The 113,281-nt window shown below is 36.9% G+C and overlaps 1 protein-coding gene across 1 annotated transcript; it reads left to right on the forward strand.

The window, feature by feature from the left end:
* The first annotated feature begins 14,978 nt into the window (after window positions 1-14,978).
* cntn3a.1 (contactin 3a, tandem duplicate 1) lies at window positions 14,979-112,073 on the forward strand. Its single transcript, XM_048178866.1, is given in 24 exon segments — window positions 14,979-15,704; window positions 25,087-25,226; window positions 38,468-38,600; window positions 44,502-44,677; window positions 58,263-58,358; window positions 61,372-61,575; window positions 61,668-61,770; window positions 63,000-63,184; window positions 64,403-64,542; window positions 78,068-78,197; window positions 83,089-83,239; window positions 94,209-94,336; window positions 96,239-96,414; window positions 96,534-96,651; window positions 100,176-100,334; window positions 101,806-101,955; window positions 102,825-102,850; window positions 102,852-102,896; window positions 103,293-103,527; window positions 105,378-105,493; window positions 105,859-106,045; window positions 108,536-108,648; window positions 110,703-110,871; window positions 111,052-112,073. Coding segments are annotated over 23 exon segments (3,075 nt in total). The 5' UTR covers window positions 14,979-15,704; window positions 25,087-25,171; the 3' UTR covers window positions 111,132-112,073.
* Window positions 112,074-113,281: the final 1,208 nt, after the last annotated feature.

Consider the following 113,281-nt stretch of genomic DNA (forward strand, 5'->3'; position numbering starts at 1 on the left):
CCCTAGATTCAAAAATTTCAATTTTCCTCGGCATAGTTGAATAACAAGAGTTCAGTACATGGAAATGACATACAGTGAGTCTCAAACTCCATTGTTTCCTCCTTCTTATATAAATCTCATTTGTTTAAAAGACCTCCAGAAGAACAGGCGAATCTCAACATAACACCTGACTGTTATGTAACAGTCAGGGATCATTAATATGTATGCCCCCAATATTTGCATATGCCAGCCTCATGTTCAATGCATTAGACAAGGGCAGCCAGTATTAACATCTGGATCTGTGCACAGCTGAATCATCAGACTAGGTAAGCAAGCAAGAACAATAGCGAAAAATGGTAGATGGAGCAATAATAACTGACATGATCATTGATAGCATGATATTTTTAGTGATGTTTGTAAACTGTCTTTCTAAATGTTTCGTTAGCATGTTGCTAATGTACTGTTAAATGTGGTTAAAGTTACCATCATTTCTTACTGTATTCACGGAGACAAGACTGTCGTTATTTTCATTATTTAAACACTTGCAGTCTGTATAATGCATAAACACAACTTCATTCTTTATAAATCTCTCCAACAGTGTGTAATGTTAGCTTTAGCCACGGAGCACTATCAAACTCATTCAGAATCAAATGTAAACATCCAAATAAATACCATACTTACGCGATTAGACATGCTGCATGACGAATACTTTGTAAAGATCCATTTTGAAGGTTATATTAGCTGTGTGAACTTTGTTTATGCTGTTTAAGGCAAGCGCAAGCTCTTGGGGCGTGGAGCACGAGATTTAAAGGGGCCGCGTACCCTGAATCGGCGCATTTATAATGATAGGCAGTTAAAAAAATTTATATAAAAAAACTAAATGGGGTATTTTGAGCTGAAACTTCACAGACACATTCAGGGGACACTTAAGACTTATATTACATCTTTTGAAAACATGTTCTTTGGCACCTTTAATGTTTGGAAAGTGCATTTTCATGTCTACGCAAAAAAAGGGGGTGACAGTTATTTAAACCCTGTTTTTCTCAGAATTCCATTCCTGAAAATCAGAGCGATCAGCCGACTTACAGATAACCATAACTTTTGTTACAGACAGGCTATGAAAGAAGTAAAAACAGATTGTGATGGGTTTTGGCAGATCACATCACATTTATGCAGCAGCATAAGTGCAACATATCTTACACGCTCACAGCAGCATGTCTTTGTATCTGTTGGCAGCAGAAAAACACTACGGGCTCTGCAGCAACAATAAACAGCAGCAGCAGCAGCAGCATATCAAATACTTTAACACTGATCATGATTGAAATATATGTATTTCATGACAGCTCTTTGACTAGTTTTGTCATATATGCCGTGTGCTGATGAGAAAAAAGCACCGTGTTGAAATAAAATAAAATGTCACCTTACAGTTTGTTTTTAATGTTAAAAATACATTGTTGTCCTGGTCACTCAAATGAAAAGGTTTTAAACTTGACTAGATTTAGAAATTTAATTTATGCCGCTCCTGATGATCATAGCGATTTGAATATTATGCTGTTGCATGTCCACATTTGCATTTAATCATGAAGTAAGATCTTTAACCTTTTAATAGCAGGTTATATATTATCTGTTGGTCCTAACAGCATGAAGACAATCGCTCAATGGACATCTTGTGAATTCAGAAACTCGCGGCGCAGGAAGCAGTATCGCTGAGCCATGCTGAAGATGTGGCACCTGCCAGTGGAGCATCCTGCAGTGTAGCCTCCATTAGCTTACAGAGAGCCCATTACCCTGACTCTGTTATCACACAGGGGATACATCAGGAGACAGCAGAATGAGAGAAGAGTGCCAGAGAGAGAAAAAGAGCACACGTAATTACTTCTGTCTCCTGTAGTAAGCATGTTGACATACCAGTCATAGCTCTGGTGAATATTTTCTCACTCACTCCCTGAGTCTTTTATTTTGTTGCAAGCAGACATTGGTCATTATATACATATTATACATTCTGCAGCTAAGAGAGGGCTGCTTTCAGCATCTAATATTTTCCTCATTGGAACTACTTTGTTCTGTCGCTGCATATTTGAATGTGGTTTTGAGGCTTTAATGACAGTGGAGGTAAATATATTGTATCGAGAAGTCTACACGATCTTGCTTTGATTAAATATTGATTTTTCTTTCTCGTTCGAGAGCCGAGATGAAAAATGCTGTCATATTACTGTCGTTTGGCTGAGTGTCCTTCTCTGACTCGCAGAGGGAAAAACATAAACACACACAAACACTCAGATGGGGTAGAGATATACGAATACGGTATCTCATTAAAGAGAAGCAAAATAAGTCAAACTTGCTCACTGGAAAAACATGCCTCTACCTACATGTTTGCTTTTTGTTTAAGAAAAATATCCATATTTAAAACTTTAAAAACTAAAATAACTAGCTTCCGGCAGACGTACGCACATTGATTTACGCCGACAGAGTAACCCCTGAAGTGATGTAGGAGTAGCAAACAAATGTTCAAACAAATAGTGCTGTGCAACAAACTCCCGCTCTTTTTCTCTTATATCAAAATCCCCCGACATTCTCTTTAAAATTCTCATTTTAGACTTCTAATTCATGACCGGTGTTTTATTTTGTTCTCTCCTCTGCACCTCGATGTTCGGTCAATACGTCATGCATCGGGTCAGAGTTCACTGTTTCACCGTAAATTGATGCGTACGGCCGTCTGTGGGAAGCTAGTTATTTTAGTTTTTAAAGTTTTAAATATGGATATTTTTCTTACACAAATGCATTGCTTTGCTTCAGAAGGCCTTTATTAACCCCCCAGAGCCATGTGGATATCTTTTATGATGAATGGTTGCACTTTTTTGTGCTTCAAAACCTCTATTTTCTGCCATTATAAAGCTTGGAAGAGCCAGGACATTATTTAATATAACTCCAATTGTATTCGTCATATACACCTAGGATGGCTTGAGGTTGAGTAAATCATGGGTAATTTTCATTTTTGGGTGAACTAACCATTTAAGGTTTCCTTCCTACCAGTGTCCCTTCCTCACAAAACTCATCTTACTCTGTCTCATGATCTAGCACAGTTTTATCATATAAATGGATCTATTTAAAATTATATATAGATCATATTTCAATACAAGCATTTTAGTCAAATATATTTATTTAATATGTCAAACCTTTAAAAGGATAGTTCACCCAAAAATGAAAATTTGATATTTATCTGCTTACCCCCAGCGCATCCAAGATGTAGGTGACTTTGTTTTTTCAGTAGAACACAAATGATGATTTTTAACTCCAACCGTTGCCGTCTGTCAGTCTTATAATGCATGTCAATGGTTACAAAATCTATGAGAGTCAAAAAAACATGCACAGACAAATCCAAATTAAATTTATACAACTGACAGACCGCGACGGTCGGAGTTAAAAATCATCATTTGTGTTCTACTGAAGAAACAAAGTCACCTCTTGATCATCTTAGATGCTCTGGGGTAAGCAGATAAACATCAAATTTTCATTTTTGGGTGAACTATGCCTTTAACCTGCTGGTGAAAAAAAAAAAAAAAAAAAAAAAAAAAAAACATTATAAAAGTAGAAACCTGTAGATAGTTCATCCCCGATTAGAGGCAGATTATCAATTAATGAATATTTTCGTGCAGTTCCTTGCACAATACTGTACTAATTATATATTTAGCAAGTAGTGAATTTTTGCTAAAATGCAGTCTCATTATGTTAACCGGGGCATTAAGGCACTCATTGGCAAAACGATCAAGAAAAAAAAACGGAATATGTTCACACGAGCTAATTTTTCCAATAAGCCTATGTTGATTTTCTTTTTTTATGTTGGCACAATTTGTCCTGACAAATATACAAGCTTCTGTAGTACAGGACTCTGTGAGATTGTAAAGCTTAATTGAACCATTGTATAAAAGCAAAATCACACTCGAAATAGTTCTGAAATTTGGGAACACTACAGAAAGTAGTGAGTTTGATAAGTTTCATCTAGATGAAAGATATCCACCAAGCTCAAGGCTGCCATTAGAGTCACACTGAGCTTTTCCTTCACACAATGATTCATTATTCCCTCTCGACTCATTTTTTGGACATTTTTCATGACTGTAATTGTATATCATGCTGTGGATGTCCATGTCTTTCATTCTGATTTTCATGAAAACCTGATAGCCTTGCAAACAATGGCGCTGCCATTAGATTTCTCTAGCATAGTTTTTTTGCATCATCTCTCCTCGGCTGTGAATTACGAAAAGGGATTCTCTTTAATTCAATCTGAAATTGTCAAATAAGTGGCAGATGGTGGCTTCAGTTGGAGAGAAGGCCGAAAATTTAATTTCTCTGCCATTTATAATCCCTTTCCCTTCAGTCACCTCTGCAGTCCTCCACTCCAGTCCCTTCCAACTCCATCATGCTGTGAAGCCGCCTAATTCAGCCACACAGAACACAACATAAAAATCAAGGGCAAAACCTTGGTGCCTCTTATACTGTCAACCCCTTACATAAACCACCGACTTTTTATGTAATGGAATAATTCTAGGATGATACTAGATTTCTTTTGCATTCCAGTTCAGAGCAAAACAGCTTTGGGTATTACAATAAATTATCTAATATAAGATTGAGTATTTCCTTGAAATATTTCCTTGAAGACTTTGACCTTAATGGTGAGCATCTTCTGCAGTAGCTTAGTTTACTTCCACCAGCCCTCTTATATACTGATATAAACTTATTTTATTCCCGATATAATCATGCAGCTCATGCAGAAGTCAGTCATGCATTTCCTGTGACTAACAAGGGAAAAATTGGCAAAATTGTACTCTTATTATTTTCAAGCTTTTAGTGAATCAACCTTGTGGTGCACATTTTGTTTAATGTGAAAAAATGTGGATATGCTTCTTTTTGCTTGTTTTTGAAGTGCTGACACATTACATTTGATAGTCATACAGTACACCTAAGGAACCTTATTGTTATTGAGTGCACATGATTTTAATATCTCATCTTTTGCAACCCACATGCTCTGATTAAAATAGATGTTCCATGTAATGTTTCCTCAGGGGTAATTAATGTTTTTCACTCTAATGAATAAGTGTTTACACAGATGCATAATGTAAGATGTAATAATCTTCCTATGAGCCTCACTGGCAGAGGTTATTAATAGGGCATTCGAGAATATTAATCAAGATTAATAGGTTCAAGAAGCATATTGTTGTTATAGTCATGTTCCATAGTGGTGGATGTAAGTTTCAAATCTTTTCTTTCATTTTACAAGAATAATGATTGACAATATTGTTTGTTTTAATAACTGATGACTGACTAACTGATAACTAAGGACTTTTTTTTTTTTTTTTTTTGCTATTTGCCAACAATACTTTATATTATTATTATTCATTGATTAAATAGTGTTTTGAAATCGCTTTATAAATGAATGAGACCAAGCAATGATTTTGAGAATGTATTTTTTTTTATTCCTCTTAGATGTTTTTAAAAACTCGTGTTTGTGCATATTTTCTTTGAGGGGAAATTGTGAAGGAAAAAAAAAAACATTGCAACAATGCAATCTCAAGGTTGCAAAATCTCACCATTGTTATAATAATGAATTAAACTTTGACTTTCTGAGCATGCTAGGAGTCTGAAATGATATGTTCATGTAAGAGGAGTCCTTCTGACATTTTCTGAAGTTTCATGATCCTGGAATATTCCTACACATCGCTGACCCCCTGTAAAGTGTCTGAAATGTATATTTATATTGGCCCACAGTGCAGTTTCTTTTACCTCTATAAAACACTTTTCAGTGCACTAGAAAGCCTCTTATGCGTAAATGAAAATAATTTGGAATATGTATCTATGATTTACTGAATTGGCTTTGTTGAGTCTATTACAAAGCCCACCATTGCAACATTCATTTTGTATTTATGCAGTTTTTTTTTTTTTTTTCGGGGCTTGGGGATGGAGTCATTTTTTATTTTTATTTTTTTCCCACTAAACATGAATTAATCAATCAATCAATCAATCAATCAATCAATCAATCAATCAATCAATCAATGTCACCAGTGGTGTCACTAGGCAGTGACCATATTGTTTTACTTTGGCATGCAGAGAGATTCAATTTGTAAATATGTTCCTGCCAAGCTTTCGGCCAGTTCTGTGTAATTTAACCCATATTTAGGGAAAAGCCATATTAAATTTGTATTAAAATTTTGTTGCAAATTTTCTTCAGTGGATCTCTGAGGGTTAAGCATTCAGATCGGATTCTCCAAATCCTTTTTAAACATAATGTTCCTGCAGTGTTTTTGGTTCACAATGGCTAAGCGCCAGGTAGGCTATCCCAGCCCTGTGGCCAAGGAGCATGTGGAGATTTATTTGAAAGCTTCTGCCTCAATGGACACTGTTTGATAACCGCCTGATTTAAAGGAAAAAAACTCTGCATTTCAAAGCAGATCTGTTCAATATTTCTTCAGAAAGAATCACCATATTAAAAGAAAATCTGTGCAGCTCTCACTTTGAACATTCACAGACTCAAGGAATATGAAGAATATTAACTCACCTTGACTCACTCATCTATCTATCTATCTATCTATCTATCTATCTATCTATCTATCTATCTATCTATCTATCTATCTATCTATCTATCTATCTATCTATCTATCTATCTATCTATCTATCTATCTATCTATCTATCTATCATTATATTTATCGTTCTATATATCGTTCTATCTTTCAATCAATCATTCAATCCTTGCTACATCCGTCTCCAAGGCACCATAGAAAGATAGATGAGGAGAGAAATCAATGCTGAACAAGGGTTTTATCAGCAATGGTTGAGGGGTCTCTCTGAGTGAATTATTCAAAGCCAGCTACAGAGGATGGACTCTGAAGGAGGGGTCAGAGCTATGAAAGGCCTGCCTTATCACCCTGCTTTTCAAACACCACTCCAGCCCTCTGATACCTGGATTTAGACCTGGTGGGAAAAGAGGCCAAGGTACATGGCATGACAGCCTCAAAGACTGAAACAGAGATGTAGAAAAAAGATTTAACTCGTGGATACACATCAGTGGGGAGATAAACAGAGAAGAAGAAAGAGGCAAAGCATAGGAGCTGGGGTAAAAGTCTTTACATTTTAGCAAATGGTGCCAGTATCACCGATAGTAATCCTCATGATTCTAAATGCGGATCACATCATTAATTAAGATAATTATATTAAATTGAACAAAACTCATTGTCTTCCAGTGCACTCCTGACTGCTATCTATTGCTCATTACCTTCAGGAATCATTCAATTTCAATAATAATATGTCTCGTAAAAGCACATTTTTAAATAATTGCATAATAATGAATGATATTAATGTTAGTCAATGATTCATTAGTGGGAATGGCCCACTGAATAAAGGCCTAGAGACATGAACACTGCTACTGAAGTGCTCAGTCCAAATATACAGTTAAACCTGAGACAAACTAAACAAAGAGAGTAGATCAGACTGATGTCAGAGCTGTGCAATGCCTCTTCATATTGTACTCCTTCACTACAGCTCAGTGTGGATGCATGATAAACACACTGGTTGAGGTCACGAGAACGAGACAAGATTTTTACACAGAAATCCTCATTTAAAGAACTCCTCAATGATGAAATACATGACTAGAAAAAGGTCAGCAGATGCATTCTGAAACGTTTTAACTAATCATCTTTGTAATAAATGTAATTACAGTTCTTCTTTCTGAGTATGAATTATCATATGCAGTAAAAGACAACAATACTCAAGCACAGTAAAAGGTTTTGCCAAAAACTCAACTCTCCTGTATGATTTCAGTCTCTTCAGACCTTACTGTACATGATTTATGAGCTTCTACAACTTTTGACCTCCTAACTGAACTCCTTTCCAAAAATTGATCACAGAAATAAAAACAGTATAAATAAAAATAAATAACAGTTTTCTCTTAGTTTTATTAAGTGTAAACAATAAGTGCAGCTATAATCAAAGTACTCTCTCAATATTCAAAGTGCAAATAGAGAGCATTTCCTTCAAGCATGATACAGAGCCAGCCTAAGACAGGGAGATCGGGAAGCCACTTTCAAAATGCGGGGTATTGAAACCGCTCTCGTTTATCATTCTACAAGATAAGACATTTGTCAGACGGTTAGGCTCTGTTGTGCAATGAATCCTCTGCCATGGTCTTGTCAGTCATCTCGCCACTTTCTCTCGTCACATGATCAGTAACTCTGATTCCTGCTGCACTACATACAACTCTGCAGCTCGTGTTAGTTGAACTGGATGGAATTGAAGCTACCGTTACCAACTGAATTAAATTACTTATTTTTATGAAAAGCAAAACGACAGTGGTGTAAATGTAGTGGTGGCATATTCAATCCTAATTTCACCCACCGTCATGGCAATATCGCAAGACTGCTTTTCACCTCAACGAGAAATCTCGTTACATTTTAATCTCACGAGATCTCATGGCATGAGATCTCGTCACACCCCTAATATATATTATTATATATGATATACCACTGGTCAAAAGTTTGGAATAATTAAGATTGTTTAATATTTTTGAAATACACTATATTTCCAAAAGTTTTGGGATACCTGCCTTTACGTGAACATGAACTTTAATGACATCCCATTCTTAACCCTCTGGAGTCTGAGGCTGATTTGGGGTCCTGGTGTAGTTTGGACATGCGCTGACATTTGTGCTTTTTTCAGTTGCTTATAAATATATTAATGACAAAAATGTCATTACACTGCGTTCAGCACAAACTAGGCTACAATAATATGTGAGCAACAAGTATTGTACATGTTTGTATTTTTTGAGAGAATTACATATATGCATGGTTTTTGAAAGAAAAAAAGTCATTGAAATAAGGCCTCAAAATACATAAAAAAAAAAAAAATTCACACGATTTTTGGGAACTGTATATTTTAGTCTAGAGTTTTTGCTTCAAAATGATGTGGAAATTATCCTGCCTACTCGGACGCATAAAACAATGTATTGATTTTAAATTTCTAAGACACTTTTTGTTTACGCAGGCCTTATGCGAAGAGGTGTGAATCTTCATGAATAATGCTGTGATTCACACCTGAGGAGATTAAGACCATTCAGTGAGGAATATGACTGAGTCAAATAAGAAAGAATGCATTGACAAAAGAAATATATCATTTGTTTGAAGTTTATTTAAAATATAATAAACTATATAAATGAGAGTCAAAGACACATTTTGAGTACACAGTTATACCTGGAAATAAATCCTGTTCAAAGATATAAGTGAACATCACATACCTGGTATTTGGTGTTTCTGCACTGGAGAAAAGAAAAAAGTAGAAGAAGAAGAAGAAATAAAACTTTCCTGCTTCCATTCAGTGATCTTAGTATCATATTCATGCAGTCCAATGTGGACAAATATCTGGTCACTATGATTCTCAAATCTGTGAGATAAAAGAGAAAAAAAAAAAAAAACTTCTGTGAGCATGCTGATAACAGGATCATATCAGCTATTGTATTAACATTAATATAATGTCCACTCTTAACAGAAAACATGATTTTTGTGATCTCATGCATGCACTTTAATAATTGCACATCATGTGAAGAAAATTTTGTATAGGCCTATATTTTTTAATTAGCCTACAATACCGGTCAAAAGATTTGACACATTACTATTCATAATGTTTTTGAAAGAATCATTTATTTGATCAAAATACAGAAAAAAATTTAAATAATAAATAAATAATCTATTTTAATATACTTTAAAATATAATTGATTTCTGTGATGCAAAGCTTTCATCATTCCTTGCGAACGAAAGCTTCAATGAGGTGGCACTATATAGGCTATTTTACAGTAAACTCTTCATAATCTGTCCAAAACAGGCCAAAATAAATATTGTCTAAACATTCATATTGCTATAGCAATAGATACATTTTATGTATCTTATTTGTTATATTATAGAGCCTATAAATGCTAATGTTGCTAACTAACACATTTAATTTCAGTATTTATTACATATTTCAGTCGATTTCATTCATCTCAGTATAGCAATATTTTTTTGGGGAAAAGCCAATAATCATTCACACAGAGACACTGAACATGCAGGATTCATTTTTAATGTTTAAACAGACTTTTTTGTTTTTGAGGTTTAATATTGACAGACACAAGTCTATATCGCGATTAGAATAAATAATTTGGGGATAAAAAAAATGTACCATGGCATGACAATCCTCGGCTTGATTAATCCTCGACATGGAACTGAATCCAGTCATGCTCTTCCTTTGAGGTAAATCCTTTTAGAAGTATTCCTTAGCGCATCTCAAAACGAAGTACATGAAACTGATTAAGCTCGATGCGTTTTTCCGTGCTGACGCGGATGTTCACTCTCTGTTGCATGTATCGCCTCAGAATTTGTGTCTGAATAGCGTTCACGCTCCATGGGCATAGCCGCATTAGCGTATAATGAGCTGACTCGCAAATGACTGACATGTCTCTCTTTTCAAACAGATTACATAAAAAGAGAATATTTGTTTTCGATTTGACTTGACAATTTAAAACCTGACATTTCACAGTTTTTTTAGACATATGGCTCATGTCTGTGTGATAAGTTTTCAATAAGTTACAGTTCATTTTCTGACGGAGTATCAGATTGGACTTCATTCAGAGAGAGATGACAGGTTGCGCATCATGTTAGTTTTCTATATTTTTCAAAAAGCACAACATTTAGTTTTTACTGTGAGTGTACACAAATAAAAGAAGACAGTCTATAGTTTCAATTGATATATTACTTCTGTCTCTATGACAAAAAATGACGGAGTATTTTAAAGTTGATTTTGCTGCTATGTGAAAAAAATCCAGTTAAACGCGCCGGTGCGTTTCCCGACTTCTGAGTATTAATCCATAGGGTTTAATATGGAGTTGGTCCACCCTTTGCAGCTATAACAGCTTCAACTCTTCTGGGAAGGCTTTCCACAAGGTTTAGGAGTGTGTTTATGGGAATTTTTGACCATTCTTCTAGAAGCGCATTTGTGAGGTCAGGCAGTGATGTTGGTGAGAAGGCCTGGCTCACAGTCTCCGCTCTAATTCATCCCAAAGGTGTTCTGTCGGGTTGAGATCAACCCCTGAAAAACAACCCCACACCATAACCCCCCCTCCACCAAACTTTACACTTGGCACAATGCAGTCAGGCAAGTACTGTTCTTCTGGAAACCCGCCAAACCCAGACTCGTCCATCGGATTGCCAGACAGAGAAGCGTGATTGGTAACTCCAGAGAACATGTCTCCACTGCTCTAGAGTCCAGTGACGGCGTGCTTTACTCCACTGCATCTGACGCTTTGCATTGCACTTGGTGATGTAAGGCTTGGATGCAGCTGCTCGGCCATGGAAACCCATTCCATGAAGCTCTCTACGCACTGTTCTTCAGCTAATCTGAAGGCCACACGAAGTTTGGAGGTCTGTAGCTATTGACAGAAAGTTGGCGACTTCTGCGCACCTCAGTATGCGCTGACCCCGCTCTGTGATTTTACCTGGCCTACCACTTCATGGCTGAGTTGCTGTTGTTCCCAATTGATTCCACTTTGTTATGATACCACTAACAGTTGACTGTGGAATATTTAGTGGACTTATTGCACAGGTGGAAACCTATCACGGTATCACTCTTGAATTCACTGAGCTCCTGAGAGCGACCCATTCTTTCACAAATGTTTGTAGAAGCAGTCTGCATGTCTAGTTGCTTGATTTTATACACCTGTGACCATGGAAGTGATTGGGACACCTGAATTCAATGATTTGGAGGGGTGTCCCAATACTTTTGGCAATACAGTGTGTATCTCTTGTCCTCAAGAATGTAGTTTAATTTAGAATGTAATTTATTCATGTGATGCAAAGCTGAATTTGCAGTATCATTACTCCAGTCTTCAGTGTCACATGATCCTTCAGAAATCATGCGGATTTGGTGCTCAAGAAAACTACTGGTTCTTGAAGGAAAGTGTTTGTCCACCATATTTTACAAAATAGAAAAAAAAAATTATGTTACTTTGATGTATTCACCCTTTCAACAATAAATTAATAATTAAAATTCCTTCAATTGCATTTCTCAACCTTGCATAAGACATTCAGTATAATGAATGAATAAAAGCAGTGTTTAGAAGTTAAAAGATTAAGTTCATTTCTGTCAAAAGCTTCAACCTTGTGCCGAGTCCTAACATTATCTATAGACTATTTAAAGCTGTTGTGTCATCCTCAAGAAGTTTTTTTTATTTACTTTTATATAAGATGTTGAAGAATGTTTTGATCTTTACCTGCTGTTGAAATTAACTGATAAACATTAAGAATAAATTAGCTGATGCTGCTATTTATACAGAAATTCAAGCTTCTAGACTTTTGGAATGTATAAAGCGAAATCTATCACAACATCTTATATAAACGTAAATAATTCTAGTGATGCTACATGATTTAAAAACCATAAGCTGTTTTCCTCTTTCAAAGAGACAGCTCCGAGCTTCATGAGTCATTAGCAGGCCCACATGGAATCAACACACACAAAACTCCACAGAAGCTTCCACAGATTTCCAAAGATTTGAAACGCCCAAAAATCAAACAGTTCTACATATCCTCCACCCTTTGTTTGTTAACACTTTTTGACTAATTTGACAAAGCTTTCAACTACTGTACACTCTGGTACTCAGTTGTACATATCAACATTTCATTCAACATAATTTTGCAAATTATGCACAAATACATTACTACAAAAAAAGTACTTTTTAATATAAACTCATTAGTGATTGTCAAATAATGTGTGTGATATGTTTTGTTTTTTTATTTTTGATGGTTGCAGAAAAATAAAAAAAAATAATGAAGACCTCCAACACTTGTTCATCTCAACAGAGCCATCCTGGAATGTTTAAAGGAACTTTAACAAAAATGTGACATTTCACTTCTCTTTAATGAAACATGACACACTGATTATGCAAGCCTAAATGAAAATGGAAAGGCATAAAGTCGAGGAGCAGCTGCTAAAAGGCTGATACAGCCTCTGATTTTGATCTCTGAATATTGAATGAATATCAGTGTGTTCCTGAAATTGAAGTGAGAATGCAGGATGCAGAACTTTATTTTTTTAGGTTAGTTCACTTTGAAATGAAAATTAGCCCAAGCTTTACTCACCCTCAAGCCATCCTAGGTGTATATGACTTTCTTCTTTCTGATGAACATAACCACAGAAATATCAATAAATATCCTGACACATCCGAGCTTTAGAATGGCAGTGAACGGGATTAGTGAGTATGAGCTGAAGAAGTGCTTCCATCCACATCCATCCATCATAAATATGTGCTCCACACGGCTCCGGGGGGGGTTAATAAAGGCCTTCTGAAGCGAAGCGATGCATTTTTGTAAAAAAAAAAAATATCCATATTTAAACAAGTTATGAAGTAAGATATGTAGCTTCCGCCAGACCGCCTTCCATATTGAAGTTACGAAGAAAGTGTAAACTGGCGTCACGTCAGTTACACTTTTTCCGTAAGTTGAATAGGGAAGGCGTAGGACGTATCATAAGCTTTGTGAACTTTCTGCGTTCGTTGAATACGGAAGGCAGTCTGACGGAAGCTAGATATTTTACTTCATAACTTGTTTAAATATGGATTTTTTTTACACATAAGCATCACTTCACTTCAGAAGCTGCAGTCCGCCATTTTTCCTTTGTCGCCATCTCTGTTTGAAACCTGCAATTGCAGTCATATGCGGAACAGTGATCTGTACGTGGGTTGTGCCTCGGCACAGCTCGTCAGCGCGGATGAATCTAATGTTTGCTGTCAGTCACCGCACCGGTGTGGATACTGAACTTCAGAATCACAGATTCAACGTTTTGAAAGTATGACCAACAACATCAGCATTGTGTGACCTTATGTATTTAGTGTGCATTAACGTTACCTGTAGATTTCAATTTCTGTAGCCACTCCACAGTCCAAAGCCTTTTGCTTTTTGACTACGGCTGAATCTCCAGTTGTCACTGATGATTGTCATTTGGATCTTTCTGGATTACAATCTGCCATCAAAATGATAAGTTTAATTATTTCAGCTGCTGTGAGAAAAGGTTATAAATGATCCACTACAAGCAGCATTCTCACATGATAAAGGTGATTAGCCTGGACTCCTTCCTTTCTGTTTACGGACGTGACGTAATGACGCAAAGACGAACTGCTGCACGCTCGAATTTCCCGCGGAAATCCACCATGTCGCTCTTATTATAAAACATTATTATTATGAATCAAGCTAAGATAATGAGATAGTTTTGAACACTGGTTGGTTATGTACTTGCTCAAAAATTAATTTTGGATCATTTTTAACCAAAAAAAGTTACGGACTGCAGCTTTATTAACCCCCCGGAGCTGTGTGGAGCACACATTTATGATGGATGGATGTGGATGGAGGCACTTCTTCAGCTCATACTCATTGATCCCATTCACTGCCATTATAAAGCTCTTGATGCATCAGGATATTTATTATTATTTCTCTGATTGTGTTCATCAGAAAGAATAAAGTCATTTACACCTAGGATGGCTTGAGGTTGAGTAAAGCTTGAGCTAATTTTCATTTCAAAGTGAACTAATCCTTTTAAAAAGTAGAATTAATGTTCATATAACTTCTGTAAGTTTAGTTTTTACCCCATATAACACATGGTGGAGTGACATTCACAATACAGCATAGCATTGAATGCCTTATTGCTTATAATATATAAAATAAGTACATATATATAAAAAGTATTGAATAAGGCTCAATAAGTTGATAACTTGAACTTGAACTTGAACATGAATTCAATCCAGCGACTATTAAATACAACTAATCAGTTGAGAAAAAACGGTATTCAACATATCTGGGAATAAATATGCCTAATTAATAATAAAAATTGTTGCATAACCTTTAATAAAATCCTCTTCTTGTCATTACAATTCACTATCCTGTGGGACATGGGCGATTCAATTCAAATTCACACTCATGAATTGAAAAGAAGCCAATTTTTCAATTGTGGATTTTGCCCAAGCCCGAGGGATACGTTTTTATTTCCTCATTAATTCATGAGGTGCTCTAAAATGAATAGATTTTCTAAATGTCCTTTATCTTAGAGGAGAATAATACAGCTCATTTCAGCAGGCACTTGCCCCAACTTTTACCCAATATAGGGAATAACGAAATAGCACGTCTCAAACATTGAGGACATTTTAAACCTGATATCATGTTTTTAATCCATTATTGATGGATCTTCTAACACTTTTTATGACTCCAGTCTTTTTATATCCCTCCCACTCTCTTTCCACGGGATGCGGTGTTTTCTTTCTTGTGCCGATGAACTGACAGCAGATCAAGTGATGTGAAGTTTGTGTTGCGTCACAGCGGGGATGTGAGCGCGAGCGGCTCCACAACACGTTGACGCGTGGCGCAGTGTGGAGAGGATCCGCGCATTCACCTCTGTCTGTGAGGCTGAACTGAGGATACTCCACGCGTAACGCGTTTGCTTTACTTCTCATTTTCTGCACAATAGTCCAGCGGGGTATCATCACCACGTCTTACCGTTTCTCAAGGAGTATCTTGGATATCCGGAGGCAGAAAATAGGAGAAAGAATTCCCCTGTGGCAGTTGCACTTGTGAAGCGCGCTCGTCTCGTCTCTGGCATCGTGGAATGGCTAGAGAGATGCTGTTACAGTGGCAGACGCGAAGAGGCTGAAAACTGTGGGAAGTCAAACAGGTAAACGAGTTTGAGAAAAAAAAATCGAATTGGCTCTATTCTCAAAAATGAGACTTTCAGTTAGAACCAGACGGGTTTTAATGTCTGTTACTGTATATGAAAACCATTTCAAGCTCCACAAAAGTTCTTTAGAAAACCATGGATGTAACGAGCCAAAATACTGTTCTGAAGAGCTGTTTTAATCACTGTGTAACGAAATATACCAACTCAAGAACCTCTGAGGAACCTTTATTTTTGCAATTGCAAACTTTGTCATTCAGATTGAGAATTCCTGTCTCCATTTCTCTTTTAGTTTCATTAATATTGCATAATTAATCCCCATTCTTAGATTCTCTGTAGAAACTTTCCATATTTGGTCAGTGAACCTCTGCAACATCAACATCTGTCCAGACACTGCCATGCTACAGCCTATTTGGACCTCTCTCAGTTAGCCATCTGTGATTGAATTATAAAATACAGGACTGTGTGGAATATTTTCCAGTCTATCTAACCATTAAAACACTAAAATAAATTTGTGAGAAATCATTAAAAATGTATCCTGTCTGCTAAATTATTAATCCTCTTGTATTTATGATGCCACCAGAGACTTGGGTTGAGATGAGCTGTCCTTGTGAATAATTGCAATACATTTTACAACCCTTTTTAAGGGATTGTAACTAACTAACTATTTATTTGGTTGTTTGTTTGTTTGTTTGAATGAGGTAATTGACTTCCCTCCCTGCCAATCCTAATGCCATATTTTTATTCAATGTTTTTTTGATACAGATAGATTTCTTTCTCAAGACTAATCTAAATTGTATTTTTCTTGACAATGGGCTGGATTTAACATACATGAGATAAAGTCCCATAGTTGTTCTGCAGATTTGAGAAGCGATAACATTAAATCTAGCCCTGCAATCAAATAAGACAATATATCTGATCCCTTAAATCACATTTGTCAGAATTTTAGGTTTTCAAACTGCATTTTCTGAGCAATCACAATCTTTATATAATTAGAATCTCTGATACAAAAAAAGAAAAATCATGTTTTGTTTTATTTTAATGAGACTTGATACACAAATATAAGACAGTCTGTGTTTAGGTTAGGCAGTGTTTTGCAGAAAGAATAAATTCTGGAATAAAAATGAATACTCATACAATAATTTGCACTAGAGGTAGAGACAGTTTTTGCTGCACTCTGCTGGCTTGTCAGAGTATAAAAATCAGGATGATTTTTCAAGGCATCATTAGGGAAGCCAGATTGTTTGCACACACTTCTGTGTTAATGCAAGTCAAAGGGGAAGAGACCAGGAGGGAGGCTTGTCTTCTGTGACATATTACATTTTCCCCTTCTCCCAGCATTGCTTGTTGAGTCATAGTGAGCTGATGTTTATATGCAGCAGGTCGAGGCTGAGGTGTGAGATGTGCCATACCTGCTGGTGCATGCTTTAGATTTCTGCACCATCAATTTTACAGCCAAATAATAGAGTTTTGTTGGAAACCGCATGAATGGTTTCATTCTGAATGTCACACCTCTGTCATTAAAGAGAGAGAATAAAGGAATATTCCCATGCCACAGATGCTGGTGAATGTTACAGACAATAGTTTCAGTTCATCCCTCTGTTTGTAAAAACAAGCAAAAAATTGTGTTGATGCATAGCTGATTGGTATAATATATAACAGTGGTATATCCCTTACAAAAAAAAGTGTGCTATTAGTACTTCTTTTAAACTAAAAATAAGAAAATATAATATTTAGTCTCCTTTTTTTGTACTTCTCAGAAATATACTTTAAATTGCACTTAACTGTACTATACTGACAGAAAAGTCAAAGGGCCCTATTAACAATCTAACGATCCACTGGTGTACGTAGGAATTTACTTTGCATTGACGGAATTTTATATGATCAACCTGTGGGAACGTTTTCGCGAGTCGCAAAAATACGTACCAATACGTACATATCACTGCAGTTTCCAACAGAAATGAACACTAGAGGCAGTAAAACAGCAATCACTTTTAATCGTTTTCATACACAGTTACGATTACAGGGTCGGATTATGGATTAATAAAGACTTGTTTTCATGTCTCCTTGCACAATATTATGTTATGACTTCAAAACGCTTTTTACCAAAGTGCATGATTTGTAAACTAATATATTATTGACTTTGCATCGCTTAAGCAGCTCCATATGTTTCGCTGTTCGGTAGCTCAGCTGGTACGGACGAGACGAGTAAGCCTTGGGTATGAATCCGGTGAAAAACGAACCACGGTAAAAGAGCTCAAAGATGAGAGATCAAAACAAGCTAAAACGGCACAATTACGGATGCTTTTATGACACATTTGCTTTTGTTAACACTATAGGGTAGGTTTAGATGTAGTGTTGGTGGTACGCTATTTTAAAACGTATTGGAGCGTTACACTTTTACCGTTACCCACCAGACAAATTTCAAATCAGAACTGCGATGATACATAAAATACCAACATCATAAAAACATACCATATTCACGTTCAGTCACATTCATCTGTTCCGGCAAAAAAATAACACGCTTTTAGCGCCGCTCAGTGGACGTTTCACATTGAAACTGCAGTGATATGTACGTATTGGTGCCTATTTTGCGACTCGCGAAAACATTCCCACAGATACGTTTTTCTAATGAGACCAGGCTCTATGTGGTAGGGGGCGTTATTATGCATCTTCTGAAATAGTACAGAATCTCTGGATCAAAACACAGGTGAAGAAGCAGAAACAAGTGATAGACACACTGGTTACACAAATGTAAATTAACATGATCATCAAACATTGAACAGCATATAAAAATAAAAACTGCCAAATGTAACTGAATGAAATGTCGAACCCATGAAAAGGTAAAGGACTGTGAAGCTTTGGGGGCGTTAATGGACTCGATCTACTCCATCTATGTTTTGATAATCATTCTGAATCCGATCCAGATGTAGTCTATTTTCTCAGTCTATTTATCCACCTTATTCCTGACGAGCCTACTGCGTTTTGAATTATGGGTTGGCACTTCCGGTTTGGGGAACTTACATTCCAAAAGGCTGAAACGAATCATTTCAAATCATAAAGTTACGCTACAAATAAAGCTTATCTGTTAGTTTGACTTAATGAGCTGTCAATTTTCCTTCATATTTTATTTTCAGACATGAGAATAATGTAACGCTTTGTATTTTAACATAACATGTTAACAAGAATATCTATGGCAAGAGCTCTTTTTAGTCGCTGCATTCTTTTCCTATTGATTATTTTCTTTCCCTTTGTATTCCGCTGTAATAGTGTGAAAAAGGACATATACTCCAGATTTGTGGTCTGTTCTCCTGATTTAATTTACCATATATCCTATTAATATTTCACTGAAATGCATGAAGAATCTCTCGTTTGTCTGCTCAAATCCTCACATCTCTTCCAGGTTTGTTTTCACAGATAAATACAATTTATTATCTGTCAAAATGATGGAAATCACTTTGAAATAGTGTCACGCAATGCTGAAGTTAATGGCCATTTGTTTATTAAGGCAACGTATGTTATATAATACAGATATATTACTACAGTGATTTTTAACCCATCTGTTATTGATGTGGAAAGAATAACGCTTTTGGGGTTATTCATTATCAGTTGAAAGTACCTTTTTGATGCTTTTACACTTGTAAATGTCCTTTTAATGTTCGACGGTTGAAGGGTGAGTGGAATAATTGTTTACAGCTGTAATTCGCGCAAAGCGTCATGGGGCATAGGAATAAGGTGGATAAAACTATAGGTATGATTTTAAGTTAAAAAAAAAAGTATACTTACAAGTATACTTGCAGTACAAAACTACCTAAAACTAGTATTTTACTGAGAGTAAACTTTAAAGTGTACTTCATAAACTAAAAATGTGCTTTAAGTATTTTAACTAGAAAACTATATCTATAAGTTCACTTTCTAGTACAGTTGCAGGACAAACAAAAAAACGTAGTAGTAAACTAGTTGTGTCCTCAGTGTTTACTACTATTTCACTTAAAGTATACTTAAAATATACTACTAAAAAAATACACTAAAAAGTGGGCCAATTATAGTCCCGAGTAGTATTGAAACAGTAGACTTACAAGTAAACGTACATTGAAATTAGTATAATTACTACATAAAGTATATTTAAAATCATACTTGGACTTTAATTAATAAGTGTACTTAATAAAATGTACTTAAAGTATACTTTTGGTAAGTGTAAATGCAAACCAGCAGATTTTTATTGGTGCTTCATTCAAAATTCAGTCGTATCCAGCTAGATAAATCGTAACTGTGGTTTCTTGGCTCTTTTGGATGCTGAACATTAATTTTTCATTCGCACCCTCTAGATTAGAGTTCAGTCAGAGTGCACTATACAAGCTGGAGAATTTTTACACGCTCCTCGACCGTGTTGTCAACTGCTACTCACAAATGTTCATGTCAGCTGAGATATTAACAACACCACAGTTCATTTTGCACTCTAAAGGGACTGGTTGCCTATAGGTGAAATCATGCTTGGGTTTACAGAGAAACTCAGAGATGGTGTTTGTGGATCAAGTGAAGTCAAGGAAACCAGATAAAAGATTTAGAGTGCTACTGTTTACCCGAGATCATGCCAGAACTGGAAAGAGTGGGTGTCTGTCTCATTTATGTTTAAAAAGTAGAGAGCACACATGCATTTCATGTGAATCCCATGAACAGTAGAGTGGAGATTCTCCTAATATGGACTTCATTGAAAAATTGATGGATTTCTAGACAGAGGTAGTACCAAGGTCACCGTCTGCACTTCCTTTAAAGCCAGTATGCTTTCATGCTTGCTCTTAGATATGTTTTTCGGGTGTACAAAATAAGAGTTCTGTGCTGTATTTTTGCTCCCTTTTGTCCCTCTGCAGTGCAAACGTGAATGTCTGCAAACATTCCAGGCAGGTCCCCTTTTTAAAGAATAAAACATGCCATATTTTGGCTTTTATTGTGGCATCAAGCAGAGTTATGGCATCAAGCAGAATTTAAAGGACAGAGAAATTCTCTATGGGCTCGTTTTCAGCTCAGATTGTTGGCACTTAGTCCGCAGCATTACAGTGAGACATTTATTGCATGTCATGTGTGGACTTTTGAAATGCATCCACAGGCCATAATGAATGGACTGCCACTCACACAAACAAAGCAAACATTTAAAGCCCCAATAGCATGCATGGATCCTGATGGTAAAGACAAGTTTTTACAGAGGCATGCGATAGTTATGCTGGCACTTTCCAAGTTTATGTTGTAAGACCCATTTATTGATTTTATGTAGACCCACAATAGATGGTTAATGACGCTGTTTTTGTTGTCTTTGTGTGCAAAGATTTGTGATGTGTGGACGCCTGAGTATTATTTCACTTTTGCAAGGGGTCAAGGTTTGGCTGGTTAACGTGGTCATTTTACCCCTGCTATAAGTAGATGGCATATACACATCCTTACGTGGGCAAAAGGCATCTCTATATTGACAGCTTTTGAAAAGTAGCCAAGCATTTAAGCAAAATAAAATTTCTGATATGAACGGATATGAACAGCAATGCTAATGGAAAATTCTCTCCAGGAATTTTAGACTTCCCTGGATGTGACAGATAAAGGATGTCTAATGTGTGTCCTCCCAATATACTTTTAATCTGCCCTTCAGTTCATCTCCTGCTAATACGTCTGCCACTGGTGAGCATTCGAGCATTTGATTTTTTGCATGGGTAGTGAATAAATTCAAATTTGTTTTGCTGCGTAAAGCACCTGCTTACTGGATGAACTTTGTGAGTTGAAGCCCCATTGAACATGGCAATTTTCAGACCTTACCACTTGCTCATCTGCAGTCTAAAAGTAAAATAAATTTAATGTTGCCAAGTGATACCAAAGCTAATCAAGAATATCATTTTAAAATTATAACATGGGTATTAAAGCCTATAAAAGTATCACATAAAATTAGAGTCAGATTGCAAAACATTAATCAAAGGATTAAAGGAGTTTTCATTGGCCCAGACGAGATCCAAGAGCACTGATATGAGTCAGTCATGTGACGTTTAAGACTCATCCTCCATATTTATATACCATACATGGTAGGAATCATATCCAAAGATTAACATTTTTTTTCTTGCTGTCTCTTTAGGTGTTACTGAATTCACTGTAAAAATCCAGGATTTTCGTAAAGACACAAAACTGAAATAGATAAATAGGACTCACTCCACTTGAATTTGTTGGTACACTCCAGACCTTGTGCATTATTTTTGGTGATTTTCAGTGACTCTTTCTGTAGGTTACATTTGTTGCACCAGTAGGTGGCGACAAATGGCATTGTCAAGTGTTTTTATGAGTCACTGAATCGTTCACTCAAGCAATTTGTTCAAAACATTATGGCTGTAGCTTAAATCCTCACCTTTATATCCTCATTCATTATTCCCTACGTTAGTCCACCGAATGAGTAAATTAAAGTGAGTGAGTGAATTCAGACATAGAGTATGCCAGAAGTCCTGTCATCTTCTGGCGAGATGTGGGAATTTGTTCAGTGCGACGTTCACAGTTTATGTATTTTCTAGCGGCTTACTGTTGAGTGTCCAATGGTTGTACACTTGTTATTGAGGTGCATTGTGGGATTAAATGAGTGCACTTAATGTCAACTATGGTTTCGGACACCACTAATAATGGTTGTCTCCTCAAATAGTGCACTATATATGGGTATAGGGAGCGATTTCGAACAGTTGGCAGAACAAGCAAACACAACATAACTGGCAATAATGTCTCCAAAATGTAAGTTAATATTTGATTATACCATGGGACTGCTGAATGCTTGATTCTGATTGGTTGACGAACGTTCTTAGGCAGAGTCCTGCACGCGGATGGGTGAACCTCTAATACTTGATGTAACGGGTGGAAAAATATTTACTTTCAGGAATCAATAAGCACGGGTGGTCCAATAGCCAAAACTATTTTGACTCAATTTGTTACCCACTGACAGGCAGCTGCTTTTTAAACAGGACTGAGCTTATTTGTGTTCACAATCTGTTTCTAATTACAATTGCAGCGTTGAGCATTGCAGCCAATCGTGTGGCAACTGAAGTGATTGACAGCTTCAGTCATTATAAAGGGTAGCGCTCTTTGCTCGCTCTTTGTATATATTCAAAATTTGAATAAATGCTGCTTTTTTTTTTGCTGCTAAGAGGACCAATGGCCATGTATACACTGGAGAGTTTCAGAAGAGACAACCAGATTTAAATAAATCTTTATAAATAAACTGCAGATTTGAGGTTTAAAAAATGACATTCTCACCTGAAAACTCTTAAAACTACATTCCGTGACACAATAACTGGAGTATTTAGAAAATTATAGTGGGTTTTCTCCTTCCGCTATTGCGTTTGCTCAGAGAAATGCTGTCAAAATGGTGAACAGTATAAAAGCCTGTACACAGGGACGAATATCGCAATGTGCTTATCACCAGCATTTTTCTAGACGATTTTTATGTTCATACCCAAGCGATTTTCACTGGCGATGCACACAGTGAATGTGCAAATTAACTCCCTGACAGTATATGGCACTTGTGCTGAACGGTAGTGCAAATAAACTTTTATAATACTAATAAAATTAGAGAAGATAAAAATACAGATATAAAATGGCATATATGGCATATACATGACATGAGGAGATGGTAGTCAGAAACGGTAGTACAAACAAGTCACAATGACAGTAGTGAAATAGACATTCTCAACTATATTTCTTGAATGTTTAAAGGGATAGTTCACCCAAAAATGAAAATTTGATGTTCATCTGCTTACCCCCAGGGCATCCAAGATGTAGGTGACTTTGTTTCTTCAGTAGAACACAAATGATGATTTTTAACTCCAACCGTTGCGGTCTGTCAGTCGTATAATGCGTGTCAATGGGAACTCCATCTATAAGAGTCAAAAAAACATGCACAGACAAGTCCAAATTAAACCCTGCGGCTCGTGATGACACATTGATGTCCTAAGACACGAAACGATCGGTTTGTGTGAGAAACCGAACAGTATTTATATCATTTTTTACCTCTAATACACCACTATGCCCAACTGCCTTGAGCATCTGGTGTGTGAGGTCTGAATGCACTCTGATGCCGGAAGTGATCGCTCGCACTCATTGACGTATACGCGCGAGACATCACTTCCGGCATCAGAGCATGTTTTCAGACCTCACATACAATTGCCATGCATTATACGACTGACAGACCGCAACGGTTGGAGATAAAAATCATCATTTGTGTTCTACTGAAGAAACAAAGTCACCTACATCTTGGATGCACTGGGGGTAAGCGGATAAACATCAAATTTTCATTTTTGGGTGAACTATCCCTTTAAGAAAAAAAACAAAAACAGTAAAAATACAGAAATAAAATGGCATATAATACACATCTATTGGTGTGGCCAAGAACTTTCTCTTTGTCGTCTTGGTATCAGTGTGTGCTCGGCAAGACCGTTTTGTGCTTGGGCACCATCAAGTCGCATTTTACTGTAACTTCAGCATCTCCAGGCACGTGAACAAAAGTGGCAATCTAATTGGTCATCCAGTTTTTAACGCGCCGTGTCAAACCAAAAAAACGAACCCGAGGCGTTTTTAAAAAAAATTACGCTTTTACGCCTGCCGTTTTTCGCATCGGTGTGCACACTCACGTTGGCGTCCTTTGTTTAGTCACGAGACGTTAAACGTCGACGACAATCACGCGTGATATTCGTCCCGCTGTCTACAGGCCTTAATGGTGGAATATCGCATGAGATCGCATCAGATTCAAGGACTAGAACTAACTGTTGGATTGATTGATTGATTGATTGATTGATTGATTGATTGATTGATTGATTGATTGATTGATTGATTGATTGATTGATTGACTTGAGTGTGTGTGCTGGAGCGCTTGAGTAATCTTGTGTTGGAGCAGATATGTGAGAGCCATCTGCCTGAAGTCTGCCCTCTAGATGATCAGAGCTGTGGAGGCCAGAGAATGGCATAAGGGGATTTATACCTTGGGCCAAGTTCCTAAACCTCCTAAAAGCCTTGTGTGATGTTGGCAGAAAAGGTTTATTTAAGTAAAGGCTCTAATTAAATCCTTGAGTATTATCAGTGTAGATACGCCACACTGTCTGTCAGTTTTATTTTTTTTTTGATCACAGATTAAGATTATCACAGTACCTGTGGTAAAGCATTTCTAAGATGTTGCTTACACATCTGACGTCTTTGGAATTTTACATTTTCACATTATGCTCAAACTATAACAATTGGAAAATGTCATGGTATAATAATGGTGTATTCATCTGATGTCAGCTGTGATTTCTTTCTCAGTTTTTAAATGTTGCTGAATATGACTGCTTATAGTCTGGCTTACTCTAACTCTTCTCATCTTGTCTTTTGATTTCAGGACACAGAGGTTCAAGTCTGGACAAAGACGGCATTCTATTTACCCTCAATTGAATGTGAGCTCTCGCTGACCTCTAATATTTAAAATGGTGTTGTCATGGAAACTGCTGGTGCTGCAATTATTCATGGGATGCCTTTCAGGTAGGCATCCTAATAACCTGCTCTATAGACTTTCCTGTCTGTTTCAGTGGCATACATTTGTCCTTGTCATTTACTATTACGGGCAGACCTCCCATTCATGAATGTCTCTTATCTTCTGGAACCAATTAAAGGTTTCACTTTGTTTGTGAACGCTAAAGCCGTTGAACTCTCTCAGGTGGGCACTGTCGAGGTGAGCAAAGACACAATGTGTGAGATAGTCGGGGAGGTGGATCATATTAAATAATAAACTTTAAATCAACATAAATATGAGACATAGTGCTGTTTTACTTGTTGCCTTTATGGCAGCCGTCTTAAGGTGCCATTATGTTCTCCTTGGCAACACTTTATTTTTATCTTAAATAATGGGATTTGACGTTTAGGCTTTATACTCATACGTCTTGGGCAGAATATACCTTTGACATATTACCATTGTCACTGAACTGTGCCCTATTACATCACTGTAAAAAAATTCATCTGTAAAATAATGGAAAAAGTACTGGCAGCTCATTACCTGGACATTATCCAGTAATTTTACAGACATTACCCTAAAACACAACTCAATGAAGTGCAATATTCTAAATACAGGTAAAACACCTGTAGAAATTAATTACAGAAAATTCTGTTAAATTAATACAGTACATTGTGCCCTATTTTTACAGATTATTTTTTAGAGTGTAGACCTCCTACAGTGTGGGCGTTATACCATGGTGGGCGGCAGACTTCATGATTCAAAGACCACCTTACTTTGTGTCAAAGTTGGAGAAAAGATGTGATAATATGTAATTTAACAAGCCCTTTGAGAGACATGAAAAGGTTAATGTGCAAATGAATCTACCAGCCATTATTTTATTGGAGAGCGCAATTTATGTTCTCATTTAGCCAAGTGGAAGCACAAAAGCCCTTTTATTGATCTCTTTTTGATGAAGCAGTTACATTGTCTTTCAGTCACTGGGAGGGTCAGACTTAATCCTCTAAGTCTTTGATTTAAAAAGGGCTGTTTGGTCTTTTACATGATGCTCAGGATTTTTGAAAGCACTCTTTTCTTCGCTAGCAGGTTGTGTTACATTGTAGAATTATTATCTCTCACCATATGGGGTAAGACGTCACAATGTAAACCTGCGTTATTGGCTTTTCAGCAAAAGGAAAATCGATTATCAATCACAAAGCTATTTATTAAAAATATACAAAACGTATATTAGTGATACTATTATTAATAATCTTCATATATAAAAACACACATAACCTCTTGTCCCGAAAACATACATTTATGCCATGTATCCAGTGTTTTACATTCTGCCAATGGTGTTCATAATTTTATAGCGGTCATATAATGCTACTTTTACAAGATGTAAAATAAGTCTCTGATGTCCCCAGAGTGTGTATGTGAAGTTTGAGCTCAAAATACCCCACAGATCATTTTTTTATGGCATGTTAAATTTGTCACTTTTTGAGGGTGAGCAAAAACACTCAATTTTTGTGTGTGTCCCTTTAAATGCAAATGAGCTGCTGCTCCCAAGAAGAGGGCGGAGTTTCAAGAGCTCATGTTAGCAGCGCTGATTACCTCACACAGACTCACTGAAAATGTCAGAAACTGTTCAGCCTTTTATGTTCAAACCGGAGTCGGGCAATGATGGAGAGACTCAAGAGGAAGTGATAACATGTAGAAGGCAACAGGACGTTTCTGAACAGTTAGTTGATGAATTTATGTAGCTGATGTGGAGTTAATTATCTTAAAGTCATTGATTAGCATATTCTGTCATGATAATCTATAAATCACTCCTGTGGGAACTGTTGTAAGATCCTACAGAGCCAGAGAATATATGCTGCATGAAGACAGAACAGGTATAGTTTAGTTTAATTACGGTTATAACTTGTCATGTTGGCATCTTGCTTTTATGACATGCAGTGGGTACAGAAAGTATTCAGACCCCCTTAAATTTTTCACTCTTTGTTATATTGCAGCCATTTGCTAAAATCATTTAAGTTCATTTTTTTCCTCATTAATGTACACACAGCACCCCATATTGACAGAAAAACACAGAATTGTTGACATTTTTGCAGATTTATTAAAAAAGAAAAACTGAAATATCACATGGTCCTAAGTATTCAGACCCTTTGCTCAGTATTTAGTAGAAGCACCCTTTTGATCTAATACAGCCATGAGTCTTTTTGGGAAAGATGCAACAAGTTTTTCACACCTGGATTTGGGGATCCTCTGCCATTCCTCCTTGCAGATCCTCTCCAGATCTGTCAGGTTGGATGGTAAACGTTGGTGGACAGCCATTTTTAGGTCTCTCCAGAGATGCTCAATTGGGTTTAAGTCAGGGCTCTGGCTGGGCCATTCAAGAACAGTCACGGAGTTGTTGTGAAGCCACTCCTTCGTTATTTTAGCTGTGTGCTTAGGGTCATTGTCTTGTTGGTAAACCTTCGGCCCAGTTTGAGGTTTTCGTCCAGGATATCCCTGTACTTGGCCGCATTCATCTTTCCCTCGATTGCAACCAGTCGTCCTGTCCCTGCAGCTGAAAAACACCCCCACAGCATGATGCTGCCACCACCATGCTTCACTGTTGGGACTGTATTGGACAGGTGATGAGCAGTGCCTGGTTTTCTCCACACATACCGCTTAGAATTAAGGCCAAAATGTTCTATCTTGGTCTCATCAGACCAGAGAATCTTATTTCTCACCATCTTGGCAAACTCCATGCGGGCTTTCATGTGTCTTGCACTGAGGAGAGGCTTCAGTCGGGCCACTCTGCCATAAAGCCCGACTGGTGGAGGGCTGCAGTGATGGCTGACTTTCTACAACTTTCTCCCATCTCCCGACTGCATCTCTGGAGCTCAGCCACAGTGATCTTTGGGTTCTTCTTTACCTCTCTCACCAAGGCTCTTCTCCCCCGATAGCTCAGTTTGGCCGGACGGCCAGCTCTAGGAAAGGTTCTGGTCGTCCCAAACGTCTTCCATTTAAGGATTATGGAGGCCACTGTGCTCTTAGGAACCTTAAGTGCAGCAGAAATGTTTTTGTAACCTTGGCCAGATCTGTGCCTTGCCCCAATTCTGTCTCTGAGCTCTTCAGGCAGTTCCTTTGACCTCATGATTCTCATTTGCTCTGACATGCACTGTGAGCTGTAAGGTCTTATATAGACAGGTGTGTGGCTTTCCTAATCAAGTCCAATCAGTATAATCAAACAAAGCTGGACTCAAATGAAGGTGTAGAACCATCTCAAGGATGATCAGAAGAAATGGTTAAATATATTAGTGTCACAGCAAAGGGTCTGAATACTTAGGACCAAGTGATATTTCAGTTTTTCTTTTTTAATAAATCTGCAAAAATGTCAACAATTCTGTGTTTTTCTGTGTATGGGGTGCTGTGTGTACATTAATGAAGGAAAAAAATTAAACTTAACTTGAAATGATTTAAATGATTTTAGCAAATGGCTGCAATATAACAAAGAGTGAAAAATTTAAGGGGGTCTGAATACTTTCCGTACCCACTGTATATTGCATACTGTATTGCAATAACATGGCCTCACTCCTTTGTTGTGTGTTCTCGGGGGCAGGGTTTATGTAAATTTTAGGGTTAGTGATGTCACTAACCCAGGAAGAAGCTCGTTGTAGACCCTACCAGCCATTTGTTGTAGTCCCTACACAGAGAATTCTTTAAAAGAAAATATCTCCCTTTGCATTGAACTCTGAGCGTCATAACTTTGCAGATGTTGTTTGTGCTCTAACAGCAACATTACACAATAACTAAAGTTAAAAAAGTGAAATCGCAATGAACCACCCCTTTAAAATAACAAAAATTAACGGATACTGCTAAAACAGATCTTAAAGCATTGTGAAATGGTCCTGATATTCATCCACTCCATCAAATAATTACATTAACAGCAAACCCACTCAAAATGATTATTGGATACCTTTGTGATTTAATTGCCAGCTCTCAATACGCTCTTGAGAGTAAAATATTACCTGTCCCTAGATGTGTAAAAGACATGCTAATGGCCACTAACTCCATTCGTTTGCTTTGTTTTGACTGAAAAACGTGTAAAAAGTTACACCAGTTAAACAGTCTGCTTTAATTTTTATCTTTTGAGCATATGGCGCCAGGTAATTTTAACTGCAGTAGAACACAATGGACACAAGGATGTAATTGTGGTTGATTAAATGTGCTTTGATTGAGGAGTAGAGACACAAAACACATAGAGCACAATCAGAGAAAAGCATTTACATATCTGTAGTCCTGATTAATTCAGTTGTGTTTCTCACCAGTTGAAGCCAAACTGAATTAGATACTTTTATTACATTTTGGGAAGATTTTTCCCTCTCATTAACTTTTATCAGGAGCAGATATATTAAAGAATGTAAGGTAAGGAAGACACTGGTTAGAATGAAGGGAAATGGGATTGGGAAAAATCTCAATTCGACTCAATTTAAAGGATTAGTTCACTTCAGAACTAAAATTCCCTGATAATTTACTCACCCACATGTCATCCAAGATGTTCATGTCTTTCTTTTTTCAGTCGAAAAAAAATTAAGGATTGTGAAGAAAACATTCCGGGATTTATTTTTCTCCGTATAGTGGATTTCACTGGGGTACAACAGGTTGCAGTTTCAATGCGGCTTCAATGGGCTCTACATGATCCCAGACGAGGAATAAGGGTCTTGTCAAGAGATCGTCATTTTCTAAAAATTTATATACTTTTTAACCACAAATGCTCATCTTGCACTGGCTCAGCAATGTGGCACGCATTACACAATCACGTTGGAAAGGTCACACGTGAATATTTTAATGATGTCTTTACTACCTTTCTGGGCTTTGAAATTGGTTATGACATTGCTGTCTATAGGGCGGTCAGAAAGCTCTCAGATTTCATCAAAAAAATCTTAATTTGTGTTCCAAAGGTGAATGAAAGTCTTACAGGGTTTGGAATGATGTTAGGGTGAGTATTGACAGAAATTTCATTTTTGGGTGAACTAACCCTTTAAGTGGCCTTTATTTCACTAACATTACATTTTCTGCAAGTACAGTTTTTTTTTTTTTTTTTAAATATATACTTTTAGGCTTTGAAGTACACTACAAGTGCACATTCAATATTAAGCACACTTTTTCACAAGGCTAGACACATCTTAAAACAATTACAAAGAATAGTTATCCATTAAATTATATTTTGACCATTATTGACAGATAATTGATGCATTTTTGTCTTTCAGTAACAAGATTAAGCAGAAATGTCAATTTGAAAAAGGTCAAATTCATAAATACACTTAACGTAATTGATCCATTGTGATATATTACATTGTTGCATTTTTTTTTTTGCAAGTTCTGAGCCTGAATATGCCACACTTAATTCCTCAAATGTACAGTTCTCTACACTCAGAGCTTTAGGGCTCGTTGTGTGTGCGTGTGTGCATCTGTTTGCGTGGGTGTGTGCAGGTGTGTATTTTAACTTACCAAGATTGGCTTTTTCATTTGATGAATAAAACCCTTGAATCAGAATCAAACGGATTGGAGGGCACACAAATGTTTAAACCCTCTCCCTCCCTCCCTCGCCCTGTGCGCCCTGTCTGGGGCTGGATATTCATGCTGAGGTAAGCTGGCCGAATTCATCGGCTTGTCAGATGGTATTGAATTTGAGATTAGTTTTTATTTGGGCCTCCAAATTGCTCCTTGGCTTTTCCCTCCAGCTCCGGTGCTGCTCCAGGGGGCTGCACTGCCATATAAATTCTCCACTCAGGTAGAGAGAGAGAGCGACCTGCTTTCTCCAACTTCCTCAATAATGACCTCCCTTTCCACCAAGATGGGCTTTGTGTTGTAAACCTCTTGTTAGTATTCTGTGCTGAACAGAGATAGATAATTTCACAGTGACAGTGTGTCTCTTTTGACAGCTGTGGTCTGTCTGTAGCTGTGGACAGAAATCTCAGCACCAGTAAAGCCCTTAGCCGAATCCTCACAACGTAACGCCAAACCCGCAGGCGACGACATGGTTTCAGATTACTCCCCATCAATATTTTAATAACATCTTGTAATATTTGCAGCATCGCTAAAGCTTGTAATTACATGGTGTTTCTGAAACAGACAGTTCCGTCCTCTTGTCCTCTGGCAAATACGAACCTTAATTGCAGCATTAATTCCATGTGTGATAGAAATTCGCTCTTTTCTGCATTTCTCAGGTTTGCATCAGCTCCAAGCTCAACCTGAAGTTTTGAAATCTCTCTCACCCTTGTCTTTATGTACATATGCCTCATCTCTTTTGGAACCAGATTTTGGTATTATATCTCATTTAGCTGTTCCATGGAAAATTGCTCATGCGGATTTTGAACAGCTTGATCAGATAGAGACAGATGCTTTAGTGCATTGTCAATATTGACGCCCCCAATTGACGTGTTCCAGACCCCTGATTATGAGACCAGTCTTTGTTTAGCATGGATGAGTCACTTGATTAATTAATGTGCGTTTTAGCCTTTGATAACATCTCAGCGGACTGACTTTCATGTCCGTGTGCATCAGAAGATTGCATAAGAAGTTTTTGGCTGGTACACGTGGAACACAAAATATCTACAAATCCCATGGGCGTGATTTTACTTTAAAAAATAGAGGGGGTGGTAGGAGGTTTTGACGTCACGAAACGGCAGATGCTTAGAGCGTGAAAATTAAATTATGCACAGATGATTTAAAATGATCTTTTAGAGTTTTGATTAAAAAAAAAATCAGCTTTGATGGTCACCAGCATAATGTATGTTTTGCATGCTGGGACCAGCTTGGGAGGCTGGTTTGTTGGTCCCTAGTGTGGGAAGCCGGAGTGCTGGTGGACCAGTTTTGCTTGAGAACAGCATGACTGTGATGTTCCACCAGCTAGTCCAGCACTATACCAGCTCTATCCATTCAAAACAATCTCATGGCAATTCATAACTATTTCATATTTTGGGAAATTGTTGGCTAAATTGTATGATTTTATTCATACGTTTCGTCCGATCTGTGATGGGTATGTTTAGCGCATGCATTTTGTGTGTGTGTGTGTGTGTGTAATAATTATTGTACTTTTTTGTACAATTCACATCATACAAATTAATATGAAATATTAAGCTTGTAAAATAGTTAAGTTTTTCATCATAAACCAGCATTGACCAACATAGAATTCATGCTGGTTATTGCTGGATTCTTTAGCAGTGGGGTCGGATTCACAAAAATATTCTAAAGAAAAAAGTTAAGAAATTAAAGATAAATTCTAAGAAGTGCATACAAATGTTCCTGAGTGCATTTCTTGAAAAAATCAGCAACACTTTATTTTAAAGGGGTCATAAACTGTTGGTTTATTGTTTTATAACGTTTCCTGGGGTGCACTTATAATGTTAGTATGCTTTTTACATCAAAAATTGTCATAATTTAGAAATAAAAGGCATTTTTCCTACCCTGATTTTAGCCCTCTTCATTTGAACACTCTGTTTTAAGGGGCGTGTCTGCTGTGAGACTTCAGTGTAAACGCCCACTGCTGTGATTGGCTAACATCTTTGCCTAATTACTCTCATGAAAACTTTTAGCACGGTTTTACTATTACAGCTCTCAAGGTTAACCCTTAAATGCATGACTGTTTCACCAATCATTCTTACATATTCGGGTCTTTATCGACCCGGATCTATATCTAACACGGAAGGATCTCTCCCTGTCGTAATAATATAAAACTCCTCTGATATTAGAGTAACAATTACAGAAGAATAAAATAAATTGTATTTTGGTACCTTTTGGAGCTTGAAAGGGCTCCGTTTGAGCAGATGTTTTATGCCATCATCACTGTCCTCGTCAGAGCTCATTTCCCAGTAAATTCAGCAAATAATGGGCTAGTTTTATGTTTGAGGTCACGAATATGAGCCCATTCGCGATCTGAAACATATTCTGAGAACTACATAATTTTCAACATCTTCAAAATCAATATTTCGATTGCTAACAGCTTCAACAGATCCATCCAGTGACAGTTCATTACTCGCTCTGCAGTAAATCGCTGAGCCATTTCATGTTTCTCTTATTATTTCGTCACTTCAGCATTGTATCAGACATTGCCACCTTGTGGAATAAAAGTGAATTGCACTTATTCTGTCATCTAAGATTCAATTATTGTTGTGCAGAAAAAATATATGTACACACTCATATACACCATGGGTCGTTTGCAACCCTATACCATTTTTACAAAAAATGAATACAAAAATAGGCATTCTTTTATAATTTTATGATTTCTTTATAATTAATTGATTGAGGAATACCAAGAAGGTTGATGTCTAACTTTAAAAAATGAACAAGGAAGAGGGTAGTTTGTGCGCAAGTCACTGATAAACTCGCTATGTTTGATTGACAGCTCCAGCGATTGTAAAGGGAGCATTCTTTGATTTAACCACTGTTTAAATAACAGATTATTTTCATCCTACTAAGGGAAACAACGTGAAGTTGACCGTTTGGTCACTGGTTTGATTTACTGACATATGAATCATTAATATCAGATCAGGCATTAGAATGAACACAGTAACTCACATGTTGTTGCATTGCTGTCGTGTCCATATTGTAAAAGCCTGTTTGCAAAGTCTGCGCTGAAATATGATTGATTTACCAAAGAATCGACAGTGAAATGTACTGAATACAAATAAATAAAGCTCAACTGAGACATTCATATTGTTGAAAATAAATAACCATATTCCTAGCATTAGGATCCTTTGAAAGGTAATGTTATTTTAGTCCTGTATCGCTCTTCTCTTCTCCTCATCTCACTAACATGCTAACGCTGCAATGATGGAGTAGGCCTTATTCTGCGGAGGCGGCGTTTCACCTATAGATAGGCACATTCTGGGACGAGTTGTTCACTGGGCCTGATGTCAAAAAAAGCTTTTATTGGACTAACAAGGAAGTTTTCACTTCTGAAACTTACAGGATATTCTTATAGTACGATGACCTCTTATATATTAAAAGCTCAAGGAAAAGCTGATTTCTCAATTCATGACCTTTTTAAGGTGACATAGCTGTGTGTTAGATTTTGCCAAGACAAGATTTATTTGATCATTGTCAATGGCAAAGACAAATAGACTATTCATAATACTTGATTAACCTGTTCAATCTAGGTTTGAGTTTGAGTGTAGGGACCTTGGAAGTTTTCCTGAGCATTAAGCACATGTCGGCTATTTCTAACATAACGGGAAGTCTTTTTCAGGCTGCCAAGGACACATTAATTTATCAAAGAGTGGAGCTCTCCATTGCCGCTATTACAGAGAACCCTTTATATTGTGCGTAATCATGACCAATCATTGTTTACATTAATGATCGTTATTGATTTGGTGATTTAAGAACATTTTTTTTAGTTTTTTTCTTCAGATCAATCGTAAGAAAAAATTTAAGAACAGTTTTTGGGAATACAAAAAAATCAGTCACACTTTAGATTAGGGTCTCACTATTAACTATTAACCACGACTTTTGCCTCAATAAACTAATTATTAATAGTTAGTAAAGTAGTAGTAAAGTTTAGGTATTGTGTATGATTAAGGGATGCAGAATATGTTCATGCAGAATAAGTCATTAATATGTGCTTTATACCAATTAACAGCCAACATCCCAGTAATGCATGCTAATAAGCAACTAGTTAATAGTGAGAATTGGACCCTAAACTAAAGTGTTACCCATTATTCTTATATATATTTCTTAATAACAAGAAAATAATTTTAAGAAGAATTCTATTCTTAAGAAAGTTTCATGCATCCAGCCCCACAATGAGCAGGATTTGCTCATCATTAAGTCAAAGCTGGAATGTAAGCAAAATTAGGAATGTCCAAAATTCATTTAAACCAAATCAGCCATGGCAAAACATGTAAATGACACCTACATTGAATCCTCTTCATGATCATGGGGTTGAGTTTATGATTGTATAAGTTATGAATATTGCTGCACATGTACGTATGTTAGTAGTTTGTTAGTATTAGTATATAGTAAGTGCTGCAGATGTTTTGATTTCACCAAGTATGTCCCTGGATCAACATCTTTGTTGATCCTGGAACTACATTCCAATCAACCGATCAGATTTGAGGGACAAGTTTACAGTTTATGTCAAGTTTAGACTTTTACAAGTTTAGTGCATCTACATCAGTGTCATTTCTCTCTGATTTTAGGGATAAGTTATGGGTAGAGTTAAGTTTAGGGGTAAGGGATAGGGTTAAGACTAAATTTTCAGACAGGAATGTTGTTCCAGGATTAACAAAATATGCTGACCTAGGAATGTGTCAGCAAAATCAAGAAAATCAGGACGTCCATTATTTGCAAACTCAGCAAAATCAGGACGCACATTATTTGTAAAAGCATTAACAGACATTTCAGTGCAAATAAATAAAATCATAAGGGAGGATGCTATGCGAGGAGGCCGGGCTGTTGGAAATATGACTCAACTAAACCGTGGAAAGCACTGTGGTAGCTAATGGGAAATCTGAGTCAATATTATGGTTGTGAAGTATCACTTTATCATTTGCTCTCACTCACGTCTTTTCATCTTCTCATGTTTCCTGTTGCATTTAAGAGTTAAAGCCCTTGATGACAGTGAGATTGAAATTAGCCCTGGTGCAGTGTATTCCCCATTCAATAGATTTCAAACACCTCCACTGAGAGCTCTTCTGTGCTCTATTATCACCCAAATTCACAATAAACTCCACCTCTCCTGCGTTAGTGAGATGCTAATTGAACACTAGGTAGACCAATTTAGCATTTCGGCGTGGAAAAAACTGTTAGTCCTGAATTTTCAGATGCATTAATTCAGTTTTCACCCCTCTGGAGCTTGATATCTGCACAAGGTAAATAAACAACCAGCAGTATGTGCTTAACATGAAGTAATTTCTCAAGAGGATGGTTTCCTCTGAAATTAGTCCACTAAATGTAGGTTAAGAAAGTTGGTGAGCAGTGAATGCATGTCTTTTGCCTCAGACTATTGAAGAAAGATTTTCAGAAGTAGTTACGCTGGAACATATAAAGCTCAGAAATTAACTTTTCCATTAAGGGGCAATATTTGCCCCTTGGACTTGATTGCCAGGGACATTTTTTACCTTTATTTAGGCATTAAAAAAAAAAAAAACACACATATGAGATAATAGTAAAAATTGACGAACAAGGTTGTTAATATTGTAAAAAAAAAAAAACATAATGGAGATATAATTATTTTTATAGTGTTAACAATGAGATTATGTGGTTTTTATAATCAATTAACACTGCTTTTGTCTTTTTTTTTTTTACCAGATGGACAAAATTTGTGACCAAAAAGTCATTCAGTTTAACCAAAATTGTGGTTTTACCAAATGACACTTTTGGTTATACCGAATGACGATGTTTTCAAACAATGCTAACGGGCTGATATCTAGCTAGCTAGCAAAAGGACAATCAAACATTATATTTAGTACAAGTTTTTAAAATATTACAACATTTTCCATGTTTTATAGCGGTTGTACCGAATGACCTGATGTTTCGGGACATGCATATGAGCAAAAGTGAAAACATGAATTTTTCAGATAGTTAAGAGAGAGTTAGTTACTTTGCTTCAAGACCATGTGATCCTTTGCAGGTGTCTGAATGATGTCACATCCTGTCACATGATACAGTAATGACCGCATGACTTGATCCAAAATGGTCCCTTTATATTGGTTACTCCGAATTACATCAATGAAATTCATTTTTCCGGACATTCTCTCTCATAACAAAGCAACGACTTCTACACATAATTTTAATACCATTTTGCGCTATGTTGATATATGATGTTATAAAATCATGCTAGAATAAAAAATATATACATTTATTACATATTTTAATCACAAATGAAATGGCTGTATTGGCCTTTGGACATTTAAACTGAATGACCTTTTGACACTTCAAAATCTTTAAAATACCTTTATGTGTAGCAAAATATAATTAAAACCTTTTGGATTCAGTAAAAAGAGATCTAGTTGTAGTACCTTACATACTTTGGATGTCATATATTTGTTTTTTTATTGTTATTAAGGCCTGTTGTTCTTTATGTCAAATACTTAAATTTGACCAATTACTTCAATCTATAAGAATACTATACCAATATAAAATTTTATTAACATCAAAAAAAGCAATCTTTTTTTTTTCAATCAATGCATTTATGACAAAAATTGGAGATTATTGCTCTTGATATAATTATTATTAATGTCAATTACATAAAAAAGTTGCGTTTGAGGAAATGGCACATCATATTCTGGCTACAGGCCTGCAGGCAAAGCACAAGACTTCAAACCATTTATAAATTCGTTTATTGCTTTTTTAGAAAATCAAGACTTCACATTAGTTATTTTAGTAGCACGAAAAAGAAAATTAGCTGCTAATTTCTCTGGATAACATGTTTGAAAGGTCATGAAAGTGTAACAGCAGATACAGCAAGACACGTTAAATAGTTTCAGTGCAGATGTCATTTAAATACTCAAAAATTTCATTTATCACATTTTTTGGGACAAATCATGGAAAGGTTTTGTGGAGTTTTGGACACAATGCACTAACATAAGCTCTATGTTGTGTTAATCGGCATAAAATGAGTTTTAGATTATGCAAATTGCATTCACTCTCGCATAAAAACTCTCCGTCCTGCTCATTGTTGGGTGGATGTCTCATCTTGCTGAAGGCCATTTGTGCTTAATAAGACAGGATAAGTGGCTTGCGCTAACCATCAACATGTAATTACGGAGAATAATAAACCACAAAATTTCCAGACTTTTAAGTGTTTACACGATACACACAATTAAGCGACTCCTGCAAGTTAGCGTCTTTGGTATGAGGAAATCGCATTAGAAAGCTTAGTGGCTCACCATGTGTTTCTAGCAAATTGAATAAGCTCTTGTTTTTCCTGGGACTAGATTTATGAATTGTAAACATAGGTAAGCAGTATACAGTATGTAAGTAAATTTACTGCCTCAACACAGGGTTTAAGCTCAAAAGTTCTGTATTTTAGCATATGTTTTGCTCATTTGGGGTTTGTGATATTAGCATTTTGAATGTGTAGTGTTGCTAACAACCTGCCAACAATAATCTCAAGTGTTTTTAAGATTACTTTGATTGTGCCAAATTTATGCTGCCCACTTGACAACTATTGAATGACAGATAGGCTTTCATCCAGTGAACAGATGGATATCTTTCAGAACAGCTTTGCTGTAAAAGCACTCTAAGCTAAACTTAGCATTGACTAGCAGTGTAATTGTGATCTTTTCCTCCTCGCCTTTAGACGGCAGCGGTCCTCTGAGGCCAGTGTTCACCAAACAGCCGGGAAGTATTGTATTCCCTCTCCATCTTAATGAGCCCAGCCGGGAGGTCACCTTCAGCTGTGAAGCCCAGGGACATCCGCCCCCGTCCTACAGGTGAGATCCCCTATGAATTTTGGTTTAAAAAAGCCAAGACAAGCTTTTTTTTTTTTGTCAGTGGCTAAGACAAATTAGACAATCCATAGACAATCCATAATACTGGATTAACCTGTTCAATTTAGGCTTGAGTTTGAGTGTAGGGACTTTGGAAGTTTTCCTGAGCGTTGAGCACATGTCGGCTATTTCTAACATAACGGGAAGTCTTTTTCATGCTGCCAAGGACACATTAATTTATCAAAGAGTGGAGCTCTCCATTGCCGAGAACCCTTTATATTGTCTCTACAGTCCTTGATTTGACTCATCTTGAGTTAAAACCAATCTGAACTAGTCTCTGCTGGTTTGGCCTTTCTGTTTTATATATTTATTTTGCAGGAGACCCATGCTGAGTCTAATTGGATTTAATTTCTCTTTGAAAAGCTATTTTCTTTAGTCACGTCTCGTCTGTGGTTGCTGTCTTTCTTTGACTCCCTCTTGTCCATGTGCTTGATTCCTGATCTCTTTTGTTTTCAGAGTTTAATCTTATTTTAATTGCAGTGTGTATATATCAAACATAATATTGGTACAAGAAGTCATAGTCAATTTATTTAATTTTATTCAATCTCAAAGACAAATTTACTGGAAGTTTCTCCAGTCAGACAGCTTGTATTATGTTTCTCCTCAGTGGCATAAAAGTAACCTAAATGAAGAAAGAAAAATGATGTCCACACACTGAAATTGCAGCTCCAAAACTGTATTTACCAAACAGCGCAATGTTTTGAGCAGTCAGGTCTTTTTCAGGCACAAACTTTTCCTAAAATTAACTTGTGCATTTTTATTCATTCAAACATTTGGGGTCAATTAGGTGGGTTATTTATATATATATATATATATATATATATATATATATATATATATATATATATATATATATATATACAGAGCATGCATAACATTATGACAACTGACAGGTGAAGTGAATTCATCACGGCACCTGCTAGTGGGTGGATATATTAGGCAGCAAGTGAACATTTTGTCCTCAAAGTTGATGTGTTAGAAGCAGGAAAAATGGGCAAGCGTAAGGATTTGAGTGAGTTTGACAATGACCAAATTGTGACGGCTAGACGACTGGGTCAGAGCATCTCCAAAACTGCAGCTCTTGTGGGGTGTTCCCGGTCTGCAGTGGTCAGTATCTATCAAAAGTGCTCCAAGGAAGGAACAGTGGTGAACCGGTGACAGGGTCATGGGCGGCCGAGGCTCATTGATGCACGTGGGGAGCGAAGGCTGGCCCGTGTGGTCCGATCCAACAGACGAGCTACTGTAGCTCAAATTGCTCTAGAAGTTAATGCTGGTTCTGATAGAAAGGTGTCAGAATACACAGTGCATCAGTTTGTTGCGTATGGAGCTGCATAGCTGCAGACCAGTCAGGGTGCCCATGCTGACCCCTGTCCACCGCCGAAAGAGCCAACAGTGGGCATGTGAGCATCAGAACTGGATCACGGAGCAATGGAAGAAGGTGGCCTGGTCTGATGAATCGCGTTTTCTTTTACATCACGTGGATGGCCCGGGTGCGTGTGCGTCTCTTACCTGGGGAACACATGGCACCGGGATGCACTATGGGAAGAAGGCAAGCCGGCGGAGGCAGTGTGATGCTTTGGGCAATGTTCTGCTGGGAAACCTTGGGTCCTGCCATCCATGTGGATGTTACTTTGACACGTACCACCTACCTAAGCATTGTTGCAGACCATGTACACCCTTTGATGGAAATGGTATTCCCTGGGGGCTGTGGCTCTTTCAGCAGGATAATGCTCCTGACACAAAGCAAAAATGCTTCAGGAATGGTTTGAGGAGCACAACAACGAGTTTGAGGTGTTGACTTGGCCTCCAAATTCCCCTGAACTCAATCCAATCGAGCATCTGTGGGATGTGCTGAACAAACAAGTCCGATCCATGGAGGCTCCACCTCGCATCTTACAGGACTTAAAGGATCTTCTGCTAACATCTTGGTGCAGATACCACAGCACACCTTCAGGGGTCTAGAGGAGTCCATGCCTCGACGGGTATATATATATATATATATATATATACATATATATATATATATATATATATATATATATATATATTTCCATTTTTTCATCTTAACTGGAAAAGAGAAGAAAAAAAAAAAAACATTTGAAAGGAAATCCACCACTTTAAAGCTCTGACATCTGTCTACAATGAAAGAAAATAATAATAATTAAAGTTCACAAATTGAAAGGCTAGACACTTATAAACAGTCTGCCCTTGGAGTTTTGTACTTCTGTTCAGTTGATAAATCATAAATTTGAATTATTTTTTTTTTCAGCACTTGGAGAAAGTTGAAAAGAGTGGAATGTTTCTAACTGCACTGTTTGGGCATTTACCCTCCTCAGTAGTCTGGAAAACATACTCGACGTATTCAGAATATAATATGTCTAGAGCATATAGTCCCGGAAAGAATTCCATTCTGCTGAACCAATTTATTTCTTTCTTTTTTTTTTCTCTTAAAGTGTGCACTGAATTTGAGTGACAGGCAGAGCAAACAGTGGGCTGTTCATGCAAATATATCTCCAAGTCCCATGCATTAACTTGTGCTGCACGGTACAGATTTCTATCAGTATGGAAAGGTCGTAGCCGTGGCCTTTGGTGTGTGGGAGGGAAACGTGACCTCATGTTTTCTTCAGTTTTTTGTGTGTTATATTGATTTCCATTGCACATTTACTCAGACAGGTAATTGACATGGATCATGTCTTTGTCCACATTAAATCCAGATGGCCACTATAGTGCCCTTCTCTGTTTTCTCCTGTTCATCAATTAAAATGGCCCTTGTTTTCTGTGGTATACACTGCAGACTCATTTGTTCTCATTTGTAGGTTACATTGACAGAGAGGTCTGGGGGGTTTTTTTCACAGTGATTACGATTAAATAATGAGGAAAGACAGTGATTACGTTACTCGACTGTATTGATTAATTGTGTGATGACGTAAAGATGAGGCTTTTGTAGCAGTGAATCTAAACTCATGTGCGTCTCTTGGGTTTTGTGGTTTCTGATGTCTTAGGAGTGACTGGACTGGGCCATCGATCTGTTGTAAAAGTCATGTCTTTATACTTTATACATGCCTTTGCTGTTTTTAGTGTTTTTGTCACTCTATGTCCATGAATGCTGAACATTTTTTTAGATAGATCAAAATGAATTTCTTTCTTTCTTTCTTTCTTTCTTTCTTTCTTTCTTTCTTTCTTTCTTTCTTTCTTTCTTTCTTTCTTTCTTTCTTTCTTTCTTTCTTTCTTTCTTTCTTTCTTTCTTTCTTGTTGTTGTTGTTCATGTTAAATGCTTTTTTGTTCATGTTTTTTGTGCATGTTAAATGCTAAAAGAATGAAAGGATTATTATTTAAAGTTAATTTATTTTTTTCTATAAAATTAAACAATTACACAAATTAGGGTTTCAAATCAAGGAAATGGGGTTTCAAAACTTGCTAACATCTTCAATAAATATATAACATTACATATGAATAAAAACATAAAACAGCTCATGTATCTAGTTTGACTTATTTTAGCATTATTTATATAATATTTATTCATATTTAGGATTAGCTTTTATGTTCATGTTTTCAATCTTCAATTAATTTTAGTTGAAGTTTTAGTAATTATGTTATGTGATTTTGTTATTTTTATTCGTTTTTGTTTTTATATTTCTATTTATTTTATATTTCAGTTTTAGTATTAGTAATTTTTGTACATTCATTTAAATGTATTTTATTTCAGTTAGTTCTTAAGGAAACATTTCTAATTTTCATTCAAGCTTAAGTTTTTCATCTAATATTTTATTTAATTTCAGCTTTATTTCAATTAACAATAAAGATTTTTGGTAGTTTTAGTAGGCAGCACTAAGTGCAAATAATGATAAATGTTATTTACACTAAGTGTAAATAGCAGAGGTGTGACGAGATTAAATTGTGACGAGATTTCTCGTCGAGGCGAAAAGCAGTCTCGTGATAGTGTGAGGGAGAAATTTGGAAAGAATATGCCACCGCTACGTTTACATTACCCCTCCACTGTTGTTTTGCTTTTTATAGAAATAAAAAAACATTTAATTCAGTCGTATAACAGTCGCTGGCGCTCCCTATTCACAGAGTACGCATGATCGCGAAAGTGAAAGTAAACGCGAGCGCGTGTTCAACGGGATGTCGATACCCCGCATTTGAAAGCGGCTCCCTGATGCATGCAAATGTCTTCCAATACGAAAGCGATCTTAGGCTGGGCTGTGTAGTTGTAAACACCTCTCATCTCTTTATCATGCTTAAAGAAAAATTTGGTCTCTATTTGCACTTTGAATATTGAGAGAGAGTGCTTTGATTATAGCTGCACTTATTGTTTACACTTAAGACTGAAAGAAAACTGTTATTTATTGTTATAGTAACACTTTACAATAAGGATTCATTAGTTAACGTTAGTTAACTTTACATGAACTAAGGAAGAACAATACTTCTACACCATTTTAGTTAATGTTAATTTCAACATTTACTAATACATTGTTAAAATCAAAAGTTGTATTTGTTAACATTACTTAATGCACTATCATGAACTAACCATGAATTACTATTTTTATGTTTAACTAACATTAACAAAGATTAATAAATACTGTAGCAAAGATATTGCTCATTGTTGATGTTGGTTAATACATTAATGTTTATAAATGAGACCTTATTGTAAAGTTTTGCCATTTTTATTTATACTCTTTTTATTTCTATGATCAATTTGTGGAAAGGAGTTCAGTCAGGAGGTCAAAAATTGTAGAAGCTCATAAATCGTGTACAGTAAGATCTGAAGAGACTCGAATGAAATCATACAGAAGAGAAGCCATTTTACAGTGCTTGAATATTGTTGTCTTTTACTGCATATGATAATTCACACTCAGAAAGTAGAACTGAAATGACATGAATTACAAGATGATTAGTTAAAACATTTAAAATACACCTGCAGTTTATTTTTCTAGTCATGTATTTAATCTTTGAGGATTTATTAAAAAAAAGTGTGTAAAAATCTTGTCTCGTTCTCGTTCTCGTGAACTCAATCTCATGTCTTGTCTCGTCTCGTCTCATGAGATACCTGTCTCGTCACACCCCTAGTAAATGGCAACTAGATTGGCATATTTTCTTAGCGATAGATGCTATTTACACTGTTCAAAAAGCTATAGCTGCTATTTACACTAAGTGCAAGTAGCAATAGATTCTATTTATACTATGTAAAAATAGCAGTATTTTATTTGCACTAAGTGTAAATAGTAGTTAGATGTAATTTACAGCACATACTATTTGCACCTCAGTGTTGATGGACATCAAACGGTATGCTATAATAACAAAGAGTGTAAATAATTATATTTATTAAAATCATTAAACGGATGTCACCTTGTTGGGACAAGCCCTCCATACACATTGTTATTAAACACAAGTTAGTCAATATTTTCTTAATTTTTATTGAAAATAAATGCCTTTCTGATCTGATATGTGATTGGAAAAGGGAGTAGAGCGAATTCGGCAAAAGGCGGATTTGCGACAAATTTGGGTCCACAAGCCTTTCTCCTACATTACTGAAATTGCCCAATCAGACATCAGTGGGCGGAGTTAGTGTAAATAGCCTCTGCCAACAAGGTGGGCTATTTGCACTTATTGTTTTATAGGGCAAAACAATAACAATGCTTGTGGTGGACAGTGAATATTACATTTCTCTGGCCATTTTTTAAAAGGTTGAGGTTCTATTTTGTATTCTGTTTGTGGAAAGTATATACATTACAAATATCAAACTATATCTCACTATGTTTTACTTCAAATAAGGAGGAAACTATCTTCAAGTACTCCAAACTCTCCATTCACTCTCTGCTAACTTCCCCCTGTGTTTTATAGGTGGAAAATGAATGACAGCTTCATTTCCCCTCACCCTGGCTCTCGATACAGCATCTCAGGAGGAAACCTTCGAATCAGCCAGCTCAATAAGGAAGAAGATGCTGGTATTTACCAATGTCTGGCCTCCAACTCTTTCGGGACCATTCTCAGCAGAGAAGCTAGTCTTCACATTGCTTGTGAGTCTCTGTTTAAATCATTTCTCTTCCTAAAAACTCAAGCACCAATGATGCTTGGTTAGTCTTTTCCACATCACTTGAGGTGGATTTTCGCTACACCTTTGCGAACTGCAAACACATTGTACATTAAAGCGGGTCCTGTAAATACTGCATGGGCTCTGAATGTAGTCAGAATTAATATTGCGAGCAGCACAGCGGAGAGATGATCCATATCACATAAAAATGGCTCGTTAATGATGAATCAAATTAACCATAAACTGAGGGTTGGTATTTCTGGAATTACAAAGCATTTTCTCTGCTGCTTATGGTAAAAATGTTCCTTGAACTTCTGAGATAAAATAACCATTTACTGTATGAATGTTAAACATATTGTTCTAACTTTCTAAACAGTTTCAAAACATTTTGTGAACAGATCAATCAAACCACATTCAGAGGTAGTCAAAAATGCACTTTCAAATGAAAATTAGCCCAAGCTTTACTCACCCTCAAGCCATCATAGGTGTATATGACTTTCTTCTTTCTGATGAACACAATCGGAGAAATATTAATACATATCCTGATGCATCTGAGCTTTATAATGGCAGTGAGAGATACCAATGATTATGAGCTGAAGAAAGTGTCTCCATCCACATCCACCCATCATAAACATACTCCATATGGCTCCGGGGGTTAATAAAGGCCTTCTGAAGTGAAGCAATGCATTTGTGTAAAAAAAATAAATAAAAAATCCATATTTAACAAGTTATGAAATAGAATATCTACAGTAGACTGCCTTCCGTATTCAACTTAGGAAGAAAGCGCAATGCCTCTCGCAGTTCCAAAAGCTTATGCTACGTCCTACACCTTCCCTATTGACATGACGCCAGTTCAGTTTTTTTTCATAACTTTAATACAGAAGGCGGTCTGGCGGATGCTAGATATTTTACTTCATAACATGTTAAATATACTTTTTTTTTTTTTTTTTACACAAACACATCGATTTGCTTCAGAAGGCCTTTATTATGACATTTTCTTCAGCTCATACTCATTGGTATCGCTCAATGCCATTATAAAGCTTTGATGCATCAGGATATTTATTAATATAACTCAGATTGTGTTCATCAGAAAGAAGAAAGTCATATACAATTAGGATTGCTTGAGGGTGAGTAAAGCTTGGGCTAATTTTCACTTTAAAGTGAACTAATCCTTTAAGAGTCTATGAATGAATCATTATTACAGTGATTATTATGTTTCTAGCATGTTTTGTGTTTGGCAATGGTATTAAAAATTGACGCACCTCTTGATGGAAAGAAATGTTGTGATGTTATTTACATCAAGAGGTGCATCATTTTTTGGTCAAGATCTTGTATTGACAATGCAAGAGGTGAGCACTCTGTAAAGTCTACTCCAGCACATCCCAAAGACTTTCAATGATGACTTTCAGCTGGACTGATTCTTCATGCTCCCTCCCAACCATTGTTTCAAAATTTTAACTCTGATGAATCTTGACGTTGTCATCCTGGAATATGGCCATGATACGTCTTCCTAACATGGTTGTTTAAGAAGTGAAAAGATACACACTCCATCTTTTGGTGTTAAAAGGACTGTTACCAAACATATAACATGATAGAAACATAATAATCACTGTAATATTCATCCATCCATAGACTCTTAAGTATTTGCCAATTAAAATCCAAACAGAGACTTAATAGCAGTAACCATTCCCCGAAATCTGATCCCAAAGTATCACAAAAGATTACTACCAGGTGTAAGCCACTTGTGACCCAATATGAGTATGAGTATATACTCATATACTCATACTCATAATGTTACAAATGATTTTTAATAAGAGAATTATTTGGAAAATGTTAAAAAAAAAAAAAAAAAATTACAGGGCAAATTTTGAACAGCGTCCAGATTAAACTCTAAATAAGAAATGATTTGGCAAGATTCATTAAGAGTGTACAAGAGTGTGTTTTATTGTAGTGGAATTTTAAAGCATTCCGGTTGTCTTGATTTTATGAGTCATTATGATCCACATCATAGGCTGATGAGATCTTGGTAGGGCTGCTGAAAGTGCTGTTTCACGGCCCTCGTTTACCTGTTTTCTCTGTGTGATGTCTGCTGGAACTCTGGAGGCAAGGTGAACTTGGTGCTTCTCTTTTTGATGACTACAGCTGGCTCCTCTGTGATGGATGTGAGACTGAGTTCAGGAACCTGTTTCCTGCTGTCAAACCCAGTGTGATCTTTAAAACAGCTCTGGCTTCTGTGATATTGTATGTGGAGTGAAGGTGGAACGCGTACAGGTCCTCAAGCTTTATGTGTTATCAATGTTTTCTCTTGATTGCCTTGACCTAACCTGCTGTGGCTTCCAAATTGATCGTTCTCTTATTGTCCAGCGCCTGTAAAGCAGCAGGGGAGGATGATCTGAGACCTTCCTCTATGTGTCTCACTATTAATATCGCATAACCAGTGGTGTAACATTTTCGAGATTGAGTTTCTGAGTTATATTGAAGACAAAAAGTGGTTAACCACATTTGAACACTATAAAAATATAAATAAAGTTTTACACTATAAATAGAGTTTTATATTTACAAATTACAAACCCGATTCCAAAAAAGTTGGGATACTGTACAAATTGTGAATAAAAAAGGAATGTAATAATCTCATAAACTTATATTTTATTCACAATAGAATATAGATAATATATCAAATGTTGAAAGTGAGACATTTTGAAATGTCATGCCAAATATTGGCTCATTTTGGATTTCATGAGAGCTACACATTCCAAAACAGTTGGGACAGGTAGCAATAAGAGGCCGGAAAAGTTAAATGTACATATAAGGAACTGCTGGAGGACCAATTTGCAACTTATTAGGTCAATTGGCCAACATGATTGGGTATAAAAAGAGCCTCTCAGAGTGGCAGTGTCTCTCAGAAGTCAAGATGGGCAGAGGATCACCAATTCCCCCAATGCTGCGGCGTGGAAAAGTGGAAAACTGTTCTGTGGTCAGACGAATCAAAATTTGAAGTTCTTTTTGGAAAACTGGGATGCCATGTCATCCGGACTAAAGAGGACAAGGACAACCCAAGTTGTTATCAGCGCTCAGTTCAGAAGGCCTGCATCTCTGATGGTATGGGGTTGCATGAGTGCGCGTGGCATGGGCAGCTTACACATCTGGAAAGGCACCATCAATACTGAAAGGTATATCCAAGTTCTAGAACAACATATGCTCCCATTCATATGACGTCGTCTCTTTCAGGGAAGTCCTTGTATTTTCCTAACATGACAATGCCAGACCACATACTGCATCAATTACAACATCATGGCTGCGTAGAAGAAGGATCCGGGTACTGAAATGGCCAGCCTGCAGTCCAGATCTTTCACCCACAGAAAACATTTGGCGCATCATAAAGAGGAAGATGCCACAAAGAAGACCTAAGACAGTTGAGCAACTAGAAGCCTGTATTAGACAAGAATGGGACAACATTCCTATTCCTAAACTTGAGCAACTTGTCTCCTCAGTCCCCAGACGTTTGCAGACTGTTATAAAAAGAAGAGGGGATGCCACACAGTGGTAAACATGGCCTTGTCCCAACTTTTTTGATATGATTTGATATCTGTTGATATGCATTTGATATGTCATCTATGTTGTATTCTGAATAAAATACTGAAATTTGAAACTTCAACATCATTGCATTCTGTTTTTATTCACAATTTGTACAGTGTCCCAACTTTTTTCGGAATCGGGTTTGTAAATTGATATAGTTGACATGATTTGTCATTTCACTTCAGCTGTCTGTTGCTGTCACAGGTTTGCCAAACGTTTTTGCCATTAGTGGCAGATAATAGCCAAAGACTAACTAGTGTTCGCCAGTAGTGTACGGAGCTCAAAGCGTGACCTGAATAATTTCAATTCAGTTGCTTTTCATCAATGGCAATGTCGGCGCAATATTTTGTGCAGAAAATTCTAGAAATCTAACTGAAGTTGCTTCAATTCCATGCACAATAGTGAATGTCATTTTGTGTACAACAGAAAACACCTTTCATTAAAGGGGACCTATTATGCAAAATTCCATTTTTTAAGGTGTTTGAACACAGATGTGTGTCCACATTGTGTGAAAACCAGCCTATAATGGTAAAAGTCTGCCATTTCTGTGTACTTGCTGTATCAGCTGAAGATATACAATGTCTTTGCCAAAAAACATTACAGATGTTCTGTTGTTGGATGTACCAATGAACATACGAGGCTCCATAGACTCTACTCAAGGATGGATTAGTTCAAACTGTACGTGATCCTCTCCAGAGCAATACTGGTCATGGCAGAGAAAGAGTGTGCGCACTTTATTACAGTCCATCGGACTTGTTTTACGGATATAAAGTTTACCAGTTTATTAAGCACCCCCGAAAAGGCATGAGGTCTGTATATATTTGTTAGTTGTAATGAGTGTTCTTGGGTAGTTTGCGGTGTATGATGATGATAATGCAAGGGAGAGTTTATAGATAAAAGACTTTAATGCGCACTTTTCTTGTACTGTGTTTTATTCAGCTCTTATAGTGAAAACAGATGCTTCATCTTTTGTGTGATGTACAATAAACTTCATAAACTCATCAGTAAAGTTTTGGCCATCATTCGGAAGGGTTCGCTACAACAGGCTCATACTAATAGTGGATAAAAAGCAAGATGACAACATAAGATATAAATGCAATTAAACCATACCTGTTCTGTCTCCATGCAGCATATATTCTCTGGCTCTGTAGGCATCATTTTCAGACTCCAATTCGAACTAAACACAGCTACAGAGAGTTTCTGACATTATCAGTGTGTGAGATAGGGATGGGCAGATCGATATGAAGTATCGATATATCGATACTGATGTTAAGTATTGATACTCAAATTAAAATATCGATACTAAGGTGTGTTTTTTTTTTTTTTTTACCAGTGATTTTGTTTATTTAACAATAAATTTCATGCAAATAATATGCCTTGGATTGGACAAATAACCTATGTAAGTTAATAATTTGTAGTACAAGTATTTTCCCGCTCATCTGAACACACAAATGTTGCAGAACCAATCAATCACAGAGAGCATTCGCTCACTGCCGACACTAGCTGCAGGGCTGCGTTTAGTATCGTAAGAAACCATTGATGCTTTTGGGAAACACAGCCCAGAACAATGCTTAACAGAAGACAGAAAAATATAATATTATTATTATTAGTTATTTCACAATAAACAAAATGAAATAGCCTACATAGTTTGTGCAATTACATTTATTTAAAATGAACGTTAAAAGTTCATACTGATGTTCTGTCAGAATACAAATGTTTCATTTAATGGGTGCAACAGCCTGTCAATGGCAGTCCCTTATGAAAATGAACCATTACTACAGTGACCATAGTTCAGCTAGGCATATAGTAGCTTATTTGTAGATTTTACATACCAAGTAAACATTTTAACCATGTGTAAACAAAAATATAATTTAATATAATGTTAAGTGTTAAGTATTAATCTTCAATATAATGTTAAGTGGGTATCATAAACCATTTTACTCTTAATAATTCAATAATTGAATAAATGTTAAAATCTTTAAGTTTATATTAGAGGTATCGTATCGGTATCAATATTGGCATCGTATCGAAAACAAAATAAGTGGTATCGCCCATCCCTAGTGTGAGATTGTTCTGTCACCAGAGCTCGGGGCATCAACCCTTGAAGCTCCGCCCTCTTAGACCATGAGCAGCAGCTCATTTAAAGGTGCCCAAGAATGCTTTTTCACAAGATGTAATATAAGTCTAAGGTGTCTCCTGAATGTGTCTGTGAAGTTTCAGCTCAAAATACCCCATAGATTTTTTTTAATTAATTTTTTTAACTGCCTATTTTGGGGCATCATTAACTATACACTGATTTTTTTCAGCGCGCCGCCCCTTTAAATCGCGTGCTCCCTGCCTCTCGAGCTCTCGACTATATTACAGCGCATTTACAAAGTTCACACAGCTAATATAACCCTCAAATGGATCTTTACAAGATGTTCGTCATGCATGCTGTATGCATGCTTCGAATCATGTGAGTAAAGTATTTATTTTGATGTTTACATTTGATTCTCTATGAGTTTGAGGCTATACTCCGTGGCTAACGGCTAATGCCGATTTATAAAGAATGAAGTTGTGTTTATGAATTATACAGACTGCAAGTGTTTAAAAATGAAAATAGCGACAGCTCTTGTCTCCGTGAATACAGTAAGAAATGATGCTAACTTTAACCTCATTTAACAGTACATTAGCAACATGCTAACGAAACATTTAGAAAGACAACTCACAAATATCACTAAAAATATCATGATATCATGGATTATGTCAGTTATTATTGCTCCATCTGCCATTTTTCACTGTTGTTCTTGCTTGCTTACCTTGTCTGTGCACAGATCCAGACGTTAATACTGCTTTCCTTGTCTAATGCTCGAACATGGGCTGGCATATATGCAAATATTGGGGTCATACATATTAATGATCCCAACTGTTACGTAACAGTCGGTGTTATGTTGAGATCCACGTGTTTTCCGGAAGTCTTTTAAACAAATGAGATTTACATAAGAAAGAGGAACCAATGGGGTTTGAAACTCAATGTATGTCTTTTCCATGTACTGAACTCTTGTTATTCAACTATGCCAAGATAAATTCAATTTTTCATTCGAGGGCACCTTTAAAGCGACCACACTAAAATGGTGCGTTTGTGCTCAACCCCAAAAAGTGGCAAGTTTAACATGTTATAAAAATTCTCTGTGGGGTATTATGAGCTAAAACTTCACATACACACTCTGGGGACATCCAGAGACTTATTTTACATCTCTTAAAAAGGGCCATTATAGGTCCCCTTTAACAAAATGCATCCAGCTTGTCACAAAATGATTTGTCTATGAAATGCTTAGTATTTGAATAAGATGTAGTATGTATTTTGTTCAAAAAAGAACAAACAAAATACACATTCTGTTTATAATTCCATTAGTCCACAAAATTGGTCAGGTTACACAAGTAGTAGCAGAAACACTGCCAAAGAGTGACTTTATAGTATGGGCTGTTGCCAAGGATTAAATTAGGCCAGAAAGGCATTGTGCCACCTTCAAAAAGAAAAAAAATATATACTGGGCGGCTGGGAAGTATGTGTGCAGGACATTTAAGATTCTCAATCTCATTTCAACCTCTATACAGTATATATGAGCAATAACGCACTCGTAGCCGTGCGATATGTCTGTATATTAGCACGGCTGTGATTCGGCTGTAGGCACAAGGCCGCAGGCTGAGTAGTTTGTGCAGAACTACTTCCTTCCGCCACGGATCCAAATCTCAGGTTGACAGTTTGACCAAGGCTCCGTTAATTATTCTAAAATGTCACTTTCGAACTAGTAATGAAGGAATGTTGAAACTCGTATTTTGTACAGTATTATTGAGAGAGAGAGAGAGATCGCCTGAGCGAGCATTACCTGTGTCTGATATAACATTCATTCTTCAGGACGATGTCCATAATATTACATCCATTATAAAAATCTGTTTGAATGTCTTGTTGAGGAAAGCGATCTTTGTATTTGTCCTTTTTACAATTTTCCATAACAGTGTTAAAACAATGACTCCTTTGTTTTAAATAATCCTTTTCAGTTTAAAAGTCCCTTGTGACTCATTTACTCATAAAGTTTTGCCCTCATCTAATGCCATATTAATGTAACTTCCACTCAATCCATATTACGCACTAGCTGACCCTTTCTCAATAACAAATACAACATATTATTTAGATAAAATAATATTTATTGAACAACAGTATTTAAATTAACAACAATAGCCATTATAAATGACAATAGGAAATAAACACAATTGTACAATTCAGTCAAACGTACAAAAGCAGTACTCTACAGGGTGCAAGTTAAATATAGCCTTAATATTAAATTATTAAAATTAACATAGCCCAATTCAATTTGCTCAGGAACAAGCAAATCCCCAAAGCACTGGCCGAGATGAAGCTGTTCTCGGCGGGTACACGAGTACTGAACGGCCGCTGACGTAAACGTCTAAACAAATTGTAAAATAGGCGCTATGATTAAATATGAGTCACATATTTCAAGTCTAAACAACTACAGTATCACCTAACAAACTCTTAAAACTACATTTCGTGGTACAACAAGTGTATTATTTATAAAATATACGGTGGACTTCCTTGGCCGCCATGACAGTCGCTTCCAGCGGAGTGATACAAAAGGTGTTGCAGCTATGGTTACATTTAAAGTTGACTGAAAGTCATTTCAAAACGAAGAGCTAAATTTATCACACTATATACAAGGGGTGACAAACGTCATTCCTAGAGAACCACAGTCCTGCAGAGTTTTGCTTCAACCCTAATCAAACTTAAACAAGCGAATCAAGGTCTGGAGGCTTCCTAGAAAACTACAGACAGGTGAGTTTTTATCAGGGTTGGAGCTGAACTCTGCAGGACCGGAGTTTACCACCCCTGCTATATACAAAATATGCGTGAAATTACGAGGTATATTTTTGGTCTCATTTTGCTGGATTACTTTGCCTATGCTCCAAATATTCATGCTAGCCTTGTATGTTCTACCAGCCATTAATGTTAGCTTGACTAGTTATTTTAAAGCACTCTTAGTCACTAGCGTAGCCATTTATTCTTCTTTCGCTTAATCATTGTTGATCTTTTGTGCTTTTCTGCTTCATTTGGTTTGACATCTGTATCTAATCTGTATCTATGGTTGCTTGCAAGCTGTGTTAGTTAAAATGCTTCACAAGCTGATGATTCCCTGGTGAATGTCCTTAATATTACGAGGCACATATGTGTGCATCTGCATCTTTTATCATGGTACGCCAGTACTCTAATAATTCATTCTGTCATGATGATTCGCTCACAACCTGAGAATGGTTTGAGGCAGACCTCAAGGCAGAAGAGGGAGATTTTATGGTACTGTAGATGCTTTTGTGGACCATTTTTATATCATTTTACGGCAAGGCTATTGTTGTTAAGTCAGAGTGGCTCATGCTTTCTACATTATAACTGCTCTGAATGTTAAAGGTAGATGTTTAATAGAGGAATACAACATTTTGGACTGATGAATTTAACACTAGATACTGTAATCCTGAATAAGTTGGGGTAACTCAAAAAATTTTGTTAGGCAGACAGAGGCAGACAGATGTTCCCAATTTTAAGTAAGCAGAACTATCAAGTTTTGAGTTTGTAGTACTTATGCATGTTAATTGCTCCTATAACTTGAAGTACTGAGTTAGCTAACTCAGAAATTAACAAAAATTATTTAGTTAATTATCTTTTTTATTTTGAGTTCTTGCAAATCAAATGAGTGATTTACTTCAATGTAAACCCTAATAAGTTATCAGAATGTTGAAAGATTTTTTTTTAAGTTAAGAAACTCAAAGTTTAAGTAAGATTTGTATTTTGTACTCATACATTTTTATTGTTCTTAACTTGAAATATTTGAGTACACTAATTTATACATTTAACACGATCAGGTTATCGCAACATGAATATTTTGCTAGCTATAACAAACTAATTCAGAAAATGCCAACTTGCTAATTTGCTAACATGTTAACAATAGCATGGTATATAACTTACTGAATGAGTACATGTAACTTGTCTGCTCTCAAACCAAGCAGCATGCTCCACTTGTCACAATGATGGTAACTCTCCAAAAACTCTACATTAGCATAAATAAAAAATTAATCACTATTAAATCACCCTTACCATTATTCTTGCACAAAACATTATATAACACTTAATTATAGCATGTACTCTCCCTTTCGAGTGTCATGGGCAAAGCATGCTGGGAAATAGAAATCCCAGCCCAGTTTCAGTTAAACTTAAGTTAGTCTAAATTGAAAAGAAATGAGTTCATACAACTCAAAACAATGAAACCGTTCAGTTTACTTGAAGCATGTCAGTGCTTTGAACTCAAAAGAAAAAAGAAAGCTCTAGATACTCATAACAGTTAATTTAACTGAACTAATTTGTTTCATTTAAGTTTCGTCCTACCAAACCAATTAAGTATTTTGAGCGTTAGGGTTTACAGTGAAGCATTAAAGTGTTAAATCAATAAAGCTGCACTGCATTTCCACAGATACCCTAGAGAGACACTCCTGTGTGGTCCACTATAGTCCTATATATTTTTGGTGTCTGGAGACAGCAGAGGACAAGCTGTGAAGGACTAAAGCTTCTTCTGGGTGCAGATATAAATTCTGGTTGTTTCAAAATACTGTTTGCACAGCCTAACCTTCAGTATGGCTCCAAGAACAAAGCTAAATTTAATTTGGAAATGTGTCAACTTGAGTGACATTTTGCCAACACACACTGAAACAAATTTGGTGTAGGATTTACTTTTTCACTTAGAAATTGCTAGTATATTTCATATCGTAGTAAATTATATTGAAAGTACATCACCTTTCATTTCAGTAAATGTTTCACCTGGATTCTCAAAGACAACTCTGAGGCATTGCAGTTGAATGTTAAATCTTATTCTCTACTTATGACTAAACTGATTTAGTCATAGTCTATTTACAGTTAAGATTTGGCTTTTTTGAACAACAGGGTGCTATTGAATGAGATGCCTGAATAATAATCAAAAGAAATACTTGTGCTGCTGCGTATTCAGTCTGCCTAAGGCAGTGCTGGTTTAATCTGCAGATTATGGCTCTTATAAATGTCTATGAATGTATAAACTGCAAAAAGGCCTCCAGTGGCCAAAAACTATGCTACCAATTTTACTTATTTTCTTGCTGTACAAGTAGAATTTGTTTTTCTTTGCAGTCACAACACAAAATCATTTTGTGGCATTTAAAAGAGATATATCATCAAAATGAACAAAGCTTACTCATCTCACATGCACATATATTAGATGAGTTCCAAAAATCACTTTGCTATTTCAATAACTGCTCCAGAAATATCCCATAAGCAGCAATGGCCTATGTATTTATTGATTTAATTTATTTTCAGAAGCATGCAAAGATAATGTTTAGATTTCATTACACTTAAATATGTTTTTAATTAGTGCTAATTTGCTGTACATTTAAAATAATCAAAGTGTTGAAGGAATATTATGGTACATTTAACTTCTCGGTTATCGCAAATTCGTTGTTAACATATTATTATGGAGATGCTAGAAAAAGCACTTTTCTTCACCCTGTCTTTTACAGGTCACAAATTCATTACTTTCAATACAATACTGTATTCAATCTCTGCAGCTTCACAAGGGCTTACGGTGTTTACTTTGCCGAAAGCAATGAAGAGAACACAACGTATAGTTGATAACCAAGAAGCCAATTAGAGGCAGTGGAGTGTGTCTTTCTCTTGATGAATGCTTTATATGTACAGTATCTGAAGGAGCAGATGATTTTATTGCATATGTATAGCAGAGAGCTGTCGGTTTATTTATTTTGGCCTCATAGAAATGTCTTGTAAGGACTCTGTAATGAGATATTATGTGAACTGAAAAATTTGTTGACTGAACATTCTGGAAGAAAACTTTTCTCGATGTGGGTAGTTCAGTGGAACTTACGTGCGAAGCACAAAAAGTACCCTCTCTTGACAGAGACATGCTTTAAAGCCTGATCAAACCCCTTCTTTGCGGATGGTGTCGAAATAGTTTGTGTCACGGAGGCGTGTGGGGATTGTTGTGTTTTGAGTGGATGTGTTGTTCATACATATTCCGTTTGAATTTGCCGTTCTTTAGACACAACCCCCTCCCTGAATTCAGTGCAGGTGAGGCAAACACAACCTCCATCAACTCTGTTTGTTCCCTTCACGGAAAAAAAGCTTAAGATATTCACTAATGAAATTATGCAGTTTATTATTTTATTTGTTGGTTTGTTTTCATCCTTGTGGGTTTTAAAAGCAATCAAGGAGAAAAGCATAGTTTCAATTTAATAATTTACACAAAAATGAAAAATTCTCTGATCATTCACACTTATTCTAAACCTACGCAATGCTCATTCTTCAACTGAACACCAAAGGGTTATTTAGGCACAATCTTCATGCTGCTCTTTATCAAACATTGAAAGTGAATGATGGTGTGCATGGACTTCAAAAAAGAAAAGCAAAGCAAAGCAAAGCATCATAAAAGTAGTGACTTATATTCCAAGTCTTGTCACTATATTCAAAAACTTCCAAAGCCACAGATTTTTTTTTTTTTTTTTCATAAAGAACAGACTGAAATTTAATCTTTAGACTCTCAGATTTCATGCGCACAAGTTTTGTGCATCGTGATCAGTTTTAAGACACGCAAGAACTCCTGACATTTGACGTAATTGGCATTTGAATGTACAATAATCAGTAAACAGTAAATTTTTTGGAGCTTTTTTAAATTTTTGAAGATTGACAGCTCCTGATCAACATTTACATTGATTGTGGAAATGAGCAGCGTGGACATTTTGCTTAACATCTCCTTTTGTGTCTCTCAGAAGAAAGAAAGTCTATAGAGGGGAAATTAATTTTTTGGGGGAAAGTAAAAATGGAAAGTAAAAATAGTTTCAAACTCAAAAATACTTAATTGATTTTCTATTTGTTTAAAATGGTATACAATGTTAAATACAGTATAAGTTTTTAAAGGTGCCATCGAATGTTTTTTTTACAAGATAATATAAAGTCTAAGGTGTCCCCTGAATGTGTCTGTGAAGTTGCAGCTCAAAATACCCCATAGATTTTTTTTAATAAATTTTTTTAACTGCCTATTTTGTGGCATAATTAGAAATGCGCCGATTCAGGCTGCGGCCCCTTTAATTGCTCGCGCTCTCCGCCCCCTCCTGAGCTCTCGACTCTATCATTGCATAAACAAAGTTCACACAGCTAATATAACCCTCAAAATGGATCTTTACAAAGTGTTTGTTATGCAGCATGTCTAATCGCGTAAGTATGGTATTTATTTGGATGTTTACATTTGATTCTGAATGAGTTTGAGGCTATGCTCCGTGGCTAACGGCTAATGCTACACTGTTGGAGAGATTTATAAAGAATGAAGTTGTGTTTATGAATTATACAGACTGCAAGTGTTTAAAAATGAAAATAACGACGGCTCTTGTCTCCGTGAATACAGTAAGAAACGATGGTAACTTTAATCACATTTAACAGTACATTAGCAACATGCTAACGAAACATTTAGAAAGACAATTTACAAATATCACTAAAAATATCATGGATCATGTCAGTTATTATTGCTCCATCTGCCATTTTTCGCTATTGTTCTTGCTTGCTTACCTAGTCTGATGATTCAGCTGTGCACAGATCCAGACGTTAATACTGGCTGCCCTTGTGTAATGCCTTGAACATTGGCTGGTATATGCAAATATTGGGGGCATACATACAGTGAGTTTGAGACTCACTGTATGTCATTTCCATGTACTGAACTCTTGTTATTCAAATATGCCGAGGTAAATTCAATTTTCAATTCGCTGGCACCTTTAAAGTGAATACTACTCAGTCTATCAAACAAGCCATTGTATTAACGGGGTTAGGTTTAAATTGTGACTAGATTAAATTGTTATATATCACCATTATTGCTTATTTCAGTATTTTCAATCTGACCTTTGTTTTGTTCTTTTTTTAATAGATCTGGAGGAGTTTAAAACCCAAAGGAGAAGTCCAGTGAGTGTCAGAGAGGGGCAAGGTGTGGTTCTTCTCTGTGGGCCCCCAGCGCATATGGGAGGTGAGGTGTTTTATTGTCTATTACTGGCTGACTGATTTGGGTTTTTCAGTGGATATTGAGAAAACAGAATAGACATGGCCAATGTAATGACAAAATATATTACATGGCTCTCTGGCATACTTGATTCTGATTAGTGAGTTGCAAGATTCTTAAGTCTAATATTTTCCTTGAATGACCAAACTGGCAAACAATTTTCTGCATAGGTGTGATACTATTATACAATTTTCATGTCCCTTGTATCACGCTGTGGTCTTTTCCTTCTCATATAATAAAACCATTTCCTCACAAATTAATATTTCATGTCTATTTATTTATTTATTTGGTAAGAAGCGTGTAATAGCTGGATAATGAACATCCAGCCAGTCACTATTAGCTAAATAAAACCCTTCAGGGTATCGCAAGGCCTAGGTTTATTTTGGGACAATGACTGTCTGACTGTACATTACCCCTTGCATGTATGATATAATTCTGTTTAATGATAAAAAATGAGACAAACTTTGGCTTCTGCCAGTAATACTAAATGTCTGCCAATATCTGCCAATACAGAATGGTAAAGAAAAAAAATAAGATGAATGATGATTTAATATTGTTTAATAATATTGTCATTCTGAACTTTGGAATATTGTTTATAATATGTTGTGTCTCATGTGAGTGTTCAAAGCTCAGACATAGGCTGTACAGTTATACGTCCAGATATTACCTGTTAGCAAAGTGTGATCAGAGGGACTTTGCTCTATGCAGTTTCTACTGTTTGTTGCCATTAACACCACCCCCATCCTCTACCCCCCACCCCAACCAGCAATTAGAGTCCACTGTAATTAGCTCACAGCATAAAGGTTTTTCAACCCTCACTGCCCATATAACAGCATAAACATGTATCTTTTTTCTGCTCTTGATTTAGTGCCCTTAAGTGGCAAGGCAAACATTTTGCTCTTTGCCATTAACTCAATGAGTGGCCACACTTTAAAAACCCAGAACAGACTGATAACTCAACCTTTTCTTATGCCTTCAATCAGATAATAGACATTTTTAAGCACTAAACATGTAAAAATTGCAAAAAATTGCAAATTGTTACATTGATGTGTAAAATGAGGTCAACAATGTTTAGCAGTGTCATTTCCCTATAAGAAAATGTCAATGTAAGGTAACATTTTCAACATATTAAAAATACACAACATGTTTTGGATGTTTATGTATAAAAGTGGTTTATTCTCGGCTACTCACTTCTCATCAAAAAGCTTTGCCTGAGATGAAAAGTAGTTAGTACAGCTGTGCTGCATTAGTGTTGTGTTTGTCTGTCCCCTGCTGTCTTGATTACTGTGTTTAGTGTTGGGCTGAACACTTCAGACCTTATTCCTTTAATGGAGCCAGACCTTTTAAAACTTACTTAAGGCTGAAATCAGTTGTTTTTATGTGGTAGGAGGGGAAAAAAGGAAAACAGCACATAACCTGAGTTCTTTTTGGCAAAGCTCAGACACTTTTGTACTGATAGACTCGAAACTTTTTCTCATTTTACTTTTATTTTGAAATATAAGAAAGAATAGATGATTGAGTTCATACTTGTAATTATTATTGTATTATTATTGTAATTTTTATTGTTTCTCCATAAATATATCATTGCAATCATGATAAAAAGTTCACTTTCGGATGGATGGATGGATGGATGGATGGATGGATGGATGGATGGATGGATGGATGAGACCAAGAAAGGGAAGACAATTATATGTTTCAAAGAGAATTTGTATTTTCATGCATAAAAAAACACGTTTCATTTTTCTTGAAAAGAAAAGCATTTCTTGTGTATGCAATAACAGTTTTCTTTATTTACTAAATATTTTATGTAGCTATTTCATACTTGTATTGGCAAAATACTGGCAAATCTTACTAGTTAAAGGGTTAGTTCACCCAAAAATGAAAATTCTGTCATTAATTACTCACCCTCATGTCGTTCCACACCTGTAAGACCTTCGTTAATCTTTGGAACACAAATTAAGATATTTTTGATAAAATCCGATGGCTCAGTGAGGCCTGCATAGCTAGCAAGATAATTTACTACCTTTCTGAGCATTTGACAGTGTTAAGACATATTTAAAACAGTTCATGTGACTACAGTGGTTCAACCTCAATGTTATGAAGCGACGAGAGTACTTTTTGTGTGCCAAAAAAATAACAAATAAAAAAAATAAAATAACGACTTCATTCAACAATATCTAGTGATGGGCGATTTCAAAACACTGCTTCATGAAGCTTTACAAATCTTTTGTTTCAAATCAGTGGTTCGGAGCGTGTATCAAACTACCAAAGTCACGTGATTTCAGTAAACGAGGCTTCATTACGTCATAAGTGTTTTGAAATTTCAATGGTTCACCACTGGGGGGCGTGACTTTGGCAGTCTGATTGGCGCTCCAAACCACTGACTTGAAACAAAAGATTCATAAAGCTCACTTCACTGAGCCAACGGATTTTATAAAAAATATCTTAATTTGTGTTCTGAAGATGAATGAAGGTCTTACATGTGTGAAACAACATGAGGGTGAGTAATTAATGACAGAATTTTCATTTTTGGGTGAACTAACCCTTTAAGTTAGATTTTACTGGTAAGACTTTACAATAAGATCCCATTAGTTAACATTAGTTAATTCATTAACTAACAATGTGCAACATATTTATTACAGTATTTATTAATGTCAGTTAGTAAAAATACAACCGTTAGCTCAGGTCCATTAAATTATATGAACAAATTTAGATTTTAATAGTAAATGTTGAAATTACCATCAGCTAAGATTGATAAATGCTTTAGAAGTATTTGTCAATGTTAGTTCATGTTAACTAATGTAGTTATCCAATGTTAACAAATGAAACCTTATTGTAAAGTGTTATCAGCCATGAACAGGATTGAGTCTACTCACATCACTGGGTTTCTGAAATGGATTAATATTAAATTCACTAAACGTTTTTGAAACAAAGCAATGTGGTGCAGTACAGCTAGTTTCACCTCTTGTCTTCCCTACAGAGTTGACCTTTTCTTGGATCTTCAACGAATATCCCTCATTTGTGAAGCAGGACACGCGGCGCTTTGTGTCACAGAAAACAGGCAACCTGTACATCGCTAAAGTGGAGCCGTCAGATGTGGGAAACTACACTTGTGTCGTGACTAACACTGTGACCCAAAGCAGAGTGCAGGGACCTCCCACGCCGCTTACACTCCGCAGTGACGGTGATGGTCTTACCATATGTATTCATCTCATACAAAATGACTCATTTGTGGTTTTATGAATGAAATGTTCACTCGTCTTTTTTATGTTTCAGGCATTATGGGAGAATATGAGCCAAAAATTGAAGTCCAGTTTCCAGAAGTCTTGGCTGTTGCCAAAGGGTTGATGGTCAAACTGGAGTGCTTCGCCTTGGGAAAGTAAATATTTCAGTTTGTACTCTATATAATAGCCTACTTACATAATATCACATGCAAAGTGCGGCTCGCTGACATCAACACTTTTTCCACAGTGAAATATTATTTAAAGGGGTGGTTGATTATAATTTCACTTTTTTAACTTTAGTTAGTGTGTAATGTTGCTGTTTGAGCATAAACAACATCTGCAAAGTTACGACGCTCAAAGTTCAATGCAAAGGGAGATATTTTCTTTTACAGAATTCTGTTTAAGGACTACAACAAACTGGTAGGGACTACAACAAGCTTCTTCCTGGGTTGGTGTACATCACTAACCCTAACATTTATATAAACTCCACCCCCAGAACACACAACAAAGGGGGCGGGGCCATGTTGGGCTGCTTTAGAGAAGAGGAAGAGTTGTTGTAGTCGAGTGTTGTTGTCATGCCGTCATTTTACGCCGGACTGCTTCACAAACGAGGGTCAATTCAACACAAAAGATGAACATGACGGCACATGCTAGACGATGAGTTGAATCAACTCCACAGCAACTACATCAATTTATCCACTAACCATTCAGAAACGTCCAGTTTCATTCTAAAAGTTGTAACTTCTTCCTGAGTCTCTCCATCAGTGTTGACTCCGGTTTTAACAATGTAAGGCTGAACACTGTTACTGACAATCCTCATTTTGACTGCGTGAGATTCTCCAGCTTTGTTGTTGTTGAGCTGTTAAAGCTCCGCCCTCTTCTGGAAAGTGGGCGGGGAGCAGCAGCTCATTTGCATTTAAAGGGACACACAAAAAATGGCGTGTTTTTGCTCACACCCAAATAGAGGCAAATTTGACAAGCTATAATTAATGATCTGTGGGGTATTTTGAGCTGAAACTTCACAGACACATTCTGGGGACACCAGAGACTTATATTACATCTTGTGAAAGGGGCATTATAGGTCCCCTTTAAAATAAAAACATACCTCATTAAAGTCGTCATGAAACGGAAGTTGTGATAGTCTTTTATTTCCTATTGTGACATATATATGAGTGAAACAGCTTCCCGAATAAGAAAAAATGTAGGGCGGGACTTGATTTTGTCTATTGGGATTGAATGGATGGTTGTGGTTTGCTATTGGTGGTTCTCATGTGAGTGACAGGTTGTCCCACCCACGAACCAGTAAACACATCATCAGAGAACAGAAGAGACCATTTTGATTTTATGGTGACTTTAATCAATCAACTTTACCTTTTGCTTTCAGTCCAGTACCTGCTATTAGCTGGAGAAGACCAGACGGAGTTCCTTTTCCCAGAAAAGTGGACGTTAGCAAATCTAGTGGAGTGCTGGAGATCCCTTATTTCCAACAGGAAGACGCAGGGCCGTATGAATGCATGGCTGAGAACTCAAGAGGCAAAAACACAGTGAAGGGTCGGCTCTCCTTCTATGGTAGGACAGAGTTATTTCATGGATGAAATAAATATACTTTTCTTTTGAAGGAACAATTCAGCTCTATTTGAAAACATGTATTACTTTTTTTTTTTCTTACCACAAAAGAAAGCCAGTGTAATTTTAGTATCATTGATATACGATTGTAGTTTTAGTTATTTTAGTACATGTCTCATTTTAAGAGAGTGGTGACTACTGCTGGTTCTACTACTTTTATTGTATAGAAGAGAGAAGTTTGGACATTCAAATAAGATTCAGACAAACACACAATCAATGTGCACCATTAAGGTTTTATGAATGCTTATATACTTGACTTTATCACCCATCAATATTCTTAATGTATTACCCCATGATGTTTTATAACCAGGATGTCTGTATGCTGTAAATATTTGTCATTGCAATTATTTGCCAGGTAAAAATCCATAATCTCCCATAGACTGTACTCTCCATCTATCACCACTGTTGGTGCTATGGAATAATCAATATAGGTCACTGTTGTTTATAACATAATGGTCGAAGTCAAAATTATGAGCTCCAGAAGTGTGACTGATATCTATAAAGCATCCTACTTTGTCCATGCTCGCACTTTGCAGTGATTTATTCACCGTTCTCTCATCTTGTTCAGTTATGAGAAAAGTTAAGCCTTTGCAAGTTGCATTGACCTTCATCAAAACCAAGAGAATCAATCTCATTTTAATATGTTTCAAGCAATTTTTTAAAAATCATCTTAGCTCTGAGTATAAATATGTAATCAAGGTTAAACTGTAACATTGGCACTTCTTTCTAGCACCTATTTTGTTATTTCTGCTGTTACGTGTGCGTTTGGCGAGGGTGTGTGTTGTTCATCAAAGCAAGATGAATATTAAAGCAATATACAAAAGATGGGCTAAAGATTCATAAAACCTGACCCACATTTAGTAAGAGCTGTGTGCTGTAATTTCTTCAGCTCAATGAATGTGGTATACTAAATGTCCTTGTAAATTATTCATAAAGTAGTATGCTTTTTTCCTCATTCTAATGCCATGTTGATTGATTAATAACTGGATTTATTCATTAATTGGCTCATAAACTGCTTGGCTGGTTTACTATGGGCTAATCAATATCCAGCTCTAAGTGTGTCTGGGATTCAGGGAGCTGTTGAAAATTCATTTTTATAAGCAGCACTTTGTGAGATGTTGATATCTCGCTGTGTGTTGTGTGTTTATTGATGGATCTCAGCTCCCCCTCATCTGGTGGAGAAGCCTCAGGATGTGCAGAAAGCCATTGATGAATCTCTGCTGTGGGAGTGTAAGGCGAGCGCCAAGCCCAAACCCTCTTACAGGTGGCTGAAGAACGGAGAGCCGATCGAGTCCTTTGAGGTGAGTGATCTGGTCCGCTGTACATTTAGTGCGCCTGAAAGACCAAGGTAGCAGATTCAGGAAGTTTGGAAGGAAATCCCAACATAATGGAAATCTATATCTCAACATAAATGGACATTCAATTCTATCTAGTCTTTTTCTTTTCTGTGGAAGCTTGTTTCCAAAAAAACAATAATTGTGTCTTTTGTCTCAGAATTGCTAGTTTACATCTCAAAATTCAGACTTCAAAACTTGCAATTGCATGTTATAAAGTCAGAATTGCGATATAAACTCACAATTCTGAGACAAAAGTCAAAATTGCGACTTTATATCATGCAATTCTGACTTTCTAATATGCAATTGTGACTTTACATCTCCCAATTACGAGTTTATATCAGGTAATTCTGAGAAAAAATGAGAATTGCGGTAAAAAGTCACAATTGACCCTTTGTCGGGAGTTTGTTTGACAAGCAATCTAATCAATCATAACACCGAATCTGCCATTTTGTCCAACAAAGCAGTCAGGATTTAGAATATTAACCTCGGTGAACTCAAACTTGGTGTGTACTGACGTCTTACCGCGTTTTAAACAACATTCCTTCTCATGTTCATTCATGTTTATTTGATGCTATAAATTAACTAGTAGGAAGAGATGATCGGTTCACGAGCCACTTGAGCTGAGGCGCTACAGCGATCTGTCACAATACATTAAAGAGCCACAATACGGTTTTTATTGTTCGAATTTCTTAAAAAATTGCAGTTTGAAAGATGGGACTTTACAAAGATGAAAGACTTTATAAAGATGTGAGTTTACATCTCACAATTCTGAGAAAAGAAGTCAGAATTGCGAGATATAAACTCACAATTCTGAGAAAAAAGGCAGAATTGCGAGATATAAACTCACAATTCTGAGAAAAAAGGCAGAATTGCATGATATAAAGTCGCAATTCTGCCTTTTTTCTCAGAATTGTGAGTTCATGCAATTATAACATGCAATTGCGAGTATATATATATATATATATATTTTTTTTTTTTTTTTTTTTTTTTTATTCAGTGGCAGAAACAAGCTTCCATACTTATCTTGTCTCGCTCAAAAACAAAAAATATATAAATATACTTAATTTTAAAATTTTTAACAAAAATATGGTCTAAGAAAGTTTTTATAGAAGCTTGTTTCCATCACTGAATAAAAAATTAAAAAAGTAATTGTGACTTTTTATCTCACAATTCTGACTTTTTTTTTGCAATTCTGACTTTTTTCTCAGAATTATGTGATATAAACTCGCAGCTGTGAGTTATAAAGTCAGAATGGCATGATATAAAGTTCAAAAAAAAATCAGTCTTGCCAGAATTGTCAGAATCAGTCAGAATTGTGAAATAAAAAGTCGCAATTATCATTATATTTTTTTTATTCTGTAGCAGAAACAAGATTCCATACGCTTTACTAATGTTTCCAATAAGTTAAAAAAAACGTAAAGATTCAGTTATGTCTGAATGTTCTATGAACATTCATAATGTCCTCTTTTTTTTTTTTAGATGTTTTAAAAATGTTTTTTTCTTGTTTGGAACATTCCAGCATTAAGGGAACATTCCATTTTATAATTTTGCAAACATTATGGGAACATTTGAAACATTTAAAAGTAGTAACATTTAAAAGACATTAGTAAACATCCAACTAAACATTTAACACTCTGGAGTCTGCGGTAAAATCATTCCATGAACGATGTGTAAATGATGTTTTTGTGCTTTTCGTTATGAGAACAAGAAGACCAGATGACTTGTGAAGAAATGTTTTATTAATTTTAATGGAAGAACATTTGTTCATAACATTGAGAGAAGATTGAGAGATCTCTGTTTTAGTTGGTAAGACAACATTTTTTAATTTAATTTTGTTTTGTTTTGTTTTGTTTTTCAGCTAATATTAATATTTGGTTTCAGATTTAACTCAAATAACACTGAATCAAGTTGGTTGTTTGTGGAGCATTAGTTGTTGTAACATCTAGGTTACTATTGTTACCCCCATTCCCTGAAGGAGGGAAGCCCAATCACCTCCAACTGGTACAAAATGAGTCAATTGAGATTGGCCAGTGAGATTTACATGCCGAGCCACACCTACCCGGCACATACGGGTATAAATAGGACTGGCATACTCACTTCATTCATATTTTGCTGAGGAGTCGAGACAGGGAACACAGCCATTCAGCGGTGGTTCAGGGCGATGGCAAGGGGACGTAACATGCCACGCAAGGGCTGGGTCTGCCTCATCCAGGGGCAGCGCTTGCAAGTTCACCACCTGGTCCCGGAAGGGAGTGGTGGGAACTTTGGGCACATATCCAGGCCGGGGTCTCAGGATAACATGAGACAAATTCTAGGCACGATTCACTGACCGAAAATGCATGTAGGTCTCCGACCCTCTTAAAGGAATTGAGCGTGGTCAGGAGCACTGTCTTCAAAGACAGATGTTTAAGCTTGACTGACTCAAGGGGCTTGAAAGGAGCTCTCTGTAGGCCAGCCAGGGGTGAGTTTCCCGAAAGCATCGTTAGCCAACTATGGTCGTAAGTCCCATTGAACTCTATTGGTAACGACGGAACTTGCGACCATAGTTCGCTTTGGGAAACGCACCCCAGGGTGACAGAGAGGTCCCAAGAGGGAACAAGGCAGGCCTAGGAGAATTTAACACCCTGGCACCTCTCAGGAACCTGATGATCAGGTTGTGATTTCCCAGTGACCTGCCATCGACCACATCATGATGTGCTGCGATGGCGGCCACATAGACCTTCAAGGTGGAGGTGGACAGCCTCTGCTCCAAACCCATCTTGAAGGAAGGAAAGCACAGAGCTGACCGGGAATTTCCAGTGGTCTTCCTGGCAAGAAGAACACTACTCAGCAAACAGACTCCACTTTAGGGCATTAGTGTGCCTCGTAGAGGGGGCTCTAGCTGAAGTGATAAGTGGCCTACTGCCAGCGGTAGTTGAAACTAAGTCTTCCAGAGGCTGCACTTGTAGGTTCCCGAGGTCGAGACGTGGGTGCCATATGGTGCCACCTCCCTGAGTAAGCAGGTCCTTCCTCAGGGGAATCCGCCAGGGAGTGGCTGTTGCGAGGAGCATCAGCTCTGGGAACCAGGTCCGGTTGAGCCAGTACGGCGCAACTAACAAGACCTGCTCCTCGTCCTCCCTGACCGACCTTGCACAGAGTCTGTGCGAGAAGGCTCACTGGAGGAAACGCTTGTTTGCGTAGGCCCTGGGGCCAGCTGTGTGCCAGTGCATCTGTACAGAGGGTCCCCTTGGTCAGGGAATAAAACCACTGGCAGTGAGCGAACTCCTGGGAGGCAAACAGGTCCACCTGTGTGTCCCGAATCGGCTCTAAATCAGCTGGACCACCTGGGGGTGGAGTCTCCATTCCCCTGGGAGCATGAGCTATCGTGAGAGAACGTCGGCCGCATGATTGAGCTCGCCCAGGATATCGTCCAGAGGAGGAGATGGCGGGCAAGTTGCGACATGCGACGGGAGCGTAGACCACCTTGATGGTTGATGTACGCTATGGTCAATGTGTTGTCCATCCGGACCAGTACATGCTTGTTGTGCAGCAGTGGCTGAAACCGGTGCAGGGCAAGGAGTACTGCTAGCACCTCAAGGCAATTTATATGCCACTGCAGTTGGGGTCCTGTCCAGGAGCCTGATGCAGCATGCCCGTTGCATACGGCACCCCAGCTGGTGGTGGAGGCATCTGTTGTGACAACAACATGCCTGGACACTTGTTCTAGAGGCACTCCGGCCTGTAGAAAGTCAAGGTCTGACCACGGGCTGAACGTTTGGGGACTGCTCGGAGCGTGCCCTGGTGCCATGCCCATCTCTGGGCTTGGCTGTGTAGCCAGTGCTGAAGCGTTCTCATATGCATCAGTCCGAGCAGCGTGACCATGGCTACAAATGCCATATGCCCCAGGAGCCTCTGAAATAGTTTCTGTGCCTGTGACTGTGCATGCTCGTTGGTGATCTCCACTCTGAGAAAAGAGGTGCTCTGCGCAGAGAAGAGCTTGCTCTTTTCCCAGTTGACCCAGCACCAGTTCCCTGTGTTCGCATAATCTCGAGAGTGAGCCAGAATGGGTCAGTCATCAAGATAGTTCAATGCCCACCTCCCTGAGCGTGGAGACAGGGACAGCCTAAATGGGGAGGGCCTAGTACTGGTATGCTCGACCCTCAAAGCAGAGCATAAAACGGTCTGTGTCGAGGTGAAATGAGAGTACGTGTCCTTCAGGTCAATCGCTGCAAACCAATCATGGGGTGAACACATATGAGGATGCGTTCCTGCGCGAGCAACTTGAACGGAAGCCTGATTCAAGAAACACAGATCCAAGATTGGCCACAATCCACCGCTATCTTGGGTAAGATGAAGGACGCTTGCTGTATAATCCCTCATCTTGGCTGGAGGGACAGGCTTTATTTCGTCCTTCGCCAGCAGGAATGCAATCTCCACTCACAGGGGCCTCCTTGTCTGCCATGAGGCAAACAAGACACTGCTGAACCTACACTCAAAAAAATGATTCTAGCTGCTTGCTCAGTTTATTTAAATAAAATAAGCTGAACCAACACAAATCTTTAGTTTTTTACTTAATTGGCATTTGCACTCAATTGTATTATGTTAAATGAAATTAAATTTGCAAAATGTTAGGTTAACCTAAACCATTTGTGTTGGGACTACACAAATCATTTATGTTGCATTGATTGAAACTGGGCAGTGGATTTCTAGTTCCCAGCATGCTTTGCGTAGGGGTAGATCGGGACAGTAAATGTTGAAATTAAGTGCTGTTTAATGTGTTTTTTAGGAAAGGGAAATACCTTTAAAAGTTTGATGTTCAGTTATATTTGAAATTTAAAAGAGTTTATGTTATGTCGATTTTTATGAGGTTACCATTATGCTGAAGTGTAGACCTTGTGGTTAGGCTATGGGTGGCTACATGAAATAAATCTATGTTGTTCTCAACAAGCTTTAACTGTGCTAAAGCCAGTGATGAGAAGTTCTTTATCTGATCATTACTTGCATGCTACAAATGTTTTGCAGAAAACTTGAGTAACTCTGCACAATGGCACCAGTCTGAATTGCAATAGCACTGGTTGGATCAACAAGAGTGAATTATGTTCAGGAAACATTCACAGAATACGTCAAATGAAACTGGTGTTATCTCATTCAATTAGAATGAATTTTACTCATCAGTACAATTAACCTAGCTTAAGTTCAAATAAATCAGTTCAACTGTGTGGAAATAGGTGTCATAATTGAATTAAGTTAGACCAACAAGTTATTTTTTTGAGTGTAGGGGACCGCCTGCCGAACTGAATCACACAGCCGAGTATGACTGTCCAAATGGGCCAGCATGACGGGCTGGGAAGCTGTAGCGAGGCTCTCAAGGCCCGTACAAGTGACACCAAAGGAACAACAGACGTACCCGTGGGGGCAGCGAGGGCGCTTGGGCCTAACCCGGGAAGCACAGCGTCCCGAAGTAGAGTGTGGTGCACTTACCTGTCTCTGTGGGTCCTGTGAAGGACTGGCTAGGGAGGCGTGGGAAAGCAGCACGTCCTCTAATGCACACTCTCTGCATGTGGCTAAATAACAGAAGCTGATAAGGAGGAAGCAACATGTCACTTACTGCCCACGCACACCCTGTATGACTGGAGTCAGGAAACCACTCTTTCTTGAGAATTTGGGACCACTGGCCATTGAGCCAATGACAGAACAGTAGTAAGATTCTCCACCCGGCCCGGGAGGAAGGAGTAGTGCGTACACCAGCTCCTGGGAAAGAGCCATTCCCTGCAACTCTGGGTCACCCCAAGGTCAGTCAGCGTACGCAGGTCCTGCATCAACCCCAGCTCAGAACTACCCTTGTGTGTGGCTTTGGCCTGCAGGACAGCCATTGCATGGAAGGAGGAGGCGGTCTGTCCAGCAGCACTGTGAGGCTAGAGCTGCCATCACCTCACAGGCACTGGATGGGAACCACAGATGATTTCCCCAAGTGGCAGCACTTTGCGGACATAAAAATGCACTGCAATTGCACAGTCCACCTGAGGAACCCCCATGAACCCCCTGACCACCCCACAGATGAGGGTAGTGAGAGAAGAAAAACTTCAAACAGATTTTGGCAATAATGTACCTCCATACTGCCAAAGCTCTTCATGCACTTCTGAGAAGAAAGGCATGGGGGCGGGGCGGGGCGAGGCGAGGCGAGGCAATCTCAGAGCCCAGAACCAATCGTCCAGCCACGATCATTCAGAATGAGTCTGAGCGTGTGGCGGCCCGGGAAAGCATGGCTGTCAACTCTGAATCCGATTTAGCATGACCAAACACCGCCAAAGCATCTTCCTCTCCAGAGAACAATAGCCCTCTCATCGATGCAGCTATCGCCATTAGATCCTCATCCAGAGCGCCCAACTTGGGTTGGCGTGGCAGCACACGCTGTCAGCAGGCAGCTCACTGGCAAATGACACGCTGAAGAGCAGGAGATCCGCGGGGGTTTTCCAGCGGAAAGCTCCGCTGTAACCCTAAAATTGCTGTTATTTGCTCAGAAATTTACTCTGAATAGAGGTGAATTGGAAAGAGCAATCGCTGTACAACCGCTCGGCTCTATTTTTTCTTACCAGTGTGAAAGAGACTCAAAATACTCTGTCAATGTTGCACATACAATTAAGAGCTATACACCATTTTAATCTGTGGAATATCTTCTTTTATTTGTGTATACTCAGAGTAAAAACAAAATGTTGTGCTTTTTGCAAAATAAAGAAAACTAACATGACACGTGATGTCTCGTCTCCCTCTGAATGAAGTCCAATCTGATAGTTCTCAGAAAATGAAGTGTAACTTAGTGAATACTAATCACAATAAAATTAGACTTGTGTCTAAAGAAACGTTGAAATGTCAGGTTTTAAATCGTGTAAGTCAAATCGAAAACAAAAATTCTCTGTTTATGTAATCTGTATGAAAAGAGAGCCATGTCAGAAATCCGTGATTCAGCTCATTATCCACTAATGTGACCACGCCCACGGAACGAGCGCTATTCAGACGTAAATTCTGAGGCAAAACATGCATACATCGTCTCAATTGTGTATTTATTATCTTGAAAAGTGTTTATCTGGATGTTATAGCGATATCTGGCCTCTGTTAGTTCCTGGAGAGTCACATGGTTGTTCTTCTTTAGATTAATTTGTGGACTAAAGGTGTACAGAGCGCCCTCCGGCTGCAAGTATGAATTGAAAACACAGTATCCAGCGTTCATAGTGATAACAATAAATATTGAATAAACATTACTCCTCTGTATAGAAAATTTACATAAACATATGAGAATCCATCAATATTTCTCAAAATGTGCATGCTTTTAAGCTAAAAGGCTATATGAAATGCCATAGAGGTAGCATAATTGTTCAGACACTTTGCATCACAGAAATACAATATATTTTAACATATATAATAGAATACCATTATTTTAAATTGTAATAATATTTCACAGTATTGCTGTTTTTTCTGTATGTTTGATATACACCATGATGAGCTTGAGACATGATCACAGAGGGTTTTTTCACAGCCTACCTGTCTGAAAGAGCTCATTATTTATGCAGATCATTACAACTCATTATGCGATTCTTTTGTCTTCTCAGGTGTAAATGACCCACTATTCATGTGTTTCTCTGTGTTTCTTGACAAAAAGTGTTTGCAAAATTTAAATCTCTATATTGTTTTACATGAACGAGTAGGCAGCATAATTTTTACATCATTCTGAAGCAAAAACTCTAGTCTACAACCTCCAATACCCAGAAGTCTTGTGAACACAGATTTAATTTTTTTTTTTTTTTGGCTTTATTTCAGTGACTTAAGTTTTTTGTTTTTTCAATAACCACGCATAAACGTTATTCCTTCAAAAACACAAACGTGTACATACATGTTCCTAACATATTATTGTAGCCTAGTTTGTGCTGAATACAGTGTAATGACAATTTTTCCATTAATATGTTTATGAACAACTGAAAAAAGCACAAATGTCAAAACTTCTCCAGGGCCCCAAAAATCCTCAGACCCCAGAGGGTTAATTTTAGTATTCTGCATGTGTATTTCCAGAGGTCTGATTTAGGTTCCTCTTAGTTGTTGTAAGGTTCACAGTAGTCATGTGCTGCATTATAGTGTCAAGTACAACAGAGCTTGTTTCATCACTCTGAGAGATAGTGAACAAGAACTCAGCGTGTGAGGCTGCACTCTTAATGAGCTTAGGTGTTACCATTTTGTAAATGTCACCATCGTCTACCTCAGCATTTGATCAATCTCCAGACCAAAGGTCATCCATGTAGTCAGAAGAAGAGTGTCGTTTGTTATTTGATGATTACAATGAACAGACAAAGGCTCTGCATTTCCTTACCAGCCACCATCACCCGAATGCAGTATTCAGAGCACATCACAGAAGCTCCATATATCATCACTGTTAAAGAATAACTGTACAGTGAGCAGTGGTAGCAGTAAGTAGTAACTGTACAGTAGAATGATGGGTAACCCTTGTATTAACTGATTTTAACTAACAATGATCAACAGATTTGTTCCAGTATTTATTTATCTTTGTTAATGTAAAAATGCATTAACATCTGTTCATTGTTAGATCATGTTGACTCAGATCCTTTAAATAATATTAATCGATACAACCTATGGAATTTTAATAATGCATTAATAAATGCTTTAGAAGTAAAGTGTTACAAAATTAGGTCACATTGTATTCTGCTCAAGCGAGCTGGGGCAATAATCAAATATACTCTTCTAGATTTTCGTCTCTCTCTCAAGTTAGCATTGAGTCTGAGTCTGATTCATTTGAGTAAATCGGTTTGTATGGATGGCTCATTTCAATGTTTCCATTTGATTTGAAAATTGAGTTATCGCTCAGTAGTGTTGCCAAAAGTCCAAAGCAATGCATTTTACATAACATACAGTCTGTCTCAGAATTTTGTGATAAATAAATAAAGATTTAGTTGAATAATACAGTTTATCTTTCTCTTTTTAATTTACTTATAAATAAAGCCATATTTTAATTTTAATTAGCTGCATTTAGTATTTATTTAGTTTGTTGCTTTATGCCAGATAGTGGGATTTTTGTTTAATCTTGACCAACCTTAATTTATTTATTATTATTAATTTTCATTTATTTTTTGTTTGTTGTTTTGTGGAATTTTTAATATTTTGTGGGATAGTTCACCTAAAAATGAACATTCTGACATCAATTACTTGCCTTCATGTTGTTCCAAACTTGTATGAGTTCTGTTGAACACAAAAGAAGATATTTTGAAGAATGCTGTTAACCAAACAGTTGAAGGTATCCACTGACTTCCATAGTGGGGATAAAATACTATTAAATACTATACTATAACTGTCTGGTTGACAACATTCTTCAAAATATCTTTTGAAATATAAAATTTTCTTTTGTGTTGAACAGAAGAAAGAAACACATACAGGTTTTTTTTGTTTGTTTTGTTTTTTTTTGTTGTTGTTTTTTTTCACTGTATTTGTTTACTGCCTACATAGAAAATAACTGCCCTAGGCGTTACCGAGATGACCGTCAAGGAAAAGCTTGCCTTAAAGGCACATTGGTTGTACTGAACTTCAGCACAGCAGTGATTTGCCAGCAGGCATGAGGCCGCAGGCTGAAGAGACATTTCAGACATAATATAGGCAGGTTTTGGAGCCATAGAAGTGAAAGTATATGTCAAAAAAAAAGATACAAATAGTAAAATTCCAGTGCTATCATTCAAAATATCAGCGATGTTGTAACCCCACTTGCCGATTCAAAAGACTGGAACTGGAACTGTTGTATAGTCTATATTTATGTGATGTTAGTTATGTATTTTATACAATACATGTTTCGAAGCAGCTTTACAGTGATAATGGAGCAGTTGTGGCCTAATGGTTAGGGAGTCAGCAACACGAAGGTCGTGGGTTTGAGTCTTAATACCGGCAGGAAATGTAGGTGAGGGGAGTGAATGAACAGCACTCTCTTCCACTCTCACAACTCAGATGCCCTTGAGCAGGGCACCTAACTCCCAATCGCTCCCTGGGCACCGCAGCAAAAAATTGCTGCCCGCTGCTCCCGGTGTGTGTGTGTTCAGTACTCAATACTGTGTGCACTTGGATGGGTGAAATGCAGAGCACAAATTCCGAGAATGGGACACCATACTTTGCTTCACTTCACTTCACTTCATAACATGAAGCCAGTTCAGTGTTTATTCAGTTCCGTTATAAAGATAGTCAATTATTAAATTAGTTAATTTAATATATATTTTCATATATAAAGAGCTCATCATCCAGCTCTTTGGCTAACATTCTGGAAAGGTTCTCTCAAAGTTATAAACAAACATTATTCCAGTAAGTTTAATAAAATGCTCAAAGTTATCTAATCTAAGAATGTTCTTTAAACGTAAGCACAACAACGTTAATTATACATCATCATGGAACGTTTTTTTTAAACATTTTAGGTGGATTTTCATCTAACTTTTTTAATTGTTACAAATTGTTTCAGAATATTCAGAGAACATTCAAAAGTAACGTTCGCATAATCTGTTAAGAATGATAGAATGCAGTGTTTCCTTAACGTTTTCATAAATAAGAAAAAAAATGTTTATAAGAACGTTCATATAACATTCAAAAATAATGTTTTCCTAACTTAATGGTAGCAAAATGTTACTAGAACATATTTTTGTTGGTTGGGTACAAAACTCTTATATACGTGTGTGTGTGTATATATATATATATATATATATATATATATATATATATATATATGTATGTATACCCTGATACCACACCAAATCATCATCTGCTTATGTAAATGTTTACCTCAGCAACAATATTTCGCCTGCCAAGCCAATACCCATAATGTTGGGGCAATCTTTGTGATGTCTATTCAGGTGGGCAACTTAATCAGTCTGGTGCAGCACAGCCCACTCAAATGCCGCTCTCCCGTCGAGGGGGAAAGTGCTGATTTCAGTGGAATGTCACCCCTAATTAATTACCCCCATAAAGCTGATTTATGCCACCATTTGTCTTTGCTGCTGGAGGCTGTACTGATCTTCTCAGTTTACCCCAGTCAACATCACACATATGAAGCGTTCTGTTTATGATATCAGTTAGATTGTGATGCTTCATGTCGGAGCGGACCACATGGGCGGAGAGTTACACCATTTTCCTAGCTGAACTGGAACAATGAAATTCAAGTGGCATAAAGCTAATGCCATCAGACTCTGAAGTGCCCGAGCGTGAGTGCAGATATCTGAGCTCTTTAAATCTCAATTCATTCAACCTGAATGCACCATTCAAATTTTTTGCACTCAAGTGAGCACAATGGCAGCATAACAGGGACTTTACGAGTAAGTGTTTGGCCAGGATAAAAAATATATATAGACCGCCCATCAGCAGCAATCCATAGCTACTGTGGATTAAATTCATCCTCCGTTCTGCTCCCTTCACAGCGGTCAATTATTTTATAGTAGGCACTTTCCATGAATATGGTACACTTTGGTGGTGTCCCATTACTTCTTTTTTTTTTTTTTTTTTTTAAGAATTACAAGCACAAATCCCATGTTTTGTTGTTTTGACATATTAAAAACAGCATCTTACATGAAATGTACCTAACATGAGCTGTAACCAGTTTAAAGGGTTAGTTCACCCAAAAATGAAAATAATGTCATTAATTACTCACCCTCATGTCGTTCCACACCTGTAAGACCTCTGTTCATCTTCAGAACACAAATTAAGATATTTTTGATGACAGAATGCTGTCAGATTTCCTTCCATTGACTGACTTTGTAACTACCACTTTGACGCTTCAAAAACTTAATAAAGAGATCGGAAAAGTAATCCATATGAATTGAGTGGTTTAGTCCAAATTTTCGGAAGAGAATCGATCGCTTGTTATGATCAACAGATTTAATTTAGGCTTTTACTCGCATGTAAACATTGATCAGCGAACATAAGCAGAAGCTCAACCTAACATGAATAATGCACAAGATCAAACCACTTCCAGAAGCTCAAACATGCTATGTAACACACCAGAATGAACCTCACTGGTTACGCAGCACGTTTGAGCTTCTGGAAGAGGATGTTCACTGTATCTGTAATATGTTCATCATAACAAGCAATCGATTCTCTTCACGAGGGTGAGTAATTAATGACAGAATTTTCATTTTGGGGTGAACTAACCCTTTAAAGGTTCACTATGTAACTTTTGGTCCTCTAGTGGTTAACAAACAAAACTGTATGCATTTTGCAGAAGAACATTGTTTTGGTTGTGCTTCTGCTCTGCGTGACTGCGTGGATGAATATAACCCTTCACAGTAGATAATGCTTTAATATGAACTCTGTTAGAGAGCCTTACTCACCTCTTGAGAAATAAAAACGCCATGTCCATGTCGCTTTTACAACATTTAAAATCCCTCGGTTCTCGCCATCTCCCAAAAAGCCAATCCAGTGTTGATTCTTGTTTTATTACGAGCTCTGTCACATTCTCTTTCTGTGAGACACTCACAGGCAAGTCACGTATGTACACAGTTTACCATGACAACCATTCCCTCTGGTCTGAAATATAAACATATAATAGGCTTACCATAGTGAATCAGGATTAGACAAAAACACGTTTTGGAAGAAGGATTGATGATATATTGACTTATTTATATTTTGTTAAATTTGATAAAAAAAAAAAAAAAGGTTACAACCTTTAAGCACATGAAATACGTGTATCCCCTATTTGAAATAATGACGCTGCCTTGTGGTCAATAATTTAAAAATATATACAGTGCATGTGTGTGTGTGTATCTATGTAAATACACACACATACACACACACAGATATACAAAGATATAAATGATCCATATTTAAGGATATAAAATAAAAAATGTAATGTGACAGCTGCAATTTATTGCAAGTTTATTAAGGTTAAGCATCTTTTCACTGACTATTTTTTGAATAAAAAGGGAAAAGGGTATTTTACGCCATATTCATAGAAAGTGTCTCATTTTCCTTTGTGAGATGACTCAGGAGTGACTCTTTGTCTTTTATTTGGTCACTAGCAGTAATTCAGCAAGGGACTGATGGGAAAGACCATGGTCTGTGATGGCAGTTGAGACATATCGGCTTGTGTTCTCATTGCGGACGACCCTAATTCTGTCAGAGACACTGCTTGAGTACACTAAAAACCTAAACCCACAGAGCAGAAGGAGAAAGCTTTGTGAGACAGCTGATCAAAACTGTCACAACTGTTTGGTTATGATTTTATGTTGTTTCATGGACAAGTTGCACATTTTAAATGTTTAAAAATGTGAACAATGTGTACAAGGACCAAAAAAAGAGGAAAACGGCAGATTGCATACTGTATATCAGTGATTTCTCAGAATTAATTTCTATGTAGAATATTCAATTTGTAACTCAAGTTACTTCACTAATTGTTTAATTTATACCAATACAATTGAAAAGAAACATTTTCATTAAACTTTTTGTTTTAAGTTGTATTGTGGGATTGTTGTTGTTATGTTTCCAGGACAGAATCCAGGTGGTAAACGGGGCGCTATCCATCAGCAGTCTGACCCTGTCAGATACTGGGATGTACCAGTGTATCGCTGAGAACCGTCACGGCCGGGTGTTTGCCAACGCTGAACTCAGAGCCATTGGTAAGGGATCACTAAATTCATAGTAATTAAAGACAAAGCATGGCGGAATACGTCCCACCTTCTTAGTAAAAGAGCCAATCGCTGATTGATGAAGTCATTGTGTCACTGCAGCTGCCATTAGAAGCTCCGGTTCCCATAGAAACCTGAGATTCGTGCTTAGGACTGCTCATACGCATTGGCGAGTTAATCAGCTTTTTTTAACGCTATTTGAGCACAACATTTATGGAACAGTTCATGTCAGATTTAGTTGCTGATTTAAAATATGTTATTCCATTGTTTGTTCGCCAAGCAGTTTTTGAGATTTCAGGATTCCCCTATTCAAATAGATAGGACTTGGTCTTGGATGCCTGAAATAGCTGCTTCGAGGTGTTGCAAATATGGCTGCTGAGTGAACAGACTTTGCTAAAGATCAGCACAAGCTCATTGGAAAAACATGGCTCTACCTACATACGAGTCACGTTTTTTTCTTTTGTCAAATCAACTTAGATAATTAATGTGGTTCAGATAACATCATATTTTGAGTTTCTGTTGATTAAATCAATCACCTTCATTGTATTAACTCAACTTTTTAATTTCAATGAAAATGTTAACCAGGTAACTTGCTTTTGTACAGTGTAGAAGCCGCTAAAATGGCACGGTTGCTTCAGCATTTTTTTTTTTAAATCTCTTTTAGTTTTTATCTCGCATTTGCTTTGGGGTATATTTAGGGTTTAGTGTAGGTGGTAGAGCATTTTAAACCTGATAGAGCATTCAACTTTCAGCGCCACTCACTGGACGTTTCATTTCTGAACTGCCGCAATACGTACAACAATAGAGATGTCGCCACAAGCACGTTTTCCCAATGAACCTGGGTTCCCAAGGATCTAGCCCCTCAACTGTTCGTATGCTCTGAAATATGTAGCTAATATGCAGTTGGTCATATGCCAAACATATGCCATACAATATGTTTCCAAATGTGTGTCTGTACGATGTGAAGTTTGTTTTGGTTTGGAGCAGCACGTGGGTTTTGTTTCCTCATAAGCTCATTCCAAACACATTGCCAGTGAACGCCACCACCCATTAGTCTTACTATGCCCTTTTACGTCGCATTTAAAAACAGTTGACCCGCTATTATGAGGAGCAGAATAACTTTAGACAGGATCAATGATCAAACCCATCTCTGCGGTGAAGATTAAAGGAGTTGACGTTCGAGGCCATTTTATCATGCGGCAGATGAGAGAAGTGCTCTGTTCCCTAGTCCTGTCATTTGTCAGCACAATGGGTGCTTTGATGCTGTCAGCGCTGAGTGCAGATGGATGCCAAACAGGCAGGAAAGTCTAGTATGCTGAAATTGCTGCCTGGGGGAGATGTGAGGTAGACAGTCTTCGCACTTTAGAGCCGTTAGATTTGTGCTGGCTGGCTTGACTCGGTTTGACTTAGTGGTGTGTGGGGGATAGTGTGAGCTCTTGAGTGTGCTCTTAACTGAGTATATCGCATTAAAAACATCCTTCTCGCCCGCCTCTGGAAAGTGAGACGATGATGAGATTTAGCTAAGAGGGAAGCAAATAGAGATGCAGACATTTGACAGGCTGTGTGGAAGAAATGGGTCAGTGACATAACACTAAATGTTTTGTCCTGTTTATTAATTCAAAAATACACTAGCGTTCAAAAGTTTGGGATCAGTAAGTTTTTTTTTTCTTTTTTTTTTTAAGTAAATTACTTACTTTTAGTCAACAAGGATGGATTAAATTGATCAAAAGTGACAGACTTTTACAAATACAAACCCGATTCCAAAAAAGTTGGTGACACTGTACAAATTGTGAATAAAAACAGAATGCAATGATGTGGAAGTTTCAAATTTCAATATTTTATTCAGAATACAAAAGATCTGGTGAAAGATCTGGACTGCAGGCTGGCCATTTCAGTACCCGGATCCTTCTTCTACGCAGCCATGATGTTGTAATTGGTGCAGTATGTGGTCTGGCATTGTCATGTTGGAAAATGCAAGGACTTCCCTGAAAGAGACGACGTCTGGATGGGAGCATATGTTGTTCTAGAACTTGGATATACCTTTCAGCATTGATGGTGCCTTTCCAGATGTGTAAGCTGCCCATGCCACACGCACTCATGCAACCCCATACCATCAGAGATGCAAGGCTTCTGAACTGAGCGCTGATAACAACTTGGGTTGTCCTTGTCCTCTTTAGTCCGGATGACATGGCGTCCCAGTTTTCCAAAAAGAACTTCAAATTTTGATTCGTCTGATCACAGAACAGTTTTCCACTTGTGCCACAGTCCATTTTAAATGAGCCTTGGCCCAGAGAAAACACCTGCGGTTCTGGATCATGTTTAGATATGGCTTCTTTTTTGACCTATAGAGTTTTAGCCGGCAACGGCGAATGGCATGGTGGATTGTGTTCACCGACAATGTTTTCTGGAAGTATTCCTGAGCCCATGTTGTGATTTCCATTACAGTAGCATTCCTGTATGTGATGCAGTGCCGTCTAAGGGCCCGAAGATCAAGGGCATCCAGTATGGTTTTCCGGCCTTGACCCTTACGCACAGAGATTGTTCCAGATTCTCTGAATCTTTGGATGATATTATGCACTGTAGATGATGATAACTTCAAACTCTTTGCAATTTTTCTCTGAGAAACTCTTTCTGATATTACTCCACTATTTTTCGCCGCAGCATTGGGGGAATTGGTGATCCTCTGCCCATCTTGACTTCTGAGAGACACTGCCACTCTGAGAGGCTCTTTTTATACCCAATCATGTTGCCAATTGACCTAATAAGTTGCAAATTGGTCCTCCAGCTGTTCCTTATATGTACATTTAACTTTTCCGGCCGCTTATTGCTACCTATTCCAACTTTTTTGGAATGTGTAGCTCTCATGAAATCCAAAATGAGCCAATATTTGGCATGACATTTCAAAATGTCTCACTTTCAACATTTGATATGTTATCTATGAATAAAATATAAGATTATGAGATTTGTCAATGTCACATTCACAATTTGTACAGTGTCCCAGCTTTTTTGGAATCAGGTTTGTATAAAGTTTTGTATTACTGTTACAAAACAACTCGATTTCATATAAATGGTGGTCATTTGAACTTTCTGAACTTTATCAAAGAATCCTGAAAATATATCAGTTTCCAAAAAACTGAGTTTTCCAAAAAATTAAGCAGCACAACTGTTTTCAAAATTGATAAAAATAAATGTTTCTTGAGCATCAAATCCAATTATTAGAATGCTTTCTGAAGGATCTGAAGAATGGAGTAATGATGCTGAAAATTCGGCTTTACCATCACAGGAATAAATCACATTTTAAAATATATTCAAATAGAAAATACTCCACCTTGGAATTATAAGGTTCTCTCAGCATTCTGAACAGTTTTGAGATATTGAGCTTCAAAGTTTTTGCATGACATACCCCTTTGTAGATACAAACTTTTTGTTTTCTAAAAAAAAAGTCCCAAAATGTATACGACTTAAAAAAACAACACATAATGTAAATACATTGTCACAGAATAAGAACATGTGACTAACTCAATTTTGACAAAACTTTCAACCTTATAATTCCATGGTGACGAACAGTTATTTTAAATTGTAAATGTAAATAATATTTCCCAATATTACAGTTTTTACTCTATTTTTGATACCTTGGTAAGCAAAAGAGATTTCATTTACACTTTATTTTAATGTGACGTTATTACAGTGTAATTACACAAATAAGTACTGAGTAGTTTTAATTAACTACATGCACTTAATATTGTCTTAGGTTTTGGTTTAGGCTTAGTTGCTTGTAATTATGCATAATTTATGGTTGTTACTACAATTAACATGTAACTACTTAACCTTAAAATAGTGTTACAGAGACTTAAAACATTAAAACTAATCAACCCCAAACTTTTGAATGGTAATGTACATAAAAATGTATTTCATACATCAGTGGCTTAAATACACCTCTTCTAAGATGAGCATATTTAAATTCCTTAATTAAAATTTGATATTATTTGGGGGGAAGTGTAAGGGCAAAAAACTCAGAGTTGTATTAAAAGGTTAATTCAACCAAAAATGAAAATTCTGTCATCATTTACATGTTTGCCCCAAAACCCCCCCCAAAAAAAAAAAAAAAAAAAAAAAAAACACAACATAATTTACCACATCATTTACAAAATATTAATGTTCAACACATGTTCACGAGAGCACCGTGACGCATGCGTGCTGTGTTGACACGAGACCGGACTTTGTTACATGAACAGGCGTGACGCATGGGAAATTAATATTTTGTAAATATGTGTAAATTATGTTTTTTTGCGCAAACAAAGCAATCATGTCACTTCATAAAACTGAGGTTAAACCACTGGAATCACACTTATTACTTATTTATTATAATGTCTTTACTACCTATCTGGGGCTTGAAAGTGGTATTGTGTGGGCTGTCAATGGAGGGTCAGAAAGCTCTCAGATTTAAAAAGATCTTCATTTGTGTTCTAAAGATTAACGAAGGTCTTACGGGTTTGAAACGACATGAGGGTGAGTAATTAATGACTGAATTTTCATTTTGGGGTGAACTAACCCTTTGTAATGAAGAAAAAAGTCTCATTAGAAGAATAAAATTATTGATAATAAAACCTATTTCTTAAAATAATGATACAATAATATTAGAAAAAAATATTATTTCTGAATATTCCAAGCTGTCTATTGTGTGGAAAACATAAAATGTTTTGTTTGGTCACTGTTCTTGAGCTGCTTTTCTTTAAAATGATTGACACTTTTTGATATTTGTGTTTGTAATGTAATTACATTTTACGTGTTTTTATGGACTTTACAAACACTTTTAGACGTCAGTCTATCTATCTTTCTTTCTGTCAGTTTTGTAAGATGCTTGTTTTTCTCTTCACATCAGCAGTGGCACCAGATTTCTCCAATAGTGTGCTAAAGGCACAGACATTGGCTCGGCAGGGTGGCGATGTTTTGATTGAGTGCAGGCCTCGCATGTCCCCACGCGGGATGATCTCCTGGAGGAAGGGCAAAGAAGCCTTGCGAGAGAGCCACAGGTATTTTTACCAACCCATTTCCCTTTGTCTGCCAAGAACCTGTTTATTAAAGTGATACAGACAGAGCAATATGATTCAGGTCAGGCAGAGAGTTGTTACTGATCAAAGGCTTGATTATTCACATCAAAACGTCTCAACACAACAGTGCATTTGCATTTACTTGATCTAGAAGAAGAAAAAAAACCTTTTTCAGGTCACAGAATAGCATCAAAAGTGCTTGAACAATCAACCAACCACTGAAGCTCTAGTTTCATAATTATTTGTATTTAGTAGAAAATTCAATTTTCCATCTTCCAATTGTTTTCCAACATTAATTTACATTTTTTCTATATAGTGTTAGATGATTTGTTTAAATGTCTAACCCTTGGATGCATAAATTATTCAATCACAAAATGAATTCATTGAATTAAAAAACAATTAATATAATCATTTCCAATATTTGTTTCTTCAAAATTATGTATTTTGAAAGAATCTGTTCAATGTAGTGGTGACTGTTCATTTAGGCTAATAATATAAGTCAGTGGCAGTCTGTATAAGCAAAAGATAATTGTTATGAACTTTTACAATGAAATAATAAATAATAGGGATCTCTCGCTAAAAAGATCACAATTCTAGAACATAAATTATTAGATAATATTACAGAATTTTACATTTAGACAGACATGTTAAAAGCATCTTGAAACTGCCTTATGATTGTGCATAACATTGTTTAATTAAAATATCAGTTGCTTTTTGTTTTAAGTTGTCTTTGTTTCAATGTAATTATACATTGTATAAGTACGGAGTAATAAGTAACTACATGTACTTACTATCAGTGTTGGGGAAAGTTACTTTTAAAAGTAATGCATTACAATATTGTGTTACTCCATAAAAAAGTAACTAATTGTGTTAGTTACTTTTTATGGAAAGTAAAGTGTTACTTTACTTTTGCGTTACTTTTTCTCATCTGAACTGGGCTGTTTTGTTTATTTTTATAACAACAAAGAAGTTCTTTTTGGCAAATGTTAAGGCCCTTTCACATCAAAAGTGAAATGAATAAGCCTCGGGATGAAGGAAATACAAATTCCTGCCTGTAAGTTAGAGGGCACAGTTCAAATAAACAAACCTTTCAGCTGCGCTGCCATTCTGGAATACAGAAGAATAGGATAAAGAGAAGAGGTAAATGAGTAAATGTATGCTCACATTTAGTCTAGAACTAATCTAGAATAAGCATCATGTCAAGCACACACAATGCCTCTGCACTTACTCCTGATTTAAACTAAGTAACTTGCGTTACTTATTTGAAAAAGTAACTCAGATGTGTTGTAAATTTAAAAGTAATGCGTTACTTTACTAGTTACTGTACTTGAAAAAAGTAATCTGATTACATAACTCAAGTTACTTGTAATGCGTTACCCCAACACTGCTTACTATAGGGTAAGATTAGGTTTTGATTAGGTTTAGGGTTAGTTGCATGTAATTATGCATAATTTATAGTTTGTATTATAGTAACTAAATGTAACATATGTAAAAATGACACTAAAATAAAGTAAAAACTGCATTATTTTATTTGAAATATTCTTAGAAATAGTCAGGGCTGGATTTCCCGATAACATTGTATCTTAATGCACTACAAAGACTCTAAAGGTAGACCTTAACTGAAGATATACCTTTTCTAGACGTGTTCCCTGAACTATCCCTTAGGAGGTTGCTTAAGTTATATCTTCTTAAGTGCACCGTTACCAGGTGCTGTCCATGGCGCTGGTGCTGAAATGGTTGATATTGATGGCTCGAGAATCGATAATTCACTCTATGCAGGGGCTGCTTCACCACGTTATGCGAGAAAGCGCTGGTCTTTATAAAAGAAGCACTTCAGAAGTAGAAATTGCATTTATCAGATCTTATAAAAATAATAATCCAAATTGCAAATAGAATCTACATTGTAATGTATCTATATTCTGGGGGCTCTATATTCTAGCTGAGCCCAGCGTGAGTTTAAGGCGACCGTTATTTTAGAACGTATTAATTCCTTGGAGACGCGTCATGCAGCTGACAGACATGTAGGTATCACGTTTTTCCTTTTTTATTCAAAATATTATCAAATATTTTATTCAAACTATATCATGAATTTTATGATATATTACAATTGTAAAATATGTGGAAGTGAATGTGTTTTGTCGCGCAGTGAGTTTGCACCGCAATTTAGAGCTGTTGGATTTACGAAATTTCGCCAAAATACATAAAAGTGGCTGGAGAAATGGGAGAAAAATAGAGTAAACTTTATTGTTTCATACGCAATGTGTATCTGATATGAATACAAATAACACTTTGTCAAATTATTCAGTTGAAAGGGTTATTATTGCAGCTTTCATAGACATCAGTGTATGGAACTTGATTTTAACAAACTATAAATGTCTTTTATATATAGCCTAGTACTTCATTCAAATGTGTATTTAAATGTCTGAAACCTAAAATAAACCTGATGTGGTTGAAAACACTGAATAGTTGTGATATATGACAAACGCTGAGCGCGTCTGTCTCTAGCTCAGCACCAAAGCACATTTCCTATTTTAAGACTGGGTATATTACAACGAGTTATATTCATATAGACTGTCAACAGTGATAAGGTATAGCTAAGAGTGGTCCAGACCAGCTGTACGAATGAATGACTTACAGAAGGTATATAAAAAATAATATTTCAGGAAACACGTATCAAAGGTGCCATCGAATGGAAAATTGAATTTACCTCGGCATAGTTGAATAACAAGAGTTCAGTACATGGAAATGACATACAGCGAGTCTCAAACACCATTGTTTCCTCCTTCTTATGTAAATCTCATTTGTTTAAAAGACCTCCGAAGAACAGGCGAATCTCAACATAACACCGACTGTTACGTAACAGTCGGGATCATTAATATGTATGCCCCCAATATTTGCATATGCCAGCCATGATCGAGGCATTACACAAGGGCAGCCAGTATTAACGTCTGGATCTGTGCACAGCTGAATCATCAGACTAGGTAAGCAAGCAAGAACAATAGTGAAAAATGGCAGATGGAGCGATAATAACTGACATGATCCATGATAACATGATATTTTTAGTGATATTTGTGAATTGTCTTTCTAAATGTTTCGTTAGCATGTTGCTAATGTACTGTTAAATGTGGTTAAAGTTACCATCGTTTCTTACTGTATTCACGGAGACAAGAGCCGTCACTATTTTCATTTTTAAACACTTGCAGTCTGTATAATTCATAAACACAACTTCATTCTTTATAAATCTCTCCAACAGTGTGTAATGTTAGCTTTAGCCACGGAGCACTATCAAACTCATTCAGAATCAAATGTAAACATCCAAATAAATACTATACTCACATAATCCGATGTATGCATGCAGTATGCATGACGAACACTTTGTAAAGATCCATTTTGAGGGCTATATTAGCTGTGTGAACTTTGTTTATGCTGTTAAAGGCAAGCGCGAGCTCCGTGGGTGGGGAGCGTGAGGAATTAAAGGGGCCGCAGCCTGAATCGGCGCATAGTTAATGATGCCCCAAAATAGGCAGTTAAAAAAAATTAATTAAAAAAAATCTATGGGGTATTTTGAGCTGAAACTTCACAGACACATTCAGGGGTCATCTTAGACTTATATTACATCTTTTAAAAAAAGGTTCGATGGCACCTTTAACACTAAGGTACAGCTTAAGGTATAATTTAAGAATGATGTAGATTTCTGGAAATCTAGCCCAGAACTTTTTATCAACCATTTATGTATGAATTTTAACATAAATTAAAACACAATGACATATAAAGACATAGACGTCCATTCTGTGGTTTGGGGTCAAGATTTATTTTTGAAAGAAAATGTTAGCAAAGATGCATTAAATTTTTTAAAGTGACAGTGAAGGAAAAAAAAAAGTTTCAAATAAACTGTTCTTTTGAACTGAAAAAAAATGTATCACTGTTTCCATAAAAATATTAAGCAGTTGTTTTCAACATTGAAAATAATAAGAAATGTTTCTTGAGCATCAAATCAGGATAGAATGATTTCTGAAGGATCATGTGACATTGAAGACTGGAGTAATGATGCTGAAAATTTAGCTTTGATCACAGGAATAAATGACATTTTAAAATATGTGAACATAGAAAACAGTTATTTTAATTTATAATTATAATTAATAGCGTAAGACCCTTGATTAAAAAATATAGCAATCTTACCAACCCCAAACTTTTGAACACTTTGTCTGGCTGCACGTAAATCCACTAGATTTAACGGGTTAACGCATTTACATGACCACATGCATTGTCGGCTTATTAAGCATATAATCAGGTTAAGAATGTGCATGTAAATGACTGGGTTATAACCTGAAAACAGCTTCGAACCTCCTCTCAGACACTGTTAATGCCTTCAGATCAAGGACTCAAGTTTAAATGTAAGGCAGAGCATCACAGAATTCTCATTAGCATACACTTTAGATGAATCCATTGAGGAATAAAGCAGTATGGCACTGCCTTCATGGAGAGAGTACCAGTGAACTCTTGAGTCTGGAGCCTCTGTAAGAAAATCATTAGTAGCCATCACTGTCCATCAGCCTTGTGCTAACATCCACCCACGATCTAGAGCTCTGGGTAGGAGAGGGACAGGTTCTCTCATTAAACACAGCTGCACTACTGGGAGAGTGTTTGCGAGAAAGAGAAGAAGAGAGAGCTGAAGAACAGCTTTTCAGGCTTCTTCTATAATGATCATGCGGGAAGGGAAAATTTTGCTTTCATTCCTTTATGCCCAATTTGGCTTTTATAATGTAGTACTTGTTAGAAATATGCTGACTGTACTATGCAAATATGATTGTAGCCTTTTACAGTTTCCAGCTTTTCACATTTGTGCATAAATAAGTAACAGTTGCAGATTTATTCATGCATAATTATAATTTTTTTCCACTATTCATCAAGATCCTGTAGCTTTTATAGATTTTAAAAATGCGCTGTGGTGAAATTGCCGGTAACGTTACAATGTTCAATTTGTTAACATTAGTCAATGCAAAGGTATAATGAAAACAACAAGTTTTACGGCATTTTTAAATCTTGGTTAATGTTCATTTGAAATATTGTTGATTAATGTTTGTTCATAATACATTAACAAGTAAAGGTATTGTTTGTTGTTATTTCATTCATAGTTTTCAGTCACGTGACCTGGAGGGCGAAACCACAGAACTGCAGCACAGGCCTATCAATTTTCCATCTGTTTCAAGGGATGAATATTTAGATCACCTGTCAAAAGAGAAAAAAAATATGTGAACAAAATGCAAGTTTTGGGCACTTGTGATCCATAAAAAGCACCTGCTGCAGTATTTCAGTGACTAAAAACAGCGGGACACTCTAAAACGCTTAATGTGAAAAACACTTAAAGTGCCATAATGTAGCCTACTAAAACAGTGATATTAAAAAGTCAAATTCAGTATACACCTTATTGATGATTCATACTATATACAGGCGAGCACATGAGCCCAGAATATGAACCATCTTCATAATGTTTTTTTCTATGGAAAAACACTGCAAGAAACTGCGTGTTGCATTTAAATTCAGGGTTAATCTGCTTGCCTGTACATAGTATGTATAATTAATAAGGTGTATGCTGAATTTGCTCTTTTAATATCACTGTCTTACTACATAAATACTTAGTACAATCCTGGTAAAAAACAGCTGGCGGGCAATGGAGAAAAGCCTTGTTTGGCTTTCCAGGTGTTAGGCTGTGACTTCATGCAAAAAGTTTCAAAAGTATTTCCATAGAATTTAGCCATCATATATCAAAGGGATTGATCTTTAATAGAAATAGATAGCCTTTATTTTACATCACAGCCTTGTTCCAAGATTTGCTACTTATTGTGCAAGGAATATTTTTGTATAGAGTGCTGCAGGGAAGACTAATTTGCCACTGCTTCCCTTGAGATTTTCCTGTGGGGTTTTTTAACACTTTATATACTCTTACTGAATATTGCCATGTAGATGTCTTCAGGCCAGGACTATTATATTAGCCTGAGTTACAACAACTTCCTGTTTCGTTGTGTTAATCGCATACTTTAGCACTTAGCCAAGTCTTGCATGATTAAACGTGTTTCTAACATGTTTGGTACTTCATGGCATACTGAAATGTGTTTCTGTGAGTGAATTACAGTGTAAAGCATGCCATTTCCTGTGGCCAGCAGGTGGCACTATGACTGAATATTGGTATGTAGATGTCTTTAGGCCAGGACTCTTATCTTTTTTGGAGCAGATCGGACACTGTATGCCTGACTTACAACAGCTTCCTCTTTCATGGCAAAACTCAGTGCGCCACGGACACACCCTTCAACGAAAACTCAAGATCTTTGCAATTTAACATCGCTAAGGCCTTAAGATTAGTCTGACCAAATATGATGTTGATCTGGTTAAAGCATGTAATTTACTGGTTTAAAACATGTAATTTCCTGTTGCCCGCAGGTGGCGCTATGACTGTTACTGAATATTGCCATGTAGATGTCTTTAGGCCAGGACTCTAATAAAACATGTGAAGTTTCGGACAGATCGGACATTGTATGCCTGAGTTACAACAACTTCCTGTTTCATGGCGAAACATCAAATTTCGTCAGGCTGCCATGGACACGCCCTTCAACAAAAACTCAAGATCTTTACAATTTAACATCTCAAAGGCATTTAGACTAGACTGACCAAATATGATGTTGATCTAATTAAAGCTCTAGGAGGAGTTTGTTAAAGTACAACATCTGGAAATGGCAAAAACTGCAAAACTTTTGCAGAGAAAACTCAAAATATGTCACTTCCTGTTGGGTTTTCAGATTTTGCACTTGGTAAAATTTGTAGGTAATGGGCTGTTACATGTGTGTACTGAATTTCATACTTGTGCATAGCACGAAGGGCGCTTAATTAAAATTTTGTAGGTGGCGCTATCGAGCCATTTTGCCACACCTAATTCTGAAACCCATATCAGACATCAGTTTTCACCACTTCTGACGCGTGTGCAAAGTTTCATGAGTTTTCGGGCACGTTTATGCCCTCAAAAATGCAATTCATTTCGGAGAAGAAGAAGAAGAATTGAATGAGCAATCACAATAGGGTTCTCACACCATTGATGCTCAGGCCCTCATTACAGGGACAGATTAAAATAAAGTGTAACCGGGTTTTATAATGGGGTTTTTCAAACTATGAGTAAAATAAAGTGTGTGATAAACATAAGTTGACAATACTTGGACGTTTAGCTCTATAATGTAAATTACACACACCTATATCGAAAATGTGAATTTTGAAGCTGTTATTTTTATTTAAAAAAAAAAAAACATATGTTTTTAATAAGTAACTAGATAAGAAAGTGAGTGTGTGCAGTTAACCTTATAGAGCAAAACGTCAAAGTATAGTCAAGTTATTTACCACAGACCTTATTTTACTCAAAAAACAAAACAAAAAAACATTATAAAATCCCTTAGGAAAATCTCAAGGGAACCAGTGGTGAATTAGTCTTCTGGGTTTTGATGTCATCCCTGCAGCACTCTATTACAAGAAGGACATTTCTAGACAGCATTTGATTGGACAAAAATATGGATATGCCAATGAATACAAGATGAGTCTTTCTTTTTTTCTGAAAGACAAAGAATGCAAATTTTAAATTTGCTAACTCTCATAAACGACCTAACCTAGCACATGCACAGTATGCTAAAAGACATGAACGAAAAGCCACAGAACTCAAATTTTCGTTAGGATATATGATAAAACACCGCTTTCATATACACATTGACCACATTGGCCACATTTTCATTACATTGTTCAAGTGACCCAATTCCGATTTTTTTCCTCCCATGTGGCACAGATAGGATATGACCCATGAACGTGTAAGCAGGAAAAAAGCACATGGATTCCTATATTCTCCGATTAGTTTCAGGCCTCAAAATTTGTGGAAATAAATAAATCTGATATAAATCTGATACCTGCCATGTAAGAGGACAGATCGGATTTTCCTGTCAATGCGAGTCGTGCATCATTGAAAAAGTGACAGTGGCGAATAACGTCAACTCAGGTGGACACCAATCACAGCGATTACAGTCACGATCATTGCTACATTCACCCAGCCTGCAACAAACTCTTTTTTTCTCCACCTTAAGATATCAATGTTTTGCTGACCTTTAAAGCAAAAGCAAAAGCTTGTATTATCATTTTATCTGCTTCCATTGCAAATCATGCTGTTTATTACATCCTTTTCAGCCTAAGATTTTCCAGGTCAGCACGTCTATCTTGCATTGTTTCACCAAGTGTTAGTATAAATGCAGACATCAGATATGGGTCCATTTTAAAGTCCCCCTGTGTGTTTATATGTTTATTTGTGTTTTTTAATATGCTTTAAGACAAACCATGTGCAAATTCATAAATTCATAAGTCAACACCATTGCAGAGTATGAAATTGAAATTGCCGGTGTTCCTTACGTCACAAACTACCTTGTAACCAATCACGTCAATGTGTCGGCAGGCTTTAGCTTATCATTAACTATGCTGCAAGGCAGGGGAGTCTTAAGAGACTATCCAGGTATATTTTTCTGTTGATATGAAATATCATGTACATTTAGCAATAAATATGTTCTATAACGTAGTCAAGCAAAAGGCTAATCATATCATTTACCGTTATGTGTCCGACATTGTAAAGACCGATACATAAACGCATTACCAATCTGATACATCGACATGTAGACGAGCCTGTATAAATCACTCTTCCACTTCTTCTTCTGAAACAGATTCTAGTTCATATATGGCTGAATTAAACCAGTATTTCCACAGTAAAGTTGACCGAGTGGATCAGGTAATCTGAGCTGGCGTGAGTGAGTGGAGGTGTGGCTAATTTGCATATTCATGATTCAGCGTATATTAAATGAGGCAATGGTGTAGAGTTACATTCAAGATATGTTAAGGAATAAATATTTTTTTCACAGGAAAAAAAATGTTTAAATATGTCATTTTTGTGATCAAAGATTAGCTTTAAAGGGATAATTCACCCAAAAATTAAAATTTGATGTTTATCTGCTTACCCCCACGACATTCAAGATGTAGGTGACTTTGTTTCTTCATAGACAAATCCAAATTAAACCCTGCGGCTCGTGACGACACATTTATGTCCTAAGACACGAAACGATCGGTTTGTACGAGAAACCAAACAGTATTTATATCATTTTTCACCTCTAATACACCACTATGTCCAACTGCGTTCAGCACTTGGTTAGTAAGGTCTGATCGCGCTCTGACAACGGAAGTGATGTCTCGTGCTTATACTTCAATGAGTGCCAGACCTCACTTCTGTTGTCGCAGAGCGCGAACAGACCTCACTAACCGAGTGCTGAACGCAGTTGGACATAGTGGTGTAATAGAGGTAAAAAAAATGATAGAAATACTGTTCCGTTTCTCACACAAACCGATCGTTTTGTGTCTTAGGAAATCAATGTGTCGACACAAGCCACAGGGTTTAATTTGGATTTGTCTATGCAAGTTTTTTCGACTCTTATTGATTGTGTTCCCATTCACTCGCATTATAAGACTGACAGACGGCAACGGTTGGAGTTAAAAATCATCATTTGTGTTCTACTGAAGAAATAAAGTCACCTACATCTTGGATGCGCTGGGGGTAAGCAGATAAACATCAAATTTTCATTTTTGGGTGAACTATCCCTTTAAGGGATGAATTATTGACTACAGGGGGACTTTAAAAGAAGATGTAAGCTGGTTGTTAAGAAAAATTGGATATAGTCAACGAATCGGAATTGGGCATCAAGACCTGAAGTCTAAATGCGGCCTATTACTGCTTCTTTTATAAAAAATAAATAAATAAATAAAAAAGTACCATGTTATCATCTGCTTCATGGAAGAGCAATTTTGGCCTCAGCTTGAGTAAAAACATTGAAGATAATACCCCAAGGCATGAGATGACATGCCTGCTGAAAGCTCTCATGTCAACATTCTTCCATTTCTAAAAATTCCACTTGCTAAACACTTGCAAAATTTGCATGTTCATAAAAAAAGATCTGTTTGCCATAGTGGTGGGAGCAGATTTTTCTCCCGCTTCAGCAGCGCTGTGAAGAAGACCACTGCATAGTGAAAGGTCACGGTGTAAATGAAGCATATCCCATGCTCTGTCTCTTCGCTATTTTTCATTGCTTTGGCCCCTGCACTACTATGAAGAAAGCCTAATTGTCACTTTTTCTTCTGCACTTGTAGCAGAACATGTAATGTAGATTTTATTAAGCTTAATGGTTTAGTTCACCCAAAAATGTAGAAAAAAATTCTGAGATGAGGGTGAGTAATTAATGACAGAATTTTCATTTTTGGGTGAACTAACCCTTTAAATTGGTATTTTGCGAGGCAAAATATAGAGAGTATCATCAGTCTGTTTTTCAATTTTATGATTCTTTTATGGTGCTTTTTTGTCATTTTAGAGCTTGACCGTTCCAGTCAAAAAAACAGTTTACCTTTTGTGTTTCACAGAATAAAGAAAGTATAATATGGGTTTGGAATGACATAAAGGTGATTAAATAGTGACAGAATCACCAGAACTATGTTGTTATTGGATGTGGAAACATTGGTAGTGTAAGTAGCAGAAGAAACTACTGAAGGATCATTTGAGGGAAGAGCTTGGAAGTGAATATATCAGCATATGTGTTTGGCTTTTACATGTTTAATTTCACATGATTGTAAAAAACCAAATGCCCAATAATCTGAGATATAATAGTGAAATATACATACCATTAAAACAAGTAATAATAAGTAATATTATCTAACATGTGAATTTGAAATTAGATAATGTTCTATATAATTGTTTAATTATGTCTTATTATTTAAGTCCTATTGATCTCTGTGTCCAGACTAAAGTTCATTGATCTTCAGTGTAATATAATAACTGGTTTGTATACAGTAGGTCTGAATGGTGTTGCAAGGCTTTCATTATGTTACTTTTGTTGTCTAGAGTCTCCGTGCTGGATAATGGCAGTCTCCGAATATCCAACATCACCAAACTAGACGCAGGTCTTTACACTTGTGTGGCGAGAAACCAGTTTGGAGTGGCAAGCAGTGCGGGCACACTAGTGGTGAAAGGTATGCTGGGACATTTAAGTAGTAAGGATACATTAAATTGACTTTTACATTGTTATAAACAATTCTATTTCAAATAAATGCTGTTCTTTTGAACTTTCTATCCCCCCCCCCCCCCCTCCCCAAAAAAAGAAAAAAGAAAGAAAGAAGCAGCATGACTGTTTTCAACATTGTTAATAATAAATGTTTCTTGATAATCAAATCAGCATATTAGAATGATTTTTGAAGGATCATGTGACACTGAAAATTCAGCTTTGCCATCACAGGGATAAATTACATTTTAAAATATATTAAAATAGAAAAAAGTTCTTTTAAATTGTAATAATATTTCACAATAATACTGTTTCTTACTGTATTTTTGATCAAATAAATGTATGCCTTGTGAACGTAAGAGACTCAAAAACATTTTTAAAAATCTTACCTAACTCCCAAATTTTTACCAGTAGAGTATATAATAAAATATTGAATTACAAAATATTATTTAGTACATAAAATATCCACCTTGGAATTATAAGGTTCTTTTTGCATTCATAGTTTACAGATATTGAGCTTTAAAGTTTTTGCATTCCATTTGACTTTGTAGAGAACCTTTTTTCTTTTTCCAAATAAAAAGTCCCAAAATGTACAAAAAAAAAAAAAAAAAACATATAATGTAAATAAGTTGTCACAGAATAAGAATATGTAAATAACTAAATTTTTGACAAAAATGTCAGACAGAACCTTATAATTCGCCAAGGTGACGAAATAATAATTTACTACAGCCTTGAGAGCACTGTGAGAGTAAAGCACAAGCTCCTTATCTCCACACTCTCTAGATGAACTGTGCTCGTGGCTAATGGGGAATTGATTTATTCGGCGAGCATTAGAGATGCATGATATGTGTGGGTATAACTGTGCTGTGTTTCATTAGGGCTTAGATCCATTTAAAACAGCCTTTTTTGCAACTTTCTCCATTCTTCACCCATGTGACAAGACGGCGTGAACAATACCAGCATTCTAGTTGAACAGCAGTTTGGTGGTCCCTCTTGTTTTTGAAATTGGTTTCTATAGAAACTCTCTGGTCTGTTCTCTTGTTCTCATTTTCACATGAAAGCTTGAATCCTGAATACATGTTCATTTGACATGTTAATTTGCAAACAGTTTAAGTAAAATTGCTCTAGCACAATTCACATGTTTGCCGTATTAAAAAGAAATCTCTGCAAGTGGTTCACAGCATAGTGCATGATGATGAAGCATGAATAATTCAGTACAGGGGAATCCAGAGATTATTAATCAGTAATGATTCATCCCGTAAATTAAAGCTGAACCAGCTGTTTCATTAGTATGCAATATTGTCGTTTTTGTCATCTTGACCCTTTTCTTTGACATCCCTTAAATCAACTTCATCAGAGGAATATCAAACAGGTGTGATGATATAGCAAATATTTTGTTGTGTGTCTTGATGTGTTGGTTTGAAACAATGAAGATAGATAGATAGATAGATAGATAGATAGATAGATAGATAGATAGATAGATAGATAGATAGATAGATAGATAGATAGATAGATAGATAGATAGATAGATAGATAGATAGATAGATAGATAGATAGATGAAGTTATATTTTGAAATGTTGGCCTTATTTGAGTTATTGGGGGACATTAAGAATTGTTGATTATATGAGGTGTCATTTCTTTCAGAAGATGAAAATCTAACAGCATAGTGACATCTAGTGGTGGCAGAAGTGTGCTGATCAATGCACCGCCTGCCTCAGTTCAAAAGAACCAGGTCAAATAATGGTTAACACGTGTTGAGCTACAAGCTCTCATTATATACTTCAATACAACAACTGCTGTTTTATGTGCCAAGCTACAGATAATGTACAATTATAAATGTATTAGCTGCTGACCATCTCATTGTTATTTCAGAGCCAACCATCATCACTTCTAAAGCCATCCAGCTGGATGTTACAGTCGGAGAGAGTGTTGTTATTCCATGCCAGGTGTCTCGTGACCCCTCCCTGGACGTGAGATTCACGTGGTTTTTCAACGAGCAGTTGATCAATTTTGGAAGCCATGGGGGGTATTTTGAAAAAGTTGGTGGGGTACGTGTCATTCTTTTAGCATGATATAATTTTACTTTCGGATATGATGACACTAAACACCAAAAATTATCTGAATTTAACAGAAGACCACAACAATTGTCTTGTGTGTTTGCTCACAGACATCTGCTGGTGACGTCATGATTCGTAACATTCAGCTAAGGCATGCAGGAAGGTACACATGTGCTGTACAGACTAAAGTGGACAGTGCGTCTATAGCAACAGATGTTGTGGTACGAGGTAAAGTTTTTCCAAACAAAGTTTCATACACAAAATTTGAATTAAGCTTAAAAGTATAAAACCTACTAGGTTAAAAACCACCAAGAATAAAAAGAAAAAGTTGGTCCAACTTTATATTAGATGTCTTTAACCACTACATACTTAATCTAAAAAAAAAAAAAAAAAAAAAGTTAGTTACAGTATACTTACAATGCAGAAAACTTGCTGCTATTGAGGGTTAAGGTGAGGTTAGGGACATGTTTGGAAGTATGGTTAGTTTTAAGCAGCGTTGGGGAAGTAATGCGTTACAATATTGTGTTACTCCCTAAAAAATTAACTAATTGTGTTAGTTACTTTGTATGGAAAGTAAAGTGTTACATTACTTTTGCATTACTATTGCTCACCTGGGCTGGGCTTGCTTGTTCAACAACAAAAACAAAAAGTTTTTGTCAAATGTAAAGGCCCTTTCACACCAAAAGTGAAATAAATAAGCCTTAAAGGTGCCCTAGAATCAGAATTTGAATTTACCTCGGCATAGTTGAATAACAAGAGTTCAGTACATGGAAAAGACATACATTGAGTTTCAAACCCCATTGTGTCCTCCTCCTTATGTAAATCTCATTTGTTTAAAAGACTTCCGGAAAACACTCGGATCTCAACATAACACCGACTGTTACGTAACAGTCGGGATCATTAATATGTATGACCCCAATATTTGCATAATGCCAGCCCATTCGACGCATTAGACAAGGAAAGGCAGTATTAACGGCTGGATCTGTGCACAGACAAGGTAAGCAAGCAAGAACAACAGCGAAAAATGGCAGATGGAGCAATAATAACTGACATGATCCATGATATCATGATATTTTTAGTGATATTTGTAAATTGTCTTTCTAAATGTTTCATTAGCATGTTGCTAATATACTGTTAAATGTGGTTAAAGTTACCATCGTTTCTTACTGTATTCACGGAGACGAGAGTTGTTGCTATTTTCATTTTTAAACACGTGCAGTCTGTATAATTGCATAAACACAACTTCATTCTTTATAAATCTCTCCAACAGTGTGTAATGTTAGCTTTAGCCACAGAGCATAGCCTCAAACTCACACAGAATCAAACGTAAACATCTAAATAAATACTTTACTCACATAATTCGAAGCATGCATACAGCATGAATGACGAACATCTTGTAAAGATCCATTTGAGGGTTATATTAGCTGTGTGAACTTTGTTTATGCGATGTATATATAGTCGAGAGCTCGTGGGGCAGAGGGAGCGCATCTCTTAAAGGGGCCGTGCTGAAAAAATCAGTGCATAGTTAATGATGCCCCAAAATAGGCAGTTAAAAAAAATAATTTAAAAAAATCTATGGGGTATTTTGAGCTGAAACTTCACAGACACATTCAGGGGACACCTATGACTTATATTACATCTTGTAAAAAAACAATCTAGGGCACCTTTAAGGCAAATCTGAAGGAAATGCAAATCCATGCCTGTACAGTAGAGGGCGCAGCTCAAACAAATCTTTCTGGATTGCAGAAGAACTACAATAACCATCATGTTCACAGAAAACGGCTCAGCAACTACTCATGATTTTTCTCAACATGGGAACAGGAGAGCTGTCAGTCAATAAATGGGAAAACAAAGTACAGGTGCTGGTCGTATAATTAGAATATCATCAAAAAGTTGATTTATTTCACTAATTCCATATTATATTGTATATTATATTCATTCATTACACACAGACTGATATATTTCAAATGTTTATTTCTTTTAATTTTGATGATTATAACTGACAACTAAGGAAAATCCCAAATTCAGTATCTCAGAAAATTAGAATATTACTTAAGACCAATACAAAGAAAGGATTTTTAGAAATCTTGGCCAACTGAAAAGTATGAACATGAAAAGTATGAGCATGTACAGCACTCAATACTTAGTTGGGGCTCCTTTTGCCTGAATTACTGCAGCAATGCGGTGTGGCATGGAGTCGATCAATCTGTGGCACTGCTCAGGTGTTATGAGAGCCCAGGTTGCTCTGATAGTGGCCTTCAGCTTGTTGGGTCTGGCATATCGCATCTTCCTCTTCACAATACCCCATAGATTTTCTATGGAGTTATGGTCAGGCAAGTTTGCTGTCCAATTAAGAAAAGCGATACCATGGTCCTTAAACCATGTACTGGTAGCTTTGGCACTGTGTGCAGGTGCCAAGTCCTGTTGGAAAATGAAATCTGCATCTCCATAAAGTTAGTCAGCAGCAGGAAGCATGAAGTGCTCTAAAACTTCCTGGTATACGGCTGCGTTGACCTTGGACCTCAGAAAACACAGTGGACCAACACCAGCAGATGACATGGCACCCCAAACCATCACTGACTGTGGAAACTTTACACTGGACCTCAAGCAACGTGGATTGTGTGCCTCTCCTATCTTCCTCCAGACTCTGGGACCCTGATTTCCAAAGGAAATGAAAAATTTACTTTCATCAGAGAACATAACTTTGGACCACTCAACAGCAGACCAGTCCTTTTTGTCTTTAGCCCAGGCGAGATGCTTCTGATGCTGTTTGTTGTTCAAGAGTGGCTTGACACAAGGAATGCGACAGCTGAAACCCATGTCTTGCATACGTCTGTGCGTAGTGGTTCTTGAAGCACTGACTCCAGCTGCAGTCCACTTTTTGTGAATCTCCCCCACATTTTTGAATGGGTTTTGTTTCACAATCATCTCCAGGGTGCGGTTATCCCTATTGCTTGTACACTTTTTTCTACCACATCTTTTCCTTCCCTTCGCCTCTCTATTAATGTGCTTGGACACAGAGCTCTGTGAACAGCCAGCCTCTTTTGCAATGACCTTTTGTGTCTTGGCCCTCCTTGTGCAAGGTGTCAATGGTCGTCTTTTGGACAACTGTCAAGTCAGCAGTCTTCCCCATGATTGTTTAGCCTACAGAACTAGACTGAGAGACCATTTAAAGGCCTTTGCAGGTGTTTTGAGTTAATTAGCTGATTAGAGTGTGACACCAGGTGTCTTCAATATCAAACCTTTTCACAATATTCTAATTTTCTGAGATACTGAATTTGGAATTTTCCTTAGTTGTCAGTTATAATCATCAAAATTAAAAGAAATAAACATTTGGAATATATCAGTCTATGTGTAATGAATGAATATAATATACAAGTTTCACTTTTTGAATGGAATTAGTGAAATAAATCAACTTTTTGATGATATTCTAATTATATGACCAGCACCTGTAACTTGCGTAACTTATTTGAAAAAGTGTCTCATATTTTGTTGTAAATTTAAAAGTAATGTGTTACTTTACTAGTTATTTGAAAAAAGTAATCTGATTACACAACTCACGTTACTTGTAATGCATTACCCCCAGCGCTGGGTTTAAGGGTGGGTTAAGGGGTAAAAGAATGGTCAAAAGTGTAATCATAGATGTAATTACAGAAATGAACAATGTAAAAATGTGTATACACAATAAGTGAATTGTAGTTGAAGACACTTAATATAAACTAGGACCTAAAATATATATAATTTCCTCACAGGTCCCCCTGACCCACCACTGGACATCAAAGTTGATGAAGTGACAGAGACAACATCCTTTGTGTCCTGGAGTCCAGGCCCTGATAACCACAGTCCTGTCTTTGCTTACAACATTCAGTTCCGAAGCCCCTTCTCTCTTGGATGGCAGGCAGCCAAAACAGGTGTGCAGGAATTGTTAGTTTGGATTAAAATTCCTAGTTAATCATTATGATCTGTGAGTGTTGTATAGTCACCACTCACGTTTGATTAGTTTGGCATAATTTAATTGCATGCCAATTGCAATTAAATGAAAATACATTATGTAAGGAATACTTGACTCCAGGCCGTTGAATTCTTTGAATATAATGCACACCCGAGGAGGTAATGCGGCCACGATGCAAAGAGGAGTGTGCATTATTTTCAAAGAATTCAACGGAGTTAATTATTCCGCTTACACTACGGTTACCACACCTCAAGACACTGTTCTGATGTTGTATTTCAATACATTTCAGGTTTTTGTCCTTAAAACTCTCTCTTGTGTGTGGGACTAATTTCTTATGCATCTCATCTGATCTACTAATACCACTGATACAGTTATTAATGCAATTAGAGAGAGATAGAGAATAAGCAGCAAATGTGAATTAGCCTACTTGATCTGTGCATCTCTAATGGCAGCAGTGTCTCTACTAATAGCAAAACTATAAGTTTATCTACCACAAGAACCGCACAGTTATTATCTCGCTGGCGAGTCATGTATCTTAAGTTGCTAAACTGTTTTACTGGTTAATTCGTCAGAGCACCACTGACCAAACGTTTCTGTGTGAGTGTATGTCTCGGAGCGTGAATCAAACTGCCAAAGTCACGTGATTTCAGTAAACGAGGCTTCGTTACGTCATAAAGGTGTGTTCACGCCATATCATAATTACTGTAACTACGAGAGTCTGGCTCGTAAAAAGTGTTCACGTCCTCGTAGAGCTTGTAATTACAGTTTGTAAGCTGGGATTTTTCTGAAAGCTTCGCTGTACCACCTGACTGCTGTATATTCGTTTATGCATTGATAGTGGTGCCATAGAAATGCATAACAGCTCAGAATATAACGTCATGTGTTGTCATCTCAAGATTCCAGTAAATACGAGGTGGCGTGAACACAGCATAAGTGTTTCGAAATGTCACCACTAGTGGGCATGACTTTGGTAGTTTGATTCACGCTCTGAACCACTAATTCGAAACAAAAGGTTCGTAAAGCTTCAAAGCTTCATGAAGCAGTGTTTTGAAATCGCCCATCACTAGATATTGTTGAATAAAGTCTTTATTTTGTTTTTTTCTGTCGCACAAAAAGTATTCTCGTCGCTTCATAACATTAAGGTTGAACCACTGTAGTCACATGATCTGTTTTAAATACGTCTTCAGTACCTTTCTGGGCATTGAAAGTGTTAATTATCTTGCTGGCAATGGAAGCCTCACTGAACCATCGGATTTTATCAAAAAATATCTTAATTTGTGTTCCGAAGTCAAGATGAACAAAGGTCTTATGAGTGTGGAACAACATGAGGGTGAGTAATTAATGACAGAATTTTCATTTTTGGGCAAACTAACCCTTTCATTTGTTTCAGATTTCTTGAAATATCTTAATATTACCTCATCTTTTCTCAGTGCCAGAGTCTCTGGGAGGGCAACAGCTGACAGCCCGTGTGGTTGAATTGAGTCCATGGGTTGAATATGAGTTCAGAGTGCTGGCAACTAATTCCATAGGCACCGGGGAACCCAGCAAATCTTCACGAAAAATCAGGACCAAGGACACATGTACGTGTATATGTAGTCATTTGTTTACTCTCAGGCACTTATCACACATTAAATGTGACCTCAAGGCCTCCATTTTCTTCAAGTGAAATCAAAGAATGAACTGGTGTGACATCATTTGACATGGTTCATTTCTTCTGTTCAGTCCATCAAGGTCAAACATTTGCGAGTGAAAACAAACACTGGAGTTTGAAGTTGTGTTTTTTATTGAAAGCAGCATGGACACTCTTTTTTTCCTGTTTAATACTGTAAAGCTGCTTGCTTTAAAGCAATCTATTGTATAAAGCGCTATATAAATAAATATGACGTGACTTGACTGGAGTGCCGAAGTGCAAACATCTACATCGCTATGATCAGATGCTTTCTTAACTGCTGTTTTCTCACTGCCGTCATTTTTGTTGTGTGTTTATTTTGTTATTGAGAGGAAAACACACAGCACATACAGTATTTACATATTCACCTAAATTACGTTCTCAGCACCGTGTGTGGCGTCAGGATGTTCGTAATAGTATAGCCGCTGCAAAGTTCTTTCGATCTTCCTTTTAACCCCTAAGCAAAGAACAAAAAAAGAAATTCGCCACAAGTGTGGTCTTCATAAGGTTTGATAAAAAGTTTACAGGTTTGCTATAATAGTACATGGCACTTCTACAAGATTTGATAAGACTGACTCTTCCAACCATAAAACCTAAAAGTTTTTACTCAGAATCAAGTAGCAGAACCAAGGAGAAAAGGGGACTAAGTAGCAGCCAGGAAACTGTCTCAGTGGCATCATGCTAAACAGATGGAGGGGAGGAAAAATGCCCTGTCTGCACTTCTGGTGTTTCTCTTCTTTTAAAACTGGCTTTAAAAAGTATTTATTTTTTTCCTTACAGTGCCAAGGACGACCCCAGCCAGAGTCAAGCGGAGGAGGTGGCAGTCGCTCTGAGCTTGTCATCACTTGGGAGGTAACAATACAAGCTCTTGCTTGCACATTTAAGTGCACAAAAGCAGTTGTGAATAGTGGACTGTCCACTGGCCTGTATCAAAAACAGACCCATCATGCTGTCAGCTTGGTTGGTCTGTAATTTAAACAGCCCTTGTTTAAAAAAAGGCAGTCACTCTTCAGTGAGGCAGATAAAATGTTTATGGATTTTAGCAATTATGTTTCAAAACGTGAAAAGCGAAAAATATGTTCAAGGACCGTGAAAGGGATTTTCCATAGTCTGTGTTTATACAGAGACAAAGCCTCTTGTATAACACTGCTGTGATATAATGATGCATCCATCTTTCACTTGCTCTTTCTCTCTCACGCTTTTTTCTTCTTGTGTTTGTGTCTGTGTGTGCTTGTGTTGGCTGTCCAGCCAGTCCCTGAAGAGTTGCAGTGTGGTCCAGGGTTCGGCTACGTGGTTGCTTTTCGCCCTCTTGGTAGTCAAAGCTGGATGCAGGCAGCCGTAACGTCTCCTGATGCATCTCGATACATCTTCAAAAACGAGAGCATCCCTCCATTCTCTCCATTTCATGTGAAAGTTGGAGTTTACAACAACAAAGGAGAAGGTCCTTTTGGGCCTGTGACCACTATCTACTCAGCAGAAGAGGGTAAAACTTACCAACTTACCAACTTACCATCTTCCATTTATGGTATAAACTCATTAACTTGAAGATGCAATGTGTAATTTTTTTCAATCCTTCAATGCTTTTTTGTATGAAGTTAAATGTGCAGAAACAACTACACTAGCGTTCAAAAGTTGGGAATAATATATATATTTTTATGTATTTAAAAGAGGTATTTTGTGCTCACCAAAGCTGCGAGATGCCAAAAATTACAGTAAATACTATAATATTGTGAAATGCTATTACAGGTTTTCTTTTTGAATATATTTTAAAATGTTATTTATTTCTGTGATGCAAAGCTGAATTGTCAGCATCATTATTCCAGTCTTCAGTGTCACATGATCCTTCTTATTACCAATTTAGAAAACAATTTTTGCTACTTCATATTTTTGTGGAAACCCATGATAAACTACCATTCAAAATTTAGGGTAAATACAATTTTAAAAAATAATACCTTGATTCAGTAAGGACATATTAAATTGATCTAAAGTGACAGTAAAGACAATAATAATATTTTTAAAACAAACAAACAAAACAAAAAAAACATTCTATTTCAAATAAATGTTCTTTTGAACTTCCTATTCATCAAAGAGTCGTAAAAAAGTATAACGATTTTAAATTGTAATAATATTTCACGATATTACTGTTTTACTATATTTTTTCATATAAATGCAGCCTTGCTGTACATAAGAGACATCTTTCAAAAACATAAAAAAAAAAAAAAACGTAATTATTTCAAACATTTGTAGCCCCATTTTAATGATCTAACCACATAGTCTAAAGCGCACAGCGCAAGTGCACTTAGGGCATGTCCGAATCCACTTTTTCTAGTTTAACGGCAGGAAAAATGGTCGGCGTGCCCGGCGCATGGTCTAAAATGGCTGTCCCTATTCTCTTAATGAGTCACGGGTGTGTTTTGGGCGTAACGTGCGATAAACAAATCAGAGTTTCGTCTCCCATTCCCTTTAAAAGTCAGTTGCGCTTGTGCCATAGCAGATTCGCTGTTTAAATGGTGGAATTTGCAAGTGGAAAAACTGAATTTTTACATTGTAATTTTTTTTCTTTTACATTGTAATCCTTTACTTTTTAATATTTGGCATGTTTGTGTGCTGCTGCGTCCCTGTGTGTGTAATAAGCAGAGTGTATATGCGTTGTGCACCCCCCTATAGGCGCATATTACTAACGCGCTCTTTAAATAACAAAAAAAAAAAAAATACTGCGCCATTGACTTTAGACCAGGTTTCAGTTGGTCAATGGTGCAGTCTATTTCAGTTGCCTCAAAATAGCAACACGCCAACAATGCACCTGAACACACCTCGTTTTCAGACCAGCACACTCATGGGCGCACAAATTGGCGCAAATGCATTTGCTATTTAAACAACGTGGTGGAGGACATGAAAATGATAACTGCATCAGGCTGAAACTAGCAAAAAACACTTGCGTTGTGCATAGCGCCGCATTGCACCAGGTGTATGATAGGGCCCTTGGTCCAGTAGTGTGTAAATAGGCCATTCGCAAGTTCCCTAAAAAGTATGAACACTTTGCCTCTGTGGTGCTCCGAAACGTTACTCTTTGTTTGAGTGGCTCAACATAGGCAACATTGGCTCAATCAACGACTTTTGTTTGTACAATGGAAGACAGTGCCAGATCAGAAATTTAAGTATAAACAGGTATATGAAATGCTCAGACTCTGAAGACAACATTATGTACTGTAGCTGCAGTGTTGTGTTTGATTAGGGAGAACTGAATGTGCTGAACATTTGCTATTGCATCATTGCTCTAATAATGAGCTTAAAGTTGCTAAAACATTACAGTAATGATTATTCTGACCACAGAGCCGAGTCGCGCCCCCAGCCGCGTCCGTGCCAAGAGCCTGTCAGCCTCAGAAGTGGAGGTCAGCTGGAAGCCTTTACCATGGAGCACCAGTAGGACACGCATAATGGGCTATGAGGTGAGGACAACACAGCTAAAGAAGGCTAATGAATCTGACTGGATTTGTTGTACATCATAGTTGTGGTAGTACACTCCCTGTACTCTTATAACAATTCTCACAGTATTGTTGGTGATCTTAATAAAGTAACTACCTATAAACAATGCTATAAAGATGAAATAATATTTTGGGGGAAATTGATAAGATAATTGGTTTAGGGTAGTGAGATTTTTACATTATTAGAAATAGAATATTAATAGGCAAGACCGACCTATATTACATGCGACCCCATATTGCCCACATGGGCACCACAGCTCCAATAATTTTCTCGAATGAACAACACTTTGTGATGCTGATCATGACAGCTAGTTGACTGTGAATTTCAGCTGAGGTACTGGAGTACAAAGGACAGACCGGATACAGCTAGTGTGATGAGGACTGTGGGAAACAGGACATCTGCGGTCATTCGTGGACTGGATCCCAGCAGTACATACCACATCAAACTCAAAGCCTATAACAGTGCTGGTGTTGGACCTGATAGTGCTGTGGTGAACGTCACCACTAAGAGACCCCGTAAGTGTGACATGGGCCCTGGCCATGGTTATTGTTTATAAACTAAGGCTGTCAATCCATTAACATATTTAATCACGATTAATCGCATGATTGTCATGAGTTAACTTGTGATTAATCGCAACTTAATCGCACATTCTTATCTGGAATCTCTCTTTTTTTTTTTGGTAACAAAACATTGAAAGCTCAGCCGAACAGCTGATCATAGCTGTACAGGGCAGGTTTTAATTTCTAATCTTCATAAATATATCTAGTAGTAGAGCTAATGCAAGGGCTAGAAATCACGTTTGCATAGCAACGACAGACACCACGGGAGTGCAAGTATACTATTGAGCGCATTGGAAATAAAGGAGAAAGCGGTGCGGCTGTGCTTTCCATACGTTTTTAGACGCAACGTGAACAGGCCCCTATGGCTGCATCTTCATTTCTGCAACTACGGGCTAGGTCAAGGGTCAAATAAAAAAAATGTGCGCTGCATTCATCGAGCATTAATAAAATTAGTGACGTTAAAATTAATTTGCGTTAATGCGTTATGAAACGTGTTAATTTTGACAGCCCTATTATAAACATAACCACGCTTTTAAAACAAATTATCATTTTTTTTTTTTTTTTACAGTGAGAAGCTGTAAACTTACATTCCCAGAATTACCTGTGTGACACTTCACATTTGATGGTTTTAAATATTGTTTTTTCATTTTTTAATCAGTTATGTACATTAGGTTTTTATGTTTAGGAAGGTTTATTGCATTATTTTAGTGTTATGTCTGTTACCATGATGGTGTTTTGTATGATAAGTAAGTACAAAACAGATTTTAGTAGCAGCGTTGCCTTGCTAAATTCTACGAAGAGGATTAGGGCCAAGCAATAATAAAAAAATAAAACCATCTCGAGATTAAAGTTGTTAAATTTCGAGAAAAAACTCGTTAAATTTCGAGAAAAAAGTCGAAATAAAATGTTGAGAATAAACTCATTAAATGACGAGAAAAAACTCGTTAAATTTCAAGAAAAAAGTCGAGATAAAATGTTGAGAATAAAGTCTTGTTAAATTACGAGAAAAAAGTCGTTAAATTACGAGAAAAAAGTCGTTAAATTATGAGAACAAATTTGTTAAATTATGAGAAAAAAAGTCGTTAAATTTAGAGAAAAAAAGTCGAGATAAAATGTTGAGAATAAAGTCATTAAATTACAAGAAAAAAGTCATTAAATTATGAGAAAAAAAGTCATTAAATTACGAGAAAAAAGTCATTAAATTATAAGAACAAATTCGTTAAATTATGACATTTTTCTCAATTTAACGAATTTGTTCTTCGTAATTTAACAACTTTTTTCTCATAATTTAATGTTTATTCGCAACATTTATTCAACATTTTATCTCGACTTTTTTCTCTAAATTTAACAAGTTTTTTTTCTCGTAATTTAACGAGTTTATTCTCAACATTTTATCTAGACTTTTTTTCTTGAAATTTAACGACTTTTTTTCTCATAATTTAATGAATTTGTTCTCATAATCTAACGAGTTTTTTCTCAACATTTTATTTAGATTTTTTTCTCTAAATTTAACGAGTTTTTTCTCGAAATTTAACAACTTTAATCTCGAGATGGTTTTATTTTTTTATTATTGCTTGGCCCTAATCCTCTTCTGTAAAATTCAGCAGAAAGGGCTGTTGGATTTACAAGTTTAAAATGTTTTTTTTTTTTTAAATTAAAGTTTGAAAATGTAAAATTTACATTTTTTTCCTGTAAATATGTTTTTACTGGATTTTTCTGGCAACCACAGCTGTCAGTGTAGTTTTTTTTTTTTTTTTTTTTTTAATTTTCTGTAAAAACAAGTTTATTTTACAGTGCATATTTCAGGATTTTTTTTCCCATTTTATTACTAGAAAGGAAAGTGCAAGGTATAATTCACTCAAAAATGTGAATTATTTGAGTTCCAAACCCATAAGACTTTCTTTTATCTTCACAACATAAATGAAGATATTTTAATGAATCCCCGAGAGTTTTCTGTCCCTGCACTTAAAGTCCCTCAAAAATGTCATATTTCAAAATGTTCATTAAAACTTTGTAAAATGAATCCATATGAATAGAGCGGTTTAATCCAAGTCTTGACTTTTATTCACATATAAATACTGATCAATGCACAAACATGGAGCTCTTCAAATATGGTAAACAGATACTCAAACATACTTTCTTGATGAACAAGAACCAATGATTGTTTTTAACCGTCAAGCAAGTAGGGTTGAGCTTCCATTTGCCATATTTGATGAGGTCTACGCATGTGCACAAATCAATGCTTAGATGTCAATAAGAAGCAGTAAATTCATATGAATTACTTTAAAAATATATTTTCTTCATTTGTGTTTTGAAGAATGAGGGTGACAGAATTTTCATTTTGAACTATCCCTTCAATGCTTTGAAACACCAGCATTTAACAGTACAGCAGTTATAAACTGCTCTGAAATGTGACCTTCGGTTCTTTGAATGTGTTTTCTCCAGCGCCGAGCCAGTCTCCAGTGAAAGTCATGTGGAATACTACAGACTCCAAACTCATCCTCAAGTGGGATCATGTGAAGGCTCTGGAGAATGAGTCTGAAGTTATGGGCTATAAGGTATGATCATACAAACACCACTGCCTCTGATCTGTATAATCAGATTTTTTTATATCACAACATTGTTGGATGTTTGATTCTGATTTGTTGACAGATTACAAGCTCCATATATAATAGCACACACCCCGAATTCAATGGTCTGTTATTCCATTGAGTTTTATAAAACGGTTAGTTCCTGTCCTTGATTCTGATTCAGCATTCGTGTTTATTCACAATAAAACACGGCTATGACCGCTTAACCCAACGGTTCTGTGTATCACTACACAACACCCTTAGCAACCACTCTTAGCAACATAAACTGTTTGTTCTCAATTGATATTGTTCATTGAAGCTTACTGTATTATGTAGAAGAGTATTGTGAGAAAGAGATCGAGTGAGTGAGTTTATTACCTGCATTCAGATTTAGCATTTTCCTTCAGGTCAGTCCTATGTTCATAATAAAAAATATTTTTAAATGTCCGATGTATTATCTTGTCCTTTGAACCGTTAAGGGGTTTTCCCGTGACTGACAGCGCTAGTCAAAGCATTTGTCAGTTGCGTCTTGTTCCGTGTTCACAACAATTCAGTCTTTTCAATATAAAAGTCTTCGCTGCTGACTGACACACTCATAAAGATAGTCTTTGCCGCCATCTAATGGTCTAATAATGTAACTTCTGTTTCTGTTCACGGTCAGGGACTATTTTTTCCAGCGGAAGGAAGGCTTTTAGTGAAACTTTACTTCATGAAAGTTGCATTGATACATATTTTTGGCTATAATATTTGTATAGTGTGGTAACCGTTTTATAAAAGCAATAAGGTATGAGAGGCTAGTGCTGTATCATGAATAAGTCACGGCTGAAGGGCGTTGTTAAAGGGGTCATGAACTGCGTTGGTTTATTGTTTTATAATGTTTCCTGGGGAGCACTTATAATGTTAGTATGATTTTTACATCAAAAATTGTCATAATTTAGAAATAAAAGGCATTTTTCCTCCCCTGATTTTAGCTCTCTGATTTGAACGCTCTGTTTTAAGGGGCGTGTCTGCTGTGAGACTTCAGTGTAAACGCCCACTGCTGTGATTGGCTAACATCTTTGCATATGAAAATATCCAAGTATTACTCTCTTTTAGAGCGTTTTTACTATTACAGCTCTAAGGTTAACTAATCATGAAAAGTGTTGCATTACATTTAGATCTATGCCGTTATATTCAGATCGTGGCATGAAAGGTTGCAGTGATGAACATTGTTGTCGATCACAGACATGTTGTTGAGCTCATGAAAGCAGTGATCTCGTCATTGCAACTTAATTTCTGCACACTAACAAATGCTTTCATTTTCACTAACAGAGCAAACGCGATATAATTAAAAGATTTGTTGAATAAAACGGGAGTTTTGCGCGTCAGTCGCTGATAAACTCACGCTGTTTGATTGACAGCTCCAACGATTGTAAAGGGAGCGTTCTTTGATCGCTTTCTTTATATAATTTAATCACCGTTAAATAACAGATTATTTTCATCCTACTAAGAGCAACAACGCAAGTTGACATTTAGTCACTGGTTTGATTTACTGACACACAGACAAAGAACATCTGACTGTACATGAATCATTAATATCAGATCAGGCATTAGAATTAACACAGTTACTTACATGTTGCATTACTGTCGAGTCCAGGCACTGCACAATATTTTGTAATCCTCAACAGCATGTTTATTGCTTGGTAGCTCGATCTGGTTTAGCACCACATAGGCCTATGTTACTTAGGCTACCTATTCTATTGCATGTTATGTGCGAATTGGTGGGCGGGGCTAAACAGGCAGGGATGAAGTAGGCGTTGATCTTCTTCTGCGGCGGCGGCGGCGCTTGCTGCCCTTTGACGTTACAGATCCACACTTTGTAAATCCTGTTGTGGTGTCAAGCTTTTATTGGACTAACAAGGAAGTTTTCAACTCTAAAACTTACAGGATATTCTTATAGTATGATGAGCTCTTATATGTCAAAAGCACAAGGAAAATTTGATTTCTCAGTTCAGACTCTTGTACCTTATTGCTTACTTAAAGCATCTGTGTTTGTTCTGAAGGTCATGTACAAGCAAAGCAGACAGAGCCGGCCCAGCGTGGTGGAGACCAACAGCACATCACTTGAGCTCTCTCTGCCTGTGGATGAGGATTACATCATCCAGATTAAACCAGTCAGCGAAGGTGGGGAGGGGAGCAGCAGCAAACAGATCACCATACCCAGGATAGCAGGTCTGAACTTATGGCCCTTGTGGCATTCATAATTAATATTCCTCAATATGCTGAACTTGTGGCCTATCACGTCAATCATGTATTTTGTAGTCATTTTATAAATTAGAAACAAGTGAAAAATACTTATCAGAAACTGTAAAAATCTTGTTTATTCACTCTAATCATTTATTTATTTTGCAGTTGGATTTGCCCCAGAGAGGAAAGCACTACCACAACTCATTACACTAGTACTCTACTGTACGGTCAGGACTTTCTTATGACAGATGAACTGAACTGTACAGACATCTACAAGTGGATCCGCTTGTCTTTTTCCAGTATGTTTTACAAACGAGAATCTTCGGACAGAAAGTTTTCCTCTCGCTTTTTTAAAAGAGGAAGTTTGCTAACCTGGTTTCGATCACTGACACCAAAGTTGTTTTTGGAGAAATGTATCGACAGACCACGTGGTTTCCAACCAGAAACTGGGTATTTAAGGGCATAAAATGACATCCAGTTCACGCTTAAGGATTCGCATACAAGGACATCTGTTCAGTCAAGACGAATCCATATTCATCCATTAGACGGTTGGCAGTGGAGAACCACACAAATGCCTTTTTCATAGGAACCTTGAGACTAATGAACTCCTTTGAACAGAATCCCTTCTGCCATACCTCACAGACACTTTCATTCAAAGAACATCAACCCATTAAATTAGCCGTCCTCAAATCAGACAGAGTTTACAGTCCCCCGGTGTTGACATGCCCCCTGTCTGTTTGAAAGACGAAGCTAATGCTGCTGGCCTTACCTATACAGTAAAAGGGGTCACTGGCTGCTCGAGCTGGTTGTTCCTTCAGTCATGCACTGAGATCTTTGTTTTGTTAGTGTGTGTGCCTCTTTAATGAGAAACAGTACAGTATGTAAAATATCCTCAGGACCAGAACAGCCTTAAATAGTTGTCTTGATTTCTTTTCTTGTTTAGTTTGTTCATTTACAGTTCCATTATTTGATGATGTATAACAGATAATATTTTGATTGTAAAAGACCAGCTTTTCATTTTCCGTCAAGGTGCTTTCGATAGGTAATAGCTGTGATCATTGAAATACCTAGGACATAATGCTTACTTTCCATTTTCAAGCTGTTTAGCATGAACTGGCTCTGTAGTGGCTTGAAATACAGTATTTGAATGGACTGTCTGCTTTTAATAAATGAAGGAACCCAAGTAGGCTAATGTTCTTAAGATATTTGTATCATAATTATCGACTGTTGTAGAATTCAAATTTAAAGGGGGGTTAGTTCACCCAAAAATTCTTTCATTATTTACTCACCCTCATGTCTTTCCACACCCGTAAGACCTTTGTTCATCTTCAGAACACAAATTAAGATATTTTTGATGAAATCCGAGAGGTATACTGTATGATTCTTCCATAGACAGCAAAATAATCAACACTTTCTAGGTCCAGAAAGGTACTAAAGACATTGTTAAAACAGTCAATGTGACTGCAATGGTTCAACCTTGATTTTATGAAGCAATGAGAATACTTTTTGTGTACAAAATCAAAACAAAAATAAGGACAGCACTTCCAGCTTCTACGTCCGAATGCCATGTCAGTTTTGGCAGAGGCTGTACACGTGAGCAGCGCCAGCATTCCTTTGATGCTGATGCAGGAGCCGGCCAATAATGAGCCAGTGTTCTGATGTAGAACCTAGAAGCACTGCACGTAGACAGCATATGAGAATGACACAAGAGATATTGCTGAATAAAGATGTTATTTTTGTTTTGTTTTTGTGCACAAAAAGCATTCTTGTCTCTTCATAACATTAAAGGGTTAGTTCACCCAAAATTATGAAAATTATGTCATTAATGACTCACCCTCATGTCGTTCCAAACCCGTAAGATCTCCGTTCATCTTCGGAACACAGTTTAAGATATTTTAGATTTAGTCCGAGAGCTTTCTGTCCCTCCATTGAAAATGTATGTACGGTATACTGTCCATGTCCAGAAAGGTAATAAAAACATCATCAAAGTAGTCCATGTGACATCAGTGGGTTAGTTAGAAGTTTTTGTAAGCATTGAAAATACATTTTGGTCCAAAAATAACAAAAACTACGACTTTATTCAGCATTGTATTCTCTTCCAGGTCTGTTGTACATTCGCTTTCACTCCACAGTGACGCTGCTTCTTCTTCTTCTTTCCTGTTTTACAGCGGTTGGCATCCAGCTTATTGGTGCATTACCACCCCCTTCTGCTCCGGACAGTGACGCGATTAGGACATCCACGACATGCACACCTACGCACCATTTTAAAAAATATAGCAATACCAAAATACAAACAATGTAGAATAGCTTGAATACAGCGTGTGTCTCCCTCAGACTGTAAACGAAGCTCGGGCGCACCGGATAACACGTCAGCAGCATCACTGTCCGGAGCAGT

Source organism: Megalobrama amblycephala, linkage group LG24 (genome assembly GCF_018812025.1).
Source record: "Megalobrama amblycephala isolate DHTTF-2021 linkage group LG24, ASM1881202v1, whole genome shotgun sequence".
NCBI lineage: Eukaryota > Metazoa > Chordata > Actinopteri > Cypriniformes > Xenocyprididae > Megalobrama > Megalobrama amblycephala.